Below are 144,179 nucleotides of genomic sequence, written 5' to 3' on the forward strand. Positions count from 1 at the left end.
AATATAATGCTAACTAATAAAAACATCCTACTAAAACAAACAAGTGAAATTGATGTTTGAATGATTGTTTAAATGATTCGTTGGATTGAAAAGTTGAAGATGATCCATTTATTTTGTTTTGTCGGTACCCCCAGGGCCGACACCTCTGTGACTATAGATGGGATTCGCATACCTCAGGATCGCTGGGTGTATGACCAAACAAGTGATGCAAGTCTTACCTGCTCACAGAGTAGCTGTGTTGGGACCGACCCCAATCCAGAGTCTACCACCCTTACCATCAGTTTTTAGAGTCTTAGAAACTACAGCAGAACCCCAATATTTCACCTATGTGGACCGTTGTACCCTTATGTCATAGTCAAGCTTATGAATTTCCCTTGATGGCAAATAAGACTAATTATATTAGTCTCAGATCTTTGTAATAAAACTCGTCCTTGTAAATATTTAGAAATAAAATGATTTCTATGTTTTACTCTTCAAAATAAGCGTTGTGCAAATATATATCTTGTAATCTTAAAATTGTTTTTACAATGATGGCCAGGACGATCACCCTCCACTTCCCAGTGCGCTTTACACTGATATCCAGGAGAAGAAGCTCTTGCTCAAGCAAATGCAACCTCCCTCCTTTAAAGGAGAAGGTTCAAAGATTGAGAAGGATGCTGAAGTCTGGATTGAAGCGATGGACGATTATTTCTCTGCCGCCGGTACTGGAGTAGCAAATCAGTCTATGCTTGCATGGTTTCGCCTCATCGGAGATGCTAAACTCTGGTGGACACAGTGGTGCCGTGACAAGGGAGTCACCGAGCATTCTCAAACGTGGGAAGACATCAAGCAGGCCGTGAAGGAAAGATATCTTCCCCCTTCCCATCAATCCATAAAGATTCTTGGGATGGATTGGTTAATTGCAAACAAAGCTAGCATTCATTGTCACTAGGGGAGTATCACTTTTGAAAATGAGCATGGCCAAGTAATATCCGTTCAGGGCATAACATAACCTAAATCTAGGGTAGTCAAGGCAAAACATCTTCTCAAGGGAACACGTAAGGGTCAGCAAGTTTTCTTAGCCAAGCTCAACAAAACCATTGAACCTAGTAAGGAGACAGAACCCTCTTGGCTCCAAGAATTCTCTGACATCTTCCCTGACAAGCTTACAGGCCTACCGCCTCCTCGAATCATGAAATTGAGGTGATCCCTGGGACTCAACCCGTCTCAAAAACGCGCCCTATAAAATGTCCCTTCCTGAAGCCATTGAACTTAAAGAGCAACTTTCCCGACTCATTGAGCAAGGGTTCGTAGACCCCAGTAGCTCTCCTTGGGGGGCACCTGTCCTTTTCCAAAAAAAAGAAGGACGGAACTCTCTGCCTCTGCATAGATTATCGAGGGCTGAATCAAGTCACTGTCAAGAATAAGTATGCTATCCCTCGCATCGACGAACTTCTTGACAGGCTTCATGGGGCCAAAGTCTTCTCAAAAATAGATTTGAGATCTGGTTACTATCAGATCATCAAAGTCGAGGAAGCAGATATACCCAAGACAGCCTTCAGTACCGGTTATAACCACTATGAGTTTACTGTAACCTCATTCGGGTTAACCAATGCTCCTGCAACCTTCAACCGCCTAATGCAAGATATATTCCATCCTTACTTGGATGAATTTGTGCTTGTTTTCTTTGATGACATCTTAATCTACTCCAAATCAATGGAAGAGCATGAGGAGCATGTGCGTAGAGTTCTGCAATTGTTGCGCAGACACAAACTCTATGCCAAGAAGAGCAAATGTACCTTCTTTACTCATCAAATTGAGTATCTTGGGTTCATCGTCTTCAAAGATGGCATTTCAATAGTTCCCGCCAAGGTCAAAGATATTCTAGAGTGGCCATCCCCTAAATCAGTTCATGAAGTTTGTGGGTTTTTGGGAATCACGGGATGGTATAGGATTTTTATTAAAGATTATGCCTTGGTAGCTGCACCTTTGACGGATCTTCTCTCAAGAAGTATTGCAAAATAGTGTGGCTGCCAATCCATCAAAACAGCTTTGATCAGCTCAAGGTCATTATTACTTTTGCCCTAGTCCTGAAACTTCCTGATTTCACCAAGGAATTTGAAGTGGTTACTGATGCCAGTAGTCTAGCACTTGGTGGTGTCCTCCATGAAGCTCATGATAGTCCTACTGCGGGACACCCAGGCTATGCAAAAATATTCAATGCCGTAACAAGGAGCTTTCATTAGGCAGGCTTGAAAAATGATGTCCTTCGGTACTTGAAGCGATGTCTCTCTCATGCCAAAGGATCAAAGCTAAAAGGGTCAAAGCTGAAAGGGTCAAGATGCCTGGGAAACTTCAACCCTTGGATATTCCCCAAATGAAGTGGGAGTGCATTAGTATGGATTTTGTCACAAGTCTCCCCATTGTTCAAGCAGGATATGACTCCATTCTGGTAGTAGTGGACTTACTTACCAAAGTAGCTCACCTTATACCAGCAAAGAAGACCTTCAAAGCTTCTGATGTTGCTAGAATATTCATCAAGGAAGTCCTCAAACTTCATGGTCTCCCAAAAAGGATAGTAAGTGACCGGGATTTTGACTTCACTTCAAAGTGCCTATAAACTCCAACTCCAACTCTGGTGGAATTTGCCTACAATGCATCTTATCATCAGAGCATAGGAATGTCACCATTCAAAGCACTCTCTATGGGCAAGAATGCTTGTTTCCTCTAAATTTCTCTGATCCAGGAAAATGCTCGAAGAGATGGAGGAACAAACCAAGGCAATCCAAAAGGATATTAAAGCTGCCCAAGATGGATAAAAGCATTATGCTGACACCAAGAGGTCTGAAAGGATCTTCAAGGAAGGAGACAAAGTTCTTCTATGAGTGCTACCCAAACGAAGTTCTCTATCACTTGGGAAATATAAGAAGCTCAGCCCTAGGTATTGTGGTTCCTATACAGTTATCAAGCTGTTAGGTAAAAGTGCCTACAAACTCCAACTCCCAGCCAATATCAAAGTCCACAATGTATTTCATGTAAGTTTGTTAAAACCTTATGTACCCAGTCTTGATCATTAACCTACTCAAGGAGTCCTTGAATTACAGCCCAATAGCATCATAGATTCTAGGGAAAGGCAACTCCGAAATAGAACTCTTGTAGAACATCTAGTACAGTGGAAAGATTACCCTGAAGAGGATGCAACTTGGGAAGATGAAGCTACACTCTTAAAGGATTATCCCCAATTCATGACGAGTCATCTTGATTTCTTTAAGGGGGGGAAGGATGTAACATACCCATCTTCACTAATAAAGAAATGTCTTGTAATAGATAAATTTATGAGTTTTTATGGTATAAAAATCAATGATTTTATTAAATGAGTCATTTCTACTTAGAGTCTTTAAATTTTGAGCCCAAATTTGGAATTTATGCGCGATTTTACCCTAATATAGGATTTTACAACATCCAAAACGGACACCGAATCAAGCTTATACGCAAAATTCAGTCATTTTTAGTTAAAAAGCGACGACCTTTAAACCTTAATAAATGCATGACCGAGCGTCCGATTGACAAATGGTCTGCACCCCAACGACTGGGAGAACCTCCCGGATCAAAAAAAAATTACCTCTCGGGCACAGTCTGGTACGCAAATCGAGATCGACGCTCCAAATTTGGGAACCTTGCCCCAAAATTTGGACCGTACACACTTACCTGGGTACCCGTATGATAGCTGCACAAGAACCAAAGGACGGTCGCCCACTATGTGGTCCACACGTACTGCTACTTGGACACCCACCATGCTGCCCCAGACCAGATAAGGTACATGCGTACCACTCCTTTCCCTGTTAACGGATAGCATATCTTTCTTATAGAGCCATCCAGGCCACTGATCTACAGCCTTTGCTGGTACACTGTCCTTTCATCCTTGCTTTGCGCAACGCCCGTACTACCCGTACCCCATAGTTATATAAACCCCCGAGGTACTCCATGGGCAACAAGCATTTTCTGCGTAGCGTATGCTCTGTTGTGCCGTTGTCCGTACCGTCGTCTGTCCCTGTGCAGTGTACTTGCTATAGTAGTACAGTCACCCCTCTCCACACCCCCTCAATTGCCACTTTTCAAATAAGGCAATTTTCCTCCATCTCCCTCTTGCGAGGAGGCAGTGTCCTTAACTCTTCTTCTCCCCTTGTGTGAAGAGACTTACAGCATCCCTCAGCCCTTCTCCCATTTAGCAAAACATTTTTGTGTTAAGGACATCTCACAATCCCCCCCCCCCTTATTTGTGTGGACTTTAGTAAGAGGTTTTAGCCTTAAGAGAGGGTTCTTGCGCTGTGATCTTTTGCTCATACGGTGAGCAATCGATCTCAGAATTGAGATTTGATCGGACCGTTTTGATCGCGACAGCGAGCCCTACAAGATGGCCCCTTCTCGAAAACGTCAAAATATTACCTCGGGAGGCGCGCACAATAACGAGAGTAGAAAAGATGCTCCCGATGCGGCCCCAACCCTCCCTTTACAAGCTCCTCAAGGAAATGGTGGCCAAGTTAGCTTGGTTATCTTTTAGAGAAGAGTTTTTTTTAATATTAGTGTTAATAAATGTGTATCTTTTCCTTTTAGAATAATGACATAAAATTGTATGAAGCTACGAATTGAGTGTTGTATTCAATGAATTGTATTGAAATTGTTATCTTTAATGAATTGGGTTCTTGGGCAACTCTATTCGGAAAAAAGCGTTGCCTCTAGAAATCAAGTCTAGCAGTTACCCAATTTATGATCAATTACCCTATGGGTGATTTGATTTTTAGAAGATCACGCTCCCCTGTGGGATAGGACTAGGTCTTACCTATGAATCGTATCCTTGAATCTCTACATGGTCAAGGTGTTGATTAATAGGAAATTTTTTGCAAGTTAAGACTTGGTGGACTATCTTAAGTGTTTCCCTATTTTAGAAGGGGGGAACCTTATAATTGGTATCAGAGCCAATCTTAGCTCCAAGGAATTGCCATTTAAGGACTGTTTTGCAATAAATGTTTTACCTAACATAATGCTAATTAATAAAAACATCCTACTAAAACAAACAAGTGGAATTGATGTTTCAATGATTGTTTAAATGATTCGTTGGATTGAAAAGTTGAAGATGATCCATTTATTTTGTTTTGTCGGTACCCCCAGGGCCGACACCTCTGTGAATATAGATGGGATTCGCATACCTCAGGATCGCTGGGTGTATGACCAAACAAGTGATGCAAGTCTTACCTGCTCACTATAAGCGTTGTGCAAATATATATATTGTAATCTTAAAATTATTTTTACAATGATGGCCAGGAAGATCACCCTCCACTTCCCAGTGCGCTTTACACTGATATTCAGGAGAAGAAGCTCTTGCTCAAGCAAATGCAACCTCCCTCCTTTAAAGGAGAAGGTTCAAAGATTGAGAAGGATGCTGAAGTCTGGATTGAAGCGATGGACGATTATTTCTCTGCCGCCGGTACTGGAGTAGCAAATCAGTCTATGCTTGCATGGTTTCACCTCATCGGAGATGCTAAACTCTGGTGGAAATAGTGGTGCCGTGACAAGGGAGTCACCGAGCATTCTCAAACGTGGGAAGACATCAAGCAGGCCGTGAAGGAAAGATATCTTCCCCCTTCCCATGAATCCATAAAGATTCTTGGGATGGATTGGTTAATTGAAAACAAAGCTAGCATTCATTGTCACTAGGGGAGTATCACTTTTGAAAATGAGCATGGCCAAGTAATATCCGTTCAGGGCATAACATAACCTAAATCTAGGGTAGTCAAGGCAAAACATCTTCTCAAGGGAACACGTAAGGGTCAGCAAGTTTTCTTAGCCAAGCTCAACAAAACCATTGAACCTAGTAAGGAGACAGAACCCTCTTGGCTCCAAGAATTCTCTGACATCTTCCCTGACAAGCTTACAGGCCTACCGCCTCCTCGAATCATGAAATTGAGGTGATCCCTGGGACTCAACCCGTCTCAAAAACGCGCCCTATAAAATGTCCCTTCCTGAAGCCATTGAACTTAAAGAGCAACTTTCCCAACTCATTGAGCAAGGATTCGTACACCCGAGTAGCTCTCGTTGGGGGGCACCTGTCCTTTTCCAAAAAAAAGAAGGACGGAACTCTCTGCCTCTGCATAGATTATCGAGGGCTGAATCAAGTCACTGTCAAGAATAAGTATGCTATCCCTCGCATCGACGAACTTCTTGACACGCTTCATGGGGCCAAAGTCTTCTCAAAAATAGATTTGAGATCTGGTTACTATCAGATCATCAAAGTCGAGGAAGGAGATATACCCAAGACAGCCTTCAGTACCGGTTATAACCACTACGAGTTTACTGTAACCTCATTCGGGTTAACCAATGCTCCTGCAACCTTCAACCGCCTAATGCAAGATATATTCCATCCTTACTTGGATGAATTTGTGCTTGTTTTCTTTGATGACATCTTAATCTACTCCAAATCAATGGAAGAGCATGAGGAGCATGTGCGTAGAGTTCTGCAATTGTTGCGCAGACACAAACTCTATGCCAAGAAGAGCAAATGTACCTTCTTTAATCATCAAATTGAGTATCTTGGGTTCATCGTCTTCAAAGATGGCATTTCAATAGTTCCCGCCAAGGTCAAAGATATTCTAGAGTGGCCATCCCCCAAATCAGTTCATGAAGTTCGTGGGTTTTTGGGAATCACGGGATGGTATAGGATTTTTATTAAAGATTATGCCTTGGTAGCTGCACCTTTGACAGATCTTCTCTCAAGAAGTATTGCAAAATAGTGTGGCTGCCAATCCATCAAAACAGCTTTGATCAGCTCAAGGTCATTATTACTTTTGCCCCAGTCCTGAAACTTCCTGATTTCACCAAGGAATTTGAAGTGGTTACTGATGCCAGTAGTCTAGCACTTGGTGGTGTCCTCCATGAAGCTCATGATAGTCCTACTGCGGGACACCCAGGCTATGCAAAAATATTCAATGCCGTAACAAGGAGCTTTCATTAGGCAGGCTTGAAAAATGATGTCCTTCGGTACTTGAAGCGATGTCTCTCTCATGCCAAAGGATCAAGCTGAAAGGGTCAAAGCTGAAAGGGTCAAGATGCCTGGGAAACTTCAACCCTTGGATATTCCCCAAATGAAGTGGGAGTGCATTAGTATGGATTTTGTCACAAGTCTCCCCATTGTTCAAACAGGATATGACTCCATTCTGGTAGTAGTGGACTTACTTACCAAAGTAGCTCACCTTATACCAGCAAAGAAGACCTTCAAAGCTTCTGATGTTGCTAGAATATTCATCAAGGAAGTCCTCAAACTTCATGGTCTCCCAAAAAGGATAGTAAGTGACCGGGATTTTGACTTCACTTCAAAGTGCCTATAAACTCCAACTCCAACTCTGGTAGAATTTGCCTACAATGCATCTTATCATCAGAGCATAGGAATGTCACCATTCAAAGCACTCTCTATGGGCAAGAATGCTTGTTTCCTCTAAATTTCTCTGATCCGAGAAACTGCTCGAAGAGATGGAGAAACAAACCAAGGCAATCCAAAAGGATATTAAAGCTGCCCAAGATGGATAAAAGCATTATGCTGACACCAAGAGGTCTGAAAGGATCTTCAAGGAAGGAGACAAAGTTCTTCTATGAGTGCTACCCAAACGAAGTTCTCTATCACTTGGGAAATATAAGAAGCTCAGCCCTAGGTATTGTGGTCCCTATACAGTTATCAAGCCTTTAGGTAAAAGTGCCTACAAACTCCAACTCCCAGCCAATATCAAAGTCCACAATGTATTTCATGTAAGTTTGTTAAAACCTTATGTACCCAGTCTTGATCATTAACCTACTCAAGGAGTCCTTGAATTACAGCCCAATAGCATCATAGATTCTAGGGAAAGGCAACTCCGAAATAGAACTCTTGTAGAACATCTAGTAAAGTGGAAAGATTACCCTGAAGAGGATGCAACATGGGAAGATGAAGCTACACTCTTAAAGGATTATCCCCAATTCATGATGAGTCATCTTGATTTCTTTAAGGGGGGAAGGATGTAACATACCCATCTTCACTAATAAAGAAATGTCTTGTAATAGATAAATTTATGAGTTTTTATGGTATAAAAATCAATGATTTTATTAAATGAGTCATTTCTACTGAGAGTCTTTAAATTTTGAGCCCAAATTTGGAATTTATGCGCGATTTTACCCTAATATAGGATTTTACAGCATCCAAAACGGACACCGAATGCTTATACGCACATTTCAATCATTTTTAGTTAAAAAGCGACGACCTTTAAACCTTAATAAATGCATGACCGAGCGTCCGATTGACGAATGGTCTGCACCCCAACGACTAGGAGAACCTCGCGGATCAAAAAAAAATTACCTCTCGGGCGCAGTCTGGTACGCAAATCGAGACCGACGCTCCAAATTTGGGAACCTTGCCCCAAAATTTGGACCGTACACACTTACCTGGGTACCCGTATGATAGCTGCACAAGAACCAAAGGACGGTCGCCCACTATGTGGTCCACACGTATCGCTACTTGGACACCCACCATGCTGCCCCAGACCAGATAAGGTACATGCGTACCACTCCTTTCCCTTTTAACCGACAGCATATCTTTCTTACAGAGCCATGCAGGCCACTGATCTACAGCCTTTGCTGGTACACCATCCTTTCATCCTTGCTCTGCGCAACGCCCGTACTACCCGTACCCCATAGTTATATAATCCCCCAGGTACTCCATGGGCAACAAGCATTTTCTGCGTAGCGTATGCTCTGTTGTGCCGTTGTCCGTACCGTCGTCTGTCCCTGTGCAGTGTACTTGCTATAGTAGTACAGCCACCCCTCTCCACACCCCCTCAATTGCCACTTTTCAAATAAGGCAATTTTCCTCCATCTCCCTCTTGCTAGGAGGCAGTGTCCTTAACTCTTCTTCTCCCCCTGTGTGAAGAGACTTACAGCATCCCTCAGCCCTTCTCCCCTTTAGCAAAACATTTTTGTGTTAAGGACATCTCACAATCCCCCCCCCTTATTTGTGTGGACTTTAGTAAGAGGTTTTAGCCTTAAGAGAGGGTTCTTGCGCTGTGATCTTTTGCTCATACGGTGAGCAAATGATCTCAGAATTGAGATCTGATCGGACCGTTTTGATCGCGACAGCGAGCCCTACAAGATGGCTCCTTCTCGAAAACGTCAAAATATTACCTCGGGAGGCGCGCACAATAACGAGAGTAGAGAAGATGCTCCCGATGGGGCCCCAACCCTCCCTTTACAAGCTCCTCAAGGAAATGGTGGCCAAGTTAGCTTGGTTATCTTTTAGAGAAGAGTTTTTTTTAATATTAGTGTTAATAAATGTGTATCTTTTCCTTTTAGAATAATGACATAAAATTGTATGAAGCTACGAATTGAGTGTTGTATTCAATGAATTGTACTGAAATTGTTATCTTTAATGAATTGGGTTCTTGGGCAACTCTATTCGGAAAAAAGCGTTGCCTCTAGAAATCAAGTCTAGTAGTTACCCAATTTATGATCAATTACCCTATGGGTGATTTGATTTTTAGAAGATCACGCTCCCCTGTGGGATAGGACTAGGTCTTACCTATGAATCGTATCCTTGAATCTCTACATGGTCAAGGTGTCGATTAATAGGAAATTTTCTGCAAGTTAAGACTTGGTGGACTATCTTAAGTGTTTCCCTATTTTAGAAGGGGGGAACCTTATAATTGGTATCAAAGCCAATCTTAGCTCCAAGGAATTGCCATTTAAGGACTGTTTTGCAATAAATGTTTTACCTAACATAATGCTAATTAATAAAAACATCCTACTAAAACAAACAAGTGAAATTGATGTTTGAATGATTGTTTAAAAGATTCGTTGGATTGCAAAGTTGAAGATGATCCATTTATTTTGTTTTGTCGGTACCCCCAAGGCCGACACCTGTGTGACTATAGATGGGATTCGCATACCTCAGGATCGCTGGGTGTATGACCAAACAAGTGATGCAAGTCTTACCTGCTCACAGAGTAGCTGTGTTGGGACCGACCCCAATCCAGAGTCTACCACCCTTACCATCAATTTTTAGAGTCTTAGAAACTACAGCAGAATCCCAATATTTCACCTATGTGGACCGCTGTACCCTTATGTCATAGTCAAGCTTAGGAATTTCCCTTGATGGCAAATAAGACTAATTATATTAGTCTCAGATCTTTGTAATAAAACTCGTCCTTGTAAATATTTAGAAATAAAATGATTTCTATGTTTTACTCTTCAAAATAAGCGTTGTGCAAATATATATCTTGTAATCTTAAAATTGTTTTTACAATGATGGCCAGGACGATCACCCTCCACTTCCCAGTGCGCTTTACACTGATATCCAGGAGAAGAAGCTCTTGCTCAAGCAAATGCAACCTCCCTCCTTTAAAGGAGAAGGTTCAAAGATTGAGAAGGATGCTGAAGTCTGGATTGAAGCGATGGACAATTATTTCTCTGCCGCCGGTACTGGAGTAGCAAATCAGTCTATGCTTGCATGGTTTCGCCTCATCGGAGATGCTAAACTCTGGTGGAAACAGTGGTGCCGTGACAAGGGAGTCACCGAGCATTCTCAAACGTGGGAAGACATCAAGCAGGCCGTGAAGGAAAGATATCTTCCCCCTTCCCATGAATCCATAAAGATTCTTGGGATGGATTGGTTAATTGCAAACAAAGCTAGCATTCATTGTCACTAGGGGAGTATCACTTTTGAAAATGAGCATGGCCAAGTAATATCCGTTAAGGGCATAACATAACCTAAATCTAGGGTAGTCAAGGCAAAACATCTTCTTAAGGGAACACGTAAGGGTCAGCAAGTTTTCTTAGCCAAGCTCAACAAAACCATTGAACCTAGTAAGGAGACAGAACCCTCTTGGCTCCAAGAATTCTCTGACATCTTCCCTGACAAGCTTACAGGCCTACCGCCTCCTCGAATCATGAAATTGAGGTGATCCCTGGGACTCAACCCGTCTCAAAAACGCGCCCTATAAAATGTCCCTTCCTGAAGCCATTGAACTTAAAGAGCAACTTTCCCGACTCATTGAGCAAGGGTTCGTAGACCCCAGTAGCTCTCCTTGGGGGGCACCTGTCCTTTTCCAAAAAAAAGAAGGACGGAACTCTCTGCCTCTGCATAGATTATCGAGGGCTGAATCAAGTCACTGTCAAGAATAAGTATGCTATCCCTCGCATCGACGAACTTCTTGACAGGCTTCATGGGGCCAAAGTCTTCTCAAAAATAGATTTGAGATCTGGTTACTATCAGATCATCAAAGTCGAGGAAGCAGATATACCCAAGACAGCCTTCAGTACCGGTTATAACCACTATGAGTTTACTGTAACCTCATTCGGGTTAACCAATGCTCCTGCAACCTTCAACCGCCTAATGCAAGATATATTCCATCCTTACTTGGATGAATTTGTGCTTGTTTTCTTTGATGACATCTTAATCTACTCCAAATCAATGGAAGAGCATGAGGAGCATGTGCGTAGAGTTCTGCAATTGTTGCGCAGACACAAACTCTATGCGAAGAAGAGCAAATGTACCTTCTTTACTCATCAAATTGAGTATCTTGGGTTCATCGTCTTCAAAGATGGCATTTCAATAGTTCCCGCCAAGGTCAAAGATATTCTAGAGTGGCCATCCCCTAAATCAGTTCATGAAGTTCGTGGGTTTTTGGGAATCACGGGATGGTATAGGATTTTTATTAAAGATTATGCCTTGGTAGCTGCACCTTTGACGGATCTTCTCTCAAGAAGTATTGCAAAATAGTGTGGCTGCCAATCCATCAAAACAGCTTTGATCAGCTCAAGGTCATTATTACTTTTGCCCCAGTCCTGAAACTTCCTGATTTCACCAAGGAATTTGAAGTGGTTACTGATGCCAGTAGTCTAGCACTTGGTGGTGTCCTCCATGAAGCTCATGATAGTCCTACTGCGGGACACCCAGGCTATGCAAAAATATTCAATGCCGTAACAAGGAGCTTTCATTAGGCAGGCTTGAAAAATGATGTCCTTCGGTACTTGAAGCGATGTCTCTCTCATGCCAAAGGATCAAAGCTAAAAGGGTCAAATCTGAAAGGGTCAAGATGCCTGGGAAACTTCAACCCTTGGATATTCCCCAAATGAAGTGGGAGTGCATTAGTATGGATTTTGTCACAAGTCTCCCCATTGTTCAAGCAGGATATGACTCCATTCTGGTAGTAGTGGACTTACTTACCAAAGTAGCTCACCTTATACCAGCAAAGAAGACCTTCAAAGCTTCTGATGTTGCTAGAATATTCATCAAGGAAGTCCTCAAACTTCATGGTCTCCCAAAAAGGATAGTAAGTGACCGGGATTTTGACTTCACTTCAAAGTGCCTATAAACTCCAACTCCAACTCTGGTGGAATTTGCCTACAATGCATCTTATCATCAGAGCATAGGAATGTCACCATTCAAAGCACTCTCTATGGGCAAGAATGCTTGTTTCCTCTAAATTTCTCTGATCCAGGAAAATGCTCGAAGAGATGGAGGAACAAACCAAGGCAATCCAAAAGGATATTAAAGCTGCCCAAGATGGATAAAAGCATTATGCTGACACCAAGAGGTCTGAAAGGATCTTCAAGGAAGGAGACAAAGTTCTTCTATGAGTGCTACCCAAACGAAGTTCTCTATCACTTGGGAAATATAAGAAGCTCAGCCCTAGGTATTGTGGTCCCTATACAGTTATCAAGCCTTTAGGTAAAAGTGCCTACAAACTCCAACTCCCAGCCAATATCAAAGTCCACAATGTATTTCATGTAAGTTTGTTAAAACCTTATGTACCCAGTCTTGATCATTAACCTACTCAAGGAGTCCTTGAATTACAGCCCAATAGCATCATAGATTCTAGGGAAAGGCAACTCCGAAATAGAACTCTTGTAGAACATCTAGTACAGTGGAAAGATTACCCTGAAGAGGATGCAACTTGGGAAGATGAAGCTACACTCTTAAAGGATTATCCCCAATTCATGACGAGTCATCTTGATTTCTTTAAGGGGGGGAAGGATGTAACATACCCATCTTCACTAATAAAGAAATGTCTTGTAATAGATAAATTTATGAGTTTTTATGGTATAAAAATCAATGATTTTATTAAATGAGTCATTTCTACTTAGAGTCTTTAAATTTTGAGCCCAAATTTGGAATTTATGCGCGATTTTACCCTAATATAGGATTTTACAGCATCCAAAACGGACACCGAATCAAGCTTATACGCAAATTTCAGTCATTTTTAGTTAAAAAGCGACGACCTTTAAACCTTAATAAATGCATGACCGAGCGTCCGATTGACGAATGGTCTGCACCCCAACGACTAGGAGAACCTCCCGGATCAAAAAAATTACCTCTCGGGCGCAGTCTGGTACGCAAATCGAGACCGACGCTCCAAATTTGGGAACCTTGCCCCAAAATTTGGACCGTACACACTTACCTGGGTACCCGTATGATAGCTGCACAAGAACCAAAGGATGGTCGCCCACTATGTGGTCCACACGTACCGCTACTTGGACACCCACCATGCTGCCCCAGACCAGATAAGGTACATGTGTACCACTCCTTTCCCTGTTAACCGACAGCATATCTTTCTTACAGAGCCATCCAGGCCACTGATCTACAGCCTTTGCTGGTACACCGTCCTTTCATCCTTGCTTTGCGCAACGCCCGTACTACCCGTACCCCATAGTTATATAAACCCCCGCCGAGGTACTCCATGGGCAACAAGCATTTTCTGCGTAGCGTATGCTCTGTTGTGCCGTTGTCCGTACCGTCGTCTGTCCCTGTGCAGTGAGAAATAAAATGATTTCTATGTTTTACTCTTCAAAATAAGCGTTGTGCAAATATATATCTTGTAATCTTAAAATTATTTTTACAATGATGGCCAGGACGATCACCCTCCACTTCCCAGTGCGCTTTACACTGATATCCAGGAGAAGAAGCTCTTGCTCAAGCAAATGCAACCTCCCTCCTTTAAAGGAGAAGGTTCAAAGATTGAGAAGGATGCTGAAGTCTGGATTGAAGCGATGGACGATTATTTCTCTGCCACCGGTACTGGAGTAGCAAATCAGTCTATGCTTGCACAGTTTCGCCTCATCGGAGATGCTAAACTCTAGTGGAAACAGTGGTGCCGTGACAAGGGAGTCACCGAGCATTCTCAAACGTGGGAAGACATCAAGCAGGCCGTGAAGGAAAGATATCTTCCCCCTTCCCATGAATCCATAAAGATTCTTGGGATGGATTGGTTAATTGCAAACAAAGCTAGCATTCATTGTCACTAGGGGAGTATCACTTTTGAAAATGAGCATGGCCAAGTAATATCCGTTCAGGGCATAACATAACCTAAATCTAGGGTAGTCAAGGCAAAACATCTTCTCAAGGGAACACGTAAGGGTCAGCAAGTTTTCTTAGCCAAGCTCAACAAAACCACGCGCCCTATAAAATGTCCCTTAGCCATTGAACTTAAAGAGCAACTTTCCCAACTCATTGAGCAAGGATTCGTACACCCCAGTAGCTCTCCTTGGGGGGCACCTGTCCTTTTCCAAAAAAAAGAAGGACGGAACTCTCTGCCTCTGCATAGATTATCGAGGGCTGAATCAAGTCACTGTCAAGAATAAGTATGCTATCCCTCGCATCGACGAACTTCTTGACAGGCTTCATGGGGTCAAAGTCTTCTCAAAAATAGATTTGAGATCTGGTTACTATCAGATCATCAAAGTCGAGGAAGCAGATATACCCAAGACAGCCTTCAGTACCGGTTATAACCACTATGAGTTTACTGTAACCTCATTCGGGTTAACCAATGCTCCTGCAACCTTCAACCGCCTAATGCAAGATATATTCCATCCTTACTTGGATGAATTTGTGCTTGTTTTCTTTGATGACATCTTAATCTACTCCAAATCAATGGAAGAGCATGAGGAGCATGTGCGTAGAGTTCTGCAATTGTTGCGCAGACACAAACTCTATGCCAAGAAGAGCAAATGTACCTTCTTTAATCATCAAATTGAGTATCTTGGGTTCATCGTCTTCAAAGATGGCATTTCAGTAGTTCCCGCCAAGGTCAAAGATATTCTAGAGTGGCCATCCCCTAAATCAGTTCATGAAGTTCGTGGGTTTTTGGGAATCACGGGATGGTATAGGATATTTATTAAAGATTATGCCTTGGTAGCTGCACCTTTGACGGATCTTCTCTCAAGAAGTATTGCAAAATAGTGTGGCTGCCAATCCATCAAAACAGCTTTGATCAGCTCAAGGTCATTATTACTTTTGCCCCAGTCCTGAAACTTCCTGATTTCACCAAGGAATTTGAAGTTGTTACTGATGCCAGTAGTCTAGCACTTGGTGGTGTCCTCCATGAAGCTCATGATAGTCCTACTGTGCGACACCCAGGCTATGCAAAAATATTCAATGCCGTAACAAGGAGCTTTCATTAGGTAGGCTTGAAAAATGATGTCCTTCGGTACTTGAAGCGATGTCTCTCTCATGCCAAAGGATCAAAGCTAAAAGGGTCAAAGCTGAAAGGGTCAAGATGCCTGGGAAACTTTAACCCTTGGATATTCCCCAAATGAAGTGGGAGTGCATTAGTATGGATTTTGTCACAAGTCTCCCCATTGTTCAAGCAGGATATGACTCCATTCTGGTAGTAGTGGTGGACTTACTTACCAAAGTAGCTCACCTTATACCAGCAAAGAAGACCTTCAAAGCTTCTGATGTTGCTAGAATATTCATCAAGGAAGTCCTCAAACTTCATGGTCTCCCAAAAAGGATAGTAAGTGACCGGGATTTTGACTTCACTTCAAAGTGCCTATAAACTCCAACTCCAACTCTGGTAGAATTTACCTACAATGCATCTTATCATCAGAGCATAGGAATGTCACCATTCAAAGCACTCTCTATGGGCAAGAATGCTTGTTTCCTCTAAATTTCTCTGATCCGGGAAACTGCTCGAAGAGATGGAGAAACAAACCAAGGCAATCCAAAAGGATATTAAAGCTGCCCAAGATGGATAAAAGCATTATGCTGACACCAAGAGGTCTGAAAGGATCTTCAAGGAAGGAGACAAAGTTCTTCTATGAGTGCTACCCAAACGAAGTTCTCTATCACTTGGGAAATATAAGAAGCTCAGCCCTAGGTATTGTGGTCCCTATACAGTTATCAAGCCTTTAGGTAAAAGTGCCTACAAACTCCAACTCCCAGCCAATATCAAAGTCCACAATGTATTTCATGTAAGTTTGTTAAAACCTTATGTACCCAGTCTTGATCATTAACCTACTCAAGGAGTCCTTGAATTACAGCCCAATAGCATCATAGATTCTAGGGAAAGGCAACTCCGAAATAGAACTCTTGTAGAACATCTAGTACAGTGGAAAGATTACCCTGAAGAGGATGCAACATGGGAAGATGAAGCTACACTCTTAAAGGATTATCCCCAATTCATGATGAGTCATCTTGATTTCTTTAAGGGGGGAAGGATGTAACATACCCATCTTCACTAATAAAGAAATGTCTTGTAATAGATAAATTTATGAGTTTTTATGGTATAAAAATCAATGATTTTATTAAATGAGTCATTTCTACTGAGAGTCTTTAAATTTTGAGCCCAAATTTGGAATTTATGCGCGATTTTACCCTAATATAGGATTTTACAGCATCCAAAACGGACACCGAATCAAGCTTATACGCACATTTCAATCATTTTTAGTTAAAAAGCGACGACCTTTAAACCTTAATAAATGCATGACCGAGCGTCCGATTGACGAATGGTCTGCACCCCAACGACTAGGAGAACCTCGCGGATCAAAAAAAAATTACCTCTCGGGCGCAGTCTGGTACGCAAATCGAGACCGACGCTCCAAATTTGGGAACCTTGCCCCAAAATTTGGACCGTACACACTTACCTGGGTACCCGTATGATAGCTGCACAAGAACCAAAGGACGGTCGCCCACTATGTGGTCCACACGTATCGCTACTTGGACACCCACCATGCTGCCCCAGACCAGATAAGGTACATGCGTACCACTCCTTTCCCTTTTAACCGACAGCATATCTTTCTTATAGAGCCATGCAGGCCACTGATGTACAGCCTTTGCTGGTACACCGTCCTTTCATCCTTGCTTTGCGCAATGCCCGTACTACCCGTACCCCATAGTTATATAAACCCCCAAGTACTCCATGGGCAACAAGCATTTTCTGCGTAGCGTATGCTCTGTTGTGCCGTTGTTCGTACCGTCGTCTGTCCCTGTGTAGTGAACTTGCTATAGTAGTACAGCCACCCCTCTCCACACCCCCTCAATTGCCACTTTTCAAATAAGGCAATTTTCCACCATCTCCCTCTTGCTAGGAGGCAGTGTCCTTAACTCTTCTTCTCCCCCTGTGTGAAGAGACTTACAGCATCCCTCAGCCCTTCTCCCCTTTAGCAAAACATTTTTGTGTTAAGGACATTACACAATCCCCCCTCCCCTTATTTGTGTGGACTTTAGTAAGAGGTTTTAGCCTTAAGAGAGGGTTCTTGCGCTGTGATCTTTTGCTCATACGGTGAGCAAACGATCTCAGAATTGAGATCTGATCGGACCGTTTTGATCGCGACAGCGAGCCCTACAAGATGGCCCCTTCTTGAAAACGTCAAAATATTACCTCGGGAGGCGCGCACAGTAACGAGAGTAGAGAAGATGCTCCCGCGGCCCCAACCCTCCCTTTACAAGCTCCTCAAGGAAATGGTGGCCAAGTTAGCTTGGTTATCTTTTAGAGAAGAGTTTTTTTTTAATATTAGTGTTAATAAATGTGTATCTTTTCCTTTTAGAATAATGACATAAAATTGTATGAAGCTACGAATTGAGTGTTGTATTCAATGAATTGTATTGAAATTGTTATCTTTAATGAATTGGGTTCTTGGGCAACTCTATTCGGAAAAAAGCGTTGCCTCTAGAAATCAAGTCTAGCAGTTACCCAATTTATGATCAATTACCCTATGGGTGATTTGATTTTTAGAAGATCACGCTCCCCTGTGGGATAGGACTAGGTCTTACCTATGAATCGTATCCTTGAATCTCTACATGGTCAAGGTGTCGATTAATAGGAAATTTTTTGCAAGTTAAGACTTGGTGGACTATCTTAAGTGTTTCCCTATTTTAGAAGGGGGAACCTTATAATTGGTATCAGAGCCAATCTTAGCTCCAAGGAATTGCCATTTAAGGACTGTTTTACAATAAATGTTTTACCTAACATAATGCTAATTAATAAAAACATCCTACTAAAACAAACAAGTGGAATTGATGTTTGAATGATTGTTTAAATGATTCGTTGGATTGAAAAGTTGAAGATGATCCATTTATTTTGTTTTGTCGGTACCCCCAGGGCCGACACCTCTGTGACTATAGATGGGATTTGCATATCTCAGGATCGCTGGGTGTATGACCAAACAAGTGATGCAAGTCTTACCTGCTCACAGAGTAGCTGTGTTGGGACCTACCCCAATCCAGAGTCTACCACCCTTACCATCAGTTTTTAGAGTCTTAGAAACTACAGCAGAACCCCAATATTTCACCTATGTGAACCGCTGTACCCTTATGTCATAGTCAAGCTTAGAAATTTCCCTTGATGGCAAATAAGACTAATTATATTAGTCTCAGATCTTTGTAATAAAACTCGTCCTTGTAAATATTTAGAAATAAAATGATTTCTATGTTTTACTCTTCAAAATAAGCGTTGTGCAAATATATATCTTGTAATCTTAAAATTGTTTTTACAATGATGGCCAGGACGATCACCCTCCACTTCCCAGTGTGCTTTACACTGATATCCAGGAGAAGAAGCTCTTGCTCAAGCAAATGCAACCTCCCTCCTTTAAAGGAGAAGGTTCAAAGATTGAGAAGGATGCTGAAGTCTGGATTGAAGCGATGGACGATTATTTCTCTGCCGCCGGTACTGGAGTAGCAAATCAGTCTATGCTTGCATGGTTTCGCCTCATCGGAGATGCTAAACTTTGGTGGAAACAGTGGTGCTGTGACAAGGGAGTCACCGAGCATTCTCAAACGTGGGAAGACATCAAGCAGGCCGTGAAGGAAAGATATCTTCCCCCTTCCCATGAATCCATAAAGATTCTTGGGATGGATTGGTTAATTGCAAACAAAGCTAGCATTCATTGTCACTAGGGGAGTATCACTTTTGAAAATGAGCATGGCCAAGTAATATCCGTTCAGAGCATAACATAACCTAAATCTAGGGTAGTCAAGGCAAAACATCTTCTCAAGGGAACACGTAAGGGTCAGCAAGTTTTCTTAGCCAAGCTCAACAAAACCATTGAACCTAGTAAGGAGACAGAACCCTCTTTGCTCCAAGAATTCTCTGACATCTTCCCTGACAAGCTTACAGGCCTACCGCCTCCTCGAATCATGAAATTGAGGTGATCCCTGGGACTCAACTCGTCTCAAAAACGCACCCTATAAAATGTCCCTTCCTGAAGCCATTGAACTTAAAGAGCAACTTTCTCAACTCATTGAGCAAGAATTGGTACACCCCAGTAGCTCTCCTTGGGGGGCACCTGTCCTTTTCCAAAAAAAAGAAGGACGGAACTCTCTGCCTCTGCATAGATTATCGAGGGCTTAATCATGTCACTGTCAAGAATAAGTATGCTATCCCTCGCATCGACGAACTTCTTGACAGGCTTCATGGGGTCAAAGTCTTCTCAAAAATAGATTTGAGATCTGGTTACTATCAGATCATCAAAGTCGAGGAAGCAGATATACCCAAGACAGCCTTCAGTACCGGTTATAACCACTATGAGTTTACTGTAACCTCATTCGGGTTAACCAATGCTCTTGCAACCTTCAACCGCCTAATGCAAGATATATTCCATCCTTACTTGGATGAATTTGTGCTTGTTTTCTTTGATGACATCTTAATCTACTCCAAATCAATGGAAGAGCATGAGGAGCATGTGCGTAGAGTTCTGCAATTGTTGCGCAGACACAAACTCTATGCCAAGAAGAGCAAATGTACCTTCTTTACTCATCAAATTGAGTATCTTGGGTTCATCGTCTTCAAAGATGGCATTTCAATAGTTCCCGCCAAGGTCAAAGATATTCTAGAGTGGCCATCCCCTAAATCAGTTCATGAAGTTCGTGGGTTTTTGGGAATCACGGGATGGTATAGGATTTTTATTAAAGATTATGCCTTGGTAGCTGCACCTTTGACAGATCTTCTCTCAAGAAGTATTGCAAGATAGTGTGGCTGCCAATCCATCAAAACAGCTTTGATCAGCTCAAGGTCATTATTACTTTTGCCCCAATCCTAAAACTTCCTGATTTCACCAAGGAATTTGAAGTGGTTACTGATGCCAGTAGTCTAGCACTTGGTGGTGTCCTCCATGAAGCTCATGATAGTCCTACTGTGGGACACCCAGGCTATGCAAAAATATTCAATGCCGTAACAAGGAGCTTTCATTAGGCAGGCTTGAAAAATGATGTCCTTCGGTACTTGAAGCGATGTCTCTCTCATGCCAAAGGATCAAAGCTAAAAGGGTCAAAGCTGAAAGGGTCAAGATGCCTGGGAAACTTCAACCCTTGGATATTCCCCAAATGAAGTGGGAGTGCATTAGTATGGATTTTGTCACAAGTCTCCCCATTGTTCAAGCACGATATGACTCCATTCTGGTAGTAGTGGACTTACTTACCAAAGTAGCTCACCTTATACCAGCAAAGAAGACCTTCAAAGCTTCTGATGTTGCTAGAATATTCATCAAGGAAGTCCTCAAACTTCATGGTCTCCCAAAAAGGATAGTAAGTGACCGGGATTTTGACTTCACTTCAAAGTGCCTATAAACTCCAACTCCAACTCTGGTAGAATTTGCCTACAATGCATCTTATCATCAGAGCATAGGAATGTCACCATTCAAAGCACTCTCTATGGGCAAGAATGCTTGTTTCCTCTAAATTTCTCTGATCCAGGAAAATGCTCGAAGAGATGGAGGAACAAACCAAGGCAATCCAAAAGGATATTAAAGCTGCCCAAGATGGATAAAAGCATTATGCTGACACCAAGAGGTCTGAAAGGATCTTCAAGGAAGGAGACAAAGTTCTTCTATGAGTGCTACCCAAACGAAGTTCTCTATCACTTGGGAAATATAAGAAGCTCAGCCCTAGGTATTGTGGTCCCTATACAGTTATCAAGCCTTTAGGTAAAAGTGCCTACAAACTCCAACTCCCAGCCAATATCAAAGTCCACAATGTATTTTATGTAAGTTTGTTAAAACCTTATGTACCCAGTCTTGATCATTAACCTACTCAAGGAGTCCTTGAATTACAGCCCAATAGCATCATAGATTCTAGGGAAAGGCAACTCCGAAATAGAACTCTTGTAGAACATCTAGTACAGTGGAAAGATTACCCTGAAGAGGATGCAACATGGGAAGATGAAGCTACACTCTTAAAGGATTATCCCCAATTCATGATGAGTCATCTTGACTTCTTTAAGGGGGGAAGGATGTAACATACCCATCTTCACTAATAAAGAAATGTCTTGTAATAGATAAATTTATGAGTTTTTATGGTATAAAAATCAATGATTTTATTAAATGAGTCATTTCTACTTAGAGTCTCTAAATTTTGAGCCCAAATTTGGAATTTATGCGCGATTTTACCCTAATATAGGATTTTACAGCATCCAAAACGGACACCGAATCAAGCTTATACGCACATTTCAATCATTTTTAGTTAAAAAGCGACGACCTTTAAACCTTAATAAATGCATGACCGAGCGATCGATTGACGAATGGTCTGCACCCCAACGACTAGGAGAACCTCCTGGATCAAAACAAATTACCTCTCGTGCGCAGTCTGGTACGCAAATCGAGACCGACGCTCCAAATTTGGGAACCTTGCCCCAAAATTTGGACCGTACACACTTACCTGGGTACCCGTATGATAGCTGCACAAGAACCAAAGGACGGTCGCCCACTATGTGGTCCACACGTATCGCTACTTGGACACCCACCATGCTGCCCCAGACCAGATAAGGTACATGCGTACCACTCCTTTCCCTGTTAACCGACAGCATATCTTTCTTACAAAGCCATGCAGGCCACTGATCTACAGCCTTTGCTGGTACACCGTCCTTTCATCCTTGCTTTGCGCAATGCCCGTACTACCCGTACCCCATAGTTATATAAACCCCCGCCGAGGTACTCCATGGGCAACAAGCATTTTCTGCGTAGCGTATGCTCTGTTGTGCCGTTGTCCGTACCATCGTCTGTCCCTGTGCAGTGTACTTGCTATAGTAGTACAGCCACCCCTCTCCACACCCCCTCAATTGTCACTTTTCAAATAAGGCAATTTTCCTCCATCTCCCTCTTGCTAGGAGGGAGTGTCCTTAACTCTTCTTCTCCCCTTGTGTGAAGAGACTTACAGCATCCCTCAGCCCTTCTCCCCTTTAGCAGAACATTTTTGTGTTAAGGACACCTCACAATCCCCCCCCCTTATTTGTGTGGGCTTTAGTAAGAGGTTTTAGCCTTAAGAGAGGGTTCTTGCACTGTGATCTTTTGCTCATACGGTGAGCAAACGATCTCAGAATTGAGATCTGATCGGACCGTTTTGATCGCGACAGCGAGCCTTACAAGATGGCCTCCTCGAAAACGTCAAAATATTACCTCGGGAGGCGCGCACAATAACGAGAGTAGAGAAGATGCTCCCGATGCGGCCCCAACCCTCCCTTTACAAGCTCCTCAAGGAAATGGTGGCCAAGTTAGCTTGGTTATCTTTTAGAGAAGAGTTTTTTTTAATATTAGTGTTAATAAATGTGTATCTTTTCCTTTTAGAATAATGACATAAAATTGTATGAAGCTACAAATTGAGTGTTGTATTCAATGAATTGTATTGAAATTGTTATCTTTAATGAATTGGGTTCTTGGGCAACTCTATTCGGAAAAAAGCGTTGCCTCTAGAAATCAAGTCTAGTAGTTACCCAATTTATGATCAATTACCCTATGGGTGATTTGATTTTTAGAAGATCACGCTCCCCTGTGGGATAGGACTAGGTCTTACCTATGAATCGTATCCTTGAATCTCTACATGGTCAAGGTGTCGATTAATAGGAATTTTTTTGCAAGTTAAGACTTGGTGGACTATCTTAAGTGTTTCCCTATTTTAGAAGGGGGGAACCTTATAATTGGTATCAGAGCCAATCTTAGCTCCAAGGAATTACCATTTAAGGACTGTTTTGCAATAAATGTTTTACCTAACACAATGCTAATTAATAAAAACATCCTACTAAAACAAACAAGTGGAATTGATGTTTGAATGATTGTTTAAATGATTCGTTGGATTGAAAAGTTGAAGATGATCCATTTATTTTGTTTTGTCGGTACCCCCAGGGCCGACTCCTCTGTGACTATAGATGGGATTCGCATACCTCAGGATCGCTGGGTGTATGACCAAACAAGTGATGCAAGTCTTACCTACTCACAGAGTAGCTGTGTTGGGACCTACCCCAATCCAGAGTCTACCACCCTTACCATCAGTTTTTAGAGTCTTAGAAAGTACAGCAGAACCCCAATATTTCACCTATGTGGACCGCTGTACCCTTATGTCATAGTCAAGCTTAGGAATTTCCCTTGATGGCAAATAAGACTAATTATATTAGTCTCAGATCTTTGTAATAAAACTCGTCCTTGTAAATATTTAGAAATAAAATGATTTCTATGTTTTACTCTTCAAAATAAGCGTTGTGCAAATATATATCTTGTAATCTTAAAATTGTTTTTACAATGATGGCCAGGACGATCACCCTCCACTTCCCAGTGCACTTTACACTGATATTCAGGAGAAGAAGCTCTTGCTCAAGCAAATGCAACCTCCCTCCTTTAAAGGAGAAGGTTCAAAGATTGAGAAGGATGCTGAAGTCTGGATTGAAGCGATGGACGATTATTTCTCTGCCGTCGGTACTGGAGTAGCAAATCAGTCTATGCTTGCATGGTTTCGCCTCATCGGAGATGCTAAACTCTGGTGGAAACAGTGGTGCCGTGACAAGGGAGTCACCGAGCATTCTCAAACGTGGGAAGACATCAAGCAGGCCGTGAAGGAAAGATACCTTCCCCCTTCCCATGAATCCATAAAGATTCTTGGGATGGATTGGTTAATTGCAAACAAAGCTAGCATTCATTGTCACTAGGGGAGTATCACTTTTGAAAATGAGCATGGCCAAGTAATATCCGTTCAGGGCATAACATAACCTAAATCTAGGGTAGTCAAGGCAAAACATCTTCTCAAGGGAACACGTAAGGGTCAGCAAGTTTTCTTAGCCAAGCTCAACAAAACCATTGAACCTAGTAATGTAAGATTCCTCCCCCAACCCCCCTTTTGATGTCTAGTATCTTCCCCTGTAATCAATCCCTCTTCAGAAATATAAAAGACTTGTTTCTAACTGTTTTAACCTAGAGAGAGAAAATATTCTAGAGAGAGAATATTCAAATTTTTAATATTTTTGGATAGAAAATTATCTCATCTTATTAAAATAAGTTCCCCTGAAACAGAAATTCAAAAAGAACTTTCCAATGTGCAATTGGAATTAATTGGAAATGGGTATAAAGGACCTTAGCCTAAGGGTCTAGATTTTCAGAAATTTTTGGATTATGGTCCAATTAAGGTTCCTATGGGCCAATAGCATCAATCCATGTGTAGGGAGGAGATAAATCCAATTTGTAAAAGAAGATACCCAAAAATGAATAAATGCTCACATAAGATGAAGAGTTGAAAATGTACAAGGTTTATTACTAAAAAACTATGAGCAATATTAAAAATATGAGATATTTTGGGTATCCAAAAATGAGTAAATGCTCACATAAGATGAAGAGTTGAAAATGTACAAGGTTTATTAGTAAAAAACTATGAGCAATATTAAAATGATTCCATTATGACACATATGTAAGGAAGGGGAGTTCTTTAAAGGAGGTGCATATTTCACATAAGATGAAGAGTTGAAAATGTACAAGGTTTATTAGTAAAAAACTATGAGCAATATTAAAATGATTCCATTATGACACATATGTAAGGAAGGGGAGTTCTTTAAAGGAGGTGCATATTTCACATAAGATGAAGAGTTGAAAATGTACAAGGTTTATTAGTAAAAAAACTATGAGCAATATTAAAATGATTCCATTATGACACATATGTAAGGAAGGGGAGTTCTTTAAAGGAGGTGCATATTTCACATGCTTGAATGAGTTTTAAACTCATAAAAATTGAGATATTTCATGTAAGATCCCTGTTCCCACCGAGCAACGGATTCAGGGTACTGGCAGCGGAAGTAGCGCTTCTCGCGCGGGACAGGGGTCCCACACTCGGGGCCTCGCCCACGGATATCCGGATAAGAGACTAATCCGTCGGTTGTTCCAAAACCGAACCCGGAAAAACTTCCTCTACCGGAAAGCTCGGGCGATTCCACCAGGATAACTTTTTACTCTAACGTAGTCAAGATCATTTCTGATCGAGATGATCCGATTACATCTATAAGATACTTAGTCAGTTCAAGGAAGAAACTTGCACTTGGATCATTGGGATCAACGCTTTTTTCCCCATTCAAGAGGCACAGCCGTTGATTCCTATCCATAGAACAGTTTCTGTCCGGGATTTATTTTTTTTTTCTATCGTAAAAACAAAAGTTTGAGTCTCGATTTACGGATCCATCAGTCCAGCCTAACCCCATCCAATCCCATGGGTTAGCCAACCGCCCAACCACTGTAGTGATGGGATCCAATTAAAAATTTGGTTAGGTTTTGTCCCGGGTACCAAGGAAAAGAGTTCCAAGGCCCCCTAGCCGGATGTTCATGCAAAATAAAACTAGTCACACCACTCACACACCCAATATGAAATTGCCTTTTTCAACCAGATTCAACCAGTTTAAAACAATCCTTTAATAAAACCATAGTATCATTGATCACCATCTTCCAATTTATCCAATTGATTCTTAATTTCCCATCATTCCTTCATCAGAGTATCTATGGCATCATTGGCAACTAGAACGCTCAGGAGCCGTTTCGATAGTTCCTAGCCCATAATACTTGGCAATATAATCACTTAACAAGATGGACTCTCGTTGAAGATCAGCAAGATCAACCAACAGATCCATATAAGGAGCCATGGACTCATCCATTGAAGACCAGCAAGGTCAATCAACCAGATCCATGCTCGATTTCAGAAAACAACTCCAACTCTGTTCCAATATCTTCCTCGACGCACGCGTGGGTATCCTAGGCAACCCAGAGCCCGAGCACCGTATGGTCAGCACCCTCTAGGATCCTTCGCAGGTAACCTAGCGCTTCACGCATAGGCCGCTTCCTTGGCCCCTCATCCACCGTACCGGAAGCTCACCATTTTAATCGCACCGAGGCTGGTCAAGACCTCGGCCGACCTTGCTACGCGAGACGTCCTTCATTGACTCCCCGTCAGCAGTTGCAACTTTACCATCACGACTTTAATCACAAGACGGTCAAAATGCTCCCCCCAGCATTCTTGACATAAAACAATCATTTACAAACAGTATTTACAAACAGTTTACAACACAATTTCTATTTTAACTTTCAATTTTTCCACATTATCCCTCATCAATCTACATTACTTATTCCATATTCCATGTATATGTATACTCATCCCATCACATCATTTCTATCTCATCACTTCAGATTCCCTCTCATCGCATATCGTATATTCACATCCATACATCCACATCTATATGCGTACATTCACATCTACATGCATACATCTACATCTCTATGCATACATCCACATCCACATTCACATTCACCTCCATACATCTACATCTACATGCATACATCCACATCTCCATTCACATCTACATCTATACATCTACATCTACATGCATCCATCCACCTCCACATCCATATCTACATCTATACATCTACATCTACATGCATACATCCATATCTCCATTCCCATCTACATCTATACATCTACATCTACATGCATCCATCTACCTCCACATCCACATCTACATCTATACATCTACATCTACATGTATACATCCACATCTCCATTCATATCTACATCTATACATCTACATCTACATGCATCCATCCACATCTCCATTTACATCCTCATCTACACATCTATTTCTACATGCATACATCCACATCCCATGCATACATCCACCTCCACATTCACACTCACATCCATACATCTACATCTACATGCAACATCCACATCTCCATGCATAATAAAATTCTTTTAATTAATCTAGGATGATAGTTCCTAGAATATGGTAGGAAGTCCTCTTTTTATGCTTTGAATGAATTTATTTTATGCGTAATTTCTATAAAAAATTTGCCATAGCTCTGCTACTATGACTGATAAATCTCAATTTTTTTCTAAGGGATAAAGCTCATTATTAAAGGAATAACTAGAATGGTCTCTAATTGGATCATCAATCCATAATGGTCTCTAATTGGATCATTAAGAAAACAATTAGAATGGTCTCTAATTGGATCATCAATCCATAATGGTCTCTAATTGGATCATTAAGAAAACAATTAGAATGGTCTCTAATTGGGTCATCAATCCATAATGGTCTCTAATTGGATCATTAAGAAAACAATTAGAATGGTCTCTAATTGGGTCATCAATCCATAATGGTCTCTAATTGGATCATTAAGAAAACAATTAGAATGGTCTCTAATTGGGTCATCAATCCATAATGGATTGAATCATCAATGTGCATAAACTAAAAGCATAGCAAAAAGCCATTAATTTGGCCTCAAGCATAGCTTAATCTTGGATTAAGGAAAAGCTTTATGAAAAGCTTCATTTGGATTGAGAATGGGTCATGAGTATGACCATTTCTTGAGTGAGAGAGAGAAATTACATAAAAACCATTAGAATTTAAATATAAGTGGAAATTAACTTCTATAGCATTTATTAAATTATGTAACTCTTCACTACTATTCACCAATTAACTTCAATAGCATTTAAAAAAACCATACCAATTAAACTTCTCAAGCTTGAGAGGGGTTGAGAAGAGAGAATCATTGAGTAATTATAGAAAAGATCAAAATTCAATATACTTACCTTATAATTTGCTTGATTCTTTATTCACGGTAGAGGCCCCCAACCAATCAATTGGTTTAGTATGTTGATGGAGCCACCAATGGGGATTGAAGAAAGAGAGAAGTATCAAAAACTAGTGAATTATTAAAGAATTCACAGTTCTTGGCTTAGGTAGAGTAGAGTAACAATGCCTAAGACACTCTATATTTTGGCTTAGGTGGAGTAGAGTAATAAAGCATAAGACACTCTATATTTTGGCTTAGGTGGAGTAGAGTAACAAAGCATAAGACTCTATCTAATTTGGCATAGGTGGAGTAGAGTAACAAGCATAAGAGACTATATATTTTGGCTTAGGTGGAGTAGAGTAACAAAGCATAAGAGACTATCTGTTTTTCAACAAGGGGAGGCTTCTATTTATAGGAAAATTTGAGCTCCTAACCAAACAAACTGATTCTAGAATTTTCCAAGTCAGTTTGGTCACTTTTTGACCATTTTTAGGTCAGTTAAGCTAACTTTTTGGAACTAGACTTGAATGAGGAGAGAGGAGAGATAAAATATCTCAATTTTTATGAGTTTAAAACTCATTCAAGCATGTGAAATATGCACCTCCTTTAAAGAACTCCCCTTCCTTACATATGTGTCATAATGGAATCATTTTAATATTGCTCATAGTTTTTTATTAATAAACCTTGTACATTTTCAACTCTTCATCTTATGTGAAATATGCACCTCCTTTAAAAAAACTCCCCTTCCTTACATATGTGTCATAATGGAATCATTTTAATATTGCTCATAGTTTTTTACTAATAAACCTTGTACATTTTCAACTCTTCATCTTATGTGAGCATTTAAGGGACTCCCCTTCCTTACATATGTGTCATAATAAAATCATTATTCCCAAAATATCTCATATTTTTAACATTACTCATAGTTTTTTACTAATAAACCTTGTACATTTTCAACTCTTCATCTTATGTGAAATATGCACCTTCTTTAAAGAACTTCCCTTCCTTACATATGTGTTTATTTACTAATAAACCTTGTACATTTTCAACTCTTCATCTTATGTGAAATATGCACCTCCTTTAAAGAATTTCCCTTCCTTACATATGTGTTTATTTACTAATAAACCTTGTACATTTTCAACTCTTCATCTTATGTGAAATATGCACCTCCTTTAAAGAATTCCCCTTCCTTACATATGTGTTTATTTACTAATAAACCTTGTACATTTTCAACTCTTCATCTTATGTGAACATTTACTCAATTTTGGGTATCTTCTTTTACAAATTGGATTTATCTCCTCCCTACACATGGATTGATGCTATTGGCCCATAGGAACCTTAATTGGACCATAGTCTAAAGATTTCTGAAAATCTAGACCCTTAGGCTAAGGTTCTTTATACCTATTTCCAATTAATTCCAATTGCTCATTGGAAAATTCTTTTTAAATTTCTGTTTCAGGGAAACTCATCTGAATTATAAGAGATATTTTTCTATCCAGAAATATTCAAAATCTGAATATTCTCTCTCTAGAATATTTTCTCTCTCTAGGTTAAAACAGTCACAAACAAGATCTCTTATATTTCAGAAAAGGAATTGATTACAGGGGAATATATTAGACATCAAAAAGGGGTTGGGGGAGGAATCTTACATTTCATCTCTCCTCTCTCCTCATTCAAGTCTAGTTCTAAAAAGTTAGCTTAACTGACCTAAAAATGGTAAAAAATTGACCAAACTGATTTGGAAAATTCTAGAATCAGTTTGTTTGGTTAGGAGCTCAATTTTTCCTATAAATAGAAGCCTCCCCCTTGTTGAAAAATATATAGTGTTTATGCATCGTTACTCTACTCCACCTAAGCCAAGAACTGATCTTTTCTATAATTTCTCAATGTTTCTCTCTTCTCAACCCCTCTCAAGCTTGAGAAGCTTAATTGGTATGGTTTTTTAAATGCTATTGAAGCTAATTGGTGTGAATAGTAGTGAAGAGTTACATAATTTAATAAATGCTATTGAAGTTAATTTCCATTTATGTTTAAATTCTAATGGTTTTTATGTAATTTCTCTCTCTCACTCAAGAAATGGTCATACTCATGACCCATTCTCAATCCAAATCAAGCTTTTCATAAAGCTTTTCTTTAACCCAAGATTAAGCTATGCTTGAGGCCAAATTAATGGCTTTTTTCTATGCTTTTAGTTTATGTATATTGATGATTCAATCCATTATGAATGAATGATCCAATTAGAGATCATTTTAATTATTTCCTTAATGATAAGCTTTATCCCTTAGAAAAATTGAGATTTATCAGTCATAGCAGCGGAGCTATGGCAAAATTTTTATAAAAATTATGCATAAAATAATTTCATTCAAAGCATAAAAGGAGGACTTCCTACCATATTCTAGGAATTATCATCCTAGATTAATTGAAAGATATTCATTGTAATCATAGAGAAATTGATTTTTATATTATGCATAATTGATTTTCATGCATAGAAGTATGCATAAAAGATAATTTTTTTATATTAAAAGTGTTACTTTTATCATTTTTAATTTTCATGCATAGAAGTATGTATAAAAGATAATTTTTTTTATATCAAAAGTGTTACTTTTATCATATTGGATTTCATGCATAGAGGTATGCATAAAAGATGATTATTTTAATATAAAAGTATTACTTTTATCACAATTGAATTTCATGCATAGAGGTATGCATAAAAGTTGATTATTTTATTATAAAAGTGTTACTTTTATCATAATTGGATTTCATACATGGAGGTATGCATAAAAGATATTCTTTTTATACTAAAAGTGTGATTTTCATCATAAATGGATTTTATGCATAACTTAGATGCATAAGAGAAATTCTTTTATTCTAAAAGTGTAATTCCTACCAAATTGACTTTATGCATAAGAAGATGCAAAAAAAAAAATTGATTTTTAATTCAAAAGTGTCATTCTCATCTAAATTGAATTTATGCATAGGAAGATGCATAAAAGATTGAATTTTTAATTCAAAAGTGTCATTCTCATCTAAATTGAATTTATGCACAGGAAGATGCATAAAAGATTGAATTTTAATTCAAAAGTGTCATTTTCATTTAAAATGAATTTATGCATAGGAAGATGCATAAAAGATTGATTTTTCTTCGGAAGTATTAATCTCCTTAAATGGAATTTATGCATAAGTAAATGTGTAAAGAAATCTTATATCAAATATAAGAATTCTCTTGTATTCTATAAATAGATATGAGATGTGATAGGATGTGATAAGAGGTGTATAAGAGGTGATAAGCGGTGATAAGATGAATTAAGATGTGATAAGATGTGTTTGGGATGAGGTAAGAAGTGTATGTGATAGGATAAGATGTATATGGGTTGTGATAGGGTGAGAATGGATGTGATGTAAAAGATTAGATATGAAGGCATATGGGGTTACATGAATGGGAATGTGAAAATGGATGTATGTATGTGGATGTGTGGATGTGGAGATGGGAGTATGGATGTATGAATGTGAAAATGGATGTATGCATGAAGACGTATATGCATAGATGTGAATGTGGATGTATAGATGTGAATGGGAATGTGGATGTGAATGTGGATGTAGATGTGGATGTATAGATGTGAATGGGAATATGGATGTGAATGTGGATGTAGATGTGGATGTATAGATGTGAATGGGAATGTGGATGTGGATGTATGTATGTATGTGGATGTAGATATGAATGTATAGATGTGAATGGGAATGTGGATGTGGATGTATATGAATGTGGATGTAGATGTGGATGTATAGATGTGAATGGGAATGTGGATGTGAATGTGGATGTAGATGTGGATGTATAGATGTGAATGGGAATATGGATGTGAATGTGGATGTAGATGTGGATGTATAGATGTGAATGGGAATGTGGATGTGGATGTATGTATGTATGTGGATGTAGATATGAATGTATAGATGTGAATGGGAATGTGGATGTGGATGTATGTATGTATGTGGATGTAGATGTGGATGTATAGATGTGAATGGGAATGTGGATGTGGATGTATGTATGTATGTGGATGTGGATGTATGTATGTATGTGGATGTGGATGTATGAATGAGGACGTGATAATGGATGTATGCATGTAGATGTGGATATATGGATGTGAATATGAATGTGGATGTGGATGTGGATGTATGGATGTGGATATGGATGTGTATGTATGAATGTAGATAAGGGATGTGGATGTGAAAATGGAGATATGCATGTAGATGTGGATGTATGGATGTGAATGTGGATGTGATAATGTGGGAAGACGAGAGTTTGATTTAGAAACTGTATTTTGTGACTGTTTGTAAATGACTGTTTTATGTCAAGAATGCTGGGGAAGCATTTTGACCATCTTGTGGATTAAGGTCATGAAGACCTAACTGTTAAAGTTGCAACTGCTGACGGAGAGTCAATGGAGGACGTCTCGCGTAGCAAGGTCGACCGAGGTCTTGACCAGCCTCGGTTCGATTTAAATGGTGAGCTTCCGGTACGGTGGATGAGGGACCAAGGAAGCGGCCTATGAGTGAAGCGCTAGGTCACCTGCGAAGGATCCTAGAGGGTGCTGACCATACGGTGCTCGGGCTCTGGGTCGCCTAGGATACCCACGCGTGCGTCGAGGAAGATATTGGAACAAGGAGTAAGAGTTGTTTTGTGAAACCGGGCATGGATCTGGTTGATTGACCTTGCTGGTCTTCAATGGATGAGTCCATGGCTCTTTATATGGATCTGTTGGTTGATCTTGCTGATCTTCAACGAGAGTCCATCTTGATTTTTATAAGTGATTATATTGCCGAGTATTATGGGCTAGGAACTATTGAAAAGACCCCTGTGTGGACAGGTGGTGAGCGTTCTAGTTGCCAATGATGCCATAGATACTCTGTTGAAGGAATGATGGGAAATTATGAATCAACTGGATAAATTGGACGATTGTGATCAGTGGTACTATGGTTTCATTAAAGGATTGTTTTAAAGTTAGCTGATGCTAAGAAAAAAGCAATTTTCATATTGGGTGTGTAAGTGGTGTGGCTAGTATTATGTTTGCATGAACTTCCGGCTAGGGGGCCTTGGAACTCTTTTCCTTGGTACCCGGGACAAAACCTAACCGAATTCCAAATTGGATCCCATCACTACAGTGGTTGGGCGGTTGGCTAACCCATGGGATCGGATGGGGTTAGGCTGGACTGATGGATCTGTAAATCGAGACTCAATTTCTGTTATTACGATAGATAAAGTAAATCTCAGATAGTAATTGTTCTATGGATAGGAATCAACGGCTGTGCCTCTTGATGGGGAAAAAAGCGTTGATCCCAATGATCCAAGTGCAAGTTTCTTCCTTGATCCGACCGAGTATCTTTATAGGTGCAGTCGGATCAGCGTGATCAGTAATGATCTTGACTACGTTAGAGTACAAAGTTATCTTGGTGGAATCGCCCGTGCTTTCCGGGTAAGGGAAGTTTTTCCGGGTTCGGTTTTGAAAAAACCGACGGATTAGTCTCTTGTCCGGATATCCGTGGACGAGGCCCCGAGTGTGGATCCCTGCCCCGCGCATGAAGTGCTACTTCTGTCGCTAGTACCCCGAATCCGTCGCATGGTGGGGACAGGGATCTCACAGTTGGTATCAGAGCATTTGGTTAATAAAGATCCACTAAGAAGACAAATATGTCAAAAATTTATCAAGAAACACAAAAAGGTTGTAATTGTGTGATATAAGTCATACAATTTGATATTTAAACTAAAATTCGTAAATTGGTAATTGGGTCTTCAGATGGAAGTACCGCAATTATATAGAATCCCTGACTTGCTTGAGGCCTAGACATGATGGTATTTACCTTATAATTCCAAGGGCCGTGACTACCCGTATATACCGAGAGTATACTGCAGCTCTTTACTGACAGTATATACGAGTAAATCTAAGACTTGAAATTATAAGCACTAATGCTATCCAGTTGATGAATTCGAATGTGGTTGATATGATTTTTAATTATGTTTGGGAACTGATGAATTGATTGGGATTCTGATTGAAAAATGATGATTTTTGAAATTTAGTTGAAATATAATAACCTGAGCAAAACCACAATGAGGATGAATGGGACGAGTCCCTGCAGCAAATCACTATATGAGATTAGTGGATTGTGCTGTCAAAGTGCTACTGTTAACACTTGACTCGGTATATCAAGTTAAGGGAGGAATGTTCAGAAAGAAAAATTTTCGATCTAAGGGACCATTATCGTGTTAAAGATATGAATGATATGATCTGAAATGAATTGTTATTTAATGATGAGTTCTATATAAGGGATATTTATCCCCGTATTCTGTTGGGTTGACCAGAATATAAGGAACCCTAGAATAAATTGGATCTTAAGAAAAAGAGTTGTCCTCTACTTGGCGAGATGAGGACATCTCGCACTTTTTTAAGTGGGGTAGAATGTAAGATTCCTCCCCAGCCTTCGAGGTATACAGGAGTAAGAATCTCCCTTTTTGATCTTATAATTATTCCCTCTCAAAAATAAAAGAAAGATTCTGTTTAAAAAAAGAAAGACCCTTTCCCTAGAATACTCTCAGGAGTTCCACCTGTTTTAAGGATTCAGAACAATGAGTTTCGAAGTAAAAATCGGTGTTTTGGATACCAAGGTTTTGGTCTTCATTCGAGTACGGCCCAAAAGAAGTTCTTTATCTATTAGGGAGTTTAAGAAGTTATCCCCCAGATATTGTGAGCCTTATCTGAATTCAAAGAAAGTAAGTGACTTAGCTTACGAGCTTCTTTTATCTCCTCATCTCAAAGTTCTTAATGTATTTCATAGAATTATGTGCCAAACCCAAATCATGGAAAGACGGTAAAACTTCAGTGACAAGATACCGTTGGCTTCTAAGTTACGCTAGCTCCTTCCTTTATATAAGTCGTAACTTTTACTTGTCGCTCACAGTAATCTTACTCCCATCAATCTCCTTCTTTCTTAATCTCCTTCATGGCTTGGCAACAAGAATTAGTTTTATCCATGATGATTTCTCACCTTCAAGATGCAAGTGAGTCTGTGAAGAAGGATTTTATAGAACAGTATGAGCGCTCACTTTTTCCTCACTTGGGAACGTCTGTAGCTCAGACCAAATGGCGGACCTATCAAGACATAACTAGGGTAACACCCTGGGGTCAGCAGCACTTTTGTAACAATGTCCGCTTGGCCATGGTTATCGAAGCCTTGGGTTTGGGTCCCCGATACTACTGCGTCATGAGATCAAGACATCTTGGGTTTTCTGAGCTGGTCTTCTTACTGGCGTGTTTTCTTCCTCATGAGAAGATATGCCTTTACCCCGTTTTTGGCTTACCTCTCAGAGGTCCTTTTGTTAGATCACCTCATACCACTGAGATAGGTGCAGCAATAACCAACAGAATTATTCCCATAGATGAGTTACCTTATACATGCGCAGCTTGTGAGTGCTGCTTTTGTGATCATATGATGGACGGGCTTATGGAAGTGTAAAGAGTTCTTCTATCTTTACTGTATAAGTTCCGAGAATGAATAAAGTTTAAATCTTGTTCTTATCTTGAATCTTGCTCTCTTTGAGACTTTTCTTGGTGGTTAATCCTGATTTAAATTTTTCTCTAAGTCTCATAATTCATGCATCTTGCGAAATTATCCCAGTTTGCGAGATGAGGACATCTCGCGTTTTTTAAGTGGGGTAGAATGTAAGATTCCTCCCCCAACCCCCCTTTTGATGTCTAGTATCTTCCCCTGTAATCAATCCCTCTTCAGAAATATAAAAGACTTGTTTCTAACTGTTTTAACCTAGAGAGAGAAAATATTCTAGAGAGAGAATATTCAAATTTTTAATATTTTTGGATAGAAAATTATCTCATCTTATTAAAATAAGTTCCCCTGAAACAGAAATTCAAAAAGAACTTTCCAATGTGCAATTGGAATTAATTGGAAATGGGTATAAAGGACCTTAGCCTAAGGGTCTAGATTTTCAGAAATTTTTGGATTATGGTCCAATTAAGGTTCCTATGGACCAATAGCATCAATCCATGTGTAGGGAGGAGATAAATCCAATTTGTAAAAGAAGATACCCAAAAATGAATAAATGCTCACATAAGATGAAGAGTTGAAAATGTACAAGGTTTATTACTAAAAAACTACGAGCAATATTAAAAATATGAGATATTTTGGGTATCCAAAAATGAGTAAATGCTCACATAAGATGAAGAGTTGAAAATGTACAAGGTTTATTAGTAAAAAACTATGAGCAATATTAAAATGATTCCATTATGACACATATGTAAGGAAGGGGAGTTCTTTAAAGGAGGTGCATATTTCACATAAGATGAAGAGTTGAAAATGTACAAGGTTTATTAGTAAAAAACTATGAGCAATATTAAAATGATTCCATTATGACACATATGTAAGGAAGGGGAGTTCTTTAAAGGAGGTGCATATTTCACATAAGATGAAGAGTTGAAAATGTACAAGGTTTATTAGTAAAAAAACTATGAGCAATATTAAAATGATTCCATTATGACACATATGTAAGGAAGGGGAGTTCTTTAAAGGAGGTGCATATTTCACATGCTTAAATGAGTTTTAAACTCATAAAAATTGAGATATTTCATCTCTCCTCTCTCCTCATTCAAGTCTAGTTCTAAAAAGTTAGCTTAACTGACCTAAAAATGGTAAAAAATTGACCAAACTGATTTGGAAAATTCTAGAATCAGTTTGTTTGGTTAGGAGCTCAATTTTTCCTATAAATAGAAGCCTCCCCCTTGTTGAAAAATATATAGTGTTTATGCATCGTTACTCTACTCCACCTAAGCCAAGAACTGTGAATTCATTTAATAATTCACTAGTTTTTGGAGCTTCCCTCTTTCTTCAATCCCCATTAGTGGCTCCATCAACATACTTAACCAATTGATTGGTTGGGGGCCTCTACCGTGAACAAAGAATCAAGCAATTTGTAAGGTAATTAGTGAATATTGATCTTTTCTATAATTTCTCAATGTTTCTCTCTTCTCAACCCCTCTCAAGCTTGAGAAGCTTAATTGGTATGGTTTTTTAAATGCTATTAAAGCTAATTGGTGTGAATAGTAGTGAAGAGTTACATAATTTAATAAATGCTATTGAAGTTAATTTTCATTTATGTTTAAATTCTAATGGTTTTTATGTAATTTCTCTCTCTCACTCAAGAAATGGTCATACTCATGACCGATTCTCAATCCAAATCAAGCTTTTCATAAAGCTTTTTTCTAACCCAAGATTAAGCTATGCTTGAGGCCAAATTAATGGCTTTTTTCTATGCTTTTAGTTTATGTATATTGATGATTCAATCCATTATGGATGAATGATCCAATTAGAGATCATTTTAATTATTTCCTTAATGATAAGCTTTATCCCTTAGAAAAATTGAGATTTATCAGTCATAGCAGCGGAGCTATGGCAAAATTTTTATAAAAATTATGCATAAAATAATTTCATTCAAAGCATAAAAGGAGGACTTCCTACCATATTCTAGGAATTATCATCCTAGATTAATTGAAAGATATTCATTGTAATCATAGAGAAATTGATTTTTATATTATGCATAATTGATTTTCATGCATAGAAGTATGTATAAAAGATAATTTTTTTTATATCAAAAGTGTTACTTTTATCATATTGGATTTCATGCATAGAAGTATGCATAAAAGATGATTATTTTAATATAAAAGTGTTACTTTTGTCACAATTGAATTTCATGCATAGAGGTATGCATAAAAGTTGATTATTTTATTATAAAAGTGTTACTTTTATCATAATTGGATTTCATACATGGAGGTATGCATAAAAGATATTCTTTTTATACTAAAAGTGTGATTTTCATCATAAATGGATTTTATGCATAACTTAGATGCATAAGAGAAATTCTTTTATTCTAAAAGTGTAATTCCTACCAAATTGACTTTATGCATAAGAAGATGCATAAAAAAAAATTGATTTTTAATTCAAAAGTGTCATTCTCATCTAAATTGAATTTATGCATAGGAAGATGCATAAAAGATTGAATTTTTAATTCAAAAGTGTCATTCTCATCTAAATTAAATTTATGCATAGGAAGATGCATAAAAGATTGAATTTTAATTCAAAAGTGTCATTTTCATTTAAAATGAATTTATGCATAGGAAGATGCATAAAAGATTGATTTTTCTTCGGAAGTATTAATCTCCTTAAATGGAATTTATGCATAAGTAAATGTGTAAAGAAATCTTATATCAAATATAAGAATTCTCTTGTATTCTATAAATAGATATGAGATGTGATAGGATGTGATAAGAGGTGTATAAGAGGTGATAAGAGGTGATAAGATGAATTAAGATGTGATAAGATGTGTTTGGGATGAGGTAAGAAGTGTATGTGATAGGATAAGATGTATATGGGTTGTGATAGGGTGAGAATGGATGTGATGTAAAAGATTAGATATGAAGGCATATGGGGTTACATGAATGGGAATGTGAAAATGGATGTATGTATGTGGATGTGTGGATGTGGAGATGGGAGTATGGATGTATGAATGTGAAAATGGATGTATGCATGAAGACGTATATGCATAGATGTGAATGTGGATGTATAGATGTGAATGGGAATGTGGATGTGAATGTGGATGTAGATGTGGATGTATAGATGTGAATGGGAATATGGATGTGAATGTGGATGTAGATGTGGATGTATAGATGTGAATGGGAATGTGGATGTGGATGTATGTATGTATGTGGATGTAGATATGAATGTATAGATGTGAATGGGAATGTGGATGTGGATGTATATGAATGTGGATGTAGATGTGGATGTATAGATGTGAATGGGAATGTGGATGTGAATGTGGATGTAGATGTGGATGTATAGATGTGAATGGGAATATGGATGTGAATGTGGATGTAGATGTGGATGTATAGATGTGAATGGGAATGTGGATGTGGATGTATGTATGTATGTGGATGTAGATATGAATGTATAGATGTGAATGGGAATGTGGATGTGGATGTATGTATGTATGTGGATGTAGATGTGGATGTATAGATGTGAATGGGAATGTGGATGTGGATGTATGTATGTATGTGGATGTGGATGTATGTATGTATGTGGATGTGGATGTATGAATGAGGACGTGATAATGGATGTATGCATGTAGATGTGGATATATGGATGTGAATATGAATGTGGATGTGGATGTGGATGTATGGATGTGGATATGGATGTGTATGTATGAATGTAGATAAGGGATGTGGATTTGAAAATGGAGATATGCATGTAGATGTGGATGTATGGATGTGAATGTGGATGTGGATGTGGATGTATAAATGAGGATGTGAATGTGAATGTGGATGTGGATGCGGATGTATGGATGTGGATAGGGATGTGTATGTATGAATGTGGATATGGGATGTGGATGTATAAATGAGGATGTGAAAATGGATGTATGCATGTAAATGTGGATGTATCGATGTAAATGTGAATGTGTATGTGAATTAATGTGTCGTCGATATGAGGAAATGGATGAGAATAAGTACACATTGAATGGAATGTGGAATAAGTAATGTGGACTAAGAAGGGATAATGTGGGAAGACGAGAGTTTGATTTAGAAACTGTATTTTGTGACTGTTTGTAAATGACTGTTTTATGTCAAGAATGCTGGGGAAGCATTTTGACCATCTTGTGGATTAAGGTCATGAAGACCTAACTGTTAAAGTTGCAACTGCTGACGGAGAGTCAATGGAGGACATCTCGCGTAGCAAGGTCGACCGAGGTCTTGACCAGCCTCGGTTCGATTTAAATGGTGAGCTTCCGGTACGGTGGATGAGGGACCAAGGAAGCGGCCTATGAGTGAAGCGCTAGGTCACCTGCGAAGGATCCTAGAGGGTGCTGACCATACGGTGCTCGGGCTCTGGGTCGCCTAGGATACCCACGCGTGCGTCGAGGAAGATATTGGAACAAGGAGTAAGAGTTGTTTTGTGAAACCGGGCATGGATCTGGTTGATTGACCTTGCTGGTCTTCAATGGATGAGTCCATGGCTCTTTATATGGATCTGTTGGTTGATCTTGCTGATCTTCAACGAGAGTCCATCTTGATTTTTATAAGTGATTATATTGCCGAGTATTATGGGCTAGGAACTATTGAAAAGACCCCTGTGTGGACAGGTGGTGAGCGTTCTAGTTGCCAATGATGCCATAGATACTCTGTTGAAGGAATGATGGGAAATTATGAATCAACTGGATAAATTGGACGATTGTGATCAGTGGTACTATGGTTTTATTAAAGGATTGTTTTAAAGTTAAATGATGCTAAGAAAAAAGCAATTTTCATATTGGGTGTGTAAGTGGTGTGGCTAGTATTATGTTTGCATGAACTTCCGGCTAGGGGGCCTTGGAACTCTTTTCCTTGGTACCCGGGACAAAACCTAACCGAATTCCAAATTGGATCCCATCACTACAGTGGTTGGGCGGTTGGCTAACCCATGGGATCGGATGGGGTTAGGCTGAACTGATGGATCCGTAAATCGAGACTCAATTTCTGTTATTACGATAGATAAAGTAAATCTCGGATAGTAATTGTTCTATGGATAGGAATCAACGGCTGTGCCTCTTGATGGGGAAAAAAGCGTTGATCCCAATGATCCAAGTGCAAGTTTCTTCCTTGATCCGACCGAGTATCTTTATAGGTGCAGTCGGATCAGCGTGATCAGTAATGATCTTGACTACGTTAGAGTACAAAGTTATCTTGGTGGAATCGCCCGTGCTTTCCGTGTAAGGGAAGTTTTTCCGGGTTCGGTTTTGAAAAAACCGACGGATTAGTCTCTTGTTCGGATATCCGTGGACGAGGCCCCGAGTGTGGGTCCCTGCCCCGCGCATGAAGTGCTACTTCTGCCGCTAGTACCCCGAATCCGTCGCATGGTGGGGACAGGGATCTCACAAGTAAGGAGACAGAACCCTCTTGGCTCCAAGAATTCTCTGACATCTTCCCTGACAAGCTTACAGGCCTACCGCCTCCTCGAATCATGAAATTGAGGTGATCCCTGGGACTCAACCCGTCTCAAAAACGCGCCCTATAAAATGTCCCTTCCTGAAGCCATTGAACTTAAAGAGCAACTTTCCCAACTCATTGAGCAAGGATTCGTACACCCGAGTAGCTCTCCTTGGGGGGCACCTGTCCTTTTCCAAAAAAAAGAAGGACGGAACTCTCTGCCTCTGCATAGATTATCGAGGGCTGAATCAAGTCACTGTCAAGAATAAGTATGCTATCCCTCGCATCGACGAACTTCTTGACAGGCTTCATGGGGCCAAAGTCTTCTCAAAAATAGATTTGAGATCTGGTTACTATCAGATCATCAAAGTCGAGGAAGCAGATATACCCAAGACAGCCTTCAGTACCGGTTATAACCACTATGAGTTTACTGTAACCTCATTCGGGTTAACCAATGCTCCTGCAACCTTCAACCGCCTAATGCAAGATATATTCCATCCTTACTTGGATGAATTTGTGCTTGTTTTCTTTGATGACATCTTAATCTACTCCAAATCAATGGAAGAGCATGAGGAGCATGTGCGTAGAGTTCTGCAATTGTTGCGCAGACACAAACTCTATGCCAAGAAGAGCAAATGTACCTTCTTTACTCATCAAATTGAGTATCTTGGGTTCATCGTCTTCAAAGATGGCATTTCAATAGTTCCCGCCAAGGTCAAAGATATTCTAGAGTGGCCATCCCCTAAATCAGTTCATGAAGTTCGTGGGTTTTTGGGAATCACGGGATGGTATAGGATATTTATTAAAGATTATGCCTTGGTAGCTGCACCTTTGACGGATCTTCTCTCAAGAAGTATTGCAAAATAGTGTGGCTGCCAATCCATCAAAACAGCTTTGATCAGCTCAAGGTCATTATTACTTTTGCCCCAGTCCTGAAACTTCCTGATTTCACCAAGGAATTTGAAGTGGTTACTGATGCCAGTAGTCTAGCACTTGGTGGTGTCCTCCATGAAGCTCATGATAGTCCTACTGCGGGACACCCAGGCTATGCAAAAATATTCAATGCCATAACAAGGAGCTTTCATTAGGCAGGCTTGAAAAATGATGTCCTTCGGTACTTGAAGCGATGTCTCTCTCATGCCAAAGGATCAAAGCTAAAAGGGTCAAAGCTGAAAGGGTCAAGATGCCTGGGAAACTTCAACCCTTGGATATTCCCCAAATGAAGTGGGAGTGCATTAGTATGGATTTTGTCACAAGTCTCCCCATTGTTCAAGCAGGATATGACTCCATTCTGGTAGTAGTGGACTTACTTACCAAAGTAGCTCACCTTATACCAGCAAAGAAGACCTTCAAAGCTTCTGATGTTGCTAGAATATTCATCAAGGAAGTCCTCAAACTTCATGGTCTCCCAAAAAGGATAGTAAGGGACCGGGATTTTGACTTCACTTTAAAGTGCCTATAAACTCCAACTCCAACTCTGGTAGAATTTGCCTACAATGCATCTTATCATCAGAGCATAGGAATGTCACCATTCAAAGCACTCTCTATGGGCAAGAATGCTTGTTTCCTCTAAATTTCTCTGATCCAGGAAAATGCTCGAAGAGATGGAGGAACAAACCAAGGCAATCCAAAAGGATATTAAAGCTGCCCAAGATGGATAAAAGCATTATGCTGACACCAAGAGGTCTGAAAGGATCTTCAAGGAAGGAGACAAAGTTCTTCTATGAGTGCTACCCAAACGAAGTTCTCTATCACTTGGGAAATATAAGAAGCTCAGCCCTAGGTATTGTGGTCCCTATACAGTTATCAAGCCTTTAGGTAAAAGTGCCTACAAACTCCAACTCCCAGCCAATATCAAAGTCCACAATGTATTTCATGTAAGTTTGTTAAAACCTTATGTACCCAGTCTTGATCATTAACCTACTCAAGGAGTCCTTGAATTACAGCCCAATAGCATCATAGATTCTAGGGAAAGGCAACTCCGAAATAGAACTCTTGTAGAACATCTAGTACAGTGGAAAGATTACCCTGAAGAGGATGCAACATGGGAAGATGAAGCTACACTCTTAAAGGATTATCCCCAATTCATGATGAGTCATCTTGATTTCTTTAAGGGGGGAAGGATGTAACATACCCATCTTCACTAATAAAGAAATGTCTTGTAATAGATAAATTTATGAGTTTTTATGGTATAAAAATCAATGATTTTATTAAATGAGTCATTTCTACTTAGAGTCTTTAAATTTTGAGCCCAAATTTAGAATTTATGCGCGATTTTACCCTAATATAGGATTTTACAGCATCCAAAACAGACACCGAATCAAGCTTATACGCACATTTCAATCATTTTTAGTTAAAAAGCGACGACCTTTAAACCTTAATAAATGCATGACCGAGCGTTCGATTGACGAATGGTCTGCACCCCAACGACTAGGAGAACCTCCCGGATCAAAAAAAATTACCTCTCGGGCGCAGTCTGGTACGCAAATCGAGACCGACGCTCCAAATTTGGGAACCTTGCCCCAAAATTTGGACCGTACACACTTACCTGGGTACCCGTATGATAGCTGCACAAGAACCAAAGGACGGTCGCCCACTATGTGGTCCACACGTATCGCTACTTGGACACCCACCATGCTGCCCCAGACCAGATAAGGTACATGCGTACCACTCCTTTCCCTGTTAACCGACAGCATATCTTTCTTACAAAGCCATGCAGGCCACTGATCTACAGCCTTTGCTGGTACACCGTCCTTTCATCCTTGCTTTGCGCAACGCCCGTACTACCCGTACCCCATAGTTATATAAACCCCCGCCGAGGTACTCCATGGGCAACAAGCATTTTCCGCGTAGCGTATGCTCTGTTGTGCCGTTGTCCGTACCGTCGTCTGTCCATGTGCAGTGTACTTGCTATCGTAGTACAGCCATCCCTCTCCACACCCCCTCAATTGTCACTTTTCAAATAAGGCAATTTTCCTCCATCTCCCTCTTGCTAGGAGGCAGTGTCCTTAACTCTTCTTCTCCCCCTGTGTGAAGAGACTTACAGCATCCCTCAGCCCTTCTCCCCTTTAGCAGAACATTTTTGTGTTAAGGACATCTCACAATCCCCCCCCCCTTATTTGTGTGGACTTTAGTAAGAGGTTTTAGGCTTAAGAGAGGGTTCTTGCGCTGTGATCTTTTGCTCATACGGTGAGCAAACGATCTCAGAATTGAGATCTGATCGGACCGTTTTGATCGCGACAGCGAGCCTTACAAGATGGCCCCTTCTCGAAAACGTCAAAATATTACCTCGGGAGGCGTGCACAATAACGAGAGTAGAGAAGATGCTCCCGATGCGGCCCCAACCCTCCCTTTACAAGCTCCTCAAGGAAATGGTGGCCAAGTTAGCTTGGTTATCTTTTAGAGAAGAGTTTTTTTTAATATTAGTGTTAATAAATGTGTATCTTTTCCTTTTAGAATAATGACATAAAATTGTATGAAGCTACGAATTGAGTGTTGTATTCAATGAATTGTATTGAAATTGTTATCTTTAATGAATTGGGTTCTTAGGCAACTCTATTCGGAAAAAAGCGTTGCCTCTAGAAATCAAGTCTAGTAGTTACCCAATTTATGATCAATTACCCTATGGGTGATTTGATTTTTAGAAGATCACGCTCCCCTGTGGGATAGGACTAGGTCTTACCTATGAATCGTATCCTTGAATCTCTACATGGTCAAGGTGTCGATTAATAGGAAATTTTTTGCAAGTTAAGACTTGGTGGACTATCTTAAGTGTTTCCCTATTTTAGAAGGGGGGAACCTTATAACTGGTATCAGAGCCAATCTTAGCTCCAAGGAATTGCCATTTAAGGACTGTTTTGCAATAAATGTTTTACCTAACATAATGCTAATTAATAAAAACATCCTACTAAAACAAACAAGTGGAATTGATGTTTGAATGATTGTTTAAATGATTTGTTGGATTGAAAAGTTGAAGATGATCCATTTATTTTGTTTTGTCGGTACCCCCAGGGCCGACTCCTCTGTGACTATAGATGGGATTCGCATACCTCAGGATCGCTGGGTGTATGACCAAACAAGTGATGCAAGTCTTACCTGCTCACAGAGTAGCTGTGTTGGGACCTACCCCAATCCAGAGTCTACCACCCTTACCATCAGTTTTTAGAGTCTTAGAAACTACAGCAGAACCCCAATATTTCACCTATGTGGACCGCTGTACCCTTATGTCATAGTCAAGCTTAGGAATTTCCCTTGATGGCAAAAAAGACTAATTATATTAGTCTCAGATCTTTGTAATAAAACTCGTCCTTGTAAATATTTAGAAATAAAATGATTTCTATGTTTTACTCTTCAAAATAAGCGTTGTGCAAATATATATCTTGTAATCTTAAAATTGTTTTTACAATGATGGCCAGGACGATCACCCTCCACTTCCCAGTGCGCTTTACACTGATATTCAGGAGAAGAAGCTCTTGCTCAAGCAAATGCAACCTCCCTCCTTTAAAGGAGAAGGTTCAAAGATTGAGAAGGATGCTGAAGTCTGGATTGAAGCGATGGACGATTATTTCTCTGCCGTCGGTACTGGAGTAGCAAATCAGTCTATGCTTGCATGGTTTCGCCTCATCGGAGATGCTAAACTCTGGTGGAAACAGTGGTGCCGTGACAAGGGAGTAACCGAGCATTCTCAAACGTGGGAAGACATCAAGCAGGCCGTGAAGGAAAGATACCTTCCCCCTTCCCATGAATCCATAAAGATTCTTGGGATGGATTGGTTAATTGCAAACAAAGCTAGCATTCATTGTCACTAGGGGAGTATCACTTTTGAAAATGAGCATGGCCAAGTAATATCCGTTCAGGGCATAACATAACCTAAATCTAGGGTAGTCAAGGCAAAACATCTTCTCAAGGGAACACGTAAGGGTTAGCAAGTTTTCTTAGCCAAGCTCAACAAAACCATTGAACCTAGTAAGGAGACAGAACCCTCTTGGCTCCAAGAATTCTCTGACATCTTCCCTGACAAGCTTACAGGCCTACCGCCTCCTCGAATCATGAAATTGAGGTGATCCCTGGGACTCAACCCGTCTCAAAAACGCGCCCTATAAAATGTCCCTTCTTGAAGCCATTGAACTTAAAGAGCAACTTTCTCAACTCATTGAGCAAGGATTGGTACACCCCAGTAGCTCTCCTTGGGGGGCACTTGTCCTTTTCCAAAAAAAAGAAGGACGGAACTCTCTGCCTTTGCATAGATTATCGAGGGCTGAATCAAGTCACTGTCAAGAATAAGTATGCTATCCCTCGCATCGACGAACTTCTTGACAGGCTTCATGGGGCCAAAGTGTTCTCAAAAATAGATTTGAGATCTGGTTACTATCAGATCATCAAAGTCGAGGAAGCAGATATACCCAAGACAGCCTTCAGTACCGGTTATAACCACTATGAGTTTACTGTAACCTCATTCGGGTTAACCAATGCTCCTGCAACCTTCAACCGCCTAATACAAGATATATTCCATCCTTACTTGGATGAATTTGTGCTTGTTTTCTTTGATGACATCTTAATCTACTCCAAATCAATGGAAGAGCATGAGGAGCATGTGCGTAGAGTTCTACAATTGTTGTGCAGACACAAACTCTATGCCAAGAAGAGCAAATGTACCTTCTTTACTCATCAAATTGAGTATCTTGGGTTCATCGTCTTCAAAGATGGCATTTCAATAGTTCCCGCTAAGGTCAAAGATATTCTAGAGTGGCCATCCCCTAAATCAGTTCATGAAGTTCGTGGGTTTCTGGGAATCATGGGATGGTATAGGATTTTTATTAAAGATTATGCCTTGGTAGCTGCACCTTTGACGGATCTTCTCTCAAGAAGTATTGCAAAATAGTGTGGCTGCCAATCCATCAAAACAGCTTTGATCAGCTCAAGGTCATTATTACTTTTGCCCCAGTCCTGAAACTTCCTGATTTCACCAAGGAATTTGAAGTGGTTACTGATGCCAGTAGTCTAGCACTTGGTGGTGTCCTCCATGAAGCTCATGATAGTCCTACTGCGGGACACCCAGGCTATGCAAAAATATTCAATGCCGTAACAAGGAGCTTTCATTAGGCAGGCTTGAAAAATGATGTCCTTCGGTACTTGAAGCGATGTCTCTCTCATGCCAAAGGATCAAAGCTAAAAGGGTCAAAGCTGAAAGGGTCAAGATGCCTGGGAAACTTCAACCCTTGGATATTCCCCAAATGAAGTGGGAGTGCATTAGTATGGATTTTGTCACAAGTCTCCCCATTGTTCAAGCAGGATATGACTCCATTCTGGTAGTAGTGGACTTACTTACCAAAGTAGCTCACCTTATACCAGCAAAGAAGACCTTCAAAGCTTCTGATGTTGCTAGAATATTCATCAAGGAAGTCCTCAAACTTCATGGTCTCCCAAAAAGGATAGTAAGTGACCGGGATTTTGACTTCACTTTAAAGTGCCTATAAACTCCAACTCCAACTCTGGTAGAATTTGCCTACAATGCATCTTATCATCAGAGCATAGGAATGTCACCATTCAAAGCACTCTCTATGGGCAAGAATGCTTGTTTCCTCAATTTCTCTGATCCAGGAAAATGCTCGAAGAGATGGAGGAACAAACCAAGGCAATCCAAAAGGATATTAAAGCTGCCCAAGATGGATAAAAGCATTATGCTGACACCAAGAGGTCTGAAAGGATCTTCAAGGAAGGAGACAAAGTTCTTCTATGAGTGCTACCCAAACGAAGTTCTCTATCACTTGGGAAATATAAGAAGCTCAGCCCTAGGTATTGTGGTCCCTATACAGTTATCAAGCCTTTAGGTAAAAGTGCCTTAATAAATGCATGACCGAGCGTCCGATTGACGAATGGTCTGCACCCCAACGACTAGGAGAACCTCGCGGATCAAAAAAAAAAAAACCTCTCGGGCGCAGTCTGGTACGCAAATCGAGACCGACGCTCCAAATTTGGAAACCTTGCCCCAAAATTTGGACCATACACACTTACCTGGGTACCCGTATGATAGCAGCACAAGAACCAAAGGACGGTCACCCACTATGTGGTCCACACGTACCGCTACTTGGACACCCACCATGTTGCCCCAGACCAGATAAGGTACATGCGTACCACTCCTTTCCCTGTTAACCGACAGCACATCTTTCTTACAGAGCCATGCAGGCCACTGATCTACAGCCTTTGCTGGTACACCGTCCTTTCATCCTTGCTTTGCGCAACGCCCGTACTACCCGTACCCCATAGTTATATAAACCCCCCCGAGGTACTCCATGGGCAACAAGCATTTTCTGCGTAGCGTATGCTCTGTTGTGCCGTTGTCCGTACCGTCGTCTGTCCCTGTGCAGTGTACTTGCTATAGTAGTACAGCCACCCCTCTCCACACCCCCTCAATTGCCACTTTTCAAATAAGGCAATTTTCCTCCATCTCCCTCTTGCTAGGAGGCAGTGTCCTTAACTCTTCTTCTCCCCCTGTGTGAAGAGACTTACAGCATCCCTCAGCCCTTCTCCCCTTTAGCAAAACATTTTTGTGTTAAGGACATCTCACAATCCCCCCCCCTTATTTGTGTGGACTTTAGTAAGAGGTTTTAGCCTTAAGAGAGGGTTCTTGCGCTGTGATCTTTTGCTCATACGGTGAGCAAACGATCTCAGAATTGAGATCTGATTGGACCGTTTTGATCACGACAGCGAGCCCTACAAGATGGCCCCTTCTCGAAAACGTTAAAATATTACCTCGGGAGGCGCGCACAATAACGAGAGGAGAAGATGCTCCCGATGCGGCCCCAACCCTCCCTTTACAAGCTCCTCAAGGAAATGGTGGCCAAGTTAGCTTGGTTATCTTTTAGAGAAGAGTTTTTTTTTAATATTAGTGTTAATAAATGTGTATCTTTTCCTTTTAGAATAATGACATAAAATTGTATGAAGCTACGAATTGAGTGTTGTATTCAATGAATTGTATTGAAATTGTTATCTTTAATGAATTGGGTTCTTGAGCAACTCTATTCGGAAAAAAGCGTTGCCTCTAGAAATCAAGTCTAGTAGTTACCCAATTTATGATCAATTACCCTATGGGTGATTTGATTTTTAGAAGATCACGCTCCCCTGTGGGATAGGACTAGGTCTTACCTATGAATCGTATCCTTGAATCTCTACATGGTCAAGGTGTCGATTAATAGGAAATTTTTTGCAAGTTAAGACTTGGTGGACTATCTTAAGTGTTTCCCTATTTTAGAAGGGGGGAACCTTATAATTGGTATCAGAGCCAATCTTAGCTCCAAGGAATTGCCATTTAAGGACTGTTTTGCAATAAATGTTTTACCTAACATAATGCTAATTAATAAAAACATCCTACTAAAATAAACAAGTGGAATTGATGCTTGAATGATTGTTTAAATGATTCGTTGGATTGAAAAGTTGAAGATGATCCATTTATTTTGTTTTGTCGGTACCCCCAGGGCCGACACCTCTGTGACTATAGATGGGATTCGCATACCTCAGGATCGCTGGGTGTATCTGGGCACTAAATGCCTGATACTTGGTAATGGAATTATCATAAAAGAACAAACACTAGCACAAAGACATTCCCTTTAGCAAAAAATCTTAATAGTAAAACGGAATACGAAACATCATGCAGAAAATCCGCTACACACAATAACCCTGAACAGATGATCAGAATTCATTGATATCATAATCATGTAAGGGATTACATTTCCGCTTCCCCATCTTCTACAATTCTGAATATCCGTTATGCGCCTTCCCATGATCAACTAACTACATCTCTTCATATCTCTCCCTTCTCACGAATTCCTAAGCAACTACCCAAAAGGATCATTCACATATATAGAATTCGGATATTCCAACTTAGGTAAAGTTAACCCCTAACACATGGCACAGCCCGGTGGTTGGGTTTTCGAGAAAACCCGACTCAGACCCATAAATCCCTGATCAAACCATCCATTGTCTTTACATTGCTTCAAAAAGAAAACACAACTACAAACTGAAAACAAAGTCCTACTAAACTAGAAATCCTAAAACACTAGAAAAGCATAAATTACTAAGGTAACACCACCGGCTCCAATGGCTTCGGCGGATCATCTTTAGTCTTTGAATCTTCCACCGGCTCCAGATTGACAACTGGAACATCAATCTGATTGCTTCTATGACATTATTTAAACTCTGTAATGCTGAAAAACTGATTTTCCAATCAATTGGAAACTTTTTCATCTCGACAGGATTTACTGACTTGCTTCTAACTGAATTCTCTTGAAAATATGCAACTTGCACCTCACTTTGATCATTGTAGTCATAAAATAAAAGCTGAATGAACACTTCCCTTCTGTCAGATTGACTTTTGGAGTTAGAAATTACATTCAGGTAGATATTCTTTAGTTGCATTTGAAACTGATCCACTTTGATCATTGTTCTTCCTCCATTGATTAACAATTGAATTGAGAAACTTGTCAGGAACATTTGATTTAACTTCAGTTTTCTCTGATTTGAAATCAGGTCCATCATATGATTGAAAATCTCTAGTCCTTCAAATCTGACTGATTCAACATCATCTTGTACTGAAATCTGATTCATCTGATTCTGATCACCTTCATTGTGACCACACAAAGATTGATCTCTTTGTAACTGAAAACTATCCTGACTTTGTTGAATATCCCGGACTACAGCTGACTTGATCTGACTTTGTTTTTGACACGTCTGATCCATCTGGAACATCAATTGTGCCTTGATTACCCATGAACTAGGTACAGAACATTCAGATAGTACCTGACTTTGACAAAAACTCCCTGAACCAAGAAACTGATATAGTAAAACCTGTAACTGAATTAGTTTTAACCAAATCTGATCCATTCTGATTATGTCTCCTGCATATAATGACTGATTCAAACTGGTTTGAATCATCTTTGAAATGATTCGAATCATCTTTTCCATCTCCTTCTCTTTTTCAATTTCAAGATTGCACCTGAAATTGATCTGATTCTGTTTTTGTACCATCTGATCCAACTTGATCATGGATTTGGTAGAAATAACTGATTTTTGAGTCACTGGATATTCAGGTTTGAATTGAACACCACAAATATTCACTGAACTGAAAACTTGATTGAGTAACACTTCAAACTGAAAGGCTCCAACTTCTTGTTGTGCAAAAATTTGCCCACCTTGCATCTGTCTTTGATTATGTTGATCATTCCATTGGTTAGTTAATTTCAGATTCACCATTTGATAAGCTTCCTGAATTTCAGGAAAGACTTCCTGATTGTGGCTGACTTCTTTTTTCTGAATTTCTTCAGTGTTTGTGAGAAATAATGGACCATGTGGCCCTTTGGCTTCATCATGGCATTGCCCAAAACGCTCATACACCTCAAAAACATCATGCATCATGAAAAAATCATCCATATGGTCATCATCCACAACATCAAATAGAAAACCACACTTCCCATCATTGAGCACATCAACAACATGCTTCTCATTGATAATTTCTTCCTCATGCAAATCAGATTTGGGGATAGTTAGGGTTTCCTCACTCCTTTGGCTTCTACCCACTTCCACTAGCTGACTTTGTGCATCATGATTTCCTTCAAGAAACTCATAAGGAATTGTAGATGTGGAATTAGGGTCATCTAGGGACACTACCTGGCTCTGTTGGCTCTCTAGGTCCTCTTTTGTAACCTTCTTTCCCAACATCTCATCAACATGAAACTCAACATCTTGAAGACAAAGAAGAAAATCTTCCATCACAATGTCATCTTCATCATACACATTTTCTTGTTTGGATGAATGATCTTTAACTACTCCATGAGCTAGCTCTAATGTTGGGCTAGGGGTATCTAGGGATTCTTGGTGGCTCTCTTGGCTCACACCCTCATGCACCTCCTTCACACCAATCATTGGCATCACCATTGGGTAGATAAACCAATCATCATCATCACTCTCATCCTGAAAATCATCCTCATACTTCTCCCTCAATTTCACACAAGCTTTCTCTAACATTTTCACCCTCTTCTTGCTAGAACAAGATCGACATCTTCTACCCTTATGCTCTTTATGATACTCATATGCATCTTCAAGAAAAACCTCAAAATCATCTAACTTCTCCCTGACTTTCCTCATCTTCTCACATGATGATGCATTATGGAATCTCATGATGATCTTATGCAATTTTGTGCACATATCCACCATGCAAAACTTCTTACAATCATCTCCCATGCAACAATCTTCACAAATGTATTGACAATCATCCATGATATGGTCAAGTTTCAAGCAAATTGCACACTTCTTCGTCTTCATTTTAGCCATCATATCACTTAGAAAATACTCATAACATGCCTTAGCGCCCGCAATAGGTGCACCACACCCATGCGAGACCGCATAAGCACATAGCAAGGAGAGCTCGGTGCTATACCGAGATCCAAACAATGCACAATATGTGGTTGCTTTGGCTTGTACTTAGCATTGTCAAATTGATGTTTTATGTATGACTCCTTGAAAATGTAAAATGTATGCTTACTTGCATAAATTGATTTTGGGCATTTCTCCATGTCTCACATTTGTAGCAATGATGAGCCCTTCTTGCTTGCATTGGTTAAACGTCGCCTCAATCACATCAATTGCTTCTACTGTCATTGAAATTGTACTCTCCACTCATAAAGACAGTCAAGAAAATAACTGTAACAATCAGGCTTACAGATTCAGATATTCAGGCTGCTACAGATTCAGATGTTGTCTGCAAATTCAGAAAAACAGATTGCTGTTGCTGCAGACTGCAGATTCAGGAAAACAGATTTCTGCTGCTGCAGATTGCAGATTTCGGAGCAGATTTTTTGATTCGACTACAGATTGCTGATCCAATCAATTACGGCCTCTTGTGAATCAACCATTGCCATGTCCATGGAAAATTTGCAGCACCTTCTTCTTCATGTAGAGAGCAAACATTGCCATGCTTCCATGCCTTCAAATTGGTTTCCAAACCCATGGAAAATATGCAGAATCGCCAAGTGTTAACCCTAGAAAGAGTTAAATAAATAATACACACACTCCCTCATTCTCTCTCAACTTTCAAAAGAATACACACAGTCAAAAAGGTAGAGAGAGAATATGTTTTTGTCTTCTGCTCCATTCATTTCCCTCAAAAAGCATACAACATTACATTACATCTCCTGGCTTATGCCCTCGTGAAATGAATGGGACTAGTTTGCCTCTCCCTATCTGACATTCATGCGAGACACAAACAGCACAGCACAACACAACCCCATACCCAACAAGACAAGACAATGCTGAGTATGCGAACACCGCAGGATCGCCAATGTGTATCTGGGCACTAAATGCCTGATACTTGGTAATGGAATTATCATAAAAGAACAAACACTAGCACAAAGACATTCCCTTTAGCAAAAAATCTTAACAGTAAAACGGAATACGAAACATCATGCAGAAAATCCGCTACACACAATAACCCTGAACAGATGATCAGAATTCATTGATATCATAATCATGTAAGGGATTACATTTCCGCTTCCCCATCTTCTACAATTCTGAATATCCGTTATGCGCCTTCCCATGATCAACTAACTACATCTCTTCATATCTCTCCCTTCTCACGAATTCCTAAGCAACTACCCAAAAGGATCATTCACATATATAGAATTCGGATATTCCAACTTAGGTAAAGTTAACCCCTAACACTGGGTGTATGACCAAACAAGTGATGCAAGTCTTACCTGCTCACAGAGTAGCTGTGTTGGGACCTACCCCAATCCAGAGTCTACCACCCTTACCATCAGTTTTTAGAGTCTTAGAAACTACAGCAGAACCCCAATATTTCACCTATGTGGACCGCTGTACCCTTATGTCATAGTCAAGCTTAGGAATTTTCCTTGATGGCAAATAAGACTAATTATATTAGTCTCAGATCTTTGTAATAAAACTCGTCCTTGTAAATATTTAGAAATAAAATGATTTCTATGTTTTACTTTCCCGAATAAGCGTTGTGCAAATATATATCTTGTAATCTTAAAATTGTTTTTACAATGATAGCCAGGACGATCACCCTCCACTTCCGAGTGCGCTTTACACTGATATTCAGGAGAAGAAGCTCTTGCTCAAGCAAATGCAACCTCCCTCCTTCAAAGGAGAAGGTTCAAAGATTGAGAAGGATGCTGAAGTCTGGATTGAAGCGATGGACGATTATTTCTCTGCCGCCGGTACTGGAGTAGCAAATCAGTCTATGCTTGCATGGTTTTGCCTCATCAGAGATGCTAAACTCTGGTGGAAACAGTGGTGCCGTGACAAGGGAGTCACCGAGCATTCTCAAACGTGGGAAGACATCAAGCAGGCCGTGAAGGAAAGATATCTTCCCCCTTCCCATGAATCCATAAAGATTCTTGGGATGGAATGGTTAATTGCAAACAAAGCTAGCATTCATTGTCACTAGGGGAGTATCACTTTTGAAAATGAGCATGGCCAAGTAATATCCGTTCAGGGCATAACATAACCTAAATCTAGGGTAGTCAAGGCAAAACATCTTCTCAAGGGAACACGTAAGGGTCAGCAAGTTTTCTTAGCCAAGCTCAACAAAACCATTGAACCTAGTAAGGAGACAGAACCCTCTTGGCTCCAAGAATTCTCTGACATCTTCCTTGACAAGCTTACAGGCCTACCGCCTCCTCGAATCATGAAATTGAGGTGATCCCTGGGACTCAACCCGTCTCAAAAACGCGCCCTATAAAATGTCCCTTCCTGAAGCCATTGAACTTAAAGAGCAACTTTCTCAACTCATTGAGCAAGGATTCGTACACCCCAGTAGCTCTCCTTGGGGGGCACCTGTCCTTTTCCAAAAAAAAGAAGGACGGAACTCTCTGCCTCTCCATAGATGATGGATGGCTGAATCAAGTCACTGTCAAGAATAAGTATGCTATCCCTCGCATCGACGAACTTCTTGACAGGCTTCATGGGGCCAAAGTCTTCTCAAAAATAGATTTGAGATCTGGTTACTATCAGATCATCAAAGTCGAGGAAGCAGATATACCCAAGACAGCCTTCAGTACCGGTTATAACCACTATGAGTTTACTGTAACCTCATTCGGGTTAACCAATGCTCCTGCAACCTTCAACCGCCTAATGCAAGATATATTCCATCCTTACTTGGATGAATTTGTGCTTGTTTTCTTTGATGACATCTTAATCTACTCCAAATCAATGGAAGAGCATGAGGAGCATGTGCGTAGAGTTCTGCAATTGTTGCGCAGACACAAACTCTATGCCAAGAAGAGCAAATGTACCTTCTTTACTCATCAAATTGAGTATCTTGGGTTCATCGTCTTCAAAGATAGCATTTCAATAGTTCCCGCCAAGGTCAAAGATATTCTAGAGTGGCCATCCCCTAAATCAGTTCATGAAGTCGTGGGTTTTTGGGAATCACGGGATGGTATAGGATTTTTATTAAAGATTATGCCTTGGTAGCTGCACCTTTGACGGATCTTCTCTCAAGAAGTATTGCAAAATAGTGTGGCTGCCAATCCATCAAAACAGCTTTGATCAGCTCAAGGTCATTATTACTTTTGCCCCAGTCCTGAAACTTCCTGATTTCACCAAGGAATTTGAAGTGGTTACTGATGCCAGTAGTCTAGCACTTGGTGGTGTCCTCCATGAAGCTCATGATAGTCCTACTGCGGGACACCCAGGCTATGCAAAAATATTCAATGCCGTAACAAGGAGCTTTCATTAGGCAGGCTTGAAAAATGATGTCCTTCGGTACTTGAAGCGATGTCTCTCTCATGCCAAAGGATCAAAGCTAAAAGGGTCAAAGCTGAAAGGGTCAAGATGCCTGGGAAACTTCAACCCTTGGATATTCCCCAAATGAAGTGGGAGTGCATTAGTATGGATTTTGTCACAAGTCTCCCCATTGTTCAAGCAGGATATGACTCCATTCTGGTAGTAGTGGACTTACTTACCAAAGTAGCTCACCTTATACCAGCAAAGAAGACCTTCAAAGCTTCTGATGTTGCTAGAATATTCATCAAGGAAGTCCTCAAACTTCATGGTCTCCCAAAAAGGATAGTAAGTGACCGGGATTTTGACTTCACTTCAAAGTGCCTATAAACTCCAACTCCAACTCTGGTGGAATTTGCCTACAATGCATCTTATCATCAGAGCATAGGAATGTCACCATTCAAAGCACTCTCTATGGGCAAGAATGCTTGTTTCCTCTAAATTTCTCTGATCCAGGAAAATGCTCGAAGAGATGGAGGAACAAACCAAGGCAATCCAAAAGGATATTAAAGCTGCCCAAGATGGATAAAAGCATTATGCTGACACCAAGAGGTCTGAAAGGATCTTCAACGAAGGAGACAAAGTTCTTCTATGAGTGCTACCCAAACGAAGTTCTCTATCACTTGGGAAATATAAGAAGCTCAGCCCTAGGTATTGTGGTCCCTATACAGTTATCAAGCCTTTAGGTAAAAGTGCCTACAAACTCCAACTCCCAGCCAATATCAAAGTCCACAATGTATTTCATGTAAGTTTGTTAAAACTTTATGTACCCAGTCTTGATCATTAACCTACTCAAGGAGTCCTTGAATTACAGCCCAATAGCATCATAGATTCTAGGGAAAGGCAACTCCGAAATATAACTCTCGTAGAACATCTAGTACAGTGGAAAGATTACCCTGAAGAGGATGCAACATGGGAAGATGAAGCTACACTCTTAAAGGATTATCCCCAATTCATGATGAGTCATCTTGATTTCTTTAAGGGGGGAAGGATGTAACATACCCATCTTCACTAATAAAGAAATGTCTTGTAATAGATAAATTTATGAGTTTTTATGGTATAAAAATCAATGATTTTATTAAATGAGTCATTTCTACTTAGAGTCTTTAAATTTTGAGCCCAAATTTGGAATTTATGCGCGATTTTACCCTAATATAGGATTTTACAGCATCCAAAACGGACACCGAATCAAGCTTATACGCACATTTCAATCATTTTTAGTTAAAAAGCAACGACCTTTAAACCTTAATAAATGCATGACCGAGCGTTTGATTGACGAATGGTCTACACCCCAACGACTAGGAGAACCTCCCGGATCAAAAAAAAATTACCTCTCGGGCGCAGTTTGGTACGCAAATCGAGACCGACGCTCCAAATTTGGGAGCCTTGCCCCAAAATTTGGACCGTACACACTTACCTGGGTACCCGTATGATAGCTGCACAAGAACCAAAGGACGGTCCCCCACTATGTGGTCCACACGTATCGCTACTTGGACACCCACCATGCTGCCCCAGACCAGATAAGGTACATGCGTACCACTCCTTTCCCTGTTAACCGACAGCATATCTTTCTTACAAAGCCATGCAGGCCACTGATCTACAGCCTTTGCTGGTACACCGTCCTTTCATCCTTGCTTTGCGCAACGCCCGTACTACCCGTACCCCATAGTTATATAAACCCCCGCCGAGGTACTCCATGGGCAACAAGCATTTTCGGCGTAGCGTATGCTCTGTTGTGCCGTTGTCCGTACCGTCGTCTGTCCCTGTGCAGTGTACTTGCTATCGTAGTACAGCCACCCCTCTCCACACCCCCTCAATTGTCACTTTTCAAATAAGGCAATTTTCCTCCATCTCCCTCTTGCTAGGAGGCAGTGTCCTTAACTCTTCTTCTTCCCCTGTGTGAAGAGACTTACAGCATCCCTCAGCCCTTCTCCCCTTTAGTAGAACATTTTTGTGTTAAGGACATCTCACAATCCCCCCCCCTTATTTGTGTGGACTTTAGTAAGAGGTTTTAGCCTTAAGAGAGGGTTCTTGCGCTGTGATCTTTTGCTCATACGGTGAGCAAACGATCTCAGCATTGAGATCTGATCGGACCGTTTTGATCGCGACAGCGAGCCTTACAAGATGGCCCCTTCTCGAAAACGTCAAAATATTACCTCGGGAGGCGCGCACAATAACGAGAGTAGAGAAGATGCTCCCGATGCGGCCCCAACCCTCCCTTTACAAGCTCCTCAAGGAAATGGTGGCCAAGTTAGCTTGGTTATCTTTTAGAGAAGAGTTTTTTTAATATTAGTGTTAATAAATGTGTATCTTTTTCTTTTAGAATAATGACATAAAATTGTATGAAGCTACGAATTGAGTGTTGTATTCAATGAATTGTATTGAAATTGTTATCTTTAATGAATTGGGTTCTTGGGCAACTCTATTCGGAAAAAAGCGTTGCCTCTAGAAATCAAGTCTAGTAGTTACCCAATTTATGATCAATTACCCTATGGGTGATTTGATTTTTAGAAGATCACGCTCCCCTGTGGGATAGGACTAGGTCTTACCTATGAATCGTATCCTTGAATCTCTACATGGTCAAGGTGTCGATTAATAGGAAATTTTTTGCAAGTTAAGACTTGGTAGACTATCTTAAGTGTTTCCCTATTTTAGAAGGGGGGAACCTTATAATTGGTATCAGAGCCAATCTTAGCTCCAAGGAATTGCCATTTAAGGACTGTTTTGCAATAAATGTTTTACCTAACATAATGCTAATTAATAAAAACATCCTACTAAAACAAACAAGTGGAATTGATGTTTGAATGATTGTTTAAATGATTCGTTGGATTGAAAAGTTGAAGATGATCCATTTATTTTGTTTTGTCGGTACCCCCAGGGCCGACACCTCTGTGACTATAGATGGGATTCGCATACCTCAGGATCGCTGGGTGTATGACCAAACAAGTGATGCAAGTCTTACCTGCTCACAGAGTAGCTGTGTTGGGACCTACCCCAATCCAAAGTCTACCACCCTTACCATCAGTTTTTAGAGTCTTAGAAACTACAGCAGAACCCCAATATTTCACCTATGTGGACCGCTGTACCCTTATGTCATAGTCAAGCTTAGGAATTTCCCTTGATGGCAAATAAGACTAATTATATTAGTCTCAGATCTTTGTAATAAAACTCGTCCTTGTAAATATTTAGAAATAAAATGATTTCTATGTTTTACTCTTCAAAATAATTTTTGTGCAAATATATATCTTGTAATCTTAAAATTGTTTTTACAATGATAGCCAGGACGATCACCCTCCACTTCCCAGTGCGCTTTACACTGATATTCAGGAGAAGAAGCTCTTGCTCAAGCAAATGCAACCTCCCTCCTTTAAAGGAGAAGGTTCAAAGATTGAGAAGGATGCTGAAGTCTGGATTGAAGCGATGGACGATTATTTCTCTGCCGCCGGTACTGGAGTAGCAAATCAGTCTATGCTTGCATGGTTTCGCCTCATCAGAGATGCTAAACTCTGGTGGAAACAGTGGTGCCGTGACAAGGGAGTCACCGAGCATTCTCAAACGTGGGAAGACATCAAGCAGGCCGTGAAGGAAAGATATCTTCCCCCTTCCCATGAATCCATAAAGATTCTTGGGATGGAATGGTTAATTGCAAACAAAGCTAGCATTCATTGTCACTAGGGGAGTATCACTTTTGAAAATGAGCATGGCCAAGTAATATCCGTTCATGGCATAACATAACCTAAATCTAGGGTAGTCAAGGCAAAACATCTTCTCAAGGGAACACGTAAGGGTCAGCAAGTTTTCTTAGCCAAGCTCAACAAAACCATTGAACCTAGTAAAGAGGCAGAACCCTCTTGGCTCCAAGAATTCTTTGACATCTTCCCTGACAAGCTTACAGGCCTACCGCCTCCTCGAATCATGAAATTGAGGTTATCCCTGGAACTCAACCCGTCTCAAAAACGCGCCCTATAAAATGTCCCTTCCTGAAGCCATTGAACTTAAAGAGCAACTTTCCCAACTCATTGAGCAAGGATTCGTACACCCCAGTAGCTCTCCTTGGGGGGCACCTGTCCTTTTCCAAAAAAAAGAAGGACGGAACTCTCTGCCTCTCCATAGATGATGGATGGCTGAATCAAGTCACTGTCAAGAATAAGTATGCTATCCCTCGCATCGACGAACTTCTTGACAGGCTTCATGGGGCCAAAGTCTTCTCAAAAATAGATTTGAGATCTGGTTACTATCAGATCATCAAAGTCGAGGAAGCAGATATACCCAAGACAGCCTTCAGTACCGGTTATAACCACTATGAGTTTACTGTAACCTCATTCGGGTTAACCAATGCTCCTGCAACCTTCAACCGCCTAATGCAAGATATATTCCATCCTTACTTGGATGAATTTGTGCTTGTTTTCTTTGATGACATCTTAATCTACTCCAAATCAATGGAAGAGCATGAGGAGCATGTGCGTAGAGTTCTGCAATTGTTGCGCAGACACAAACTCTATGCCAAGAAGAGCAAATGTACCTTCTTTACTCATCAAATTGAGTATCTTGGGTTCATCGTCTTCAAAGATGGCATTTCAATAGTTCCCGCCAAGGTCAAAGATATTCTAGAGTGGCCATTCCCTAAATCAGTTCATGAAGTTCGTGGGTTTTTGGGAATCACGGGATGGTATAGGATATTTATTAAAGATTATGCCTTGGTAGCTGCACCTTTGACGGATCTTCTCTCAAGAAGTATTGCAAAATAGTGTGGCTGCCAATCCATCAAAACAGCTTTGATCAGCTCAAGGTCATTATTACTTTTGCCCCAGTCCTGAAACTTCCTGATTTCACCAAGGAATTTGAAGTGGTTACTGATGCCAGTAGTCTAGCACTTGGTGGTGTCCTCCATGAAGCTCATGATAGTCCTACTGCGGGACACCCAGGCTATGCAAAAATATTCAATGTCGTAACAAGGAGCTTTCATTAGGCAGGCTTGAAAAATGATGTCCTTCGGTACTTGAAGCGATGTCTCTCTCATGCCAAAGGATCAAAGCTAAAAGGGTCAAAGCTGAAAGGGTCAAGATGCCTGGGAAACTTCAACCCTTGGATATTCCCCAAATGAAGTGGGAGTGCATTAGTATGGATTTTGTCACAAGTCTCCCCACTATTCAAGCAGGATATGACTCCATTCTGGTAGTAGTGGACTTACTTACCAAAGTAGCTCACCTTATACCGGCAAAGAAGACCTTCAAAGCTTCTGATGTTGCTAGAATATTCATCAAGGAAGTCCTCAAACTTCATGGTCTCCCAAAAAGGATAGTAAGTGACCGGGATTTTGACTTCACTTCAAAGTGCCTAGAAACTCCAACTCCAACTCTGGTAGAATTTGCCTACAATGCATCTTATCATCAGAGCATAGGAATGTCACCATTCAAAGCACTCTCTATGGGCAAGAATGCTTGTTTCCTCTAAATTTCTCTGATCCAGGAAAATGCTCGAAGAGATGGAGGAACAAACCAAGGCAATCCAAAAGGATATTAAAGCTGCCCAAGATGGATAAAAGCATTATGCTGACACCAAGAGGTCTGAAAGGATCTTCAAGGAAGGAGACAAAGTTCTTCTATGAGTGCTACCCAAACGAAGTTCTCTATCACTTGGGAAATATAAGAAGCTCAGCCCTAGGTATTGTGGTCCCTATACAGTTATCAAGCCTTTAGGTAAAAGTGCCTACAAACTCCAACTCCCAGCCAATATCAAAGTCCACAATGTATTTCATGTAAGTTTGTTAAAACCTTATGTACCCAGTCTTGATCATTAACCTACTCAAGGAGTCCTTGAATTACTGCCCAATAGCATCATAGATTCTAGGGAAAGGCAACTCCGAAATAGAACTCTTGTAGAACATCTAGTACAGTGGAAAGATTACCCTGAAGAGGATGCAACTTGGGAAGATGAAGCTACACTCTTAAAGGATTATCCCCAATTCATGATGAGTCATCTTGATTTCTTTAAGGGGGGAAGGATGTAACATACCCATCTTCACTAATAAAGAAATGTCTTGTAATAGATAAATTTATGAGTTTTTATGGTATAAAAATCAATGATTTTATTAAATGAGTCATTTCTACTTAGAGTCTTTAAATTTTGAGCCCAAATTTGGAATTTATGCGCGATTTTACCCTAATATAGGATTTTACAGCATCCAAAACGGACACCGAATCAAGCTTATACGCAAATTTCAGTCATTTTTAGTTAAAAAGCGACGACCTTTAAACCTTAATAAATGCATGACCGAGTGTCCGATTGACGAATGGTCTGCACCCCAACGACTAGGAGAACCTCCCGGATCAAAAAAAATTACCTCTCGGGCGCAGTCTGGTACGCAAATCGAGACCGACGCTCCAAATTTGGGAACCTTGCCCCAAAATTTGGACCGTACACACTTACCTGGGTACACGTATGATAGCTGCACAAGAACCAAAGGACGGTCGCCCACTATGTGGTCCACACGTACCGCTACTTGGACACCCACCATGCTGTCCCAGACCAGATAAGGTACATGCGTACCACTCCTTTCCCTGTTAACCGACAGCATATCTTTCTTACAGAGCCATGCAGGCCACTGATCTACAGCCTTTGCTGGTACACCGTCCTTTCATCCTTGCTTTGCGCAACGCCCGTACTACCCGTACCCCATAGTTATATGAACCCCCGAGGTACTCCATGGGCAACAAGCATTTTCTGCGTAGCGTATGCGCTGTTGTGCCGTTGTCCGTACCGTCGTCTGTCCCTGTGCAGTGTACTTGCTATAGTAGTACAGCCACCCCTCTCCACACCCCCTCAATTGCCACTTTTCAAATAAGGCAATTTTCCTCCATCTCCCTCTTGCTAGGAGGCAGTGTCCTTAACTCTTCTTCTCCCCCTGTGTGAAGAGACTTACAGCATCCCTCAGCCCTTCTCCCCTTTTAGCAAAACATTTTTGTGTTAAGGACATCTCACAATCCCCCCCCCTTATTTGTGTGAAGAGGTTTTAGCCTTAAGAGAGGGTTCTTGCGCTGTGATCTTTTGCTCATACAGTGAGCAAACGATCTCAGAATTGAGATTTGATTGGACCGTTTTGATCGCGACAGCGAGCCCTACAAGATGGCCCCTTCTCGAAAACGTCAAAATATTACCTCGGGAGGCGCGCACAATAACGAGAGGAGAAGATGCTCCCGATGCGGCCCCAACCCTCCCTTTACAAGCTCCTCAAGGAAATGGTGGCCAAGTTAGCTTGGTTATCTTTTAGAGAAGAGTTTTTTTTTAATATTAGTGTTAATAAATGTGTATCTTTTCCTTTTAGAATAATGACATAAAATTGTATGAAGCTACGAATTGAGTGTTGTATTCAATGAATTGTATTGAAATTGTTATCTTTAATGAATTGGGTTCTTGGGCAACTCTATTCGGAAAAAAGCGTTGCCTCTAGAAATCAAGTCTAGTAGTTACCCAATTTATGATCAATTACCCTATGGGTGATTTGATTTTTAGAAGATCACGCTCCCCTGTGGGATAGGACTAGGTCTTACCTATGAATCGTATCCTTGAATCTCTACATGGTCAAGGTGTCAATTAATAGGGAATTTTTTGCAAGTTAAGACTTGGTGGACTATCTTAAGTGTTTTTTTAGAAGAGGGGAACCTTATAATTGGTATCAGAGCCAATCTTAGCTCCAAGGAATTGCCATTTAAGGACTGTTTTGCAATAAATGTTTTACCTAACATAATGCCAATTAATAAAAACATCCTACTAAAACAAACAAGTGGAATTGATGTTTGAATGATTGTTTAAATGATTCATTGGATTGAAAAGTTGAAGATGATCCATTTATTTTGTTTTGTCGGTACCCCCAGGGCCGACACCTCTGTGACTATAGATGGGATTCGCATACCTCAGGATCGCTGGGTGTATGACCAAACAAGTGATGCAAGTCTTACCTGCTCACAGAGTAGCTGTGTTGGGACCTACCCCAATCCAGAGTCTACCACCCTTACCATCAGTTTTTAGAGTCTTAGAAACTACAGCAGAACCCCAATATTTCACCTATGTGGACCGCTGTACCCTTATGTCATAGTCAAGCTTAGGAATTTTCCTTGATGGCAAATAAGACTAATTATATTAGTCTCAGATCTTTGTAATAAAACTCGTCCTTGTAAATATTTAGAAATAAAATGATTTCTATGTTTTACTTTCCCGAATAAGCGTTGTGCAAATATATATCTTGTAATCTTAAAATTGTTTTTACAATGATAGCCAGGACGATCACCCTCCACTTCCGAGTGCGCTTTACACTGATATTCAGGAGAAGAAGCTCTTGCTCAAGCAAATGCAACCTCCCTCCTTTAAAGGAGAAGGTTCAAAGATTGAGAAGGATGCTGAAGTCTGGATTGAAGCGATGGACGATTATTTCTCTGCCGCCGGTACTGGAGTAGCAAATCAGTCTATGCTTGCATGGTTTCGCCTCATCGGAGATGCTAAACTCTGGTGGAAACAGTGGTGCCGTGACAAGGGAGTCACCGAGCATTCTCAAACGTGGGAAGACATCAAGCAGGCTGTGAAGGAAAGATATCTTCCCCCTTCCCATGAATCCATAAAGATTCTTGGGATGGATTGGTTAATTGCAAACAAAGCTAGCATTCATTGTCACTAGGGGAGTATCACTTTTGAAAATGAGCATGGCCAAGTAGTATCCGTTCAGGGCATAACATAACCTAAATCTAGGATAGTCAAGGCAAAACATCTTCTCAAGGGAACACGTAAGGGTCAGCAAGTTTTCTCAGCCAAGCTCAACAAAACCATTGAACCTAGTAAGGAGACAGAACCCTCTTGGCTCCAAGAATTCTCTGACATCTTCCCTGACAAGCTTACAGGCCTACCGCCTCCTCGAATCATGAAATTGAGGTGATCCCTGGGACTCAACCCGTCTCAAAAACGCGCCCTATAAAATGTCCCTTCCTGAAGCCATTGAACTTAAAGAGCAACTTTCTCAACTCATTGAGCAAGGATTCGTACACCCTAGTAGCTCTCCTTGGGGGGCACCTGTCCTTTTCCAAAAAAAAGAAGGACGGAACTCTCTGCCTCTGCATAGATTATGGAGGGCTGAATCAAGTCACTGTCAAGAATAAGTATGCTATCCCTCGCATCGACGAACTTCTTGACAGGATTCATGGGGCCAAAGTCTTCTCAAAAATAGATTTGAGATCTGGTTACTATCAGATCATCAAAGTCGAGGAAGCAAATATACCCAAGACAGCCTTCAGTACCGGTTATAACCACTATGAGTTTACTGTAACCTCATTCGGGTTAACCAATGCTCCTGCAACCTTCAATCGCCTAATGCAAGATATATTCCATCCTTACTTGGATGAATTTGTGCTTGTTTTCTTTGATGACATCTTAATCTACTCCAAATCAATGGAAGAGCATGAGGAGCATGTGCGTAGAGTTCTGCAATTGTTGCGCAGACACAAACTCTATGCCAAGAAGAGCAAATGTACCTTCTTTACTCATCAAATTGAGTATCTTGGGTTCTTCGTCTTCAAAGATGGCATTTCAATAGTTCCCGCCAAGGTCAAAGATATTCTAGAGTGGCCATCCCCTAAATCAGTTCATGAAGTTCGTGGGTTTTTGGGAATCACGGGATGGTATAGGATATTTATTAAAGATTATGCCTTGGTAGCTGCACCTTTGACGGATCTTCTCTCAAGAAGTATTGCAAAATAGTGTGGCTGCCAATCCATCAAAACAGCTTTGATCAGCTCAAGGTCATTATTACTTTTGCCCCAGTCCTGAAACTTCCTGATTTCACCAAGGAATTTGAAGTGGTTACTGATGCCAGTAGTCTAGCACTTGGTGGTGTCCTCCATGAAGCTCATGATAGTCCTACTGCGGGACACCCAGGCTATGCAAAAATATTCAATGTCGTAACAAGGAGCTTTCATTAGACAGGCTTGAAAAATGATGTCCTTCGGTACTTGAAGCGATGTCTCTCTCATGCCAAAGGATCAAAGCTAAAAGGGTCAAAGCTGAAAGGGTCAAGATGCCTGGGAAACTTCAACCCTTGGATATTCCCCAAATGAAGTGGGAGTGCATTAGTATGGATTTTGTCACAAGTCTCCCCATTGTTCAAGCAGGATATGACTCCATTCTGGTAGTAGTGGACTTACTTACCAAAGTAGCTCACCTTATACCAGCAAAGAAGACCTTCAAAGCTTCTGATGTTGCTAGAATATTCATCAAGGAAGTCCTCAAACTTCATGGTCTCCCAAAAAGGATAGTAAGTGACCGGGATTTTGACTTCACTTCAAAGTGCCTATAAACTCCAACTCCAACTCTGGTAGAATTTGCCTACAATGCATCTTATCATCAGAGCATAGGAATGTCACCATTCAAAGCACTCTCTATGGGCAAGAATGCTTGTTTCCTCTAAATTTCTCTGATCCAGGAAAATGCTCGAAGAGATGGAGGAACAAACCAAGGCAATCCAAAAGGATATTAAAGCTGCCCAAGATGGATAAAAGCATTATGCTGACACCAAGAGGTCTGAAAGGATCTTCAAGGAAGGAGACAAAGTTCTTCTATGAGTGCTACCCAAACGAAGTTCTCTATCACTTGGGAAATATAAGAAGCTCAGCCCTAGGTATTGTGGTCCCTATACAGTTATCAAGCCTTTAGGTAAAAGTGCCTACAAACTCCAACTCCCAGCCAATATCAAAGTCCACAATGTATTTCATGTAAGTTTGTTAAAACCTTATGTACCCAGTCTTGATCATTAACCTACTCAAGGAGTCCTTGAATTACTGCCCAATAGCATCATAGATTCTAGGGAAAGGCAACTCCGAAATAGAACTCTTGTAGAACATCTAGTACAGTGGAAGATTACCCTGAAGAGGATGCAACTTGGGAAGATGAAGCTACACTCTTAAAGGATTATCCCCAATTCATGATGAGTCATCTTGATTTCTTTAAGGGGGGAAGGATGTAACATACCCATCTTCACTAATAAAGAAATGTCTTGTAATAGATAAATTTATGAGTTTTTATGGTATAAAAATCAATGATTTTATGAAATGAGTCATTTCTACTTAGAGTCTTTAAATTTTGAGCCCAAATTTGGAATTTATGCGCGATTTTACCCTAATATAGGATTTTACAGCATCCAAAACGGACACCGAATCAAGCTTATATGCAAATTTCAGTCATTTTTAGTTAAAAAGCGACGACCTTTAAACCTTAATAAATGCATGACCGAGTGTCCGATTGACGAATGGTCTGCACCCCAACGACTAGGAGAACCTCCCGGATCAAAAAAAATTACCTCTCGGGCGCAGTCTGGTACGCAAATCAAGACCGACGCTCCAAATTTGGGAACCTTGCCCCAAAATTTGGACCGTACACACTTACCTGGGTACACGTATGATAGCTGCACAAGAACCAAAGGACGGTCGCCCACTATGTGGTCCACACGTACCGCTACTTGGACACCCACCATGCTGTCCCAGACCAGATAAGGTACATGCGTACCACTCCTTTCCTTGTTAACCGACAGCATATCTTTCTTACAGAGCCATGCAGGCCACTGATCTACAGCCTTTGCTGGTACACCGTCCTTTCATCCTTGCTTTGCGCAACGCCCGTACTACCCGTACCCCATAGTTATATAAACCCCCGAGGTAATCAAAGGGCAACAAGCATTTTCTGCATAGCGTATGCTCTGTTGTGCCGTTGTCCGTACCGTCATCTGTCCCTGTGCAGTGTACTTGCTATAGTAGTACAGCCACCCCTCTCCACACCCCCTCAATTGCCACTTTTCAAATAAGGCAATTTTCCTCCATCTCCCTCTTGCTAGGAGGCAGTGTCCTTAACTCTTCTTTTCCCCCTGTGTGAAGAGACTTACAGCATCCCTCAGCCCTTCTCCCCTTTAGCAAAACATTTTTGTGTTAAGGACATCTCACAATCCCCCCCCCTTATTTGTGTGGACTTTAGTAAGAGGTTTTAGCCTTAAGAGAGGGTTCTTGCGCTGTGATCTTTTGCTCATACGGTGAGCAAACGATCTCAGAATTGAGATCTGATTGGACCAATTTGATCGCGACAGCGAGCCCTACAAGATGGCCCCTTCTCGAAAACGTCAAAATATTACCTCGGGAGACGTGCACAATAACGAGAGTAGAGAAGATGCTCCCGATGCGGCCCCAACCCTCCCTTTACAAGCTCCTCAAGGAAATGGTGGCCAAGTCAGCTTGGTTATCTTTTAGAGAAGAGTTTTTTTTTAATATTAGTGTTAATAAATGTGTATCTTTTCGTTTTAGAATAATGACATAAAATTGTATGAAGCTACGAATTGAGTGTTGTATTCAATGAATTGTATTGAAATTGTTATCTTTAATGAATTGGGTTCTTGGGCAACTCTATTCGGAAAAAAGCGTTGCCTCTAGAAATCAAGTCTAGTAGTTACCCAATTTATGATCAATTACCCTATGGGTGATTTGATTTTTAGAAGATCACGCTCCCCTGTGGGATAGGACTAGGTCTTACCTATGAATCGTATCCTTGAATCTCTACATGGTCAAGGTGTCGATTAATAGGAAATTTTTTGCAAGTTAAGACTTGGTGGACTATCTTAAGTGTTTTTTTAGAAGGGGGGAACCTTATAATTGGTATCAGAGCCAATCTTAGCTCCAAGGAATTGCCATTTAAGGACTGTTTTGCAATAAATGTTTTACCTAACATAATGCCAATTAATAAAAACATCCTACTAAAACAAACAAGTGGAATTGATGTTTGAATGATTGTTTAAATGATTCATTGGATTGAAAAGATGAAGATGATCCATTTATTTTGTTTTGTCGGTACCCCCAGGGCCGACACCTCTGTGACTATAGATGGGATTCGCATACCTCAGGATCGCTGGGTGTATGACCAAACAAGTGATGCAAGTCTTACCTGCTCACAGAGTAGCTGTGTTGGGACCTACCCCAATCCAGAGTCTACCACCCTTACCATCAGTTTTTAGAGTCTTAGAAACTACAGCAAAACCCCAATATTTCACCTATGTGGACCGCTGTACCCTTATGTCATAGTCAAGCTTAGGAATTTCCCTTGATGGCAAATAAGACTAATTATATTAGTCTCAGATCTTTGTAATAAAACTCGTCCTTGTAAATATTTAGAAATAAAATGATTTCTATGTTTTACTCTTCAAAATAAGCGTTGTGCAAATATATATCTTGTAATCTTAAAATTGTTTTTACAATGATGGCCAGGACGATCACCCTCCACTTCCCAGTGCGCTTTACACTGATATCCAGGAGAAGAAGCTCTTGCTCAAGCAAATGCAACCTCCCTCCTTTAAAGGAGAAGGTTCAAAGATTGAGAAGGATGCTGAAGTCTAGATTGAAGCGATGGACGATTATTTCTCTGCCGCCGGTACTGGAGTAGCAAATCAGTCTATGCTTGCATGGTTTCGCCTCATCGGAGATGCTAAACTCTGGTGGAAACAGTGGTGCCGTGACAAGGGAGTCACCGAGCATTCTCAAACGTGGGAAGACATCAAGCAGGCCGTGAAGGAAAGATATCTTCCCCCTTCCCATGAATCCATAAAGATTCTTGGGATGGATTGGTTAATTGCAAACAAAGCTAGCATTCATTGTCACTAGGGAAGTATCACTTTTGAAAATGAGCATGGCCAAGTAATATCCATTCAGGGCATAACATAACCTAAATTTTGGGTAGTCAAGGCAAAACATCTTCTCAAGGGAACACGTAAGGGTCAGCAAGTTTTCTTAGCCAAGCTCAACAAAACCATTGAACCTAGTAAAGAGACAGAACCCTCTTGGCTCCAAGAATTCTCTGACATCTTCCCTGACAAGCTTACAGGCCTACCGCCTCCTCGAATCATGAAATTGAGGTGATCCCTGGGACTCAACCCGTCTCAAAAATGCGCCCTATAAAATGTCCCTTCCTGAAGCCATTGAACTTAAAGAGCAACTTTCCCAACTCATTGAGCAAGGATTCGTACACCCCAGTAGCTCTCCTTGGGGGGCACCTGTCCTTTTCCAAAAAAAAGGGCGGAACTCTTTGCCTCTGCATAGATTATCGAGGGCTGAATCAAGTCACTGTCAAGAATAAGTATGCTATCCCTCGCATCGATGAACTTCTTGACAGGCTTCATGGGACCAAAGTCTTCTCAAAAATAGATTTGAGATCTGGTTACTATCAGATCATCAAAGTCGAGGAAGCAGATATACCCAAGACAGAGCCTTCAATACCGGTTATAACCACTATGAGTTTACTGTAACCTCATTCGGGTTAACCAATGCTCCTGCAACCTTCAACCGCCTAATGCAAGATATATTCCATCCTTACTTGGATGAATTTGTGCTTGTTTTCTTTGATGACATCTTAATCTACTCCAAATCAATGGAAGAGCATGAGGAGCATGTGCGTAGAGTTCTGCAATTGTTGCGCAGACACAAACTCTATGCCAAGAAGAGCAAATGTACCTTCTTTACTCATCAAATTGAGTATCTTGGGTTCATCGTCTTCAAAGATGGCATTTCAATAGTTCCCGCCAAGGACAAAGATATTCTAGAGTGGCCATCCCCTAGGCCATCCCCTAAATCAGTTCATGAAGTTCGTGGGTTTTTGGGAATCACGGGATGGTATAGGATTTTTATTAAAGATTATGCCTTGGTAGCTGTACCTTTGACGGATCTTCTCTCAAGAAGTATTGCAAAATAGTGTGGCTGCCAATCCATCAAAACAGCTTTGATCAGCTCAAGGTCATTATTACTTTTGCCCCAGTCCTGAAACTTCCTGATTTCACCAAGGAATTTGAAGTGGTTACTGATGCCAGTAGTCTAGCACTTGGTGGTGTCCTCCATGAAGCTCATGATAGTCCTACTGCGGGACACCCAGGCTATGCAAAAATATTCAATGCCGTAACAAGGAGCTTTCATTAGGCATGCTTGAAAAATGATGTCCTTCGGTACTTGAAGCGATGTCTCTCTCTTGCCAAAGAATCAAAGCTAAAAGGGTCAAAGCTGAAAGGGTCAAGATGCCTGGGAAACTTCAACCCTTGGATATTCCCCAAATGAAGTGGGAGTGCATTAGTATGGATTTTGTCACAAGTCTCCCCATTGTTCAAGCAGGATATGACTCCATTCTGGTAGTAGTAGTGGACTTACTTACCAAAGTAGCTCACCTTATACCAGCAAAGAAGACCTTCAAAGCTTCTGATGTTGCTAGAATATTCATCAAGGAAGTCCTCAAACTTCATGGTCTCCCAAAAAGGATAGTAAGTGACCGGGATTTTGACTTCACTTCAAAGTGCCTATAAACTCCAACTCCAACTCTGGTAGAATTTGCCTACAATGCATCTTATCATCAGAGCATAGGAATGTCACCATTCAAAGCACTCTCTATGGGCAAGAATGCTTGTTTCCTCTAAATTTCTCTGATCCAGGAAAATGCTCAAAGAGATGGAGGAACAAACCAAGGCAATCCAAAAGGATATTAAAGTTGCCCAAGATGGATAAAAGCATTATGCTGACACCAAGAGGTCTGAAAGGATCTTCAAGGAAGGAGACAAAGTTCTTCTATGAGTGCTACCCAAACAAAGTTCTCTATCACTTGGGAAATATAAGAAGCTCAGCCCTAGGTATTGTGGTCCCTATACAGTTATCAAGCCTTTAGGTAAAAGTGCCTACAAACTCCAACTCCCAGCCAATATCAAAGTCCACAATGTATTTCATGTAAGTTTGTTAAAACCTTATGTACCCAGTCTTGATCATTAACCTACTCAAGGAGTCCTTGAATTACAGCCCAATAGCATCATAGATTCTAGGGAAAGGCAACTCCGAAATAGAACTCTTGTAGAACATCTAGTACAGTGGAAAGATTACCCTGAAGAGGATGCAACTTGGGAAGATGAAGCTACACTCTTAAAGGATTATCCCCAATTCATGATGAGTCATCTTGATTTCTTTAAGGGGGGAAGGATGTAACATACCCATCTTCACTAATAAAGAAATGTGTTGTAATAGATAAATTTATGAGTTTTTATGGTATAAAAATCAATGATTTTATGAAATGAGTCATTTCTACTTAGAGTCTTTAAATTTTGAGCCCAAATTTGGAATTTATGCGCGATTTTACCCTAATATAGGATTTTACAGCATCCAAAACGGACACCGAATCAAGCTTATACGCAAATTTCATTCATTTTTAGTTAAAAAGCGACGACCTTTAAACCTTAATAAATGCATGACCGAGCGTCCGATTGACGAATGGTCTGCACCCCAACGACTAGGAGAACCTCTCCGATCAAAAAAAGAACACCTCTTTGGCACAGTCTGGTACGCAAATCGAGACCGACGCTCCAAATTTGGGAACCTTGCCCCAAAATTTGGACCGTACACACTTACCTGGGTACCCGTATGATAGCTGCACAAGAACCAAAGGACGGTCGCCCACTATGTGGTCCACACGTACCGCTACTTGGACACCCACCATGCTGCCCCAGACCAGATAAGGTACATGCGTACCACTCCTTTCCCTGTTAACCGACAGCATATCTTTCTTACAGAGCCATGCAGGCCACTGATCTACCGCCTTTGCTGGTACACCGTCCTTTCATCCTTGCTTTGCGCAACGCCCGTACTACCCGTACCCCATAGTTATATAAACCCCCAGGTACTCCATGGGCAACAAGCATTTTCTGCGTAGCGTATGCTCTGTTGTGTCATTGTCCGTACCGTCGTCTGTCCCTGTGCAGTGTACTTGCTATAGTAGTACAGCCACCCCTCTCCACACCCCCTCAATTGCCACTTTTCAAATAAGGCAATTTTCCTCCATCTCCCTCTTGCTAGGAGGCAGTGTCCTTAACTCTTCTTCTCCCCCTGTGTGAAGAGACTTACAGCATCCCTCAGCCCTTCTCCCCTTTAGCAAAACATTTTTGTGTTAAGGACATCTCACAATCCCCCCCCCTTATTTGTGTGGACTTTAGTAAGAGGTTTTAGCCTTAAGAGAGGGTTCTTGCGCTGTGATCTTTTCATCATACGGTGAGCAAACGATCTCAGAATTGAGATCTGATTGGACCGTTTTGATCGCGACAGCGAGCCCTACAAGATGGCCCCTTCTAAAAAATATCAAAATATTACCTCGGGAGGCACGCACAATAACGAGAGTAGAGAAGATGCTCCCGATGCGGCCCCAACCCTCCCTTTACAAGCTCCTCAAGGAAATGGTGGCCAAGTTAGCTTGGTTATCTTTTAGAGAAGAGTTTTTTTTTAATATTAGTGTTAATAAATGTGTATCTTTTACTTTTAGAATAATGACAAAATTGTATGAAGCTACGAATTGAGTGTTGTATTCAATGAATTGTATTGAAATTGTTATCTTTAATGAATTGGGTTCTTGGGCAACTCTATTCTAGAAGACTAGGCCGGCGGCTATGCCTTGCATGGATGAGGAAAAAAGCGTTGCCTCTAAAAATCAAGTCTAGTAGTTATCCAATTTATGATCAATTACCCTATGGGTGATTTGATTTTTAGAAGATCACGCTCCCCTGTGGGATAGGACTAGGTCTTACCTATGAATCGTATCCTTGAATCTCTACATGGTCAAGGTGTCGCTTAATAGGAAATTTTTTGCAAGTTAAGACTTGGTGGACTATCTTAAGTGTTTCCCTATTTTAGAAGGGGGGAACCTTATAATTGGTATCAGAGCCAATCTTAGCTCCAAGGAATTGCCATTTAAGGACTGTTTTGCAATAAATGTTTTACCTAACATAATGCTAATTAATAAAAACATCCTACTAAAACAAACAAGTGGAATTGATGTTTGAATGATTGTTTAAATGATTCATTGGATTGAAAAGTTGAAGATGATCCATTTATTTTGTTTTGTCGGTACCCCCAGGGCCGACACCTCTGTGACTATAGATGGGATTCGCATACCTCAGGATCGCTGGGTGTATGACCAAACAAGTGATGCAAGTCTTACCTGCTCACAGAGTAGCTGTGTTGGGACCTATCCCAATCCAGAGTCTACCACCCTTACCATCAGTTTTTAGAGTCTTAGAAACTACAGCAGAACCCCAATATTTCACCTATGTGGACCGCTGTACCCTTATGTCATAGTCAAGCTTAGGAATTTCCCTTGATGGCAAATGAGACTAATTATATTAGTCTCAGATCTTTGTAATAAAACTCGTCCTTGTAAATATTTAGAAATAAAATGATTTCTATGTTTTACTCTTCAAAATAAGCGTTGTGCAAATATATATCTTGTAATCTTAAAATTGTTTTTACAATGATCACCAGGACGATCACCCTCCACTTCCAAGTGTGCTTTACACTGATATCCAGGAGAAGAAGCTCTTGCTCAAGCAAATGCAACCTCCCTCCTTTAAAGGAGAAGGTTCAAAGATTGAGAAGGATGCTGAAGTCTGGATTGAAGCGATGGACGATTATTTCTATGCCGGTGTACTGGTACTGGAGTAGCAAATCAGTCTATGCTTGCATGGTTTTGCCTCATTGGAGATGCTAAACTCTGGTGGAAACAGTGGTGCCGTGACAAGGGAGTCACCGAGCATTCTCAAACGTGGGAAGACATCAAGCAGGCCGTGAAGGAAAGATATCTTCCCCCTTCCCATGAATCCATAAAGATTCTTGGGATGGATTGGTGAATTGCAAACAAAGCTAGCATTCATTGTCACTAGGGGAGTATCACTTTTGAAAATGAGCATGGCCAAGTAATATCCGTTCAGGGCATAACATAACCTAAATCTAGGGTAGTCAAGGCAAAACATCTTCTCAAAGGGAACACGTAAGGGTCAGCAAGTTTTCTTAGCCAAGCTCAACAAAACCATTGAACCTAGTAAGGAGACAGAACCCTCTTGGCTCCAAGAATTCTCTGACATCTTCCCTGACAAGCTTACAGGCCTACCGCCTCCTTGAATCATGAAATTGAGGTGATCCCTGGGACTCAACCCGTCTCAAACACGCGCCCTATAAAATGTCCCTTCCTGAAGCCATTGAACTGAAAGAGCAACTTTCCCAACTCATTGAGCAAGGATTCGTACACCCCAGTAGCTCTCCTTGGGGGGCACCTGTCCTTTTCCAAAAAAAAGAAGGACGGAACTCTCTGCCTCTGCATAGATTATCGAGGGCTGAATCAAGTCACTGTCAAGAATAAGTATGCTATCCCTCGCATCGACGAACTTCTTGACAGGCTTCATGGGGCCAAAGTCTTCTCAAAAATAGATTTGAGATCTGGTTACTATCAGATCATCAAAGTCGAGGAAGCAGATATACCCAAGACAGCCTTCAGTACTGGTTATAAACACTATGAGTTTACTGTAACCTCATTTGGGTTAACCAATGCTCCTGCAACCTTCAACCGCCTAATGCAAGATATATTCCATCCTTACTTGGATGAATTTGTGCTTGTTTTCTTTGATGACATCTTAATCTACTCCAAATCAATGGAAGAGCATGAGGAGCATGTGCGTAGAGTTCTGCAATTGTTGCGCAGACACAAACTCTATGCCAAGAAGAGCAAATGTACCTTCTTACTCATCAAATTGAGTATCTTGGGTTCATCCTCTTCAAAGATGGCATTTCAATAGTTCCCGCCAAGGTCAAAGATATTCTAGAGTGGCCATCCCGTAAATCAGTTCATGAAGTTCGTGGGTTTTTGGGAATCACGGGATGGTATAGGATTTTTATTAAAGATTATGCCTTGGTAGCTGCACCTTTGACGGATCTTCTCTCAAGAAGTATTGCAAAATAGTGTGGCTGACAATCCATCAAAACAGCTTTGATCAGCTCAAGGTCATTATTACTTTTGCCCCAATTCTGAAACTTCCTGATTTCACCAAGGAATTTGAAGTGGTTACTGATGCCAGTAGTCTAGCACTTGGTGGTGTCCTCCATGAAGCTCATGATAGTCCTACTGCGGGACACCCAGGCTATGCAAAAATATTCAATGCCGTAACAAGGAGCTTTCATTAGGCAGGCTTGAAAAATGATGTCCTTCGGTACTTGAAGCGATGTCTCTCATGCCAAAGGATCAAAGCTGAAAGGGTCAAGATGCCTGGGAAACTTCAACCCTTGGATATTCCCCAAATGAAGTGGGAGTGCATTAGTATGGATTTTGTCACAAGTCTCCCCATTGTTCAAGCAGGATATGACTCCATTCTAGTAGTAGTGGACTTACTTACCAAAGTAGCTCACCTTATACCAGCAAAGAAGACCTTCAAAGCTTCTGATGTTGCTAGAATATTCATCAAGGAAGTCCTCAAACTTCATGGTCTCCCAAAAAGGATAGTAAGTGACCGGGATTTTGACTTCACTTCAAAGTGCCTATAAACTCCAACTCCAACTCTGGTAGAATTTGCCTACAATGCATCTTATCATCAGAGCATAGGAATGTCACCATTCAAAGCACTCTCTATGGGCAAGAATGCTTGTTTCCTCTAAATTTCTCTGATCCAGGAAAATGCTCGAAGAGATGGAGGAACAAACCAAGGCAATCCAAAAGGATATTAAAGCTGCCCAAGATGGATAAAAGCATTATGCTAACACCAAGAGGTCTGAAAGGATCTTCAAGGAAGGAGACAAAGTTCTTCTATGAGTGCTACCCAAACAAAGTTCTCTATCACTTGGGAAATATAAGAAGCTCAGCCCTAGGTATTGTGGTCCCTATACAGTTATCAAGCCTTTAGGTAAAAGTGCCTACAAACTCCAACTCCCAGCCAATATCAAAGTCCACAATGTATTTCATGTAAGTTTGTTAAAACCTTATGTACCCAGTCTTGATCATTAACCTACTCAAGGAGTCCTTGAATTACAGCCCAATAGCATCATAGATTCTAGGGAAAGGCAACTCCGAAATAGAACTCTTGTACAACATCTAGTACAGTGGAAAGATTACCCTGAAGAGGATGCAACTTGGGAAGATGAAGCTACACTCTTAAAGGATTATCCCCAATTCATGATGAGTCATCTTGATTTCTTTAAGGGGGGAAGGATGTAACATACCCATCTTCACTAATAAAGAAATGTCTTGTAATAGATAAATTTATGAGTTTTTATGGTATAAAAATCAATGATTTTATTAAATGAGTCATTTCTACTTAGAGTCTTTAAATTTTGAGCCCAAATTTGGAATTTATGTGCGATTTTACCCTAACATAGGATTTTACAGCATCCAAAACGGACACCGAATCAAGCTTATACGCAAATTTCAGTCATTTTTAGTTAAAAAGCGACGACCTTTAACCTTAATAAATGCATGACCGAGCGTCCGATTGACGAATGGTCTGCACCCCAACGACTAGGAGAACCTCCCGGATAAAAAAAAAATACCTCTCGGACGCAGTCTGGTACGCAAATCGAGACCGACGCTCCAAATTTGGGAACCTTGCCCCAAAATTTGGACCGTACACACTTACCTGGGTACCCGTATGATAGCTGCACAAGAACCAAAGGACGGTCGTCCACTATGTGGTCCACACGTACCGCTACTTGGACACCCACCATGCTGCCCCAGACCAGATAAGGTACATACGTACCACTCCTTTCCCTGCTAACCGACAGCATATCTTTCTTACAGAGCCATGCAGGCCACTGATCTACAGCCTTTGCTGGTACACCGTCCTTTCATCCTTGCTTTGCGCAACGCCCGTAATACCCGTATCCCATAGTTATATAAACCCCCGCGAGGTACTCCATGGGCAACAAGCATTTTCTGCGTAGCGTATGCTCTGTTGTGCCGTTGTCCGTACCGTCGTCTGTCCCTATGCAGTGTACTTGCTATAGTAGTATAGCCATCCCTCTCCACACCCCGTCAATTGCCACTTTTCAAATAAGGCAATTTTCCTCCATCTCCCTCTTGCTAGGAGGCAGTGTCCTTAACTCTTCTTCTCCCCCTGTGTGAAGAGACTTACAGCATCCCTCAGCCCTTCTCCCCTTTAGCAAAACATTTTTGTGTTAAGGACATCTCACAATCCCCCCCCCTTATTTGTGTGGACTTTAGTAAGAGGTTTTAGCCTTAAGAGAGGGTTCTTGTGCTGTGATCTTTTGCTCATACGGTGAGCAAACGATCTCAGAATTGAGATCTGATTGGACCATTTTGATCGCGATAGCGAGCCCTACAAGATGGCCCCTTCTCGAAAACGTCAAAATATTACCTCGGGAGGCGCGCACAATAACGAGAGTAGAGAAGATGCTCCCAAGCGTGCCTTTACAAGCTCCTCAACCGTCCCTTTAAAAGCTCCTCAAGGAAATGGTGGCCAAGTCAGCTTGGTTATCTTTTAGGGAAGAGTTTTTTTTAATATTAGTGTTAATAAATGTGTATCTTTTCCTTTTAGAATAATGACATAAAATTGTATGAAGCTACGAATTGAGTGTTGTATTCAATGAATTGTATTGAAATTGTTATCTTTAATGAATTGGGTTCTTGGGCAACTCTATTCTAGAAGACTAGGCCAGCGGCTATGCCTTGCATGGATGAGGAAAAAAGCGTTGCCTCTAGAAATCAAGTCTAGTAGTTACCCAATTTATGATCAATTACCCTATGGGTGATTTGATTTTTAGAAGATCACGCTCCCCTGTGGGATAGGACTAGGTCTTACCTATGAATCGTATCCTTGAATCTCTACATGGTCAAGGTGTCGATTAATAGGAAATTTTTTGCAAGTTAAGACTTGGTGGACTATCTTAAGTTTTTCCCTATTTTAGAAGGGGGGAACCTTATAATTGGTATCAGAGCCAATCTTAGCTCCAAGGAATTGCCATTTAAGGACTGTTTTGTAATAAATGTTTTACCTAACATAATGCTAATTAATAAAAACATCCTACTAAAACAAACAAGTGGAATTGATGTTTGAATGATTGTTTAAATGATTCGTTGGATTGAAAAGTTGAAGATGATCCATTTATTTTGTTTTGTCGGTACCCCCAGGGCCGACACCTCTGTGACTATAGATGGGATTCGCATACCTCAGGATCGCTGGGTGTATGACCAAACAAGTGATGCAAGTCTTACCTGCTCACAGAGTAGCTGTGTTGGGACCTACCCCAATCCAGAGTCTACCACCCTTACCATCAGTTTTTAGAGTCTTAGAAACTATAGCAGAACCCCAATATTTCACCTATGTGGACCGCTGTACCCTTATGTCATAGTCAAGCTTAGGAATTTTCCTTGATGGCAAATGAGAATAATTATATTAGTCTCAGATCTTTGTAATAAAACTCGTCCTTGTAAATATTTAGAAATAAAATGATTTCTATGTTTTACTCTTCAAAATAGGCGTTGTGCAAATATATATCTTGTAATCTTAAAATTGTTTTTACAATGATCCAGGACGATCACCCTCCACTTCCCAGTGTGCTTTACACTGATATCCAGGAGAAGAAGCTCTTGCTCAAGCAAATGCAACCTCCCTCCTTTAAAGGAGAAGGTTCAAAGATTGAGAAGGATGCTGAAGTGTGGATTGAAGCGATGGACGATTATTTCTCTGCCGCCGCCGGTACTGGACTAGCGAATCAGTCTATGCTTGCCTGGTTTCGCCTCATTGGAGATGCTAAACTCTGGTGGAAACAGTGGTGCCGTGACAAAGGGAGTCACCGAGCATTCTCAAACGTGGGAAGACATCAAGCAGGCCGTGAAGGAAAGATATCTTCCCCCTTCCCATGAATCCATAAAGATTCTTGGGATGGATTGGTTAATTGCAAACAAAGCTAGCATTCATTGTCACTAGGGGAGTATCACTTTTGAAAATGAGCATGGCCAAGTACTATCCGTTCAGGGCATAACATAACCTAAATCTAGGGTAGTCAAGGCAAAACATCTTCTCAAGGGAACACGTAAGGGTCAGCAAGTTTTCTTAGCCAAGCTCAACAAAACCATTGAACCTAGTAAGGAGACAGAACCCTCTTGGCTCCAAGAATTCTCTGACATCTTCCTTGACAAGCTTACAGGCCTACCGCCTCCTCGAATCATGAAATTGTGGTGATCCCTGGGACTCAACCCGTCTCAAAAACGCGCCCTATAAAATGTCCCTTCCTGAAGCCATTGAACTTAAAGAGCAACTTTCCCAACTCATTGAGCAAGGATTCGTACACCCTAGTAGCTCTCCTTGGGGGGCACCTGCCCTTTTCCAAAAAAAAGAAGGACGAAACTCTCTGCCTCTGCATAGATTATCGAGGGCTGAGTCAAGTCACTGTCAAGAATAAGTATGCTATCCCTCGCATCGACGAACTTCTTGACAGGCTTCATGGGGCCAAAGTCTTCTCAAAAATAGATTTGAGATCTGGTTACTATCAGATCATCAAAGTCGAGGAAGCAGATATACCCAAGACAGCCTTCAGTACCGGTTATAACCACTATGAGTTTACTGTAACCTCATTCGGGTTAACCAATGCTCCTGCAACCTTCAACCGCCTAATGCAAGATATATTCCATCCTTACTTGGATGAATTTGTGCTTGTTTTCTTTGATGACATCTTAATCTACTCCAAATCAATGGAAGAGCATGAGGAGCATGTGCGTAGAGTTCTGCAATTGTTGCGCAGACACAAACTCTATGCCAAGAAGAGCAAATGTACCTTCTTTACTCATCAAATTGAGTATCTTGGGTTCATCGTCTTCAAAGATGGCATTTCAATAGTCCCCGCCAAGGTGAAAGATATTCTAGAGTGGCCATCCCCTAAATCAGTTCATGAAGTTTGTGGGTTTTTGGGAATCACGGGATGGTATAGGATTTTTATTATAGATTATGCCTTGGTAGCTGCACCTTTGACGGATCTTCTCTCAAGAAGTATTGCAAAATAGTGTGGCTGCCAATCCATCAAAACAGCTTTGATCAGCTCAAGGTCATTATTACTTTTGCCCCAGTCCCGAAACTTCCTGATTTCACCAAGGAATTTGAAGTGGTTACTGATGCCAGTAGTCTAGCACTTGGTGGTGTCCTCCATGAAGCTCATGATAGTCCTACTGCGGGACACCTAGGCTATGCAAAAATATTCAATGCCGTAACAAGGAGCTTTCATTAGGCAGGCATGAAAAATGATATCCTTCGGTACTTGAAGCGATGTCTCTCATGCAAAAGGATCAAAGCTAAAAGGGTCAAAGCTGAAAGGGTCAAGATGCCTCGGAAACTTCAACCCTTGGATATTCCCCAAATGAAGTGGGAGTGCATTAGTATGGATTTTGTCACAAGTCTCCCCATTGTTCAAGCAGGATATGACTCCATTCTGGTAGTAGTGGACTTACTTACCAAAGTAGCTCACCTTATACCAGCAAAGAAGACCTTCAAAGCTTCTGATGTTGCTAGAATATTCATCAAGGAAGTCCTCAAACTTCATGGTCTCCCAAAAAGGATAGTAAGTGACCGGGATTTTGACTTCACTTCAAAGTGCCTATAAACTCCAACTCCAACTCTGGTAGAATTTGCCTACAATGCATCTTATCATCAGAGCATAGGAATGTCACCATTCAAAGCACTCTCTATGGGCAAGAATGCTTGTTTCCTCTAAATTTCTCTGATCCAGGAAAATGCTCGAAGAGATGGAGGAACAAACCAAGGCAATCCAAAAGGATATTAAAGCTGCCCAAGATGGATAAAAGCATTATGCTGACACCAAGAGGTCTGAAAGGATCTTCAAGGAAGGAGACAAAGTTCTTCTATGAGTGCTACCCAAACGAAGTTCTCTATCACTTGGGAAATATAAGAAGCTCAGTCCTAGGTATTGTGGTCCCTATACAGTTATCAAGCCCTTTAGGTAAAAGTGCCTACAAACTCCAACTCCCAGCCAATATCAAAGTCCACAATGTATTTCATGTAAGTTTGTTAAAAGCTTATGTACCCAGTCTTGATCATTAACCTACTCAAGGAGTCCTTGAATTACAGCCCAATAGCATCATAGATTCTAGGGAAAGGCAACTCCGAAATAGAACTCTTGTAGAACATCTAGTACAGTGGAAAGATTACCCTGAAGAGGATGCAACTTGGGAAGATGAAGCTACACTCTTAAAGGATTATCCCCAATTCATGATGAGTCATCTTGATTTCTTTAAAGGGGGAAGGATGCAACATACCCATCTTCACTAATAAAGAAATGTCTTGTAATAGATAAATTTATGAGTTTTTATGGTATAAAAATCAATAATTTTATTAAATGAGTCATTTCTACTTAGAGTCTTTAAATTTTGAGCCCAAATTTGGAATTTATGCGCGATTTTACCCTAATATAGGATTTTACAGCATCCAAAACGGACACCGAATCAAGCTTATACGTAAATTTCAGTCATTTTTAGTTAAAAAGTGACAACCTTTAAACCTTAATAAATGCATGACCGAGCGTCCGATTGACGAATGGTCTGCACCCCAACGACTAGGAGAACCTCCCGGATCAAAAAAAAGTTACCTCTCGGGCGCAGTCTGGTACGCAAATCGAGACCGACGCTCCAAATTTAGGAACCTTGCCCCAAGATTTAGACCGTACACACTTACCTGGGTACGCGTATGATAGCTGCACAAGAACCTAAGGATAGGCGCCCACTATGTGGTCCACACGTACCGCTACTTGGACACCCACCATGCTGCCCCAGACCAGATAAGGTACATGCGTACCACTCCTTTCCCTGTTAACCGACAGCATATCTTTCTTACAGAGCCATGCAGGCCATTGATCTACAGCCTTTGCTGGTACACCGTCTTTTCATCCTTGCTTTGCGCAACGCCCGTACTACCCGTACCCCATAGTTATATGTACAGCCACCCCTCTCCACACCCCCTCAATTGCCACTTTTCAAATAAGGCAATTTTCCTCCATCTCCCTCTTGCTAGGAGGCAGTGTCCTAAACTCTTCTTCTCCCCCTGTGTGAAGAGACTTACATCATCCCTCAGCCCTTCTCCCCTTTAGCAAAACATTTTTGTGTTAAGGACATCTCACAATCCCCCCCCCTTCTTTGTGTGAACTTTAGTAAGAGGTTTTAGCCTTAAGAGAGGGTTCTTGCGCTGTGATCTTTTCATCATACGGTGAGCAAACGATCTCAGAATTGAGATCTGATTGGACCGTTTTGATCACGACAGCGAGCCCTATAAGATGGCCCCTTCTAAAAAATGTCAAAATATTACCTCGGGAGGCGCGCACAATAACGAGAGTAGAGAAGATGCTCCCGATGCGGCCCCAACCGTCCCTTTACAAGCTCCTCAAGGAAATGGTGGCCAAGTTAGCTTGGTTATCTTTTAGAGAAGAGTTTTTTTTAATATTAGTGTTAATAAATGTGTATCTTTTCCTTTTAGAATAATGACATAAAATTGTATGAAGCTACGAATTGAGTGTTGTATTCAATGAATTGTATTGAAATTGTTATCTTTAATGAATTGGGTTCTTGGGCAACTCTATTCTAGAAGACTAGGCCAGCGGCTATGCCTTGCATGGATGAGGAAAAAAGCGTTGCCTCTAGAAATCAAGTCTAGTAGTTACCCAATTTATGATCAATTACCCTATGGGTGATTTGATTTTTAGAAGATCACGCTTCCCTGTGGGATAGGACTAGGTCTTACCTATGAATCGTATCCTTGAATCTCTACATGGTCAAGGTGTCGATTAATAGGAAATTTTTTGCAAGTTAAGACTCTTGGTGGACTATCTTAAGTGTTTCCCTTTTTTAGAAGGGGGGAACCTTATAATTGGTATCAGAGCCAATCTTAGCTCCAAGGAATTGCCATTTAAGGACTGTTTTGTAATAAATGTTTTACCTAACATAATGCTAATTAATAAAAACATCCTACTAAAACAAACAAGTGGAATTGATGTTTGAATGATTGTTTAAATGATTCGTTGGATTGAAAAGTTGAAGATGATCCATTTATTTTGTTTTGTCGGTACCCCCAGGGCCGACACCTCTGTGACTATAGATGGGATTCGCATACCTCAGGATCGCTGGGTGTATGACCAAACAAGTGATGCAAGTCTTACCTGCTCACAGAGTAGCTGTGTTGGGACCTACCCCAATCCAGAGTCTACCACCCTTACCATCAGTTTTTAGAGTCTTAGAAACTACAGCAGAACCCCAATATTTCACCTATGTGGACCGCTGTACCCTTATGTCATAGTCAAGCTTAGGAATTTCCCTTGATGGCAAATAAGACTAATTATATTAGTCTCAGATCTTTGTAATAAAACTCGTCCTTGTAAATATTTAGAAATAAAATGATTTCTATGTTTTACTCTTCAAAATAATTTTTGTGCAAATATATATCTTGTAATCTTAAAATTGTTTTTACAATGATAGCCAGGACGATCACCCTCCACTTCCCAGTGCGCTTTACATTGATATTCAGGAGAAGAAGCTCTTGCTCAAGCAAATGCAACCTCCCTCCTTTAAAGGAGAAGGTTCAAAGATTGAGAAGGATGCTGAAGTCTGGATTGAAGCGATGGACGATTATTTCTCTGCCGCCGGTACTGGAGTAGCAAATCAGTCTATGCTTGCATAGTTTCGCCTCATCAGAGATGCTAAACTCTGTGGTGGAAACAGTGGTGCCGTGACAAGGGAGTCACCGAGCATTCTCAAACGTGGGAAGACATCAAGCAGGCTATGAAGGAAAGATATCTTCCCCCTTCCCATGAATCCATAAAGATTCTTGGGATGGAATGGTTAATTGCAAACAAAGCTAGCATTCATTGTCACTAGGGGAGTATCACTTTTGAAAATGAGCATGGCCAAGTACTATCCGTTCACGGCATAACATAACCTAAATCTAGGGTAGTCAAGGCAAAACATCTTCTCAAAGGGAACACGTAAGGGTCAGCAAGTTTTCTTAGCCAAGCTCAACAAAACCATTGAACCTAGTAAGGAGACAGAACCCTCTTGGCTCCAAGAATTCTCTGACATCTTCCCTGACAAGCTTACAGGCCTACCGCCTCCTCGAATCATGAAATTGAGGTGATCCCTGGGACTCAACCCATCTCAAAAACGCGCCCTATAAAATGTCCCTTCCTGAAGCAATTGAACTTAAAGAGCAACTTTCCCAACTCATTGAGCAAGGATTCGTACACCCCAGTAGCTCTCCTTGGGGGGCACCTGTCCTTTTCCAAAAAAAAGAAGGACGGAACTCTCTGCCTCTGCATAGATTATCGAGGGCTGAATCAAGTCACTGTCAAGAATAAGTATGCTATTCCTCGCATCGACGAACTTCTTGACAGGCTTCATGGGGCCAAAGTCTTCTCAAAAATAGATTTGCGATTTGGTTACTATCAGATCATCAAAGTTGAGGAAGCAGATATACCCAAGACAGCCTTCAGTACCGGTTATAACCACTATGAGTTTACTGTAACCTCATTCGGGTTTACCAATGCTCCTGCAACCTTCAACCGCCTAATGCGCGATATATTCCATCCTTACTTGGATGAATTTGTGCTTGTTTTCTTTGATGACATCTTAATCTACTCCAAATCAATGGAAGAGCATGAGGAGCATGTGCGTAGAGTTCTGCAATTGTTGTGCAGACACAAACTCTATGCCAAGAAGAGCAAATGTACCTTCTTTACTCATCAAATTGAGTATCTTGGGTTCATCGTCTTCAAAGATGGCATTTCAATAGTTCCCGCCAAGGTCAAAGATATTCTAGAGTGGCCATCCCCTAAATCAGTTCATGAAGTTTGTGGGTTTTTGGGAATCACGGGATGGTATAGGATTTTTATTAAAGATTATGCCTTGGTAGCTGCACCTTTGTGACGGATCTTCTCTCAAGAAGTATTGCAAAGAAGTGTGGCTGCCAATCCATCAAAACAGCTTTGATCAGCTCAAGGTCATTATTACTTTTGCCCCAGTCCTGAAACTTCCTGATTTCACCAAGGAATTTGAAGTGGTTACTGATGCCAGTAGTCTAGCACTTGGTGGTGTCCTCCATGAAGCTCATGATAGTCCTACTGCGGGACACCCAGGCTATGCAAAAATATTCAATGCCGTAACAAGGAGCTTTCATTAGGCATGCTTGAAAAATGATGTCCTTCGGTACTTGAAGCGATGTCTCTCTCATGCCAAAGGATCAAAGCTAAAAGGGTCAAAGCTAAAAGGGTCAAGATGCCTGGGAAACTTCAACCCTTGGATATTCCCCAAATGAAGTGGGAGTGCATTAGTATGGATTTTGTCACAAGTCTCCCCATTGTTCAAGCAGGATATGACTCCATTCTGGTAGTAGTGGACTTACTTACCAAAGTAGCTCACCTTATACCAGCAAAGAAGACCTTCAAAGCTTCTGATGTTGCTAGAATATTCATCAAAGAAGTCCTCAAACTTCATGGTCTCCCAAAAAGGATAGTAAGTGACCGGGATTTTGACTTCACTTCAAAGTGCCTATAAACTCCAACTCCAACTCTGGTAGAATTTGCCTACAATGCATCTTATCATCAGAGCATAGGAATGTCACCATTCAAAGCACTCTCTATGGGCAAGAATGCTTGTTTCCTCTAAATTTCTCTGATCCAGGAAAATGCTCGAAGAGATGGAGGAACAAACCAAGGCAATCCAAAAGGATATTAAAGCTGCCCAAGATGGATAAAAGCATTATGCTGACACCAAGAGGTCTGAAAGGATCTTCAAGGAAGGAGACAAAGTTCTTCTATGAGTGCTACCCAAACGAAGTTCTCTATCACTTGGGAAATATAAGAAGCTCAGCCCTAGGTATTGTGGTCCCTATACAGTTATCAAGCCCTTTAGGTAAAAGTGCCTACAAACTCCAACTCCCAGCCAATATCAAAGTCCACAATGTATTTCATGTAAGTTTGTTAAAACCTTATGTACCCAGTCTTGATCATTAACCTACTCAAGGAGTCCTTGAATTACAGCCCAATAGCATCATAGATTCTAGGGAAAGGCAACTCCGAAATAGAACTCTTGTAGAACATCTAGTACAGTGGAAAGATTACCCTGAAGAGGATGCAACTTGGGAAGATGAAGCTACACTCTTAAAGGATTATCCCCAATTCATGATGAGTCATCTTGATTTCTTTAAGGGGGGAAGGATGTAACATACCCATCTTCACTAATAAAGAAATGTCTTGTAATAGATAAATTTATGAGTTTTTATGGTATAAAAATCAATGATTTTATTAAATGAGTCATTTCTACTTAGAGTCTTTAAATTTTGAGCCCAAATTTGGAATTTATGTGCGATTTTACCCTAATATAGGATTTTACAGCATCCAAAACGGACACCGAATCAAGCTTATACGCAAATTTCAGTCATTTTTAGTTAAAAAGCGACGACCTTTAAACCTTAATAAATGCATGACCGAGCGTCCGATTGACGAATGGTCTGCACCCCAACGACTAAGAGAACCTCCCAGATCAAAAAAAATTACCTCTCGGACGCAGTCTGGTACGCAAATCGAGATCGACGCTCCAAATTTGGGAACCTTGCCCCAAAATTGGGACCGTACACACTTACCTGGGTACCCGTATGATAGCTGCACAAGAACCAAAGGACGGTCGCCCACTATGTGGTCCACACGTACCGCTACTTGGACACCCACCATGCTGCCCCAGACCAGATAAGGTACATGCGTACCACTCCTTTCCCTGTTAACCGACAGCATATCTTTCTTACAGAGCCATGCAGGCCACTAATCTACAGCCTTTGCTGGTACACCGTCCTTTCATCCTTGCTTTGTGCAACGCCCGTACTACCCGTACCCCATAGTTCTATAAACCCCCGAGATACTCCATGGGCAACAAGCATTTTCTGCGTAGCGTATGCTCTGTTGTGCCGTTGTCCGTACCGTCGTCTGTCCATGTGCAGTGTACTTGCTATAGTAGTACAGCCACCCCTCTCCACACCCCCTCAATTGCCACTTTTCAAATAAGGCAATTTTCCTCCATCTCCCTCTTGCTAGGAGGCAGTGTCCTTAACTCTTCTTCTCCCCCTGTGTGAAGAGACTTACAACATCCCTCAGCCCTTCTCCCCTTTAGCAAAACACTTTTGTGTTAAGGACATCTCACAATCCCCCCCCCCCTTATTTGTGTGGACTTTAGTAAGAGGTTTTAGCCTTAAGAGAGGATTCTTGCGCTGTGATCTTTTGCTTATACGGTGAGCAAACGATCTCAGAATTGAGATCTGATTGGACCGTTTTGATCGCGACAGCGAGCCCTACAAGATGGCTCCTTCTCGAAAACGTCAAAATATTACCTCGGGAGGCGTGCACAATAAGGAGAGTAGAGAAGATGCTCCCGATGCGGCCCCAACCCTCCCTTTACAAGCTCCTCAAGGAAATGGTGGCCAAGACAGCTTGGTTATCTTTTAGAGAAGAGTTTTTTTAAAATATTAGTGTTAATAAATGTGTATCTTTTCCTTTTAGAATAATGACATAAAATTGTATGAAGCTACGAATTGAGTGTTGTATTCAATGAATTGTATTGAAATTGTTATCTTTAATGAATTGGGTTCTTGGGCAACTCTATTCGGAAAAAAGCGTTGCCTCTAGAAATCAAGTCTAGTAGTTACCCAATTTATGATCAATTACCCTATGGGTGATTTGATTTTTAGAAGATCACGCTCCCCTGTGGGATAGGACTAGGTCTTACCTATGAATCGTATCCTTGAATCTCTACATGGTCAAGGTGTCGATTAATAGGAAATTTTTTGCAAGTTAAGACTTGGTGGACTATCTTAAGTGTTTCCCTATTTTAGAAGGGGGGAACCTTATAATTGGTATCAGAGCCAATCTTAGCTCCAAGGAATTGCCATTTAAGGACTGTTTTGTAATAAATGTTTTACCTAACATAATGCTAATTAATAAAAACATCCTACTAAAACAAACAAGTGGAATTGATGTTTGAATGATTGTTTAAATGATTCGTTGGATTGAAAAGTTGAAGATGATCCATTTATTTTGTTTTGTCGGTACCCCCAGGGCCGACACCTCTGTGACTATAGATGGGATTCGCATACCTCAGGATCGCTGGGTGCATGACCAAACAAGTGATGCAAGTCTTACCTGCTCACAGAGTAGCTGTGTTGGGACCTACCCCAATCCAGAGTCTACCACCCTTACCATCAGTTTTTAGAGTCTTAGAAACTACAGCAGAACCCCAATATTTCACCTATGTGGACCGTTGTACCCTTATGTCATAGTCAAGCTTAGGAATTTTCCTTGATGGCAAATGAGACTAATTATATTAGTCTCAGATCTTTGTAATAAAACTCGTCCTTGTAAATATTTAGAAATAAAATGATTTCTATGTTTTACTCTTCAAAATAAGCGTTGTGCAAATATATATCTTGTAATCTTAAAATTGTTTTTACAATGATGGCCATGACGATCACCCTCCACTTCCCAGTGCGCTTTACACTGATATCCAGGAGAAGAAGCTCTTGCTCAAGCAAATGCAACCTCCCTCCTTTAAAGGAGAAGGTTCAAAGATTGAGAAGGATGCTGAAGTCTGGATTGAAGCGATGGACGATTATTTCTCTGCCGCCGCCGGTACTGGAGTAGCAAATCAGTCTATGCTTGCATGGTTTCGCCTCATCGGAGATGCTAAACTCTGGTGGAAACAGTGGTGCCGTGACAAGGGAGTCACCGAGCATTCTCAAACGTGGGAAGACATCAAGCAGGCCGTGAAGGAAAGATATCTTCCCCCTTCCCATGAATCCATAAAGATTCTTGGGATGGATTGGTTAATTGCAAACAAAGCTAGCATTCATTGTCACTAGGGAAGTATCACTTTTGAAAATGAGCATGGCCAAGTAATATCCGTTCAGGGCATAACATAACCTAAATCTAGGGTAGTCAAGGCAAAACATCTTCTCAAGGGAACACATAAGGGTCAGCAAGTTTTCTTAGCCAAGCTCAACAAAACCATTGAACCTAGTAAAGAGACAGAACCCTCTTGGCTCCAAGAACCCTCTTGGCTCCAAGAATTCTCTGACATCTTCCCTGACAAGCTTACAGGCCTACCGCCTCCTCGAATCATGAAATTGAGGTGATCCCTGGGACTCAACCCGTCTCAAAAACGCGCCCTATAAAATGTCCCTTCCTGAAGCCATTGAACTTAAAGAGCAACTTTCCCAACTCATTGAGCAAGGATTCGTACACCCCAGTAGCTCTCCTTGGGGGGCACCTGTCCTTTTCCAAAAAAAAGGATGGAAATCTCTGCCTCTGCATAGATTATCGAGGGCTGAATCAAGTCACTGTCAAGAATAAGTATGCTATCCCTCGCATCGATGAACTTCTTGACAGGCTTCATGGGACCAAAGTCTTCTCAAAAATAGATTTGAGATCTGGTTACTATCAGATCATCAAAGTCGAGGAAGCAGATATACCCAAGACAGCCTTCAATACCGGCTATAACCACTATGAGTTTACTGTAACCTCATTCGGGTTAACCAATGCTCCTGCAACCTTCAACCGCCTAATGCAAGATATATTCCATCCTTACTTGGATGAATTTGTGCTTGTTTTCTTTGATGACATCTTAATCTACTCCAAATCAATGGAAGAGCATGAGGAGCATGTGCGTAGAGTTCTGCAATTGTTGCGCAGACACAAACTCTATGCCAAGAAGAGCAAATGTACCTTCTTTACTCATCAAATTGAGTATCTTGGGTTCATCGTCTTCAAAGATGGCATTTCAATAGTTCCCACCAAGGATAAAGATATTCTAGAGTGGCCATCCCCTAGGCCATACCCTAAATCAGTTCATGAAGTTCGTGGGTTTTTGGGAATCACGGGATGGTATAGGATTTTTATTAAAGATTATGCCTTGGTAGCTGTACCTTTGACGGATCTTCTCTCAAGAAGTATTGCAAAATAGTGTGGCTGCCAATCCATCAAAACAGCTTTGATCAGCTCAAGGTCATTATTACTTTTGCCCCAGTCCTGAAACTTCCTGATTTCACCAAGGAATTTGAAGTGGTTACTGATGCCAGTAGTCTAGCACTTGGTGGTGTCCTCCATGAAGCTCATGATAGTCCTACTGCGGGACACCCAGGCTATGCAAAAATATTCAATGCCGTAACAAGGAGCTTTCATTAGGCATGCTTGAAAAATGATGTCCTTCGGTACTTGAAGCGATGTCTCTCTCATGCCAAAGGATCAAAGCTAAAAGGGTCAAAGCTGAAAGGGTCAAGATGCCTGGGAAACTTCAACCCTTGGATATTCCCCAAATGAAGTGGGAGTGCATTAGTATGGATTTTGTCACAAGTCTCCCCATTGTTCAAGCAGGATATGACTCCATTCTGGTAGTAGTGGACTTACTTAACAAAGTAGCTCACCTTATACCAGCAAAGATGACCTTCAAAGCTTCTGATGTTGCTAGAATATTCATCAAGGAAGTCCTCAAACTTCATGGTCTCCCAAAAAGGATAGTAAGTGACCGGGATTTTGACTTCACTTCAAAGTGCCTATAAACTCCAACTCCAACTCTGGTAGAATTTGCCTACAATGCATCTTATCATCAGAGCATAGGAATGTCACCATTCAAAGCACTCTCTTTGGGCAAGAATGCTTGTTTCCTCTAAATTTCTCTGATCCAGGAAAATGCTCGAAGAGATGGAGCAACAAACCAAGGCAATCCAAAAGGACATTAAAGCTGCCCAAGATGGATAAAAGCATTATGCTGACACCAAGAGGTCTGAAAGGATCTTCAAGGAAGGAGACAAAGTTCTTCTATGAGTGCTACCCTAATATAGGATTTATGCGCGATTTTACCCTAATATAGGATTTTACAGCATCCAAAACGGACACCGAATCAAGCTTATACACAAATTTCATTCATTTTTAGTTAAAAAGCGACGACCTTTAAACCTTAATAAATGCATGACCGAGCGTCCGATTGACGAATGGTCTGCACCCCAACGACTAGGAGAACCTCTCGGATCAAAAAAAAATACCTCTCAGGCACAGTCTGGTACGCAAATCGAGACCGACGCTCCAAATTTGGGAACCTTGCCCCAAAATTTGGACCGTACACACTTACCTGGGTACCCGTATGATAGCTGCACAAGAACCAAAGGACGGTCGCCCACTATGTGGTCCACACGTACCGCTACTTGGACACCCACCATGCTGTCCCAGACCAGATAAGGTACATGCGTACCACTCCTTTCCCTGTTAACCGACAGCATATCTTTCTTACAGAGCCATGCAGGCCACTGATCTACCGCCTTTGCTGGTACACCGTCGTTTCGTCCTTGCTTTGCGCAACGCCCGTACTACCCGTACCCCATAGTTATATAAAACCCCAGGTACTCCATGGGCAACAAGCATTTTCTACGTAGCGTATGCTCTGTTGTGCCGTTGTCCGTACCGTCGTCTGTCCTTGTGCAGTGTACTTGCTATAGTAGTACAGCCACCCCTCTCCACACCCCCTCAATTGCCACTTTTCAAATAAGGCAATTTTCCTCCATCTCCCTCTTGCTAGGAGGCAGTGTCCTTAACTCTTCTTCTCCCCCTGTGTGAAGAGACTTACAGCATCCCTCAGCCCTTCTCCCCTTTAGCAAAACATTTTTGTGTTAAGGACATCTCACAATTCCCCCCCCCCCCCTTATTTGTGTGGACTTGAGTAAGAGGTTTTAGCCTTAAGAGAGGGTTCTTGCGCTATGATCTTTTGCTCATACGGTGAGCAAACGATCTCAGAATTGAGATCTGATTGGACCGTTTTGATCGCGACAGCGAGCCCTACAAGATGGCCCCTTCTCGAAAACGTCAAAATATTACCTCGAGAGGCGCGCACAATAACGAGAGGAGAAGATGCTCCCAATGCGGCCCCAACCCTCCCTTTACAAGCTCCTCAAGGAAATGGTGGCCAAGTCAGCTTGGTTATCTTTTAGAGAAGAGTTTTTTTTTAATATTAGTGTTAATAAATGTGTATCTTTTCCTTTTAGAATAATGACATAAAATTGTATGAAGCTACGAATTGAGTGTTGTATTCAATGAATTGTATTGAAATTGTTATCTTTAATGAATTGGGTTCTTGGGCAACTCTATTCTAGAAGACTAGGCCAGCGGCTATGCCTTGCATGGATGAGGAAGAAAGCGTTGCCTCTAGAAATCAAGTCTAGTAGTTACCCAATTTATGATCAATTACCCTATGGGTGATTTGATTTTTAGAAGATCACGCTCCCCTGTGGGATAGGACTAGGTCTTACCTATGAATCGTATCCTTGAATCTCTACATGGTCAAGGTGTCGATTAATAGGAAATTTTTTGCAAGTTAAGACTTGGTGGACTATCTTAAGTGTTTCTCTATTTTAGAAGGGGGGAACCTTATAATTGGTATCAGAGCCAACCTTAGTTCCAAGGAATTGCCATTTAAGGACTGTTTTGTAATAAATGTTTTACCTAACATAATGCTAATTAATAAAAACATCCTACTAAAACAAACAAGTGGAATTGATGTTTGAATGATTGTTTAAATGATTCGTTGGATTGAAAAGTTGAAGATGATCCATTTATTTTGTTTTGTCGGTACCCCCAGGGCCGACACCTCTGTGACTATAGATGGGATTCGCATACCTCAGGATCGCTGGGTGTATGACCAAACAAGTGATGCAAGTCTTACCTGCTCAGAGAGTAGCTGTGTTGGGACCTACCCCAATCCAGAGTCTACCACCCTTACCATCAGTTTTTAGAGTCTTAGAAACTACAGCAGAACCCCAATATTTCACCTATGTGGACCGCTGTACCCTTATGTCATAGTCAAGCTTAGGAATTTCCCTTGATGGCAAATGAGACTAATTATATTAGTCTCAGATCTTTGTAATAAAACTCGTCCTTGTAAATATTTAGAAATAAAATGATTTCTATGTTTTACTCTTCAAAATAAGCGTTGTGCAAATATATATCTTGTAATCTTAAAATTGTTTTTACAATGATGGCCAGGACGATCACCCTCCACTTCCCAGTGCGCTTTACACTGATATCCAGGAGAAGAAGCTCTTGCTCAAGCAAATGCAACCTCCCTCCTTTAAAGGAGAAGGTTCAAAGATTGAGAAGGATGCTGAAGTCTGGATTGAAGCGATGGACGATTATTTCTCTGCCGCCGCCGGTACTGGAGTAGCAAATTAGTCTATGCTTGCATGGTTTCGCCTCATCGGAGATGCTAAACTCTGGTGGAAACAGTGGTGCCGTGACAAGGGAGTCACCGAGCATTCTCAAACGTGGGAAGACATCAAGCAGACCGTGAAGGAAAGATATCTTCCCCCTTCCCATGAATCCATAAAGATTCTTGGGATGGATTGGTTAATTGCAAACAAAGCTAGCATTCATTGTCACTAGGGAAGTATCACTTTTGAAAATGAGCATGGCCAAGTAATATCCGTTCAGGGCATAACATAACCTAAATCTAGGGTAGTCAAGGCAAAACATCTTCTCAAGGGAACACGTAAGGGTCAGCAAGTTTTCTTAGCCAAGCTCAACAAAACCATTGAACCTAGTAAAGAGACAGAACCCTCTTGGCTCCAAGAATTCACTGACATCTTCCCTGACAAGCTTACAGGCCTACCGCCTCCTCGAATCATGAAATTGAGGTGATCCCTGGGACTCAACCCGTCTCAAAAACGCGCCCTATAAAATGTCCCTTCCTGAAGCCATTGAACTTAAAGAGCAACTTTCCCAACTCATTGAGCAAGGATTCGTACACCCCAGTAGCTCTCCTTGGGGGGCACCTGTCCTTTTCCAAAAAAAAGGATGGAACTCTCTGCCTCTGCATAGATTATCGAGGGCTGAATCAAGTCACTGTCAAGAATAAGTATGCTATCCCTCGCATCGATGAACTTCTTGACAGGCTTCATGGGACCAAAGTCTTCTCAAAAATAGATTTGAGATCTGGTTACTATCAGATCATCAAAGTCGAGGAAGCAGATATACCCAAGACAGCCTTCAATACCGGTTATAACCACTATGAGTTTACTGTAACCTCATTCGGGTTAACCAATGCTCCTGCAACCTTCAACCGCCTAATGCAAGATATATTCCGTCCTTACTTGGATGAATTTGTGCTTGTTTTCTTTGATGACATCTTAATCTACTCCAAATCAATGGAAGAGCATGAGGAGCATGTGCGTAGAGTTCTGCAATTGTTGCGCAGACACAAACTCTATGCCAAGAAGAGCAAATGTACCTTCTTTACTCATCAAGTTGAGTATCTTGGGTTCATCGTCTTCAAAGATGGCATTTCAATAGTTCCCGCAAAGGACAAAGATATTCTAGAGTGGCCTTCCCCTAGGCCATCCCCTAAATCAGTTCATGAAGTTCGTGGGTTTTTGGGAATCACGGGATGGTATAGGATTTTTATTAAAGATTATGCCTTGGTAGCTGTACCTTTGACGGATCTTCTCTCAAGAAGTATTGCAAAATAGTGTGGCTGCCAATCCATCAAAACAGCTTTGATCAGCTCAAGGTCATTATTACTTTTGCCCCAGTCCTGAAACTTCCTGATTTCACCAAGGAATTTGAAGTGGTTACTGATGCCAGTAGTCTAGCACTTGGTGGTGTCCTCCATGAAGCTCATGATAGTCCTACTGCGGGACACCCAGGCTATGCAAAAATATTCAATGCCGTAACACGGAGCTTTCATTAGGCATGCTTGAAAAATGATGTCCTTCGGTACTTGAAGCGATGTCTCTCTCATTCCAAAGGATCAAAGCTAAAAGGGTCAAAGCTGAAAGGGTTAAGATGCCTGGGAAACTTCAACCCTTGGATATTCCCCAAATGAAGTGGGAGTGCATTAGTATGGATTTTGTCACAAGTCTCCCCATTGTTCAAGCAGGATATGACTCCATTCTGGTAGTAGTGGACTTACTTACCAAAGTAGCTCACCTTATACCAGCAAAGAAGACCTTCAAAGCTTCTGATGTTGCTAGAATATTCATCAAGGAAGTCCTCGAACTTCATGGTCTCCCAAAAAGGATAGTAAGTGACCGGGATTTTGACTTCACTTCAAAGTGCCTATAAACTCCAACTCCAACTCTGGTAGAATTTGCCTACAATGCATCTTATCATCAGAGCATAGGAATGTCACCATTCAAAGCACTCTCTATGGGCAAGAATGCTTGTTTCCTCTAAATTTCTCTGATCCAGGAAAATGCTCGAAGAGATGGAGGAACAAACCAAGGCAATCCAAAAGGATATTAAAGCTGCCCAAGATGGATAAAAGCATTATGCTGACACCAAGAGGTCTGAAAGGATCTTCAAGGAAGGAGACAAAGTTCTTCTATGAGTGCTACCCAAACGAAGTTCTCTATCACTTGGGAAATATAAGAAGCTCAGCCCTAGGTATTTTGGTCCCTATACAGTTATCAAGCCTTTAGGTAAAAGTGCCTGCAAACTCCAACTCCCAGCCAATATCAAAGTCCACAATGTATTTCATGTAAGTTTGTTAAAACCTTATGTACCCAGTCTTGATCATTAACCTACTCAAGGAGTCCTTGAATTACAGCCCAATAGCATCGTAGATTCTAGGGAAAGGCAACTCCGAAATAGAACTCTTGTAGAACATCTAGTACAGTGGAAAGATTACCCTGAAGAGGATGCAACTTGGGAAGATGAAGCTACACTCTTAAAGGATTATCCCCAATTCATGATGAGTCATCTTGATTTCTTTAAGGGGGGAAGGATGTACATACCCATCTTTACTAATAAAGAAATGTCTTGTAATAGATAAATTTATGAGTTTTTATGGTATAAAAATCAATGATTTTATTAAATGAGTCATTTCTACTTAGAGTCTTTAAATTTTGAGCCCAAATTTGGAATTTATGTGCGATTTTACCCTAATATAGGATTTTACAGCATCCAAAACGGACACCGAATCAAGCTTATACACAAATTTCATTCATTTTTAGTTAAAAAGCGACGACCTTTAAACCTTAATAAATGCATGACCGAGCGTCCGATTGATGAATGGTCTGCACCCCAACGACTAGGAGAACCTCCCGGATCAAAAAAAAAAACTCTTAGGCACAGTCTGGTACGCAAATCGAGACCGACGCTCCAAATTTGGGAACCTTGTCCCAAAATTTGGACCGTACACACTTACCTGGGTACCCGTATGATAGCTGCACAAGAACCAAAGGACGGTCGCCCACTATGTGGTCCACACGTACCGCTACTTGGACACCCACCATGCTGCCCCAGACCAGATAAGGTACATGCGTACCACTCCTTTCCCTGTTAACCGACAGCATATCTTTCTTACAGAGCCATGCAGGCCACTGATCTACCGCCTTTGCTGGTACACCGTCCTTTCATCCTTGCTTTGCGCAACGCCCGTACTACCCGTACCCCATAGTTATATAAAACCCCAGGTACTCCATGGGCAACAAGCATTTTCTACGTAGCGTATGCTCTGTTGTGCCGTTGTCCGTACCGTCGTCTGTCCTTGTGCAGTGTACTTGCTATAGTAGTACAGCCACCCCTCTCCACACCCCCTCAATTGCCACTTTTCAAATAAGGCAATTTTCCTCCATCTCCCTCTTGCTAGGAGGCAGTGTCCTTAACTCTTCTTCTCCCCCTGTGTGAAGAGACTTACAGCATCCCTCAGCCCTTCTCCCCTTTAGCAAAACATTTTTGTGTTAAGGACATCTCACAATTCCCCCCCCCCCCCTTATTTGTGTGGACTTGAGTAAGAGGTTTTAGCCTTAAGAGAGGGTTCTTGCGCTGTGATCTTTTGCTCATACGGTGAGCAAACGATCTCAGAATTGAGATCTGATTGGACCGTTTTGATCGCGACAGCGAGCCCTACAAGATGGCCCCTTCTCGAAAACGTCAAAATATTACCTCGGGAGGCGCGCACAATAACGAGAGGAGAAGATGCTCCCGATGCGGCCCCACAACCCTCCCTTTACAAGCTCCTCAAGGAAATGATGGCCAAGTCAGCTTGGTTATCTTTTAGAGAAGAGTTTTTTTTAATATTAGTGTTCATAAATGTGTATCTTTTCCTTTTAGAATAATGACATAAAATTGTATGAAGCTACGAATTGAGTGTTGTATTCAATGAATTGTATTGAAATTGTTATCTTTAATGAATTGGGTTCTTGGGCAACTCTATTCTAGAAGACTAGGCCAGCGACTATGCCTTGCATGGATGAGGAAAAAAGCGTTGCCTCTAGAAATCAAGTCTAGTAGTTACCCAATTTATGATCAATTACCCTATGGGTGATTTGATTTTTAGAAGATCACGCTCCCCTGTGGGATAGGACTAGGTCTTACCTATGAATCGTATCCTTGAATCTCTACATGGTCAAGGTGTCGATTAATAGGAAATTTTTAGCAAGTTAAGACTTGGTGGACTATCTTAAGTGTTTCCCTATTTTAGAAGGGGGGAACCTTATAATTGGTATCAGAGCCAATCTTAGCTCCAAGGAATTGCCATTTAAGGACTGTTTTGTAATAAATGTTTTACCTAACATAATGCTAATTAATAAAAACATCCTACTAAAACAAACAAGTGGAATTGATGTTTGAATGATTGTTTAAATGATTCGTTGGATTGAAAAGTTGAAGATGATCCATTTATTTTGTTTTGTCGGTACCCCCAGGGCCGACACCTCTGTGACTATAGATGGGATTCGCATACCTCAAGATCGCTGGGTGTATGACCAAACAAGTGATGCAAGTCTTACCTGCTCACAGAGTAGCTGTGTTGGGACCTACCCCAATCCAGAGTCTACCATCCTTACCATCAGTTTTTACAGTCTTAGAAACTACAGCAGAACCCCAATATTTCACCTATGTGGACCGCTGTACCCTTATGTCATAGTCAAGCTTAGGAATTTCCCTTGATGGCAAATGAGACTAATTATATTAGTCTCAGATCTTTGTAATAAAACTCGTCCTTGTAAATATTTAGAAATAAAATGATTTCTATGTTTTACTCTTCAAAATAAGCGTTGTGCAAATATATATCTTGTAATCTTAAAATTGTTTTTACAATGATGGCCAGGACGATCACCCTCCACTTCCCAGTGCGCTTTACACTGATATCCAGGAGAAGAAGCTCTTGCTCAAGCAAATGCAACCTCCCTCCTTTAAAGGAGAAGGTTCAAAGATTGAGAAGGATGCTGAAGTCTGGATTGAAGCGATGGACGATTATTTCTCTGCCGTCGCCGGTACTGGAGTAGCAAATTAGTCTATGCTTGCATGGTTTCGCCTCATCGGAGATGCTAAACTCTGGTGGAAACAGTGGTGCCGTGACAAGGGAGTCACCGAGCATTCTCAAACGTGGGAAGACATCAAGCAGGCCGTGAAGGAAAGATATCTTCCCCCTTCCCATGAATCCATAAAGATTCTTGGGATGGATTGGTTAATTGCAAACAAAGTTAGCATTCATTGTCAGTAGGGGAGTGTCACTTTTGTAAATGAGCATGGCCATGTAATATCCGTTCAGGGCATAACATAACCTAAATCTAGGGTAGTCAAGGCAAAACATCTTCTCAAGGGAACACGTAAGGGTCAGCAAGTTTTCTTAGCCAAGCTCAACAAAACCATTGAACCTAGTAAGGAGACAGAACCCTCTTGGCTCCAAGAATTCTCTGACATCTTCCCTGACAAGCTTATAGGCCTACCGCCTCCTCGAATCATGAAATTGAGGTGATCCCTGGGACTCAACCTCGTCTCAAAAATGCGCCCTATAAAATGTCGCTTCCTGAAGCCATTGAACTTAAAGAGCAACTTTCCCAACTCATTGAGCAAGGATTCGTACACCCCAGTAGCTCTCCTTGGGAGGCACATGTCCTTTTCCAAAAAAAAGAAGGACGGAACTCTCTGCCTCTGCATAGATTATCGAGGCCTGAATCAAGTCACTGTCAAGAATAAGTATGCTATCCCTCGCATCGACGAACTTCTTGACAGGCTTCATGGGGCCAAAGTCTTCTCAAAAATAGATTTGAGATCTGGTTACTATCAGATCATCAAAGTCGAGGAAGCAGATATACCCAAGACAGCCTTCAGTACCGGTTATAACCACTATGAGTTTACTGTAACCTCATTCGGGTTAACCAATGCTCCTGCAACCTTCAACCGCCTAATGCAAGATATATTCCATCCTTACTTGGATGAATTTGTGCTTGTTTTCTTTGATGACATCTTAATCTACTCCAAATCAATGGAAGAGCATGAGGAGCATGTGCGTAGAGTTCTGCAATTGTTGCGCAGACACAAACTCTATGCCAAGAAGAGCAAATGTCCTTCTTTACTCATCAAATTGAGTATCTTGGGTTCATCGTCTTCAAAGATGGCATTTCAATAGTTCCCGCCAAGGTCAAAGATATTCTAGAGTGGCCATCCCCTAAATCAGTTCATGAAGTTCGTGGGTTTTTGGGAATCACGGGATGGTATAGGATTTTTATTAAAGATTATGCCTTGGTAGCTGCACCTTTGACGGATCTTCTCTCAAGAAGTATTGCAAAATAGTGTGGCTGCCAATCCATCAAAACAGCTTTGATCAGCTCAAGGTCATTATTACTTTTGCCCCAGTCCTGAAACTTCCTGATTTCACCAAGGAATTTGAAGTGGTTACTGATGCCAGTAGTCTAGCACTTGGTGGTGTCCTCCATGAAGCTCATGATAGTCCTACTACGGGACACCCAGGCTATGCAAAAATATTCAATGCCGTAACAAGGAGCTTTCATTAGGCAGGCTTGAAAAATGATGTCCTTCGGTACTTGAAGCGATGTCTCTCTCATGCCAAAGGATCAAAGCTAAAAGGGTCAAAGCTGAAAGGGTCAAGATGCCTGGGAAACTTCAACCCTTGGATATTCCCCAAATGAAGTGGGAGTGCATTAGTATGGATTTTGTCACAAGTCTCCCCATTGTTCAAGCAGGATATGACTCCATTCTGGTAGTAGTGGACTTACTTACCAAAGTAGCTCACCTTATACCAGCAAAGAAGACCTTCAAAGCTTCTGATGTTGCTAGAATATTCATCAAGGAAGTCCTCAAACTTCATGGTCTCCCAAAAAGGATAGTAAGTGACCGGGATTTGGACTTCACTTCAAAGTGCCTATAAACTCCAACTCCAACTCTGGTAGAATTTGCCTACAATGCATCTTATCATCAGAGCATAGGAATGTCACCATTCAAAGCACTCTCTATGGGCAAGAATGCTTGTTTCCTCTAAATTTCTCTGATCCAGGAAAATGCTCGAAGAGATGGAGGAACAAACCAAGGCAATCCAAAAGGATATTAAAGCTGCCCAAGATGGATAAAAGCATTATGCTGACACCAAGAGGTCTGAAAGGATCTTCAAGGAAGGAGACAAAGTTCTTCTATGAGTGCTACCCAAACGAAGTTCTCTATCACTTGGGAAATATAAGAAGCTCAGCCCTAGGTATTGTGGTCCCTATACAGTTATCAAGCCTTTAGGTAAAAGTGCCTACAAACTCCAACTCCCAGCCAATATCAAAGTCCACAATGTATTTCATGTAAGTTTGTTAAAACCTTATGTACCCAGTCTTGATCATTAACCTACTCAAGGAGTCCTTGAATTACTGCCCAATAGCATCATAGATTCTAGGGAAAGGCAACTCCGAAATAGAACTCTTGTAGAACATCTAGTACAGTGGAAAGATTACCCTGAAGAGGATGCAACTTGGGAAGATGAAGCTACACTCTTAAAGGATTATCCCCAATTCATGATGAGTCATCTTGATTTCTTTAAGGGGGGAAGGATGTAACATACCCATCTTCACTAATAAAGAAATGTCTTGTAATAGATAAATTTATGAGTTTTTATGGTATAAAAATCAATGATTTTATGAAATGAGTCATTTCTACTTAGAGTCTTTAAATTTTGAGCCCAAATTTGGAATTTATGCGCGATTTTACCCTAATATAGGATTTTACAGCATCCAAAACGGACACCGAATCAAGCTTATATGCAAATTTCAGTCATTTTTAGTTAAAAAGCGACGACCTTTAAACCTTAATAAATGCATGACCGAGTGTCCGATTGACGAATGGTCTGCACCCCAACGACTAGGAGAACCTCCCGGATCAAAAAAAATTACCTCTCGGGCGCAGTCTGGTACGCAAATCGAGACCGACGCTCCAAATTTGGGAACCTTGCCCCAAAATTTGGACCGTACACACTTACTTGGGTACCCGTATGATAGCTGCACAAGAACCAAAGGACGGTCGCCCACTATGTGGTCCACACGTACCGCTACTTGGACACCCACCATGCTGTCCCAGACCAGATAAGGTACATGCGTACCACTCCTTTCCCTGTTAACCGACAGCATATCTTTCTTACAGAGCCATGCAGGCCACTGATCTACAGCCTTTGCTGGTACACCATCCTTTTATCCTTGCTTTGCGCAATGCCCGTACTACCCGTACCCCATAGTTATATAAACCCCCGCCGAGGTACTTTATGGGCAACAAGCACTTTTTGCATAGCGTATGCTCTGTTGTGCCGTTGTCCGTACCGTCGTCTGTCCCTGTGCAGTGTACTTGCTATAGTAGTACAGCCACCCCTCTCCACACCCCCTCAATTGCCACTTTTCAAATAAGGCAATTTTCCTCCATCTCCCTCTTGCTAGGAGGCAGTGTCCTTAACTCTTCTTCTCCCCCTGTGTGAAGAGACTTACAGCATCCCTCAGCCCTTCTCCCCTTTAGCAAAACATTTTTGTGTTAAGGACATCTCACAATCCCCCCCCCCCTTATTTGTGTGGACTTTAGTAAGAGGTTTTAGCCTTAAGAGAGGGTTCTTGCGCTGTGATCTTTTGCTCATACGGTGAGCAAACGATCTCAGAATTGAGATCTGATTGGACCATTTTGATCGCGACAGCGAGCCCTACAAGATGGCCCCTTCTTGAAAACGTCAAAATATTACCTCGGGAGGCGCGCACAATAACGAGAGGAGAAGATGCTCCCGATGCGGCCCCAACCCTCCCTTTACAAGCTGCTCAAGGAAATGGTGGCCAAGTTAGCTTGGTTATCTTTTAGAGAAGAGTTTTTTTTTAATATTAGTGTTAATAAATGTGTATCTTTTCCTTTTAGAATAATGACATAAAATTGTATGAAGCTACAAATTGAGTGTTGTATTCAATGAATTGTATTGAAATTGTTATCTTTAATGAATTGGGTTCTTGGGCAACTCTATTCGGAAAAAAGCGTTGCCTCTAGAAATCAAGTCTAGTTTATGATCAATTACCCTATGGGTGATTTGATTTTTAGAAGATCACGCTCCCCTGTGGGATAGGACTAGGTCTTACCTATGAATCGTATCCTTGAATCTCTACATGGTCAAGGTGTCGATTAATAGGAAATTTTTTGCAAATTAAGACTTGGTGGACTATCTTAAGTGTTTCCCTATTTTAGAAGGGGGAACCTTATAATTGGTATCAGAGCCAATCTTAGCTCCAAGGAATTGCCATTTAAGGACTGTTTTGCAATAAATGTTTTACCTAACATAATGCTAATTAATAAAAACATCCTACTAAAACAAACAAGTGGAATTGATGTTTGAATGATTGTTTAAATGATTCGTTGGATTGAAAAGTTGAAGATGATCCATTTATTTTGTTTTGTCGGTACCCCCAGGGCCGACACCTCTGTGACTATAGATGGGATTTGCATACCTCAGGATTGCTGGGTGTATGACCAAACAAGTGATGCAAGTCTTACCTGCTCACAGAGTAGCTGTGTTGGGACCTACCCCAATCCAGAGTCTACCACCCTTACCATCAGTTTTTAGAGTCTTAGAAACTACAGCAGAATCCCAATATTTCACCTATGTGGACCGCTGTACCCTTATGTCATAGTCAAGCTTAGGAATTTCCCTTGATGGCAAATAAGACTAATTATATTAGTCTCAAATCTTTGTAATAAAACTCGTCCTTGTAAATATTTAGAAATAAAATGATTTCTATGTTTTACTCTTCAAAATAAGCGTTGTGCAAATATATATCTTGTAATCTTAAAATTGTTTTTACAATGATGGCCAAGACGATCACCCTCCACTTCCCAGTGCGCTTTACACTGATATTCAGGAGAAGAAGCTCTTGCTCAAGCAAATGCAACCTCCCTCCTTTAAAGGAGAAGGTTCAAAGATTGAGAAGGATGCTGAAGTCTGGATTGAAGCGATGGACAATTATTTCTCTGCCGCCGGTACTGGAGTAGCAAATCAGTCTATGCTTGCATGGTTTCGCCTCATCGGAGATGCTAAACTCTGGTGGAAACAGTGGTGCCATGACAAGGGAGTCACCGAGCATTCTCAAACGTGGGAAGACATCAAGCAGGCCGTGAAGGAAAGATATCTTCCCCCTTCCCATGAATCCATAAAGATTCTTGGGATGGATTGGTTAATTGCAAACAAAGCTAGCATTCATTGTCACTAGGGGAGTATCACTTTTGAAAATGAGCATGGCCAAGTAATATCCATTCAGGGCATAACATAACCTAAATCTAGGGTAGTCAAGGCAAAACATCTTCTCAAGGGAACACGTAAGGGTCAGCAAGTTTTCTTAGCCAAGCTCAACAAAACCATTGAACCTAGTAACGAGACAGAACCCTCTTGGCTCCAAGAATTCTCTGACATCTTCCCTGACAAGCTTACAGGCCTACCGCCTCCTCGAATCATGAAATTGAGGTGATCCCTGGGACTCAACCCGTCTCAAAAACGCGCCCTATAAAATGTCCCTTCCTGAAGCCATTGAACTTAAAGAGCAACTTTCTCAACTCATTGAGCAAGGATTCGTACACCCCAGTAGCTCTCCTTGGGGGGCACCTGTCCTTTTCCAAAAAAAAGGAGGACGGAACTCTCTGCCTCTGCATAGATTATCGAGGGCTGAATCAAGTGACTGTCAAGAATAAGTATGCTATCCCTCGCATCGACGAACTTCTTGACAGGCTTCATGGGGCCAAAGTCTTCTCAAAAATAGATTTAAGATCTGGTTACTATCAGATCATCAAAGTCGAGGAAGCAGATATACCCAAGACAGCCTTCAGTACCGGTTATAACCACTATGAGTTACTGTAACCTCATTCGGGTTAACCAATGCTCCTGCAACCTTCAACCGCCTAATGCAAGATATATTCCATCCTTACTTGGATGAATTTGTGCTTGTTTTCTTTGATGACATCTTAATCTACTCCAAATCAATGGAAGAGCATGAGGAGCATGTGCGTAGAGTTCTGCAATTGTTGCGCAGACACAAACTCTATGCCAAGAAGAGCAAATGTACCTTCTTTACTCATCAAATTGAGTATCTTGGGTTCATCGTCTTCAAAGATGGCATTTCAATAGTTCTCGCCAAGGTCAAAGATATTCTAGAGTGGCCATCCCCTAAATCAGTTCATGAAGTTCGTGGGTTTTTGGGAATCACGGGATGGTATAGGATTTTTATTAAAGATTATGCCTTGGTAGCTGCACCTTTGACGGATCTTCTCTCAAGAAGTATTGCAAAATAGTGTGGCTGCCAATCCATCAAAACAGCTTTGATCAGCTCAAGGTCATTATTACTTTTGCCCTAGTCCTGAAACTTCCTGATTTCACCAAGGAATTTGAAGTGGTTACTTATGCCAGTAGTCTAGCACTTGGTGGTGTCCTCCATGAAGCTCATGATAGTCCTACTGCGGGACACCCAGGCTATGCAAAAATATTCAATGCCATAACAAGGAGCTTTCATTAGGCAGGCTTGAAAAATGATGTCCTTCGGTACTTGAAGCGATGTCTCTCTCATGCCAAAGGATCAAAGCTAAAAGGGTCAAAGCTGAAGGGGTCAAGATGCCTGGGAAACTTCAACCCTTGGATATTCCCCAAATGAAGTGGGAGTGCATTAGTATGGATTTTGTCACAAGTCTCCCCATTGTTCAAGCAGGATATGACTCCATTCTGGTTAAGCCCAATAGCATCGTAGATTCTAGGGAAAGGCAACTCCGAAATAGAACTCTTGTAGAACATCTAGTACAGTGGAAAGATTACCCTGAAGAGGATGCAACTTGGGAAGATGAAGCTACACTCTTAAAGGATTATCCCCAATTCATGATGAGTCATCTTGATTTCTTTAAGGGGGGAAGGATGTAACATACCCATCTTCACTAATAAAGAAATGTCTTGTAATAGATAAATTTATGAGTTTTTATGGTATAAAAATCAATGATTTTATTAAATGAGTCATTTCTACTTAGAGTCTTTAAATTTTGAGCCCAAATTTGGAATTTATGCGCGATTTTACCCTAATATAGGATTTTACAGCAACCAAAACGGACACCGAATCAAGCTTATACGCAAATTTCAGTCATTTTTAGTTAAAAAGCGACGACCTTTAAACCTTAATAAATGCATGACCGAGCGTCCGATTGACGAATGGTCTGCACCCCAACGACTAGGAGAACCTCCCGGATCAAAAAAAAAATTACCTCTCGGGCGCAGTCTGGTACGCAAATCGAGACCGACGCTCCAAATTTGGGAACCTTGCCCCAAAATTTGGACCGTACACACTTACCTGGATACCCGTATGATAGCTGCACAAGAACCAAAGGACGGTCGCCCACTATGTGGTCCACACGTACCGCTACTTGGACACCCACCATGCTGCCCCAGACCAGATAAGGTACATGCGTACCACTCCTTTCCCTGTTAACCGACAGCATATCTTTCTTACAGAGCCATGCAGGCCACTGATCTACAGCCTTTGCTGGTACACCGTCCTTTCATCCTTGCTTTGCGCAACGCTCGTACTACCCGTACCCCATAGTTATATAAACCCCCGAGGTACTCCATGGGCAACAAGCATTTTCTGCGTAGCGTATGCTCTGTTGTGCCGTTGTCCGTACCATCGTCTGTCCCTGTGCAGTGTACTTGCTATAGTAGTACAGCCACCCCTCTCCACACCCCCTCAATTGCCACTTTTCAAATAAGGCAATTTTCCTCCATCTCCCTCTTGCTAGGAGGCAGTGTCCTTAACTCTTCTTCTCCCCGTGTGTGAAGAGACTTACAGCATCCCTCAGCCCTTCTCCCCTTTAGCAAAACATTTTTGTGTTAAGGACATCTCACAATCCCCCCCCCCTTATTTGTGTGGACTTTAGTAAGAGGTTTTAGCCTTAAGAGCGGGTTCTTGCGCTGTGATCTTTTGCTCATACGGTGAGCAAACGATCTCAGAATTGAGATCTGATTGGACCGTTTTGATCGCGACAGCGAGCCCTACAAGATGGCCCCTTCTCGAAAACGTCAAAATATTACCTCGGGAGGCGCACACAATAACGAGAGTAGAGAAGATGCTCCCGACCCTCCCTTTACAAGCTCCTCAAGGAAATGGTGGCCAAGTCAGCTTGGTTATCTTTTAGAGAAGAGTTTTTTTTTAATATTAGTGTTAATAAATGTGTATCTTTTCCTTTTAGAGTAATGACATAAAATTGTATGAAGCTACGAATTGAGTGTTGTATTCAATGAATTGTATTGAAATTGTTATCTTTAATGAATTGGGTTCTTGGGCACCTCTATTCTAGAAGACTAGGCTAGCGGCTATGCCTTGCATGGATGAGGAAAAAAGCGTTGCCTCTAGAAATCAAGTCTAGTAGTTACCCAATTTATGATCAATTACCCTATGGGTGATTTGATTTTTAGAAGATCACGCGTGCTCCCCTGTGGGATAGGACTAGGTCTTACCTATGAATCGTATCCTTGAATCTTTACATGGTCAAGGTGTCGATTAATAGGAAATTTTTTGCAAGTTAAGACTTGGTGGACTATCTTAAGTGTTTCCCTATTTTAGAAGGGGGGAACCTTATAATTGGTATCAGAGCCAATCTTAGCTCCAAGGAATTGCCATTTAAGGACTGTTTTGTAATAAATGTTTTACCTAACATAATGCTAATTAATAAAAACATCCTACTAAAACAAACAAGTGGAATTGATGTTTGAATGATTGTTTAAATGATTCGTTGGATTGAAAAGTTGAAGATGATCCATTTATTTTGTTTTGTCGGTACCCCCAGGGCCGACACCTCTGTGACTATAGATGGGATTCGCATACCTCAGGATCACTGGGTGTATGACCAAACAAGTGATGCAAGACTTACCTGCTCACAGAGTAGCTGTGTTGGGACCTACCCCAATCCAGAGTCTACCACCCTTACCATCAGTTTTTAGAGTCTTAGAAACTACAGCAGAACCCCAATATTTCACCTATGTGGACCGCTGTACCCTTATGTCATAGTCAAGCTTAGGAATTTCCCTTGATGGCAAATGAGACTAATTATATTAGTCTCAGATCTTTGTAATAAAACTCGTCCTTGTAAATATTTAGAAATAAAATGATTTCTATGTTTTACTCTTCAAAATAAGCGTTGTGCAAATATATATCTTGTAATCTTAAAATTGTTTTTACAATGATGGCCAGGACGATCACCCTCCACTTCCCAGTGCGCTTTACACTGATATCCAGGAGAAGAAGCTCTTGCTCAAGAAAATGCAACCTCCCTCCTTTAAAGGAGAAGGTTCAAAGATTGAGAAGGATGCTGAAGTCTGGATTGAAGCGATGGATGATTATTTCTCTGCCGCCGGTACTGGAGTAGCAAATCAGTCTATGCTTGCATGGTTTCGCCTCATCGGAGATGCTAAACTCTGGTGGAAACAGTGGTGCCGTGACAAGCGAATCACCGAGCATTCTCAAACGTGGGAAGACATCAAGCAGGCCGTGAAGGAAAGATATCTTCCCCCTTCCCATGAATCCATAAAGATTCTTGGGATGGATTGGTTAATTGCAAACAAAGCTAGCATTCATTGTCACTAGGGGAGTATCACTTTTGAAAATGAGCATGGCCAAGTAATATCCGTTCAGGGCATAACATAACCTAAATCTAGGGTAGTCAAGGCAAAACATCTTCTCAAGGGAACACGTAAGGGTCAGCAAGTTTTCTCAGCCAAGCTCAACAAAACCATTGAACCTAGTAAGGAGACAGAACCCTCTTGGCTCCAAGAATTCTCTGACATCTTCCCTGACAAGCTTACAGGCCTACCGCCTCCTCGAATCATGAAATTGAGGTGACCCGTCTCAAAAACGCGCCCTATAAAATGTCCCTTCCTGAAGCCATTGAACTTAAAGAGCAACTTTCCCAACTCATTGAGCAAGGATTCGTACACCCCAGTAGCTCTCCTTGGGAGGCACCTGTCCTTTTCCAAAAAAAAGAAGGACGGAACTCTCTGTCTCTGCATAGATTATCGAGGGCTGAATCAAGTCACTGTCAAGAATAAGTATGCTATCCCTCGCATCGACGAACTTCTTGACAGGCTTCATGGGGCCAAAGTCTTCTCAAAAATAGATTTGAGATCTGGTTACTATCAGATCATCAAAGTCGAGGAAGCAGATATACCCAAGACAGCCTTCAGTACCGGTTATAACCACTATGAGTTTACTGTAACCTCATTCGGGTTAACCAATGCTCCTGCAACCTTCAACCGCCTAATGCAAGATATATTCCATCCTTACTTGGATGAATTTGTGCTTGTTTTCTTTGATGACATCTTAATCTACTCCAAATCAATGGAAGAGCATGAGGAGCATGTGCGCAGAGTTCTGCAATTGTTGCGCAGACACAAACTCTATGCCAAGAAGAGCAAATGTACCTTCTTTACTCATCAAATTGAGTATCTTGGGTTCATCGTCTTCAAAGATGGCATTTCAATAGTTCCCGCCAAGGTCAAAGATATTCTAGAGTGGCCATCCTCTAAATCAGTTCATGAAGTTCGTGGGTTTTTGGGAATCACGGGATGGTATAGGATTTTTATTAAAGATTATGCCTTGGTAGCTGCACCTTTGACGGATCTTCTCTCAAGAAGTATTGCAAAATAGTGTGGCTGCCAATCCATCAAAACAGCTTTCATCAGCTCAAGGTCATTATTACTTTTGCCCCAATCCTGAAACTTCCTGATTTCACCAAGGAATTTGAAGTGGTTACTGATGCCAGTAGTCTAGCACTTGGTGGTGTCCTCCATGAAGCTCATGATAGTCCTCCTGCGGGACACCCAGGCTATGCAAAAATATTCAATGCCGTAACAAGGAGCTTTCATTAGGCAGGCTTGAAAAATGATGTCCTTCGGTACTTGAAGCGATGTTTCTCTCATGCCAAAGGATCAAAGCTAAAAGGGTCAAAGCTGAAAGGGTCAAGATGCCTGAGAAACTTCAACCCTTGGATATTCCCCAAATGAAGTGGGAGTGCATTAGTATGGATTTTGTCACAAGTCTCCCCATTGTTCAAGCAGGATATGACTCCATTCTGGTAGTAGTGGACTTACTTACCAAAGTAGCTCACCTTATACCAGCAAAGAAGACCTTCAAAGCTTCTGATGTTGCTAGAATATTCATCAAGGAAGTCCTCGAACTTCATGGTCTCCCAAAAAGGATAGTAAGTGACCGGGATTTTGACTTCACTTCAAAGTGCCTATAAACTCCAACTCCAACTCTGGTAGAATTTGCCTACAATGCATCTTATCATCAGAGCATAGGAATGTCACCATTCAAAGCACTCTCTATGGGCAAGAATGCTTGTTTCCTCTAAATTTCTCTGATCCAGGAAAATGCTCGAAGAGATGGAGGAACAAACCAAGGCAATCCAAAAGGATATTAAAGCTGCCCAAGATGGATAAAAGCATTATGCTGACACCAAGAGGTCCGAAAGGATCTTCAAGGAAGGAGACAAAGTTCTTCTATGAGTGCTACCCAAACGAAGTTCTCTATCACTTGGGAAATATAAGAAGCTCAGCCCTAGGTATTGTGGTCCCTATACAGTTATCAAGCCTTTAGGTAAAAGTGCCTACAAACTCCAACTCCCAGCCAATATCAAAGTCCACAATGTATTTCATGTAAGTTTGTTAAAACCTTATGTACCCAGTCTTGATCATTAACCTACTCAAGGAGTCCTTGAATTACAGCCCAATAGCATCATAGATTCTAGGGAAAGGCAACTCCGAAATAGAACTCTTGTAGAACGTCTAGTACAGTGGAAAGATTACCCTGAAGAGGATGCAACTTGGGAAGATGAAGCTACACTCTTAAAGGATTATCCCCAATTCATGATGAGTCATCTTGATTTCTTTAAGGGGGGAAGGATGTAACATACCCATCTTCACTAATAAAGAAATGTCTTGTAATAGATAAATTTATGAGTTTTTATGGTATAAAAATCAATGATTTTATGAAATGAGTCATTTCTACTTAGAGTCTTTAAATTTTGAGCCCAAATTTGGAATTTATGCGCGATTTTACCCTAATATAGGATTTTACAGCATCCAAAACGGACACCGAAACAAGCTTATACGTAAATTTCAGTCATTTTTAGTTAAAAAGCGACGACCTTTAAACCTTAATAAATGCATGACCGAGCGTCCGATTGACGAATGGTTTGCACCCCAACGACTAGGAGAACCCCCCGGATCAAAAAAAAAATTGCCTCTCGGGCGCAGTCTGGTATGCAAATCGAGACCGACGCTCCAAATTTGGGAACCTTGCCCCAAAATTTGGACCGTACACACTTACCTGGGTACCCGTATGATAGCTGCACAAGAACCAAAGGACGGTCGCCCACTATGTGGTCCACACGTACCGCTACTTGGACACCCACCATGCTGCCCCAGACCAGATAAGGTACATACGTACCACTCCTTTCCCTGTTAACCGACAGCATATCTTTCTTACAGAGCCATGCAGGCCACTGATCTACAGCCTTTGCTGGTACACCGTCCTTTCATCCTTGCTTTGCGCAACGCCCGTACTACCCGTACCCCATAGTTATATAAACCCCCGAGGTACTCCATGGGCAACAAGCATTTTCTGCGTAGCGTATGCTCTGTTGTGCCGTTGTCCGTACCGTCGTCTGTCCCTGTGCAGTGTACTTGCTATAGTAGTACAGCCACCCCTCTCCACACCCCCTCAATTGCCACTTTTCAAATAAGGCAATTTTCCTCCATCTCCCTCTTGCTAGGAGGCAGTGTCCTTAACTCTTCTTCTCCCGCTGTGTGAAGAGACTTACAGCATCCCTCAGCCCTTCTCCCCTTTAGCAAAACATTTTTGTGTTAAGGACATCTCACAATCCCCCCCCCTTATTTGTGTGGACATTAGTAAGAGGTTTTAGCCTTAAGAGAGGGTTCTTGCGCTGTGATCTTTTCATCATACGGTGAGCAAACGATCTCAGAATTGAGATCTGATTGGACCATTTTGATCGCGACAGCGAGCCCTTCAAGATGGCCCCTTCTAAAAAATGTCAAAATATTACATCGGGAGGCGCGCACAATAACGAGAGTAGAGAAGATGCTCCCGATGCGGCCCCAACCCTCCCTTTACAAGCTCCTCAAGGAAATGGTGGCCAAGTTAGCTTGGTTATCTTTTAGAGAAGAGTTTTTTTTTTAATATTAGTGTTAATAAATGTGTATCTTTTACTTTTAGAATAATGACATAAAATTGTATGAAGCTATGAATTGAGTGTTGTATTCAATGAATTGTATTGAAATTGTTATCTTTAATGAATTGGGTTCTTGGGCAACTCTATTCTAGAAGACTAGGCCGGCGGCTATGCCTTGCATGGATGAGGAAAAAAGCGTTGCCTCTAAAAATCAAGTCTAGTAGTTACCTAATTTATGATCAATTACCCTATGGGTGATTTGATTTTTAGAAGATCACGCTCCCCTGTGGGATAGGACTAGGTCTTACCTATGAATCGTATCCTTGAATCTCTACATGGTCAAGGTGTCGATTAATAGGAAATTCTTTGCAAGTTAAGACTCTTGGTGGACTATCTTAAGTGCTTCCCTATTTTAGAAGGGGGGAACCTTATAATTGGTATCAGAGCCTAAGGACTGTTTTGCAATAAATGTTTTACCTAACATAATGCTAATTAATAAAAACATCCTACTAAAACAAACAAGTGGAATTGATGTTTGAATGATTGTTTAAATGATTCGTTGGATTGAAAAGTTGAAGATGATCCATTTATTTTGTTTTGTCGGTACCCCCAGGGCCGACACCTCTGTGACTATAGATGGGATTCGCATACCTCAGGATCGCTGGGTGTATGACCAAACAAGTGATGCAAGTCTTACCTGCTCACAGAGTAGCTGTGTTGGGACCTACCCCAATCCAGAGTCTACCACCCTTACCATCAGTTTTTAGAGTCTTAGAAACTACAGCAGAACCCCAATATTTCACCTATGTGGACCGCTGTACCCTTATGTCATAGTCAAGCTTAGGAATTTCCCTTGATGGCAAATGAGACTAATTATATTAGTCTCAGATCTTTGTAATAAAACTCGTCCTTGTAAATATTTAGAAATAAAATGATTTCTATGTTTTACTCTTCAAAATAAGCGTTGTGCAAATATATATCTTGTAATCTTAAAATTGTTTTTACAATGATGGCCAGGACGATCACCCTCCACTTCCAAGTGTGCTTTACACTGATATCCAGGAGAAGAAGCTCTTGCTCAAGCAAATGCAACCTCCCTCCTTTAAAGGAGAAGGTTCAAAGATTGAGAAGGATGCTGAAGTCTGGATTGAAGCGATGGACGATAGTAGCAAATCAGTCTATGCTTGCATGGTTTCGCCTCATTGGAGATGCTAAACTCTGGTGGAAACAGTGGTGCCGTGACAAGGGAGTCACCGAGCATTCTCAAACGTGGGAAGACATCAAGCAGGCCGTGAAGGAAAGATATCTTCCCCCTTCCCATGAATCCATAAAGATTCTTGGGATGGATTGGTGAATTGCAAACAAAGCTAGCATTCATTGTCACTAGGGGAGTATCACTTTTGAAAATGAGCATGGCCAAGTAATATCCGTTCAGGGCATAACATAACCTAAATCTAGGGTAGTCAAGGCAAAACATCTTCTCAAGGGAACACGTAAGGGTCAGTAAGTTTTCTTAGCCAAGCTCAACAAAACCATTGAACCTAGTAAGGAGACAGAACCCTCTTGGCTCCAAGAATTCTCTGACATCTTCCCTGACAAGCTTACAGGCCTACCGCCTCCTCGAATCATGAAATTGAGGTGATCCCTGGGACTCAACCCGTCTCAAAAACGCGCCCTATAAAATGTCCCTTCCTGAAGCCATTGAACTGAAAGAGCAACTTTCCCAACTCATTGAGCAAGGATTCGTACACCCCAGTAGCTCTCCTTGGGGGGCACCTGTCGTTTTCCAAAAAAAAGAAGGACGGAACTCTCTGCCTCTGCATAGATTATCGAGGGCTGAATCAAGTCACTGTCAAGAATAAGTATGCTATCCCTCGCATCGACGAACTTCTTGACAGGCTTCATGGGGCCAAAGTCTTCTCAAAAATAGATTTGAGATCTGGTTACTATCAGATCATCAAAGTCGAGGAAGCAGATATACCCAAGACAGCCTTTAGTACTGGTTATAACCACTATGAGTTTACTGTAACCTCATTCGGGTTAACCAATGCTCCTGCAACCTTCAACCGCCTAATGCAAGATATATTCCATCCTTACTTGGATGAATTTGTGCTTGTTTTCTTTGATGACATCTTAATCTACTCCAAATCAATGGAAGAGCATGAGGAGCATGTGCGTAGAGTTCTGCAATTGTTGCGCAGACACAAACTCTATGCCAAGAAGAGCAAATGTACCTTCTTTACTCATCAAATTGAGTATCTTGGGTTCATCGTCTTCAAAGATGGCATTTCAATAGTTCCCGCCAAGGTCAAAGATATTCTAGAGTGGTCATCCCGTAAATCAGTTCATGAAGTTCGTGGGTTTTTGGGAATCACGGGATGGTATAGGATTTTTATTAAAGATTATGCCTTGGTAGCTGCACCTTTGACGGATCTTCTCTCAAGAAGTATTGCAAAATAGTGTGGCTGCCAATCCATCAAAACAGCTTTGATCAGCTCAAGGTCATTATTACTTTTGCCCCAGTTCTGAAACTTCCTGATTTCACCAAGGAATTTGAAGTGGTTACTGATGCCAGTAGTCTAGCAGTTGGTGGTGTCCTCCATGAAGCTCATGATAGTCCTACTGCAGGACACCCAGGCTATGCAAAAATATTCAATGCCGTAACAAGGAGCTTTCATTAGGCAGGCTTGAAAAATGATGTCCTTCGGTACTTGAAGCGATGTCTCTCATGCCAAAGGATCAAAGCTGAAAGGGTCAAGATGCCTGGGAAACTTCAACCCTTGGATATTCCCCAAATGAAGTGGGAGTGCATTAGTATGGATTTTGTCACAAGTCTCCCCATTGTTCAAGCAGGATATGACTCCATTCTAGTAGTAGTGGACTTACTTACCAAAGTAGCTCACCTTATACCAGCAAAGAAGACCTTTAAAGCTTCTGATGTTGCTAGAATATTCATCAAGGAAGTCCTCAAACTTCATGGTCTCCCAAAAAGGATAGTAAGTGACCGGGATTTTGACTTCACTTCAAAGTGCCTATAAACTCCAACTCCAACTCTGGTAGAATTTGCCTACAATGCATCTTATCATCAGAGCATAGGAATGTCACCATTCAAAGCACTCTCTATGGGCAAGAATGCTTGTTTCCTCTAAATTTCTCTGATCCAGGAAAATGCTCGAAGAGATGGAGGAACAAACCAAGGCAATCCAAAAGGATATTAAAGCTGCCCAAGATGGATAAAAGCATTATGCTAACACCAAGAGGTCTGAAAGGATCTTCAAGGAAGGAGACAAAGTTCTTCTATGAGTGCTACCCAAACGAAGTTCTCTATCACTTGGGAAATATAAGAAGCTCAGCCCTAGGTATTGTGGTCCCTGTACAGTTATCAAGCCTTTAGGTAAAAGTGCCTACAAACTCCAACTCCCAGCCAATATCAAAGTCCACAATGTATTTCATGTAAGTTTGTTAAAACCTTATGTACCCAGTCTTGATCATTAACCTACTCAAGGAGTCCTTGAATTACAGCCCAATAGCATCATAGATTCTAGGGAAAGGCAACTCCGAAATAGAACTCTTGTAGAACATCTAGTACAGTGGAAAGATTACCCTGAAGAGGATGCAACTTGGGAAGATGAAGCTACACTCTTAAAGGATTATCCCCAATTCATGATGAGTCATCTTGATTTCTTTAAGGGGGGAAGGATGTAACATACCCATCTTCACTAATAAAGAAATGTCTTGTAATAGATAAATTTATGAGTTTTTATGGTATAAAAATCAATGATTTTATTAAATGAGTCATTTCTACTTAGAGTCTTTAAATTTTGAGCCCAAATTTGGAATTTATGCGCGATTTTACCCTAACATAGGATTTTACAGCATCCAAAACGGACACCGAATCAAGCTTATACGCAAATTTGAGTCATTTTTAGTTAAAAAGCGACGACCTTTAAACCTTAATAAATGCATGACCGAGCATCCGATTGACGAATGGTCTGCACCCCAACGACTGGGAGAACCTCCCGGATCAAAAAAAAAAAAACCTCTCGGACGCAGTCTGGTACGCAAATCGAGACCGACGCTCCAAATTTGGGAACCTTGCCCCAAAATTTGGACCGTACACACTTACCTGGGTACCCGTATGATAGCTGCACAAGAACCAAAGGACGGTCGCCCACTATGTGGTCCACACGTACCGCTACTTGGACACCCACCATGCTGCCCCAGACCAGATAAGGTACATACGTACCACTCCTTTCCCTGTTAACCGACAGCATATCTTTCTTACAGAGCCATGCAGGCCACTGATCTACAGCCTTTGCTGGTACACCGTCCTTTCATCCTTGCTTTGCGCAACGCCCGTACTACCCGTACCCCATAGTTATATAAACCCCCGAGGTACTCCTTGGGCAACAAGCATTTTTTGCGTAGCGTATGCTCTGTTGTGCCGTTGTCCGTACCGTCGTCTGTCCCTGTGCAGTGTACTTGCTATAGTAGTATAGCCATCCCTCTCCACACCCCCTCAATTTTCCTCCATCTCCCTCTTGCTAGGAGGCAGTGTCCTTAACTCTTCTTCTCCCCCTGTGTGAAGAGACTTACAGCATCCCTCAGCCCTTCTCCCCTTTAGCAAAACATTTTTGTGTTAAGGACATCTCACAATCCCCCCCCTTATTTGTGTGGACTTTAGTAAGAGGTTTTAGCCTTAAGAGAGGGTTCTTGTGCTGTGATCTTTTGCTCATACGGTGAGCAAACGATCTCAGAATTAAGATCTGATTGGACCATTTTGATCGCGACAGCGAGCCCTACAAGATGGCCCCTTCTCGAAAACATCAAAATATTACCTCGGGAGGCGCGCACAATAACGAGAGTAGAGAAGATGCTCCCGATGCGGCCCCAACCGTCCCTTTACAAGCTCCTCAAGGAAATGCTGGCCAAGTCAGCTTGGTTATCTTTTAGGGAAGAGTTTTTTTTAATATTAGTGTTAATAAATGTGTATCTTTTCCTTTTAGAATAATGACATAAAATTGTATGAAGCTATGAATTGAGTGTTGTATTCAATGAATTGTATTGAAATTGTTATCTTTAATGAATTGGGTTCTTGGGCAACTCTATTACATCCTTCCCCCCTTAAAGAAATCAAGATGACTCATCATGAATTGGGGATAATCCTTTAATAGTGTAGCTTCATCTTCCCAAGTTGCATCCTCTTCAGGGTAATCTTTCCACTGTACTAGATGTTCTACAAGAGTTCTATTTCGGAGTTGCCTTTCCCTAGAATCTATGATGCTATTGGGCTGTAATTCAAGGACTCCTTGAGTAGGTTAATGATCAAGACTGGGTACATAAGGTTTTAACAAACTTACATGAAATACATTGTGGACTTTGATATTGGCTGGGAGTTGGAGTTTGTAGGCACTTTTACCTAAAGGCTTGATAACTGTATAGGGACCACAATACCTAGGGCTGAGCGTCTCATATTTCCCAAGTAATAGAGAACTTCGTTTGGGTAGCATTCATAGAAGAACTTTGTCTCCTTCCTTGAAGATCCTTTCAGACCTCTTGGTGTCAGCATAATGCTTTTATCCATCTTGGGCAGCTTTAATATCCTTTTGGATTGCCTTGGTTTGTTCCTCCATCTCTTCGAGCATTTTCCTGGATCAGAGAAATTTAGAGGAAACAAGCATTCTTGCCCATAGAGAGTGCTTTGAATGGTGACATTCCTATGCTCTGATGATAAGATGCATTGTAGGCAAATTCTACCAGAGTTGGAGTTGGAGTTTATAGGCACTTTGAAGTGAAGTCAAAATCCCGGTCACTTACTATCCTTTTTGGGAGACCATGAAGTTTGAGGACTTCCTTGATGAATATTCTAGCAACATCAGAAGCTTTGAAGGTCTTCTTTGCTGGTATAAGGTGAGCTACTTTGGTAAGTAAGTCCACTACTACCAGAATGGAGTCATATCCTGCTTGAATAATGGGGAGACTTGTGACAAAATCCATACTAAGGCACTCCCACTTCATTTGGGGAATATCCAAGGGTTGAAGTTTCCCAGGCATCTTGACCCTTTCAGCTTTGACCCTTTTAGCTTTGATCCTTTGGCATGAGAGAGACATCGCTTCAAGTACCGAAGGACATCATTTTTCAAGCCTGCCTAATGAAAGCTCCTTGTTACGGCATTGAATATTTTTGCATAGCCTAGGTGTCCCGCAGTAGGACTATCATGAGCTTCATGGAGGACACCACCAAGTGCTAGACTACTGGCATCAGTAACCACTTCAAATTCCTTGGTGAAATCAGGAAGTTTCAGGACTGGGGCAAAAGTAATAATGACCTTAAGCTGATCAAAGCTGTTTTGATGGATTGGCAGCCACACTATTTTGCAATACTTCTTGAGAGAAGATCCGTCAAAGGTGCAGCTACCAAGGCATAATCTTTAATAAAAATCCTATACCATCCCGTGATTCCCAAAAACCCACGAACTTCATGAACTGATTTAGGGGATGGCCACTCTAGAATATCTTTGACCTTGGCGGGAACTATTGAAATGCCATCTTTGAAGACGATGAACCCAAGATACTCAATTTGATGAGTAAAGAAGGTACATTTGCTCTTCTTGGCATAGAGTTTGTGTCTGCGCAACAATTGCAGAACTCTACGCACATGCTCCTCATGCTCTTCCATTGATTTGGAGTAGATTAAGATGTCATCAAAGAAAACAAGCACAACTTCATCCAAGTAAGGATGGAATATATCTTGCATTAGGCGGTTGAAGGTTGCAGGAGCATTGGATAACCCGAATGAGGTTACAGTAAACTCATAGTGGTTATAACCGGTACTGAAGGCTGCTTGGGTATATCTGCTTCCTCAACTTTGATGATCTGATAGTAACCAGATCTCAAATCTATTTTTGAGAAGACTTTGGCCCCATGAAGCCTGTCAAGAAGTTCGTCGATGCGAGGGATAGCATACTTATTCTTGACAGTGACTTGATTCAGCCCTCGATAATCTATGCAGAGGCAGAGAGTTCCGTCCTTCTTTTTTTTGGAAAAGGACAGGTGCCCCCCAAGGAGAGCTACTGGGGTGTACGAATCCTTGCTCAATGAGTTGGGAAAGTTGCTCTTTCAGTTCAATGGCTTCAGGAAGGGACATTTTATAGGGCGCATTTTTGAGACGGGTTGAGTCCCAGGGATCACCTCAATTTCATGATTCGAGGAGGCGGTAGGCCTGTAAGCTTGTCAGGGAAGATGTCAGAGAATTCTTGGAGCCAAGAGGGTTCTGTCTCCTTACTAGGTTCAATGGTTTTGTTGAGCTTGGCTAAGAAAACTTGTTGACCCTTACGTGTTCCCTTGAGAAGATGTTTTGCTTGACTACCCTAGATTTAGGTTATGTTATGCCCTGAACGGATAGTACTTGGCCATGCTCATTTTCAAAAGTGATACTCCCCTAGTGACAATGAATGCTAGCTTTGTTTGCAATTAACCAATCCATCCCAAGAATCTTTATGGATTCATGGGAAGGGGGAAGATATCTTTCCTTCACGGCCTGCTTGATGTCTTCCCACGTTTGAGAATGCTCGGTGACTCCCTTGTCATGGCACCACTGTTTCCACCAGAGTTTAGCATCTCCAATGAGGCGAAACCATGCAAGCATAGACTGATTTGCTACTCCAGTACCAGTACCGGCAGAGAAATAATCGTCCATCGCTTCAATCCAGACTTCAGCATCCTTCTCAATCTTTGAACCTTCTCCTTTAAAGGAGGGAGGTTGCATTTGCTTGAGCAAGAGCTTCTTCTCCTGGATATCAGTGTAAAACACACTTGGAAGTGGAGGGTGATCGTCCTGGCCATCATTGTAAAAACAATTTTAAGATTACAAGATATATATTTGCACAACGCTTATTTTGAAGAGTAAAACATAGAAATCATTTTATTTCTAAATATTTACAAGGACGAGTTTTATTACAAAGATCTGAGACTAATATAATTAGTCTCATTTGCCATCAAGGGAAATTCCTAAGCTTGACTATGACATAAGGGTACAGCGGTCCACATAGGTGAAATATTGGGGTTCTGCTGTAGTTTCTAAGACTCTAAAAACTGATGGTAAGGGTGGTAGACTCTGGATTGGGGTAGGTCCCAACACAGCTACTCTGTGAGCAGGTAAGACTTGCATCACTTGTTTGGTCATACACCCAGCGATCCTGAGGTATGCGAATCCCATCTATAGTCACAAATGTGTCGGCCCTGGTGGGGGTACCGACAAAACAAAATAAATGGATCATCTTCAACTTTTCAATCCAACGAATCATTTAAACAATCATTCAAACATCAATTCCACTTGTTTGTTTTAGTAGGATGGTTTTATTAATTAGCATTATGTTAGGTAAAACATTTATTACAAAACAGTCCTTAAATGGCAATTCTTTGGAGCTAAGATTGGCTTTGATACCAATTATAAGGTTCCCCCCTTCTAAAATAGGGAAACACTTAAGATAGTCCACCAAGAGTCTTAACTTGCAAAAAATTTCCTATTAATCGACACCTTGACCATGTAGAGATTCAAGGATACGATTCATAGGTAAGACCTAGTCCTATCCCACAGGGGAGCGTGATCTTCTAAAAATCAAATCACCCATAGGGTAATTGATCATAAATTGGGTAACTACTAGACTTGATTTCTAGAGGCAACGCTTTCTTCCTCATCCATGCAAGGCATAGCCGCTGGCCTAGTCTTCTAGAATAGAGTTGCCCAAGAACCCAATTCATTAAAGATAACAATTTCAATACAATTCATTGAATACAACACTCAATTCCTAGCTTCATACAATTTTATGTCATTATTCTAAAAGGAAAAGATACACATTTATTAACACTAATATTAAAAAAAAACTCTTCTCTAAAAGATAACCAAGCTAACTTGGCCACCATTTCCTTGAGGAGCTTGTAAAGGGAGGGTTGGGGCCGCATCGGCGGGAGCATCTTCTCTACTCTCGTTATTGTGCGCGCCTCCCGATGTAATATTTTGACATTTTTTAGAAGGGGCCATCTTGTAGGGCTCGCTGTCGTGATCAAAACGGTCCAATCAGATCTCAATTTTGAGATCGTTTGCTCACCGTATGATGAAAAGATCACAGCGCAAGAACCCTCTCTTAAGGCTAAAACCTCTTACTAAAGTTCACACAAAGAAGGGGGGGATTGTGAGATGTCCTTAACACAAAAATGTTTTGCTAAAGGGGAGAAGGGCTGAGGGATGATGTAAGTCTCTTCACACAGGGGGAGAAGAAGAGTTAAGGACACTGCCTCCTAGCAAGAGGGAGATGGAGGAAAATTGCCTTATTTGAAAAGTGGCAATTGAGGGGGTGTGGAGAGGGGTGGCTGTACTACTATAGCAAGTACACTGCACAGGGACAGATGACGGTACGGACAACGGCACAACAGAGCATACGCTACGCAGAAAATGCTTGTTGTCCATGGAGTACCTCGCGGGGGTTTATATAACTATGGGGTACGGGTAGTACGGGCGTTGCGCAAAGCAAGGATGAAAGGACGGTGTACCAGCAAAGGCTGTAGATCAGTGGCCTGCATGGCTCTGTAAGAAAGATATGCTGTCGGTTAACAGGGAAAGGAGTGGTACGCATGTACCTTATCTGGTCTGGGACAGCATGGTGGGTGTCCAAGTAGCGGTACGTGTGGACCACATAGTGGGCGCCTATCCTTAGGTTCTTGTGCAGATATCATACGCGTACCCAGGTAAGTGTGTACGGTCCAAATTTTGGGGCAAGGTTCCCAAATTTGGAGCGTCGGTCTCGATTTGCGTACCAGACTGCACCCGAGAGGTAATTTTTTTTTTGATCCGGGAGGTTCTCCTAGTCGTTGGGGTGCAGACCATTCGTCAATCGGACGCTCGGTCATGCATTTATTAAGGTTTAAAGGTCGTCGCTTTTTAACTAAAAATGACTAAAATTTACGTATAAGCTTGATTCGGTGTCCGTTTTGGATGCTGTAAAATCCTATATTAGGGTAAAATCGTGCATAAATTCCAAATTTGGGCTCAAAATTTAAAGACTCTAAGTAGAAATGACTCATTTAATAAAATCATTGATTTTTATACCATAAAAACTCATAAATTTATCTATTACAAGACATTTCTTTATTAGTGAAGATGGGTATGTTACATCCTTCCCCCCTTAAAGAAATCAAGATGACTCATCATGAATTGGGGATAATCCTTTAAGAGTGTAGCTTCATCTTCCCAAGTTGCATCCTCTTCAGGGTAATCTTTCCACTGTACTAGACGTTCTACAAGAGTTCTATTTCGGAGTTGCCTTTCCCTAGAATCTATGATGCTATTGGGCTGTAATTCAAGGACTCCTTGAGTAGGTTAATGATCAAGACTGGGTACATAAGGTTTTAACAAACTTACATGAAATACATTGTGGACTTTGATATTGGCTGGGAGTTGGAGTTTGTAGGCACTTTTACCTAAAGGCTTGATAACTGTATAGGGACCACAATACCTAGGGCTGAGCTTCTTATATTACCCAAGTGATAGAGAACTTCGTTTGGGTAGCACTCATAGAAGAACTTTGTCTCCTTCCTTGAAGATCCTTTCGGACCTCTTGGTGTCAGCATAATGCTTTTATCCATCTTGGGCAGCTTTAATGTCCTTTTGGATTGCCTTGGTTTGTTCCTCCAAATCTTCGAGCATTTTCCTGGATCAGAGAAATTTAGAGGAAACAAGCATTCTTGCCCATAGAGAGTGCTTTGAATGGTGACATTCCTATGCTCTGATGATAAGATGCATTGTAGGCAAATTCTACCAGAGTTGGAGTTGGAGTTTATAGGCACTTTGAAGTGAAGTCAAAATCCCAGTCACTTACTATCCTTTTTGGGAGACCGTGAAGTTTGAGGACTTTCTTGATGAATATTCTAGCAACATCAAAAGCTTTGAAGGTCTTCTTTGCTGATATAAGGTGAGCTACTTTGGTAAGTAAGTCCACTACTACCAGAATGGAGTCATATCCTGCTTGAACAATGGGGAGACTTGTGACAAAATCCATACTAATGCACTCCCACTTCATTTGGGGAATATCCAAGGGTTGAAGTTTCCCAGGCATCTTGACCCTTTCAGCTTTGACCCTTCTAGCTTTGATCCTTTGGCATGAGAGACATCGCTTCAAGTACCAAAGGATATCATTTTTCAAGCCTGCCTAATGAAAGCTCCTTGTTACGGCATTGAATATTTTTGCATAGCCTAGGTGTCCCGCAGTAGGACTATCATGAGCTTCATGGAGGACACCACCAAGTGCTAGACTACTGGCATCAGTAACCACTTCAAATTCCTTGGTGAAATCAGGAAGTTTCAGGACTGGGGCAAAAGTAATAATGACCTTAAGCTGATCAAAGCTGTTTTGATGGATTGGCAGCCACACTATTTTGCAATACTTCTTGAGAGAAGATTCATCAAAGGTGCAGCTACCAAGGCATAATCTTTAATAAAAATCCTATACCATCCCGTGATTCCCAAAAACCCACAAACTTCATGAACTGATTTAGGGGATGGCCACTCTAGAATATCTTTGACCTTGGCGGGGACTATTGAAATGCCATCTTTGAAGACGATGAACCCAAGATACTCAATTTGATGAGTAAAGAAGGTACATTTGCTCTTCTTGGCATAGAGTTTGTGTCTGCGCAACAATTGCAGAACTCTACGCACATGCTCCTCATGCTCTTCCATTGATTTGGAGTAGATTAAGATGTCATCAAAGAAAACAAGCACAAATTCATCCAAGTAAGGATGGAATATATCTTGCATTAGGCGGTTGAAGGTTGCAGGAGCATTGGTTAACCCGAATGAGGTTACAGTAAACTCATAGTGGTTATAACCAGTACTGAAGGCTGTCTTGGGTATATCTGCTTCCTCGACTTTGATGATCTGATAGTAACCAGATCTCAAATCTATTTTTGAGAAGACTTTGGCCCCATGAAGCCTGTCAAGAAGTTCGTCGATGCGACTTATTCTTGACAGTGACTTGATTCAGCCCTCGATAATCTATGCAGAGGCAGAGAGTTCCGTCCTTTTTTTTGGAAAAGGGCAGGTGCCCCCCAAGGAGAGCTACTGGGGTGTACGAATCCTTGCTCAATGAGTTGGGAAAGTTGCTCTTTCAGTTCAATGGCTTCAAGAAGCGACATTTTATAGGGCGCGTTTTTGAGACGGGTTGAGTCCAAGGGATCACCACAATTTCATGATTCGAGGAGGCGGTAGGCCAGTAAGCTTGTCAGGGAAGATGTTAGAGAATTCTTGGAGCCAAGAGGGTTCTGTCTCCTTACTAGGTTCAATGGTTTTGTTGAGCTTGGCTAAGAAAACTTGCTGACCCTTACGTGTTTCCTTGAGAAGATGTTTTGCCTTGACTACCCTAGATTTAGGTTATGTTATGCCCTGAACGGATAGTACTTGGCCATGCTCATTTTCAAAAGTGATACTCTCCTAGTGACAATGAATGCTAGCTTTGTTTGCAATTAACCAATCCATCCCAAGAATCTTTATGGATTCATGGGAAGGGGGAAGATATCTTTCCTTCACGGCCTGCTTGATGTCTTCCCACGTTTGAGAATGCTCGGTGACTCCCTTTGTCACGGCACCACTGTTTCCACCAGAGTTTAGCATCTCCGATGAGGCGAAACCAGGCAAGCATAGACTGATTTGCTAGTCCAGTACCGGCGGCAGAGAAATAATCGTCCATCGCTTCAATCCAGACTTCAGCATCCTTCTCAATCTTTGAACCTTCTCCTTTAAAGGAGGGAGGTTGCATTTGCTTGAGCAAGAGCTTCTTCTCCTGGATATCAGTGTAAAGCACACTGGGAAGTGGAGGGTGATCGTCCTGGATCATTGTAAAAACAATTTTAAGATTACAAGATATATATTTGCACAACGCTTATTTTGAAGAGTAAAACATAGAAATCATTTTATTTCTAAATATTTACAAGGACGAGTTTTATTACAAAGATCTGAGACTAATATAATTAGTCTCATTTGCCATCAAGGGAAATTCCTAAGCTTGACTATGACATAAGGGTACAGCGGTCCACATAGGTGAAATATTGGGGTTCTGCTGTAGTTTCTAAGACTCTAAAAACTGATGGTAAGGGTGGTAGACTCTGGATTGGGGTAGGTCCCAACACAGCTACTCTGTGAGCAGGTAAGACTTGCATCACTTGTTTGGTCATACACCCAGCGATCCTGAGGTATGCGAATCCCATCTATAGTCACAGAGGTGTCGGCCCTGGGGGTACCGACAAAACAAAATAAATGGATCATCTTCAACTTTTCAATCCAACGAATCATTTAAACAATCATTCAAACATCAATTCCACTTGTTTGTTTTAGTAGGATGTTTTTATTAATTAGCATTATGTTAGGTAAAACATTTATTACAAAACAGTCCTTAAATGGCAATTCCTTGGAGCTAAGATTGGCTCTGATACCAATTATAAGGTCCCCCCCTTCTAAAATAGGGAAACACTTAAGATAGTCCACCAAGTCTTAACTTGCAAAAAATTTCCTATTAATCGACACCTTGACCCTGTAGAGATTCAAGGATACGATTCATAGGTAAGACCTAGTCCTATCCCACAGGGGAGGGTGATCTTCTAAAAATCAAATCACCCATAGGGTAATTGATCATAAATTGGGTAACTACTAGACTTGATTTCTAGAGGCAACGCTTTTTTCCTCATCCATGCAAGGCATAGCCGCTGGCCTAGTCTTCTAGAATAGAGTTGCCCAAGAACCCAATTCATTAAAGATAACAATTTCAATACAATTCATTGAATACAACACTCAATTCATAGCTTCATACAATTTTATGTCATTATTCTAAAAGGAAAAGATACACATTTATTAACACTAATATTAAAAAAAACTCTTCCCTAAAAGATAACCAAGCTGACTTGGCCAGCATTTCCTTGAGGAGCTTGTAAAGGGACGGTTGGGGCCGCATCGGGAGCATCTTCTCTACTCTCGTTATTGTGCGCGCCTCCCGAGGTAATATTTTGATGTTTTCGAGAAGGGGCCATCTTGTAGGGCTCGCTGTCGCGATCAAAATGGTCCAATCAGATCTTAATTCTGAGATCGTTTGCTCACCGTATGAGCCAAAGATCACAGCACAAGAACCCTCTCTTAAGGCTAAAACCTCTTACTAAAGTCCACACAAATAAGGGGGGGATTGTGAGATGTCCTTAACACAAAAATGTTTTGCTAAAGGGGAGAAGGGCTGAGGGATGCTGTAAGTCTCTTCACACAGGGGGAGAAGAAGAGTTAAGGACACTGCCTCCTAGCAAGAGGGAGATGGAGGAAAATTGAGGGGGTGTGGAGAGGGATGGCTATACTACTATAGCAAGTACACTGCACAGGGACAGACGACGGTACGGACAACGGCACAACAGAGCATACGCTACGCAGAAAATGCTTGTTGCCCAAGGAGTACCTCGGGGGTTTATATAACTATGGGGTACGGGTAGTACGGGCGTTGCGCAAAGCAAGGATGAAAGGACGGTGTACCAGCAAAGGCTGTAGATCAGTGGCCTGCATGGCTCTGTAAGAAAGATATGCTGTCGGTTAACAGGGAAAGGAGTGGTACGTATGTACCTTATCTGGTCTGGGGCAGCATGGTGGGTGTCCAAGTAGCGGTACGTGTGGACCACATAGTGGGCGACCGTCCTTTGGTTCTTGTGCAGCTATCATACGGGTACCTAGGTAAGTGTGTACGGTCCAAATTTTGGGGCAAGGTTCCCAAATTTGGAGCGTCGGTCTCGATTTGCGTACCAGACTGCGTCCGAGAGGTTTTTTTTTTTTGATCCGGGAGGTTCTCCCAGTCGTTGGGGTGCAGACCATTCGTCAATCGGATGCTCGGTCATGCATTTATTAAGGTTTAAAGGTCGTCGCTTTTTAACTAAAAATGACTCAAATTTGCGTATAAGCTTGATTCGGTGTCCGTTTTGGATGCTGTAAAATCCTATGTTAGGGTAAAATCGTGCATAAATTCCAAATTTGGGCTCAAAATTTAAAGACTCTAAGTAGAAATGACTCATTTAATAAAATCATTGATTTTTATACCATAAAAACTCATAAATTTATCTATTACAAGACATTTCTTTATTAGTGAAGATGGGTATGTTACATCCTTCCCCCCTTAAAGAAATCAAGATGACTCATCATGAATTGGGGATAATCCTTTAAGAGTGTAGCTTCATCTTCCCAAGTTGCATCCTCTTCAGGGTAATCTTTCCACTGTACTAGACGTTCTACAAGAGTTCTATCTCGGAGTTGCCTTTCCCTAGAATCTATGATGCTATTGGGCTGTAATTCAAGGACTCCTTGAGTAGGTTAATGATCAAGACTGGGTACATAAGGTTTTAACAAACTTACATGAAATACATTGTGGACTTTGATATTGGCTGGGAGTTGGAGTTTGTAGGCACTTTTACCTAAAGGCTTGATAACTGTATAGGGACCACAATACCTAGGGCTGAGCTTCTTATATTTCCCAAGTGATAGAGAACTTCGTTTGGGTAGCACTCATAGAAGAACTTTGTCTCCTTCCTTGAAGATCCTTTCGGACCTCTTGGTGTCAGCATAATGCTTTTATCCATCTTGGGCAGCTTTAATGTCCTTTTGGATTGCCTTGGTTTGTTCCTCCATCTCTTCGAGCATTTTCCTGGATCAGAGAAATTTAGAGGAAACAAGCATTCTTGCCCATAGAGAGTGCTTTGAATGGTGACATTCCTATGCTCTGATGATAAGATGCATTGTAGGCAAATTCTACCAGAGTTGGAGTTGGAGTTTATAGGCACTTTGAAGTGAAGTCAAAATCCCAGTCACTTACTATCCTTTTTGGGAGACCGTGAAGTTTGAGGACTTCCTTGATGAATATTCTAGCAACATCAAAAGCTTTGAAGGTCTTCTTTGCTGATATAAGGTGAGCTACTTTGGTAAGTAAGTCCACTACTACCAGAATGGAGTCATATCCTGCTTGAACAATGGGGAGACTTGTGACAAAATCCATACTAATGCACTCCCACTTCATTTGGGGAATATCCAAGGGTTGAAGTTTCCCAGGCATCTTGACCCTTTCAGCTTTGACCCTTCTAGCTTTGATCCTTTGGCATGAGAGACATCGCTTCAAGTACCAAAGGATATCATTTTTCAAGCCTGCCTAATGAAAGCTCCTTGTTACGGCATTGAATATTTTTGCATAGCCTAGGTGTCCCGCAGTAGGACTATCATGAGCTTCATGGAGGACACCACCAAGTGCTAGACTACTGGCATCAGTAACCACTTCAAATTCCTTGGTGAAATCAGGAAGTTTCAGGACTGGGGCAAAAGTAATAATGACCTTAAGCTGATCAAAGCTGTTTTGATGGATTGGCAGCCACACTATTTTGCAATACTTCTTGAGAGAAGATTCGTCAAAGGTGCAGCTACCAAGGCATAATCTTTAATAAAAATCCTATACCATCCCGTGATTCCCAAAAACCCACAAACTTCATGAACTGATTTAGGGGATGGCCACTCTAGAATATCTTTGACCTTGGCGGGGACTATTGAAGACGATGAACCCAAGATACTCAATTTGATGAGTAAAGAAGGTACATTTGCTCTTCTTGGCATAGAGTTTGTGTCTGCGCAACAATTGCAGAACTCTACGCACATGCTCCTCATGCTCTTCCATTGATTTGGAGTAGATTAAGATGTCATCAAAGAAAACAAGCACAAATTCATCCAAGTAAGGATGGAATATATCTTGCATTAGGCGGTTGAAGGTTGCAGGAGCATTGGTTAACCCGAATGAGGTTACAGTAAACTCATAGTGGTTATAACCAGTACTAAAGGCTGTCTTGGGTATATCTGCTTCCTCGACTTTGATGATCTGATAGTAACCAGATCTCAAATCTATTTTTGAGAAGACTTTGGCCCCATGAAGCCTGTCAAGAAGTTCGTCGATGCGACTTATTCTTGACAGTGACTTGATTCGGCCCTCGATAATCTATGCAAAGGCAGAGAGTTCCGTCCTTCTTTTTTTTGGAAAAGGGCAGGTGCCCCCCAAGGAGAGCTACTGGGGTGTACGAATCCTTGCTCAATGAGTTGGGAAAGTTGCTCTTTCAGTTCAATGGCTTCAGGAAGCGACATTTTATAGGGCGCGTTTTTGAGACGGGTTGAGTCCAAGGGATCACCACAATTTCATGATTCGAGGAGGCGGTAGGCCAGTAAGCTTGTCAGGGAAGATGTTAGAGAATTCTTGGAGCCAAGAGGGTTCTGTCTCCTTACTAGGTTCAATGGTTTTGTTGAGCTTGGCTAAGAAAACTTGCTGACCCTTACGTGTTTCCTTGAGAAGATGTTTTGCCTTGACTACCCTAGATTTAGGTTATGTTATGCCCTGAACGGATAGTACTTGGCCATGCTCATTTTCAAAAGTGATACTCTCCTAGTGACAATGAATGCTAGCTTTGTTTGCAATTAACCAATCCATCCCAAGAATCTTTATGGATTCATGGGAAGGGGGAAGATATCTTTCCTTCACGGCCTGCTTGATGTCTTCCCACGTTTGAGAATGCTCGGTGACTCCCTTTGTCACGGCACCACTGTTTCCACCAGAGTTTAGCATCTCCGATGAGGCGAAACCAGGCAAGCATAGACTGATTTGCTAGTCCAGTACCGGCGGCAGAGAAATAATCGTCCATCGCTTCAATCCAGACTTCAGCATCCTTCTCAATCTTTGAACCTTCTCCTTTAAAGGAGGGAGGTTGCATTTGCTTGAGCAAGAGCTTCTTCTCCTGGATATCAGTGTAAAGCACACTGGGAAGTGGAGGGTGATCGTCCTGGATCATTGTAAAAACAATTTTAAGATTACAAGATATATATTTGCACAACGCTTATTTTGAAGAGTAAAACATAGAAATCATTTTATTTCTAAATATTTACAAGGACGAGTTTTATTACAAAGATCTGAGACTAATATAATTAGTCTCATTTGCCATCAAGGGAAATTCCTAAGCTTGACTATGACATAAGGGTACAGCGGTCCACATAGGTGAAATATTGGGGTTCTGCTGTAGTTTCTAAGACTCTAAAAACTGATGGTAAGGGTGGTAGACTCTGGATTGGGGTAGGTCCCAACACAGCTACTCTGTGAGCAGGTAAGACTTGCATCACTTGTTTGGTCATACACCCAGCGATCCTGAGGTATGCGAATCCCATCTATAGTCACAGAGGTGTCGGCCCTGGGGGTACCGACAAAACAAAATAAATGGATCATCTTCAACTTTTCAATCCAACGAATCATTTAAACAATCATTCAAACATCAATTCCACTTGTTTGTTTTAGTAGGATGTTTTTATTAATTAGCATTATGTTAGGTAAAACATTTATTACAAAACAGTCCTTAAATGGTAATTCCTTGGAGCTAAGATTGGCTCTGATACCAATTATAAGGTCCCCCCCTTCTAAAATAGGGAAACACTTAAGATAGTCCACCAAGTCTTAACTTGCAAAAAATTTCCTATTAATCGACACCTTGACCCTGTAGAGATTCAAGGATACGATTCATAGGTAAGACCTAGTCCTATCCCACAGGGGAGGGTGATCTTCAAAAAATCAAATCACCCATAGGGTAATTGATCATAAATTGGGTAACTACTAGACTTGATTTCTAGAGGCAACGCTTTTTTCCTCATCCATGCAAGGCATAGCCGCTGGCCTAGTCTTCTACATGCTTACCTCCATTTTCACATCCTCATTTATACATCCACATCCCATATCCACATTTATATATACACATCCATACATCCACATCTACATCCACATACATACATACATCCACATCCACATTCCACATTCACATCTATACATCCACATCTACATTCACATTCACATACATCCACATCCACATTCCCATACATCCACATCTATACATCCACATTCCACATTCACATCTACATTCACATTCACATACATGCATCCACATCTACATGCTTACCTCCATTTTCACATCCTCATTTATACATCCACATCCCATATCCACATTCATACATACACATCCATACATCCACATCTACATCCACATACATACATACATCCACATCCACATTCCACATTCACATCTATACATCCACATCTACATTCACATTCACATACATCCACATCCACATTCACATCTATACATCCACATCTACATTCACATTCACATACATCCACATCCACATTCCCATACATCCACATCTATACATCCACATTCCACATTCACATCTACATTCACATTCACATACATCCACATCTACATTCACATTCACATACATCCACATCTCCATTCCCATTCACATCTATACATCCACATCTACATCCACATACATACATACATCCACATCCACATTCCACATTCACATCTATACATCCACATCTACATCCACATTCACATACATCCACATCCACATTTCCATTCACATCTATACATCCACATCCATTCACATCTATACATCCACATCTACATCCACATTTACATCTATGCATATACATCTTCATGCATATATCCATTTTCATGTTCATACATCCACACTCCCATCTCCATATCCACACATCCACATACATACATCCATTTTCACACTCCCATTTATATAACCCCATATACCTTCACATCTAATCTTTTACATCACATCCATTCTCGCCCTATCACAACCCATATACATCTTATCCTATCACATACACTTCTTACCTCATCCCCCCATACACATCTTAATTCATCTTATCACATCCTAACTTATTTCATAAGCATCTTATCACCTCTTATCACACCTCTTATCACATCCTATCACTTTCCATACGCATCTTATCAATTCTTATCACATCTCATACACCTCTTATCACATCTTATCACATTTTATATCTTCTTTTTTTTTTTTTAAAGAGAATTCTTTTATTTGATATAAGATTTCTCTACACATTTATTTATACATAAATTCCATTTAAGGAGACTAACACTTTCGAAATTAAAATCAATCTTTTATGCATCTTCTTATGCATGATTTCAATTTGGTAGGGAATTATACTTTTAGAATAAAAGAATTTCTCTTATGCATCTAAGTTAAGCATAAAATCCATTTATGAGGAAAATCATACTTTTAGTATAAAAAGAATATCTTTTATGCATACCTATATGCATGAAATCCAATATGATAAAAGTAACACTTTTGATATAAAAATTTTTCCTTTATGCATACTTCTATGCATGAAAATTAAAAATGATAAAAGTAACACTTTTGATATAAAAATTTTCTTTTATGCATACTTTTATGTATGAAATAAAAATGATAAAAGTAACACTTTTGATATAAAAATTTATCCATTATGCATACTTCTATGCATGAAAATAAAAATGGTAAAAATAACACTTTTGATATAAAAATTTATCCTTTATGCATACTTCTATGCATGAAAATAAAAATGGTAAAAATAACACTTTTGATATAAAAATTTATCCTTTATGCATACTTCTATGCATGAAAATAAAAATGGTAAAAATAACACTTTTGATATAAAAATTTATCCTTTATGCATAATATTAAAATTCAATTTCTCCATGATTATAATGAAATTCTTTCAATTAATCTAGGATGATGATTCCTAGAATATGGTAGGAAGTCCTCTTTTTATGCTTTGAATGAAAATTTTTTTATGCATAATTTTTATAAAAATTTTGCCATAGCTCCGCTGCTATGACTGATAAATCTCAATTTTTCTAAGGGATAAAGCTTATCATTAAGGAAATAATTAAAATGATTCTCTAATTGGATCCTTAATCCATAATGGATTGAATCATCAATATACATAAACTAAAAGTATAAGAAAAAGCCATTAATTTGGCCTCAAGCATAGCTTAATCTTGGGTTAAGGAAAAGCTTTATGAAAAGCTTGATTTGGATTGAGAATGGGTCATGAGTATGACCATTTCTTGAGTGAGAGAGAGAATTTACATAAGAATCATTAGAATTTAAACATAAATGAAAATTAACTTCAATAGCATTTATTAAATTATGTAACTCTTTACTACTATTCAAACTTCAATAGCATTTAAAAAAAACCATACCAATTAAACTTCTCAAGCTTGAGAGGGGTTGCGAAGAGAGAAACATTGAGAAATTATAGAAAGATGAATATTCACTAATTACCTTACAACTTGCTTGATTCTTTGTTCACGGTAGAGGCCCCCAACCAATCAATTGGTTAAGTATGTTGATGGAGCCACTAATGGGGATTGAAGAAAGAGGGAAGCTCCAAAAACTAGTGAATTATTAAATGAATTCACAGTTTCTGGCTTAGGTGGAGTAGAGTAACGATGCATAAACACTATCTATTTTTCAACAAGGGGGAGGCTTCTATTTATAGGAAAAATTGAGCTCCTAACCAAACAAACTGATTCTAGAATTTTCTAAATCAGTTTGGTCAATATTTGACCATTTTTAGGTCAGTTAAGCTAACTTTTTGGAACTAGACTTGAATGAGGAGGGAGGAGAGATGAAATATCTCAATTTTTATGAGTTTAAAACTCATTCAAGCATGTGAAATATGCACCTCCTTTAAAGAACTCCCTTTCCTTACATATGTCATATTTTTAATATTGCTCATAGTTTTTTACTAATAAACCTTGTACATTTTCAACTCTTCATCTTATGTGAAATATGCACCTCCTTTAAAGAACTCCCCTTCCTTACATATGTCATACTTTTAATATTGCTCATAATTTTTTTACTAATAAACCTTGTACATTTTCAACTCTTCATCTTATGTGAAATATGCACCTCCTTTAAAGAACTCCCCTTCCTTACATATGTCATACTTTTAATATTGCTCATATTTTTTTTACTAATAAACCTTGTACATTTTCAACTCTTCATCTTATGTGAAATATGCACCTCCTTTAAAGAATTCCCCTTCCTTACATATGTCATATTTTTAATATTGCTCATAGTTTTTTACTAATAAACCTTGTACATTTTCAACTCCTCACCTCATGTGAGCATTTACTCATTTTTGGGTATTTTCTTTTTACAAGTTGGATTTATCTCCTCCCTACACATGGATTGATGCTATTGGTCCATAGGAACCTTAATTGGACCATAGTCTAAAGATTTCTGAAAATCTAGACCCTTAGGCTAAGGTTCTTTATAGCTATTTTCAATTAATTCCAATTGCACATTGGAAAATTCTTTTTGAATTTCTGTTTCAGGGGAACTCATCTGAATTAGAAGAGATATTTTTCTATCCAAAAATATTCAAAATCTGAATATTCTCTCTCAAGAATATTTTTCTCTCTCTAGGCTAAAACAGATAGAAACAAGGTCTTTATATTTCTGAAGAGGGATTGATTACAGGGAAAGATACTAGACATCAAAAAGGGGGTGGGGGAGGAATCTTACAGGGATGCTGTAAGTCTCTTCACAGAGGGGGAGAAGAAGAGTTAAGGACACTGCCTCCTAGCAGGAGGGAGATGGAGGAAAATTGCCTTATTTGAAAAGTGGCAATTGAGGGGGTGTGGAGAGGGGTGGCTGTACTACTATAGCAAGTACACTGCACAGGGACAGATGACGGTACGGACAACGGCACAACAGAGAATACGCTACGCAGAAAATGCTTGTTGCCCATGGAGTACCGGGGGTTTATATAACTATGGGGTACGGGTAGTACGGGCGTTGCGCAAAGCAAGGATGAAAGGACGGTGTACCAGCAAAGGCTGTAGATCCGTGGCCTGAATGGCTCTATAAGAAAGATATGCTGTCGGTTAACAGGGAAAGGAGTGGTACGCATGTACCTTATCTGGTCTGGGGCAGCATGGTGGGTGTCCAAGTAGCGGTACGTGTGGACCACATAGTGGGCGACCATCCTTTGGTTCTTGTGCAGCTATCATACGGGTACCCTGGTAAGTGTGTACGGTCCCAATTTTGGGGCAAGGTTCCCAAATTTGGAGCGTCGATCTCGATTTGCGTACCAGACTGCGCCCGAGAGGTAATTTTTTTTTGATCCGGGAGGTTCTCCTAGTTGTTGGGGTGCAGACCATTCGTCAATCGGACGCTCGGTCATGCATTTATTAAGGTTTAAAGGTCGTCGCTTTTTAACTAAAAATGACTGAAATTTGCGTATAAGCTTGATTTGGTGTCCGTTTTGGATGCTGTAAAATCCTATATTAGGGTAAAATCCCGCATAAATTCCAAATTTGGGCTCAAAATTTAAAGACTCTAAGTAGAAATGACTCATTTAATAAAATCATTGATTTTTATACCATAAAAACTCATAAATTTATCTATTACAAGACATTTCTTTATTAGTGAAGATGGGTATGTTACATCCTTCCCCCCTTAAAGAAATCAAGATGACTCATCATGAATTGGGGATAATCCTTTAAGAGTGTAGCTTCATCTTGAAAAGATGCAGGGGGGAAGAGAGCTTGAGCTCTTGCAAGCACACACACACACTCACAAAACCCTAATAGAGAACACACAAGGTGAGAGGCTGAAAATCTTCTTCTTCTCTACTCAATACCCAACACACCATATACAAGAATAAGAGTACACACAATATGAAAGGTACTCAACCAAATACATACACGGGTTCTCTATAGTGTGAACCCGACTAAATGAGCTGGCGCTATAACTATGCGAGTCTCTAGAGTGGCTGTCACACAGCCTGTCATCCCACTGGCCGCATATCACCCAAGATCTCACCAACCATGCCAGTGGTGTAAGTGCGGGGCCTATCCCCCACGCGGGTCATCAATGTCCACCGCCTCACTAGAGCTCGATATCTCAACACTCCCCCTCGAGCTCAACTCCATCTCATGTATACCAAGCGAAGCCCTGAATCTGCGGAGCTTCTCTGTACCCAATGCTTTGGTGAAGATGTCAGCTACCTGATCCTCTGTGCTGACATAAACAAGGTCAAGGTCTCCTGCCAAGACCTTCTCTCTGACGAAGTGGTAGTGGACCTCTATGTGCTTCGTACGAGCATGAAAGACTGGGTTCCTGGCCAACTGTATACTGCTAATGTTGTCACAGAAGATGACAACCTGTCTATCCACTGATAGACCCAAATCTGCAAGTAGCTTCCTCAACCAAGCTACCTCACATGCTGCCATAGCAGCTCCTCTGTACTCGGCCTCTGTACTCGATAGAGCAACCGTAGGTTGCTTCTTGCTGCTCCAAGTCACAGCAGCACTCCCCAAAGAAAACATGAATCTACTGGTAGATCTTCTATCTGAGATACTACCAGCCCAATCAGCATCTGTGTACCCATGTACACATATCTCTGTCCCAGTCTCATAGAATAGTCCACAATGTAAAGTAGACTTCACATACCTCAGTATGCGTCTCACAGCATCCAAATGCGGTTTTTGTGGAACCTGCATAAACTGACTCACCAACCCAACAGCATAGCTCAAATCTGGTCTGGTGATCGTCACGTAGATCAAACTTCCTACTATGCTCCTGTCACACAGCCTGTCATCCCACTGGCCGCATATCACCCAAGATCTCACCAACCATGCCAGTGGTGTAAGTGCGGGGCCTATCCCCCAGGCGGGTCATCAGTGTCCACCGCCTCACTAGAGCTCGATATCTCAACACTCCCCCTCGAGCTCAACTCCATCTCATGCACACCAAGCGAAGCCCTGAATCTGCGGAGCTTCTCTGTACCCAATGCTTTGGTGAAGATGTCAGCTACCTGATCCTCTGTGCTGACATAAACAAGGTCAAGGTCTCCTGCCAAGACCTTCCCTCTGACGAAGTGGTAGTGGACCTCTATGTGCTTTGTACGAGCATGAAAGACTGGGTTCCTGGCCAACTGTATACTGCTAATGTTGTCACAGAAAATGACAACCTGTCTATCCACTGATAGACCCAAATCTGCAAGTAGCTTTCTCAACCAAGCTACCTCACATGCTGCCATAGCAGCTCCTCTGTACTTGGCCTCTGTACTCGATAGAGCAACCGTAGGCTGCTTCTTGCTGCTCCAAGTCACAGCAGCACTCCCCAAAGAAAACATGAAGCCACTGGTAGATCTTCTGTTTGAGATACTACCAGCCCAATCAGCATCTGTGTACCCATGTACACATATCTCTGTCCCAGTCTCATAGAATAGTCCACAATGCAAAGTAGACTTCACATACCTCAGTATGCGTCTCACTGCATCCAAATGCGGTTTTCGTGGAACCTGCATAAACTGACTCACCAACCCAACAGCATAGCTCAAATCTGGTCTGGTGATTGTCATGTAGATCAAACTCCCTACTATGCGTCTGTACATAGTAGGATCCTCCAAGATCTCTCCTGAATCTGCACTCAACTTGCCATTCTGATCCAATGGCACAGAAATAGGCTTACAGCCTGTCATACCATACTTGGACAACATGTCCAAGCCATACCGTCTCTGCAGTAATCCAATACCATGTGGTGACCTAATCACCTCAATGCCCAAGAAATATCTGAGCTCCCCCAGATCCTTCATCTCAAACTTCTGTCTAAGCAAGATCTTTACATCAAAGATCTCTGCATCATGGTCCCCCGTAATGATCAAGTCATCTACATAGATGACTACAAGCACAACTCCTCTATCACCATGTCTCACATACAATGAGAAATCTGCATTAGCTACATGAAAGCCAATAGTGACAAGATATTCAGAAATCTTGTCAGACCATGCTCTTGGTGCTTGCTTTAAGCCATACAAGGCTTTCTTCAACCTGCAAACATGCTTGGGGTGACTCACATCCTCATAACCAGGTGGCTGCAACATATACACCTCTTCTTGCAAATCCCCATGCAAGAATGCATTCTTTACATCCATCTGATGTAAAGACCATTTCTTTGACGCAGCCACTGCTATCACAACTCTCACCGTTGCCATCTTGGCAACTGGGCTGAAAGTTTCCTCATAATCAATCCCATATGTCTGCGCATATCCTTTGGCTACCAATCTAGCCTTGTACCTGTTTATGCTTCCATCACTGTTATGTTTAACTTTGTACACCCACTTGCATCCAATGGCTTTCTTGCCTTCTGGCAATTGCACTAAATCCCAAGTTTCATTTCCATATAGTGCATCCATCTCCTCATCCATAGCTTTCTCCCAACACACATTTCCAATAGCCTCATCAATGCATGTGGGCTCAACAACCTGCACAACCTTTGCCATATATGCATAGTGATGTGCCACATAACCATCATAGGTAAATCTCTGCACAGGATTTCTCACTCTCCCAGATCTTCGCAGCTTCTCATTCATGGCTTCCATAGCCTTCTTTACACCAGGTGTTCTCATAGCTGGGACCCCAAGCTCCTCATCAAGGCTCATATCTGAGCCACTAGACTCTCCATCAACATGAGAATGCCCTGCAGAAATGTCAGGCATACCAAGGGGCTCAACCACTTTCTCTTTTCCTTTACGTGATGTAGTAATCACATTTGCAGGACTGGTATTATGACGGAGCCTGCCACTCCATGGTCTATCAACAGACCCACTAGATGAGGACTCTCCTGGTCCACTCAAAGACTGTGATTGCTGACCTGCATTCTGTGCAACCACACTTCCACTCACATCAGCCCCAACAGCTTCTTTTTCAGCAGCATACCAGCTGCTCATCTCATCAAATACAACATCCCTGCTTACCCTCAACTCACGTGTAGCAGGATTATAACACCTGTATCCCTTTTGCTCAAGGGAATATCCAATAAACACACATTTTTCAGCTTTCGGATCCAACTTAGTTCTCAGCTCATCTGGCACATGCACATATGCAATGCATCCAAAGACTTTCAGATGAGACAAATCTGGTTTTCTGCCAGTAAACCTCTCCTCTGGAGTTACATCATGTATGGTTGCAGTTGGAGTCCTGTTCATGATGTATACTGCTGTAGAAACAGCCTCAGCCCAATAGCAATGCGGCATATTCTTCTCTTCCATCAATGCCCGCGCAATCTCAGCAATGTGCCTGTTTTTCCGCTCAGCAACTCCATTTTGCTGCGGAGTATATCTGCGTGTGAACTGTCTCCGAATACCATTCTTCTTCAATGATAAGAAACGTGGTGCTCATGATAGATCAAGTGTGTGGAGGAGAGGGACTCACAAAATACAAGAATAATATCTTGCTTATTAAGTTGCTTATACATACAACTAGGCTTTGCTCTCATGCAAAATGCCTCATGGCCTCACCTTTAAATAGGTGAACAAGTGGACCTCAAGTCCATTCACACTCACACCCTTCTCTCACCCTTCTACTCAACCTTAGTCTCTTAATACCCCCCCTCAATACCAACTATGGAAGGATGGAATAGGTGGTATTGGACATAAGATGCCTTTATAACATTAGGCGTACAAGGCTTGAATATAGGTGTGGTTATCTAGGATTTACAAAAGTGTTCCTAGAGCCTTAGAGGCTATTACATTGATGCCATCTAAGTCTTTAATTTGTTGTCGATGAAGATGTACACCTCGATGACGGTGCACCCACTCTTTGTGTTTGCTTGGCTTCTTGTAGATGACATGGTTGAGACATACACGCCATTGCTTCCACCATATGCTTTCCACCTTGACCATTCTCACACAATGATCATAAGCAGGCTGCCACCATTGCTTAACTGGTTTGCTTTTAGATGGTCCTCCAACATGCTTTATGCTTCCTTGAATACCATATCTCCTCCATGAGTGATGAGGTAGATTTAAATGGGGAAGGGAAAGGGAGGGTCTTACCACTTGCCTTATGCATTGGTCAAGGGCAGTGTCTACTCCACAATTACAATAGCTTTTATGCATGTTAGTTACAAGATACCCATTAGGGTTTGAAGATTCAAGCTTAGTGAAAGTGAGTAAATTGTTGAGGTAAATACTCAAACAAATAAGGATTATCATCTTTGGCTCAAGAAGGAGAGGACATGGCTCATAATGTTGCCAATGCCTCTTACAAAAGTAATGCCAAAAAATGCTTAAAATCATGACAACCAATAAGGTAGAGCATTTAGGGATTCTATGCTCAACCTTACAACTCATCTTATACGATGAAAAATCAGAATATGCAGCGGAATGAAATGCCTTGGGCTTGGGAAACGAGAACATATGGCTTATGGCATGCCTATGCCTCTTACAAACAAGGGCCTCAAGGATAATACACATAAACATTGAAGATGAGCACTTAATGTACATGTGCCCAACTTTAAGAACACTCAAAAATCTGAGTTTTATGATAAAAAACCAGAATTCTTCAACCTCTTTAGCTTATGAGGTGAAGACAATTGGTCCATGGTTGCACCATTGCTCTTTGGAAGAAGCGGTGGACGATGAAGACTTGAATGTGGCACTTATGGTGTGTGCCCGGCCTCCATTGTTGATGAAGAAGAGCCTCCGTAATGTAGATGACCTCCTTCTTTGATGATTAAGACCACCTTAGTGTTTAGCAACACTTTAGTTGATGATTAATATCACCATTTGTGTGTATAAAACACAATTAGTGCTAAAAAACACATTTTTAGTGTAAAATAACACTTATTTTGGTGATTAACTCACCATTAGTGTTTAATAACACTATGAGTGTTTAAAAACACTTTAAGATAACCTCCCTTTGCTGGATTAACAGAGTGATTAGTGTTAAATAACACAATTAGTGCTTAGAAGCACACTTTAATCACTTTGAAAGCTTAAAAAAATGATATTGATGTTGAAGCTTAACGGGCATGAGGCTTATGGCTACCTCATGTAGATGGAAAACACTTCAAAATCAAGATTAAAGACCAGCAATACTCATTCACTCTCACACTTGAGTGATTAGTGGAAGGGAGAGATGATTAGAGAGAGCAAAACCCAAAAAAGGCAAGCTTTAATGAAAAGCTTGAAGTGAAGAAGGGAGGCGACTGGTTTTTTTTCCCCCAGCCGGCGCGTTCGTGGACCATTGGAGTTCTAGTCCGAGTTGTAGAGTCTCCATACCATGGGCTATCAAAGCCCTAAAGTAGCTCAGCCTATTATGGCCTACAGCCCTTGTATGGCTGTACGGCCAGCGCAGGTTCTGAGAATCAGCAGGCGACGACTCCGGGAGCAATGCCGTCGCAGCGCCAGGAGGAATCTTCCAATGAGCTGTACGAAATGATGCGCCTGGACTTCCTCAACACTTCCCTAGTTGGAATCTCTGAGAAATATGCCCTCTACCGGCTGCTGGAAGGCCTCAACCATGAGAGGGTTGAGCTCCACACAAGAAAAATGAGGGAAAAATGGATAATTTTGACCTATTCTCTACACCACAAAGTTTGAACTCACCTAGGCTCTAGATACCATGATGAAAAACGTGGTGCTCATGATAGATCAAGTGTGTGGAGGAGAGGGACTCACAAAATACAAGAATAATATCTTGCTTATTAAGTTGCTTATACATACAACTAGGCTTTGCTCTCATGCAAAATGCCTCATGGCCTCACCTTTAAATAGGTGAACAAGTGGACCTCAAGTCCATTCACACTCACACCCTTCTCTCACCCTTCTACTCAACCTTAGTCTCTTAATATTCAAGAATTCAGAGAACTCATTGGAGAAGTACTCTCCCCCTCCATCTGACCTTAGGCACTTTACATATTTCCCTGTTTGCTTTTCAACCAAAACTCTGAAATTCTGAAAGTGAGTGAACACCTCACTCTTCTCCTTCATGAAATATACCCACACTTTTCTTGTGTGGTCATCAATGAAGGTGACATAGTACCTACAGCCTCCCATAGACACGGTCTTCGTAGGACCCCATACATCTGAATGCACAACATCTAGTGCATTTCTGCTCACATATCTGTTACATGGAAACACATGCTTTGTTTGCTTCCCAACATGCTTCAAAGATTTTATGCATACCTTCCACTTTAAATTTTGGCAGCCCTGTCACAATTCCTTTTGTCTGCATAGACTTCAATCTCTGCACATTTACATGTCCAATTCTTTTATGCCATATGTCTGTGTCTGCAATAATTCCTGAACCATTTGCAAACATCGCAGCACTCATTTCAGGCATGTCTACATCCAACGTAAACATTCTGCCCACTCTGTTGCCTTTTGCAACCAACCTGCACTTGTCTTTAAAGTCTTCGACATAACACCCATCAGGGTTAAACCTAACCTGCAAACCCTGCTCAATCATCTGGCCAACTGAAACCAGATTCTTTGTTATGTTCGGTACATGAAGTACATCTGCAAGGTACTTCACTTTGCCATCCTGCATAGACAATGGCACATCTCCAACGTGGGCAATTGGATGAGCAGTGTCATCCCCTGTTTCCACAAAACCTGGTCTTTCCGGGTTTTTCATCTCCTTGAACCACTCCCCATGACTCGTCATGTGGTTCGAAGCGCCTGAATCCACATACCATACATTATCTTTTTGTGCTGCATCAACATTTTCAGACATGGCATTCACAACATGCTGCATAACAAACAACCTTTCATTATCCTCATTATTTCTGCTTGAGGATGCATAGTTGTTTTGCTGCACTTTCCCATTTTGCATGTCAGCCTGCTTTTTATAACATTCTGCCTGCACATGTCCAGGCTTACCACAATAATAGCATTCACGTGCATCATTGTACTGCCTTTGCCAATTTCCACGGCCTCTTTGACTCCCCCTGCCTCTGAATTTGCCTCTTCCACCTGCGTGTTGTTGTTGTTGTTGATTCTAGGACTGTTGTTGCTGCTGCTGCTGCTGGCCATAATTCTGATTACCTGTTCGGCCACCTCCTTGACCGCGTCCACACGGCCTCCTCTACCTCGTCCTCTTCCTGAACTCGTGTAGAAAGCCTGTTGCTCTGAACTGTTTTTGCTTTGTGAAGACTGTTGATCTTCACCCAAGTTCTTCTCTTCGATAATCAGCATAGACACCAAATCTGTAAAGTTGGGGATGTTTTCCCGAGTCTGAATAGACGTCTTGAACGCCTTGTATTGTGGCCCGAGACCACGTAGACAGACTTCCACCTTGTCATCATCATCTACTGACACACCAATAGATGCAAGGGATTCCACAATACCCTTTATCTTCAGCGCATAGTCATTCACAGACATGCTCTTTTTCTCCATAGTATGAAGTTCATTCTTCAACTGTATCTTACGTGCCTTGGTGTTTGTTTCATAAAGCTTTACCAAGGTGTCCCACGCCTCCTTGGGAGACTTGGCATCCTGAATGTGCCCAATCATGGTGTCCTGTATACTAATGGAAAGCCAATACATTACTTTCCTGGCTCCTTGGTTCCAATCTTTAAACTCTTTCACATCTGCAGCAGTCGGATTTATATCCGGTATCTCCGGTGTCTCTTCATGCTCACCTTCTATGTAGTCCCAATAGCCTTTTCCCATCAGGAAATTTGTCAACCTGAACCTCCAAGCATGGAAGTTATTCTTCTCTAGCTTCTCAGCCACAATCTGTGTAATGCCATCATTAGACATCTTGCCAAACACACAATTTTACCAGAAACTGCACTCTGGTTTTTCTGCACAACTGCTGTATTTTCTGCACAGTGGTACTGTAGTACTCTCAAATGTCACCAACAGTGACTTCAATGTGTATACATACACCCAATGGCAACTGTAGACCTCTTTGCAGCACCCACAGTGTCTGCACAGTCAATCTGTCTTCCTGTAGTTCTTAAAACAGAGTTCTGCAGAGAATCGATGACTTACTCGCAGTGCTCGAAATCGCCTGCTTTCCGAAAAACGGAGGTCCAGACGCGCCCGAAACGCGTTTTCGGCCCAAAAATTTGAGTCCGTAGGACTGTATAGGTTCCCTGTAGCTTCACTCCCGCGAAGAAAGCTCCTCAATCGGAGATCGTTTGCCGGTGCCTCCCGTAGAGCTCCCGACAAGGGTG

This window comes from Cibotium barometz, chromosome 64 (genome assembly GCF_041138505.1).
Source record: "Cibotium barometz isolate CiBa-2024 chromosome 64, ASM4113850v1, whole genome shotgun sequence".
In the NCBI taxonomy this organism is placed as follows: Eukaryota; Viridiplantae; Streptophyta; class Polypodiopsida; order Cyatheales; family Cibotiaceae; genus Cibotium; species Cibotium barometz.